At 43.5% G+C, this 144,179-nt stretch overlaps 1 protein-coding gene and 1 non-coding gene across 3 annotated transcripts; both read right to left on the bottom strand.

Annotated features, from left to right (window-relative positions):
* Positions 1–38,896: 38,896 nt before the first annotated feature.
* EVA1A (eva-1 homolog A, regulator of programmed cell death) lies at positions 38,897–143,743 on the bottom strand. 2 transcript variants are annotated; one of them, XM_077175150.1, is made up of 4 exons: positions 143,629–143,743; positions 51,802–51,966; positions 47,887–48,075; positions 38,897–40,629 (listed from the first exon to the last, which is right to left on the bottom strand). In XM_077175150.1, the coding sequence occupies exons 1-4, from the start codon at positions 143,741–143,743 to the stop codon at positions 40,259–40,261; spliced, it is 840 nt and encodes a 279-aa protein (XP_077031265.1). In that variant the 3' UTR covers positions 38,897–40,258. The 2 variants fall into 2 exon arrangements, with proteins under 2 accessions (XP_077031265.1, XP_077031266.1); XM_077175151.1 differs by lacking the exon at positions 143,629–143,743 and adding an exon at positions 55,659–55,759 and having other exon boundaries at positions 38,898–40,629.
* Positions 119,381–119,452, bottom strand: TRNAC-GCA (transfer RNA cysteine (anticodon GCA)). Its single transcript has one exon. It is a non-coding gene; the product is annotated as a tRNA-Cys (tRNA).
* Positions 143,744–144,179: the final 436 nt, after the last annotated feature.

Genomic DNA, 144,179 nt, shown 5'->3' with positions numbered 1-144,179 from the left:
AAGGGCAATTTTCAATTCTTAAAGAAATGATGGTACTTATGACACATGCCAACTGAAAAAGCCAGGTGGGTGGAAATACACACAATTCAATATTAAGTTACCGTAGGGGGTCTTTGAGGACACCCAGCATCATGGAAGGACATGGAAGATACCAGGCAGTGATCAGACCTACAGGAAAGACTTCTCCATCTTTTTTATAGAATTATAGATAGGAATTATAGATAGGACATCCTAGGACATCCTGACTGACAAAATACACATGTTCATGCTGCAGCCTCAGTCTCTGGGCACCTAAATGTCTCAACTCTGCTGACTCCAGCACTGCTAGGATACCTGGAGAGCCTACACACACCCCTATGTCAGTAGCAAAATTCAGACAATAAACTGCAAACTGTTTAAATTTAGTTTAAATTTCAAACTCAATCACATCCCTAAATCATTTCACTTGACATGCCAAGTGCATTTTGAGAAGGTCTGAACATGACTTCTCTAGAGAGAGGTGTTTCTTTGGTAAATTGTTATGGAACTAGTTCAGCTTTGTGCATGTTTCTGGTGGGCCGATATATAGCTTTTCTTTATTTAGCATCACAGTTTTTCTTCCACTTTTAATTGTGCTCCAGATGTTCCTGACAGCTGCTAGAAGACTAGGCCATCTGAGCACTCATCAAGCACACACACAAAAACAGCCAGAGGGGAAAGAGTTCCTGTGCCTGCATGAGGACATGTGCAATATGAGCATCCACGTCTGAGCTAATCATTCCCCTTTCTAGGCCAGCAAAAAACAGTTCATAGAGAGCCCCTGGCAATTAGATCTAGCATTGCAGTTGGTCTTGCTTTGAGCAGAGGGGTGCTCTAAGTGACATCCAGGAATCAGCTCCAGCCTAGTTTTCCTCAGGAAAAAAATTTTCTGGTGTTTTCTCATAAATATGCACTTAATGGCCTGTGAGTCATCTGAGCTGTTTTGGAAATTTAAGTGAGAAGGAAGGAGATTAGAAGTACTTGCTTTTCTCTATTATCTATGAAAGAGGCCTAGAAAATCAGTTCAGATGTAGACATTTAAACTGAAAACATTTAGATTCATTAGATTAGCAGACTCCTACAAGCATTCTTTGGAGAAGTGGGTAGACAGACAGTGTTCTGACTCTCTGAGCTCTGCTTAAAACTCATAAAATCTGAAAGATTCTGCTCTGTTTGCTTCAATAATATTATGTAAGACAAAAACAATAGCTAATTCTTTTTAATGCCATTCTCAGCTATGGTCTAACTTAGAAATATTGAGATTAAAGTCATGGAGAAGCTGAATAAATAGCTCTGCATCTCCTGGCACAGTCTTGCATTTCAACCTATCAAGCCCTATGGCATCAGCTGAGTGTGTAAGGAAGCCCACTGCTGTGAGAGGCAGCTGACATCTGTGCTTCTGAGATAATTAGTGACATTGCCTTAACTGGCCCAGTATGATCACAGACATGCTATTAAGTTCTCATTTTATATATATTTAAAAAAAAAAGAAGGGGGTAAATGCAACCAAAATGCTTACTATGGATGATGTACAGCAAATAACAACTCCTCAGCATGCACAGGTATCACATGGGCAAGTATCAGGGGTCTCCTCTAAAGGTATTGGACAATCAAGTCCCAATGCCCAGCCCCTGGCACTGTTTAATTTAAAACTCCTAATATAGCTGTAAAATACCCCATGTTTTTATGCATGAATCATCACTGCAGCTATAGATGATATCCCTTATTTTTTAGGAAAACAAGTTTGGTGCACACTTTGAGATAAATCTTTCAGTAATTTCAAAGAAACATTTAGATATACAGAGAAAAAGTCAGGGACAGAGAGTATGACTCAGGAAGTACATTTCCCCAGGATCTTCCAAAGAAAAATGTTTCTCTATAAAGTCATAAAATGCATTTTGTGCAAAGAGTATAATTTCTTTGCAGTATCTGTTATTGAAATAGCCTAAAAATTGAGAGGTTTTGGGTATGCATTCTAGCAGTCTTCATGTTTTAACATTCTGTTTCTAATCTAGCTGTCTTAAAAGGTTTAATTGCAAAGGATAGAACTAAATTAAAGATAAACTTTCAAATGTGTTTTAGCTATGTGAAGTAATTAGACTCACTGAAAGCAAATTCCAAAATGGCACAGTGTCTATACTGTTAATTACACTTTGCTCACAAATAAGAGTTTAATTGTCCATATCAAATGGCATTGTCACGTTTAATTATGTAAAATATTGTAAGATGTACAATAGCATCACTAATTCATGATATGAACTGAGCCTTCCTGAATATGAGAAATGCCATCTCTGGACCAACTACAAAACATGCACATCTGCTAAAGCCAGCAATGTCTTTTTGTAGGTGTTCATAATGTTCCTTCTCACTGCAGATCAGAGTATTTGAGCACCTGATGGTCACCTAGAAACAAACAGGGCAACATAATAACTGCACATTTTTTTATAAGAAGATATTAAAAGGAAGGTTAAAATTCAAACAGTTGCAGTGCAAAGAGAGGTATATGCCTATAACCATCTGTGTTCATGATTCTGTAAGAGTCAGGAGCTGATTAGAAGAAAGGGTGAGGTAATTAGGGTTTCTTGAATGATTATGGCTTGCACAGCCTGTGGTTTATGGCTCCACAACCTGGTTCTTCCTATGGCAAAAAAGAAGGGTTCCATGTGTGGATCTGAATGCATGAAATGTAGCACATCCTGGAGAAAAGAGCAGCTCAAAGACTGCTTGGTTCCCCCGTTCAGTGGCAGCTGAATCAAAGCCTCCTGGCACTCTAGGCCAGGGACAGCTGACCACTCTCGGTAGGAGCTTTGAGAGCTCCCTCAGTCCAAGAGCCTTGTGGTTCCCCTGACCTTGTCCTTCTCCTTACCTGGCAGCAGCAGACACACTCAGAGGGTTCCTGTGCCACTGTCCCCCAAAAAATGTCCCAACAGAGAAGTCGGAGGCTGCTGCACAAGGTGCCACATCTGCTGGCTGCTGCCTCTCTGAGCTGTGCTCATGAGCCTCAAGGAGCTCCATGCATTTTTATTTAGAAATCTTTTATAAAAGAGCCTGGGAGCAGAAAGTAGAGCCTGCCAATCATGCCTCATGACCAAATTTTCACTTCTTGTTCTCTCTCTGTGTCTATAAACTTTGTGGTCTTGTCTTCACAGTTTCAAGCAGTAGGAAGTAGGGAGTTCCTGCAGATGTTTTTAGTTAATAGTTGGCTGTTTCAGGCACTTCTAGCTGAAAAAGGAGTTTCTGAACCTGATGGACTTCAGACTGAGGAGATCAGATGTCAGTTATCCTAGCTGAAAACAATAACCAACACAGTTCTTATAAAAAAGCAGGCTCCTTTCTCTATTTCCTCTCTGTCCAAATGGAAAATTAGTCAACTTGTCTACATCCAAAAGTAGAATTTTTACACGGATCTAACTTTTTTACAGGTACCTACATCAAAGAAAGAAGGAGGCCTTTAAAAAGCACTACTTTAATAAATATTACCTGTTTAATATCTTTTACTTCAACATACAAGTGTAAAATGTGTTGCCTTCCATTTTACTGGGAATTTTTTATATCCAAGTTGGCAGTAGAGTCAGTGATTCTATTCCCCTTTCTGTATGTGGATTTTACCAGTTTGTAAATAAATCTCACACATTACTTTTGTTGTCCCCTGTGCCTACTATGTCATTGGGAAGGAAACACCTGGACTTAGAAAAGAATTCAAAGAGAAATCAAGTCTAGTAATGGCAGCAATCATTTTGGGGGGGGAAAGTGTTTGCAGGAGCCCATTGAACATTGAGTGGTGCTGCTGGATTAGGATTCCTGAACAGGCACAGGGATGTAATCTTGAGAGGTTATGGTGACAGCCTGAACACAGTACTGCCAAGAAAAACACATGGACCCCATCAGACACAGATGGGGCCAGTGGTTCTAGAAGGCAAAAGTGACACCCAGCCAACAGCTCTCAGTAAACAGGAAAATTATTTTTGAATCATGAAAAAAGCTTGTTGTTAAAGACTCAGCATTTAATTTTACTATTAACAGTAGCTGCAGGTCTGTTTAGGACTCAAACATGAAGCAGAAACCAAATCCATCTTGTTCCTTACATCACAAAGCCACAGATTGCCAGACCCAGGGCGAATTCAAATACTGAAGGTATTTCCCCTCTTTTTATTTTATATTTCTAAGCATTTATTATTTATTCCTAACAGAGATATTTTTGCACTGTGCAAGGATTGGAACATTAGACCATTGTTACAAAGTTTGGACATGGCCACTGCTTTTGAAAAGTAGGAAGTTAGAAGGATTAGCCATGTGAGTGAAAATCAACAGTCCACACTTAATTTACTAGCTAAAGCTATGGCTGATGAGTATTTGGCTTGGCTTGTTATTTTTACATTTTAAAATCCATAGAATCATGAAAAATGGGATAAAATTGACGCCTGTGTGTTACCTACTTTATATTTGTTCCAGGACAATATCAGCATTACCTGAACTTTTCCACTGGACCTGTTATATTATTACACAGTATAATACAATGACATTTCTGCAATCCATTCATCATAGGCTTGTCTTGCAGGAAGAAGTGCACTTGGAAGGAGTTCCATAATGGTGCTGAACTGCTTTTTAATTGCTTCTTTCAATGCATTTACCTGTAGTCAATTTTCTCCAAGTCATCCTCTCTGGTGAGCCAGCAAATACTTGCATTTTACAGGGAGGGTTTAATGTGATAAAGCTTTGAAAGAGTGCAAGGGGGAATGTGATGATGGCTGGCTGGACCTGGATTCAAGACCAAGGCTAATGTAAAGTAGAAAGGAAGTAGATATTTCCTAACAAAGCTAGGAACAAATCTGCTTAAACATCCTCTGTGGTTACATAGTTGGAATAACAAGATCCTTCCAACTTCCCAGATTTGCTGAGGCTGCCAGCGCTTGCAGTAAGAAGTGGTGAGTGGTCCCAGTCCTGACACCTGCTGTGTTTGATTCTGCTGCTGTTGAATTCAGGAGAGAAGAGTTATTTGCTCTCTCAGGCCCTGTAATACGCACCCAATCTTCATCAAACACTTTTCATCACAATTTCAGTCTCAGAATGAAAACTGCCTTGAAAACCACAGTTATTTTTTTCTCCTGCAAAAGAAAAAAGTTCTTTCCTTCCCTTTTTACTTGGGATTCAAACTCAAAAATTGCTCTAATTTTCATTCCAGGCTACCTAGAAAGGCAAATAAGACTGTTGTTAAAATTTATAACTTAATTGTTAAATGAAAGTGATTTAGAAACCAATCATTTGGGAATAGAAAAAATCCCAGGGTTCCATTCCAAGAACATTGCCAATAATGGTTGGAATTGAGAACATTGGCTTTTTCTGAGTATAAAGTCATTGAATCGACGTTTTCCTATGGAAAGTTTTTATATTGATGAAACTGCAGTTTCTCATTTGAAAAATGCCAGCTCTCATCCTGAGCACATGGAGTGAAGTTTTTTGCAGCATCACGAAATAAAATGATAGATTGGCATCCATCTACTGAGGATGATTTAGAGATAATCCTAAGATCAGCACTAGTTCCAGCATTAAAACTTTTACAACATTCTTCGGCAGCTTGTGCTTTACTGATTCTGTCTCCTCATTTGACACATACATTGCAGTGGGACCAAACCAGCAAAACCCCTCTGTGCAAAGATGTATTTAACACATGTTCCAAAAACTTTTGCCTGCATCAGCAAGACTATGGCGGAAGGAAAGCAAAACAAATGAATGTAGGATTGGAATGAATATATTCATAATTCTCCTGGTGTTGAACATACCATTGATGAGCAGATGCAGAAAAGATCTGACTGCACACATACACCAGAACATTTTATGTCAGCTCAGCAATATTTCTGTGGTGTTCATATCTTCCTCAAGCCTGCACACTTCTGAAGTGATGGATAAGTGGAACCGCAGTTCTGATTGGAATTGCAGCTGCCTGTGCCTTTGCAAACTCCATCCTCGCTTTTCAGGAGGCAGCCAAACGCTCTGGGCTGGTGGAGCAGCAGCTCCAGCGCCGGTGCTGCAGCGCAGGGCCAGCAGCAGAAGAGAGCTCATGCCACCGTGTGGTGATGCAGCCCCAGCACTTCAGTCTGCCTCCACCGCCGGACCGACGGGACAGAGCCAAAATACACGGGGAGGGAGAATCACAGAATCACAGAATAATGAGGTTGGAAGAGACCTCTAAGATCATCGATCCTCCCGGCACTACCAATTTCCCTGCTCTCTCTAATACTTTGAAAGATGTCTGATAGGACAAGGAATAATGGCCTTGAGTTGTGCCAGGGGAGGTTCAGATTGGATACTGGGAAACATTTCTTCACTTTAAAAATGGTAAAGCATCGGAACAGGCTCCTCAGGGAAGTGATGGAGTCTCCATCCCTGGAAGTGTTCAAAAAATGAGTAGATGTGGCACTTCAAGATATGGTTTAGAGGGCACAGGGGTATTTGCTCAAAGGCTGGACTTGATCTTGGAGGACTTTTCCAATCTTTGTGATCCCTTGATTTTTTGTCTGAAGAGTTTTTGTGTGTCTGTGGTATTGTCCATTTGGTCAGAGCTTTTGGAGGTCAGCACCAGCAAAAACACACTGAGGCTAAAATCTGGGGTGCCACCATGAAGCTGTGACTTTCTGTGATGCAGAAGGGACCCCTAGAACTGCTACCACCCTCTCTGAACCTTGCCAGCCTCCTCATCCTCCTGTGATGAGGGTGGTTTCTCCATTCCACTCCTTGGCCAGCAGAAGGGACCAGGTCCCTATTCACAGGCAAGGTCTTTGGCTTTCCCACTGCACCTGCTGGAGCTGGGCTGAAGCACGGAGATGGAACCAGGCAGGAACACAGAGCTCTGCCCTCTGCACCAGCCCTTTGTGGTGTCTCTTGGGCATCACAGGGATGGGGGTTCCAGCTGCACCAACACAGTTCTGCAGAGAAGCTCTGGACAAAGGGAATCTTGCTGGGTTCAGAGGTTCTGTTGCTGTGGATGGGGCTGAAATGTCTTGAGCCTACCCACACCCACCTGCACCCCTCTGATCTGGGCTTCTCCTGGCTAAGTGGGGCCCACACCGGGTCCTTCCCAAAACACCAGAGCAGGGGCACTGCCATGGTATAAGGGCTGCAGACAGAACCCACACAGGGATGCACAGCACCCCACAGCAGCTTTAAGTGCACAGAGCTGTGAGCATGACTGATGTCACAGTGTAGGATAACTCAGTAACAACTGAGTTACCTTGAGATGCACAAGCTCTGAGAAGCAGCCAAGCACAGATGATGTCACCCATTTGTAAACTGGACATAAACACAAGATATCAGCTGATCCTGACAATTTACTGGTTTTCACACCACAGAATTCCCAACACATAATTTTGGCATTTGGCCACAGTTTGATAATAACAGAGCTTCTTAGAAAGGTGAAAATATATTTTGCACCCTGGAGAATGTACAAGGCAGGAAAAGGGCCACAACAGGGTATGGGTGTCACCAAAGGACAGGTGGGAAGGATTGCTGCAGGAAATCACCACCCTTTCAGTAAATTTACTGAAACTTTGGAGGTGAAAGAGCTGGAATAAAACAGAGAGACTGTTCAGACTTTTCAAGAGGCTGGTGCATCTTTAGAGGATGACTTCGATGGATTTTTTTTGCCTGCAACATTTCCATCATCTCCAGACAGATTGTTTCAAATCTAATCCTTGAGCCACTGCATTATTGATTGCAGGCAGCCACCGAGAAAGTAATTGGATCTGTTTTATTCCCCTCACAGTTCCCTCTCCAGCCTCAAAAACCTGCCCTCCCATTTCCCTCCAGCCTACCTCCATGTCCATCTGATCCTTCAGGTAACAGCACTCCTCGCAGAAGATAAAACATCCAGAAGCTCCAGTATTTCTTTCTCCCCTCTAGATGGAGCCGTGGGCTTTCCCCTGGAATAATACAGTTACTTTGCTCTGAGGTCGAGGCTTTGGTGGAGAGGGACTCAGCCAGCTGCAGGTAGATCCCAGTGGCTATTCTTGCAGAGGCTGTGCTGCCTTATGGTCAGAGAAGATGGGGACAGAAAACATTGCTTTTTTATTATTATTAATTAAGTGCAGTCTGGGCTAGCTGAATGTCCTTCTCTGTTAAAAGATCTTTGATCCCTTGCCTCCTTTATTCATTGTATTTTAATTTTTTGCCATACTTTATTGTCCTGAGTGGAGTATAAAACAAACAATACAAGAGCATGAAACTGAGCTTTGATGCACAGGGAGCAGAATTTTTCTGTAGATGTTGTCAGCACTGGCCAAAGATATTTTATAGACAAATGAAGGCAACAGAGGTGGTTCCTCGTGGCCTGAGGAAGGTATCTAAAATAGAACAGTACTGGCACCACCAGCAAAGCTGCATTTCTTTCCAGGTACTAGAAAAGGACCCCCCACTTTAAATACTTCATATGTGAGTTAAGGATTTCATATGTGTGTCTTCCTGATTGACACTTAAAGTTAGGGGAGATGAAAAATATTTGAAGTTTCCAAAGAAACTAAATGGCATCAATTTGCTCTGAGTACCAGGCACAACACAGCCAAGACACAGACAGAAAAGAACAGCATCATTTTGTTGTGGTAAACCTTGAAGGATGTTGTATTACCAGCACATGGGAGTGGCAGATTCTTTGTAGCAATGAAAAGATTAATTCTGAACCAAACTAATCTGGGCCTGGCATGGCTCAGATGAGGCTCAGAGTCCAATTTCAGTGGTTGAGGATTTCTTTGCTGGCCTGAAGGGGAACTCCAGTGAGACTCACAGGCTTCACAGTTGAATCTCCACATTTACCCCTGTGTAGACTTGTCCTGTTTTGACACATTATTACATCCAGAGAGAAAGATGACAGAGAATCAGGTTTGAGGTCTGCAGGTTTTTGGGTCTGGGCATCCCAGTGTGTAGCAAAGAGCATGAAAAATCTGTTCAGAGCTCCCAGGCAGGCCTGTGATGGTGGCTGCAGCAATTCCCACTAAGGGGTGCACTTTGCCACCAGATTTATTCCTCTTTCCTCCTTCCATAGGTGTCATGGGGCAATAAAAATTAAGGTATCTTTCCAAGAAATAATTTGCAAACACAGCATTGCACTGGAAATGTGCAGCTGCAGTTTTAATAGGGAGGCACAGTCTTCCCTAATCTTTCTCTTTTTTTTCCCCTGGGAAATACATAAATTGCTGTTTTCTATGTCAGTCTACAGCGATTTCATCTGCAATTTTTCTCCTTTATTATACGTGTGGGAGTAGGAGGAAATTGCTTGTCACCCAGTGGCGATATGCAGCTTTTATTTACATGGGAGAGCAATAAAATGGATTGTTTCTGAACTGAACATGTCACTGGGCTGGAGTTCAAGGCAAAAGGGCATGTGGGCAACCCTGCCTTCTAAGCCAGAGAGGAGGGACCACTAGGCACCAGTCTGGCCTCCACCTTGGCCAGGTCACTTGCTCACCCACATTTTTACCACATGAAAACAAGGCCCTAACAAGAATTGGTTTGATAGAAGTCTTGTAATATTTAATTAGATCGTCTGGTAAAACTCAAGAGAGTCTGAACGGGAGAGTGGAGGTACCTTCATCTGATGGGCAAGTATTTAAGCAGAGATACCTATCTACAGATGGCTGAAAGAAAGCTGCATGTAGTTGGTTTTAAAACCATGTTGAAAAAGCAATGGCAGCAAGCACAAAAAAGGGCCATTGATTCAAGAACTGAGAAAAACACCTAACAATTAAGAACTTTGACTGGAACTAGAGGTCCCTTCCAAGCCAAACCACTCTGTGACTATGAATATGTATTGTGTAAAATGTTGGAGAGTGAGAGAACCAACATTTTTATGAGAAAACATCAGAAAACACTGACAAGCTTTCCATGCTCTTAAGAAGGTCGTAGTAACAACCAGTTCATGGAAACAAAGCTTAAAGAGCCTGCCCTACTGAATCCAGGCTGGGTTAAGAAAATGAAGTTTCAAAGCAAACAAACAGAAAGCCAGCTCTCCCTCCCTGAGAAATGCATTCTACTGGGGGACACAGTGGGACAAAGAGAAACACAAGTTATCCAGTAACTGTCCTCAGTAGGAGGAGTCAATTCTTAGTTCCATGGAGCTGTGCAAGGGAAGGCTGGTGGAGATCACTAAGGCTGCACCATTGATCACTTCAGTAATCCACTGGAAACTTGGAAAATCAAGTTGAGCCATAGCAAGATGAAAGGATTTTGCTTCCCACTCTGTGACCCAGTAATGAGAGATCAGGGCTGGTTTACTGACAGGAATGTTCAGTGCTGTGATTTTTGAGTGAGACAAGTCTTGCAGGGCCAGTTAAGATCTCTGTCCACAAACTCTGCCCCAGTCATGTACTTAGATCACAACCGCTCAAACAACTCTGTCTTTGGAGACTTCAAAGACCATTTTCACTTCATTCAGCATCTCTTTCTTCCAAGTTAGGTATTTATTTACACAAAAACATCAGAAAGAACAGGATGGGTGGTTTTGTCCATTGTGAAATGAACCCCTCAGTATATAACCATGGGTTAACTTTGCTCTGGTAAATGCCATCCCACTCTCTCTGGCTGAATCCATCGCATGCACTGTGAGGCCAGGCTGGAGCAGGAGCACGCCAGCCCAGCTGCCTGAATAACTGCTTTGCAGACAAAATCACCTTTCCATAAAGTAGACAAGACCTGACGAGTTTGTGTGACTCGGGGCTTGGAAATGTCCAGGTCTGGTCTCATTTTCTTTGTGGATTTCCAGTCCCTAGGATGACTCTAGCTCAGGAGCACTGCTTTGTCCCTCAGAGACATGGCATTAAATATATGTATTCCATGGGTGTCCCCTGCATTCCTCATGGAAGGCATTAAACTCTTTATAGTGGTCACCCTCCCCTCTCCAGCTCACCCACACTCTGTTTGAAAATATGACTTATTGCAGTCAGGCTCCTCATAAGGAGAAAGATGCACCAAGTGTGCCCTGTTACAACCACAGCATTCACAGTTGTCAGTGGCTGTCAGAAGAATACACAGGCGAGCAAAATACCCACCTGAATGCAGCTACTGTATTTTCTGGGGGACTATTTCTTTCTGCAGAACCCATAAAATGTGTGCTGCAGCTGTTGCAGACCTCCTGAGAGGGAATGGCATTCTGGAGTATAACTCCATGCAGCAGCACTGCTGGGAAAGAAAGTTCAAAGGCATCCAGCTCTCTCCAGAGGACACAGCTATGTGACACCCTGCTGGATGGATGACTAGGTACCTGTTTTTTGCACCAAAATATTACAAAGAGCTTGTTCTGCCTCCAGGCAGTAATTTGCTGAAGCACATAAGACACATTTCCCATTGGCAGGATGAAAAGGAAACTTTCACCCCTTCTTTTTTATTTTTTTTTGTAAAACACTACATTATGTCATTTCTGAAAAGAGCTCTATTGTACATGTGGGCCACGGCAAATATTCATGGAAGAGAACTAAAATGACAGCTTCTGGTGCTTATATAAACACACATTAACCCTGCAGGTCCCAGGTTTCAGTTAACTCCAAAGCCTGGCTTGTACCAGATGCCTTGAACTGTAATCCCTAGGTATTGTGCAGCTTTCTTCTTGTGCTTTATTAGCATGAAACTGTTGAAGTGCCTTGTCCATTTTTGTTTGCTTTATAGCAAGTCTGGGAGGTAGAGAAAAAGTCCTGATTTTTCCACTCTCAGACAGATGGTGTGCTGTGCTGGTTTCCCATTTGTATACATTGGTGAATATTTTTAATCTAGATTGAACTTGGAAAGACAGAGCACAAGAAGCAAATTAGATTTTTCCCAGGCTAATTCTTCTCTCATTTCCTCCAATTTTACACCAGTGACATTAACAGGGTTAGCTTTTGATTTACACTGGTACCAGGAGAGAAAAATGGGCTCATGAAGAGCTGGCTTTAATTCAAAGCAGCTGGGCAGAGAAAGGTGGTGTGGGAAAATCCTGTTCTCCAGGAAAATGAGAGCTGACATACCATTTAGCTGTCCCTACAGATACCTGTTTTAATTTGCATTGCTTTAGAGGCATAGCTAGTCATTCTTGTTGGATCTAAACCCCATCATGAATGAGTGGCTTTCTTAAATCAGTAAGTCAGTGGAAAGCCCAAGGCAGGCTAGAAGATGCTCAATCTAACTAGAATTTACTCATTTTTAATCTTACCCACTTCTCAGTGCCAAGCCTGGATCACCAAACAGGGAAAATTGTTTATTATTAAACCATGAACTACAAAAAATAATGCAGCAGGTGAAATTTAATAATTAAAATCATGGATGTTTTTCTCTATGAGTTAAGAAACAGTTTCTCATGTTTTCTGTCACAGCCACAGCCCTCTTAATCTGGTAACTTGCTGAAAATTGCTTTTAGCTCTTAATAAGACCTAGGGGAACAGAGTAATTTGCTCTGTTGAATAACATGTATTAAGTCCAGGGACGCGAATTATTTTGCAATAGAAGCAGTGATTTAGCAGATAAGAGCACAATCAAGTAGGTGTTCAGCTCTGTTTGAATCTGCACATCAGTTTTATATCATCCTCTTTCATGGCCACTTTGGATGCTCAATACCTTCAGCTGTGAAATCACTCATTTAGGTGCCTGCATATGGATCTCAGTGCCTTCCTCTAAGCAATGGATTTTGATATTTTCTAATTTTTTTTGTAATCTCTTGGCATCATTTCCCTGCAGTACTAGTTTCCACACTTTGGATCCCTGGGTGTCCAGGTGGCTTCTGAGGGGTGTTGTCATGATGCACAGCACAGACCAACAGCATTTTATTCCCCCTGGACTAGAGATAATCCATATTTATGCATCTGGGAGCAGGCTTTTCTCTTGAGTGTCAGCTATTCTGCAGGTTGGTCAGAGCCATCTTTTGCACAGGGCATTTCCACGAGCAGCAGAGCAGAGGATTTTCTTTTTGGATATCCCTGCCAGGGAACTGCTGGAGAAGGGTGCAAAGACAGAAACACAGAGGCAGAAAGTGCTGATGTGGCAGGCAGGCAAACACAAAATGGGGAAAAGCTCTTGGGGTTTCCACAGACCCCGGTGGTGCTACCAACAGGGATCACCTGAGGTCAGCAGTGAACAGAACACTGGTTCATGGTCAAAATCATGCTAAGAGACATGCTGCCTCCTGCAGCCAAAAACTTGGACATCTTGGGTAAATTTCCTCTTTTTTCTTTGTTTTTTTGTTTGTTTTTTTGGTTGGTTGTTTTGTTTTGAATAAAGGAGAAATAACACAGTCACTCATGATTAAAGGCTGGTAGAGCTGGAATTGTTCAGCCTGGAGAAAGTCTGGGGACAACTTATAGCAGCTCTCCTGTACCTCGAGGGGATCTAGAAGAAAGGGGTTGACAATTATTACCAGTGTCTATTGTGCTAGGACAGTGGTAATGGTTTTAAACTGAAAGAGGGGCAATTTAGATTAGATATAAGGAAGAAGTACTTTATATTGAGGATGGCAAAACACTGGGCCAGATTGCCCAGAGACATTGTAGAAGTGCCCCCATCCCTGGAAACATTCAAGGCCAGGTTGGATGGGGCTTTCAGCAAGATGATCTATCTGAAGATGTCCCTAGTCATTGCAGGGGGATTGGACTAGGTGTTCTCTAAAGGTCACTTCCAACCCAAACTATTCTATGATTCTTTGACTAGCCTGACATTGCAGACTTGGAGACAGAGATATGGCCCTTTCCTATCAGACCCTAGCTCTGATGGTCAAATGTGGAAATGGATTTCCCAGGTGGTTTCTTTGGCCATGAGCAAGCCGTGTACCATGGGTTCCCTCTTGTGACGGGAATACGCAAGAGGAGCTCCAGCCATGAATGACATTGTTCAAAGGATTCAGTGAATGTGGGCAGGGTCACACAGGACATCCCTTCTCCAGGGCTTGCAGAGTTTACTGATCCTGTTTGGTGCCTGTCACACACTGGCAGAGCCCTTTACAGTCTTTCTTGCCTGGTATGTGCCCCAGGCCCGAAAGAGGCCAGAGGAAGCTGGTCAGAAATGGATGTGCTACATGTGGTATATATCAGCAAATAGGGGGGTTTGAACCCCATTGGAAGCTCTGTGAGTCCTTAATATTGAATTTGCTATGGCAAGAGTGAAGAACAGATGGTTCTAATCATCATGCAGTCTGTCTTCTGCAGCAGACCCTTTAACAGCTCAGGCAGAAACACTGGATCTTTCAGGCACCTGGGGGAATTGTCAGAGCCCAGATCCAGACCTTATCACTCACCCTGCTCACTTCCTATGTGCTGCAGCCCATTAACACCAGGGCTCTCGGGGCTCAGCACATTCAGCTCTGCGGTGGGATGAGCTGCACAGCCAGTTCCACTGCTTCCCCCTCTGCTCTGTCATCTGCTGAACACCTCACCTGAAGGATTATGCAACTCTAAAGCCAAAAATAACTTTTTTCCCCATTCTTTAGGGCTTTATGGTTGGCTGATACAGAGCAAAGCCTGGGAGCAAGGGACAGCGTGCTGATTAAACTGAATTTAGGCAACAATTATTCGTCTCCTGTGCAGAAGAAATGCACAGCAAGACTGTATTTTCTCACCTTTGTTTGGTTTGTGCTCTCATTCCAAGGAGGAGAAAGGATGTATCAATGCCTCAACAGACCTCAGGAAACAATTTGTTTGTTTTTTTTTTTTTAATTTAAATCACAGTTCATACAACCCTGGAGTGAGCAAGCTGCTACCTGAGGGGTCATGGCCTCCATGCAGCTTTGTGGTTTTGGTTGCTTAACAAAATATCTTCTTGCTCCTAAAACATTTGCAAGGGTTCTCAGAGTGAGAATAGGGACTTCTAAAAAGTGGTTGTAAAATGTGAACCTCCAGTTCAACAACACTTGCAGACCTGTCTTAGCAGCTCTCAAGCTCTTAAGGAGGCATTTGTAGCCTCCAAGGAAATCCTTGACTGGTGACATTCAATAGAAGATGTTTGCTCCTTCAGAACTCTACTGAGGTGAAACAGCTGACAAGACAATTTTCTCTAGCAAAAATTTCTTACCATTTCCTCTTTTTTTTTCCCAGTCCCACCTGGGATGAAAATACAATGCTCTAAATTTCATAATGGAATAGAAATTGCCCAAATTGTTTCCCTTTGAACAGCTCTAATCTAATACTCTCTGATACTCTTCACATCAATAACCCACTCATCACTTCCCTGGCAGCCAATCAATGAAAAATGCAGGAAAACAAGGGAAATAGAGCAATGAAAGTAAAACCTTCAAATCATCAAACATACCAGTAATAATTCAAAATAAAGGCAATATTAAAAAAAAAAAAAAAAAAAAAAAAAAGAAGGGGAAAAAACTCCACCAGGATTTCAGGATATTTTTCCAAGCATGACTGTACCATTTCTTAACACTGGTAATACTTTTGATATTTTTGTGAGAATTTAATGGGAAATTGTCTTTCTGAAGAGCATGCATTCACATGGTGTAAAAGACCCTTGCTTGTAATCAATATCCATCTTAAAACTCCTGGCACATTTAGCTTCTTTAAGGGCATCCAAATTCATTGAACAATAGAATATTTCGGGTTGGAAGGGACCTTGAAAGGTCATTTAGCCCTGCAAAGATCAGGGACAAGAGATGTGTCTCTGATAGTACTTTACTGCTGATTTACTGTGAGTTTGCTCCCCTACAGATGTCCTGAAACTCTGAAGCCAAGTCAGAAAGGGACCTTCAAAATAGTGCAATTTTTTGGCATTCCCCAAGCTCCCATATGTGACTCCATGGATGTTAGTTGTCAGTTAAAAACTGTTAGCTGGAAACTGCAGTAACAACCCCAAAATGCAGAATGAAAAAGCCCCCAAGGGTTTTGCACATGACTAAAACAGATGAAGCACAAGAGCCAGGTGGGGGTCAGTCTGCTCTCCCAGGTAACAAGGGACAGGACAACAGGGAATGGCCTCAAGTTGCACCAGGCTTAGATTAGATATTAGGAAAAATTTCTTCACTAAAAGGGTTGACAGGCATTAGAACAGGCTTCCCAGGGAGCAGGCTGAGTCACCATCCCAGAGGTATTTAATAGATGTGGATGAGGCACTGAGAGACGTGGTTTAGTGGTGGACTTGGAAGTGCTGGGTTAATTATTGGACCAGATGACCTTGGAGGCCTTTTTCAGCTTTAATGATTATATGATTCTCTCCTCAAGTATGCCATAAGCTGACTCTGCACAGAACCATGGCTGCTGGAGGAGACTACCCAGAGTTTGAACCCAAATTCCCAGCAGGACCATGACTCACAAAGCCAGGACTAGACTTGTCTAAGTCTGGAGCCTCTGCACCACTCTTAACCTCTCATTCCCAGCTCTGATTCCAGCCTTAGGTCCAAGAATTGCCACCACCCCATTCTTCTCCAAAAAGAGAAGAGCAGCAACAACCACTTCAGGAAACCATGCACTAGCCCAATAACCCAAATGATTCCTCAGCTTGCAGTCAGAATAAAAATCTTGGCCAAAATCCCTTCTTCCTATTCACACAGAGGCCATTTTTAAAGGTCTAAGAAGGTCATGCTACTAGCTGGATGTTGTAGAAACAAAATAAAATAAAATGGGGCACTGAATTGTGTCAGTAATGGAGAATATCCAAATTGCAATGGGCCCAGCTTGCCTCTTGTTTGGGACCACTAAAACCCTTCAGTTTGTTTTCATTCCAAGCACTTGCCCTCGAAGGCAGTGAGAGACCAGCCCTTTCCCAGGGGTTCCACTCATGCCAGAGCCTGGCAGATTCCTCCTCCAGACCATCAGCCCTCCTACGTGATGTCTTGAGAAACATCTGCTGTTCCACAGGACAACTCATGACCCTTCCCACATACTTTTGTGCTCTTTGCTAAAAATACCACCACAGGCCCTTTCAACTCTCGTGCCCTGCAGAGGGAGGAGCCCTGCACAGGCTCCAAAGGATCCAGGCTGCAGCTGAGGCTGCTGGTCAAGCTGAGGTGGCAGCACCGTGTGTGCTTTGATGGCCTGGAGCTCAGGGATGAATGGAGGAGGAAAGCAGTCCTGTCCCTTGGTTCTTCTGCTCTCCTTCCTTTGTTCTCCTGCATTGTTCAATCCACTCCTCCTGGCCCTATTTGTAATCATGGTGCCAAGTCCTGGGACATTTTCTACCTCTGGCATCACATCCCCCTCAAGGAAAACAATTAATACAGAAAGAAAGTATCCCCTGGACTTGAAAACTTGAATAGTCTTATCTGGTTCCTTTTCTGAGCCCAGAGATGAAGTAAAGTGCTATGGGTATAAGATGTTTGGTAAAGTACCAATGCAAGCACCAAGGGCCGTGGATTTACAGTGTTTGGGAGAGCACCTGGGGGTTTCCTTGGTGAGTGCTGGTGTTTGGAGAGCAAATGGTTACAGGAGACTGGACATGGTGCTCACACATGCAAAAATGTGGAAACTCAAAGACAATACATGTAGAAGGTAGATGCTTTTCCATCCCTTGGAGAAGGACAGGCAGCTGAGTTATCCTTATCCCTATCCCAGCTGAGTTAAAGAACAGATCAGCTCCTTACAGGAGCAGAGGGAATTGGGAAAGCTTCCGGGAGAGAAAAGCAATAAAGCTCAGTGCAGCAGGCTGGGCCCGAGGCCTCAGCCAGTGCCTCACAGCTCTGGGTAGGACTCCTCACCATAAAGAGCTCCTAAGCAGAGGTGCTGAGTGATTGCTTTATTGTTCCTTACAAACCTTGCTGTGAAAGCCCTGTAAATATGTTTATGAGCTTGTTGGGGCGGCTCCCCTGCTGCTGGCAGCTCTGTAAATAAACACGTGCGCCTTTGATTCGCGGAAGTTCCTCTGCTGGGCTCCATCGTGGGCCTGGCTCTGCTTCAGCTCACACATGAGGCCCCTCCTGGCCCGGCTCACCAGGAGCACGACATTCCTGCTCTCCAGTGAATCACTGGAAAGATCTGTGCACGTGTTTAGCATTAGACACATCCCCACATGGCAGCCTCACTCGCATCCCCCTCACTCCTCTTCCCCCCAGCAGAGCTCTGTGAGCTTCAGCAGCTCCAAAAGAGCAGCCTGTGGAAAGGCCACCATGCCTGGGGACAGCTTCCAGCCACTGTCCTCCTTTCTGCCACATAGCAAGGGCATTTGGATATGACCCTCTGAGCTTGTGTGGGCAAAGCAAGTTTTGGGGGATGCATGTTGCCTCATCCAAGAGTGATGTTTGCAAGCATGGGGTGCATCTACATTTGAGGGCAGCCTCAAAAAACTCTTTTTTGGCTTCCATCCCACAGTGTGCAGGAGCAACTTGTGCCAAAACCTTGTTGATCAAGGTCAGACAATGAGCCCACCTGAAAAATCTGCCACCCTGGGCTGTTTGCCCTGTCCATCACAGCCAAGCTGCCTCTGTGTCATCACAGCTTGGTGTTCAAAGCAAGCTGAATTTGCTGCTGTTTTACCCTATAAGCCAGGATTTTGTGATGCCAGGAATGTTCAGGCACTGCCAGATGAGTGGCCAAGGTGTCTGTGCAAAGGGGATTCGACACAGAGAGGGGCAAATCACAGAACCATGGAAAGTTTTGGGTTGGAAGGGATCTGAAAAATCACCTTGTTCCAACTCTCTGCCATGGGCAGCTTCCACCAGACCAGGTCACTTCAAGGCCCATCCAACCTGGCCTTGGACAATTCCAGGGATGGGGCAGCCACAGCTCCTCTGGGCAACCTGTGCCAGGGCCTCACCACCCTCACAGGGAAGAAATTTGTTCCTAATATCCAAGGATTCCTCTGCAGCCATCCCATTGCAAGCTGCCCAGCTCTGAGAGAAAGGTTGTCCAAATCTCAACCCAAACCAGAAGACAGATAATTTTCACACAGAGTAAAAGTCAGGTCCCTGCAATTCCAGTGCGTCCATGTGAACACATGATCCCTGCACACTGGACATACCCATGAACTTTAGTGAAACCTCCTCTTTGCCTTCCAGGCATCCTCCTGTCCCTAACCAAAGCAAAACCTGCTCAGGGCTTCTTCAATATCAGTGTGGCACTAAATGTGGACTCCTAATCACAATATTAAAAAACCCCAAAACTTAAGCTGAAGAAAACATCTCAGAAATTCACCAGCAGCAAAGGGAGATTTTATCAGTTTCTTTGCTTCCACCCACTCTCCTATTACGAAGCTAAAATATGGGATTGGTCCAGGAAACAATCTACATCAAAATAAAAGAACCAGGATATTTGCCCATCAATATAAACTGAACAAGAGACACGCCAAACATCACAAAGAATCCCACAAGTAAAGAAACATCTTGTGCACTCTGCAAGCAAAATGCTCCTATTTTGTGTAATGCCTTGCAGCCCAACTGTGATCCAAAATGTTTGAAGCATAACTTAATAAATTGCAGTAGGCATAGAGAGGGCACTAGGGAAATACTTCTTTATTTTGAAGTGAAACAGAACCAGCACTGCAGAACAGCAGCTCCAGAGGACCAAACACTCAATATGAGTTTCTTGCAGGGGGAAAAAAGGACCTGTTTGTAAGCAGGGGCCATGAGATGGCTTAGTGCTACCAGAGGCTGAAGCCAATCTGGGGTGAAAGATTCAGGCTGATCTGCTCCTGCATGTCAGCATGGCCATATCTGAGTGCCATTGGGTCTGTGTACACAGAAATTGGGGCTTAACCAAACAGCAGAGGGTGACCCTGCACTGGGCCCTGGGCCAGGGCTCTGCAGGTTAGCTCAGGTCAGGGCGTATTTCAGCTTGTTGTTTTCCATAACACGCAGGCACTGAACTTCCACACATACCAGTAGCAATCAGGTGCTGGTTTGCCAGCAGGAACGTGGGTCTCTGGTTTGCTGAGTCCTCCCAGTTGTTTGGATCCAATGTACTCATAGAATCCCAGCATGGTTTGTTTTGGAAGATACCAAAGATCATCTAATTCCAACCTCTCAGGTTACTCAGAGCCCCTTCCAACCCAGCCTTGAACATCTCTGGGGCATCCACAACTTGTCTGGGCAACTTATTCCAGTGCCTCACCACCCTCACAGGGAAGAATTTTTTCCTAATATCCAATCTAAACCTGATCTCTGTCAGTTTGAAGCCATTTCCCCTTGTCCTACCACTCCAGGCCCTTGTAAATTGTCTCCTTCTTTCTTGTCAGCTCCCTTCAGGTACTGGAAGGCCACAATTAGGTCACTTGAAGCTTTTTCTTTTCCAGGCTGAACAATCCCATTTCTCTGAGCCTTTCTCAGAGCAGAGGTGTTTCATCCATCCATCTTCCCTCACAGAGCTGTCCTACCTTTGGATTCTCTCCAATAGGTCCATGTCCTTTCTTGTGCTGGGGACCCCAGAGCTGATGCAGCACTGCAGGTGGGGTCCCAGCAGAGCAAAGGGACAGATTTTCCCCCCTCCTCAGCAGCCCACCTGCTTTGGATGCAGACTGGGACACAGCTGGCTGTCACCTTGTGGGTCTCCCTTTCCTTTCTATAGGGTAGGAATAAAAGTCCTGGTTCTCCTGCCTGCCTTGGGTATTTAAGTTGCTGCTGCAGCTGGGTTGAGATTGTCCCCCACTACAGGGTCCTATTAAGTAGCAGGATAAACTGAGAGCCCAGGAGTTGTGACAGACACCCCCACAGCTGCAAGACCCTCCCTTTGCCCAGGCAGGGAAAAAGCTCATAAGGATACCAGTCTGGCATCAGGAGCAGTTGAATCTAATTTGGGCCACATATGCATTGTGAGGATAAGGAAACTGTCTCCAATTATATTCTGAAAAAGAGTCAGAAGGAACCTCTCAACAGATTTCCCTAATTTCTGCCTCTGCAAAAATGTCCATTTTCTTCCTTTCCCCTCCCCCCCTTTGTTTTGGTTTATCTCCATTTTCCATTTGTGGTTTTCAACTAAACTGCAAGCCTAATGAAGCAAGGTGAGTGATGAAGAAGTTTGGTGTTTGATGATTTAGTTTAATGGTTTGACCATGGGGTCTCAGCCAGGTATCTGCAACACAAAAGTTCCCATTAATTCTCAGCTGTCTGTGAGACCTTCCACAGAGGAACAGAGCAGGAGAGAAACTCTCAAGTAGAAGAAAAAGGGGTAATGGGGCATTTCTGAGCTATATCTGCATGGACATCCTGCGGAACCAGCAGGATTTGTCAGTCTAGCAATGTGCAGTGACAATGAACATTTTTCCAAAATAGATGTCCAGAATATCTTTCCTGATATGTTCATTTCTTGCATCTCTGGCTCAGCCTGCCTCCAAACACTCCCATGTTTTGGAGAAACTCACATCCTGCTCTGAACTCTCTGGTGTAGTCCCATCCTTAATTTCAGCTTCCAGTGATCTGGACTATGTGGCTCCAGTGAAAGGGAAATTAAGAGGATTTCCTTCTCCTGGCATGCAGTTGTCGATTGATCCCAGAAACAATTCAGATTTATTGCTCCAACATGATGGCTCATGGGAAAGGAATTGGCTTTCCAGCAGAAAGTCAAAGATGGGAAGAGACAGTAGCCTGAGCAGAGTGACTGATGGCCAGAGACAGAAATACTTTCTTCCCTGCTTTGCAGGTCAATTGCTGCACCTTAGACCTTAAACCAACATATGGTGAGTGACCTTCAGATACTGATCTGGAGCTTCCCTTTTTATCTCCCTTCACTTCTCAAGTTTTCCTCTCTCAATTCTCATCCAAGCCATTGCAAAGATTCATCTTTTCTTTTTTGCCTCCCTTTGCTTTGGCTCAGCCAGAGCCTGAAGACTCAAGACAGGAATCATTCAGTGAAACTCTACACCCTGTGTTATGGAGATAGTCAAGTGGATCCAGTGGCCCCTTCTGGCATGAAAGTCTCTTCAGACTAAATTCATAATAGTAATGCTAATGCTGACATTTTGCAGATGCTTATTTCAGGACATGGAATGTTTGTGATTCTTTTTTTTTTTTTTTTGGTGTCCCAGAATATTTCAGCTCCCAAACCAGCACTGACAACCGTGTTTGTTAATTTATCAGCACTTAATTCAGTTCTAAACAAACTTACAAATTCTTGTCCATTTTATTTTAGTATGTATTATTCATACAGGCTTCAGAAATGGGAGTTTTGGACAAGCCCACTGCATTATTTAGCACATCTGGACGTTTGCTTTTAAATAAATTGTTTACAGCACATTAGGTAGTGAGGAAATGTTTAGTCCTTCTGCCCTAGTCTACAGGATGGGAGTGTCAAAAGAAGGCAGATCAGTACGTCCAACCAATATGAATTTTGCCTCAAAAAACTATAAATCTAATAGCCTCTCCAGCTATGAAAGATATTTGGTCATGATGTTAAGCTTTTGCAAATGATGTCTGTTCCAGAAGATGACCATCCAGAATCAGATCTCAAACAGCCTGGGTTTGAGTGCCAGTTCAGAGATCAACAGGATTATGTGACTTCCAGGGTTTGTCCTGATTGTAAAAAGGAAGCCTGAAGCAAGTTATGTATTCACATTATTCACAACTCCTTTAACTTGGGGTGATTCATCCCCCTTCTGCCAAAAACAACTCCCAAAGATCAGGTGCCAGGCCATCCTCATAACTGAATCCAAAATCAACTCCAAAAAAGAGAGACCATGAAAGGAGAGAGTTAATCCAAACACTGCTTTGTCACTCAATCCAGATGCTTAAAAAAGATTTAACAAGGGGAGAGCTGCCATGTAGCCTGCACATACATGTTAGAGAACAGTTAATGTGCCCTAAAGTTTGATAATCTGAATAAAAGTGGATTTGAGAAATTTATTTGGATTAACATGATCTGCTTTTTGGTGAAAAGATTTGGAATCCTCAACAAGGAGCTTAGCCACGATTAACTCATTTAAACACTTTCACAGCTAAATGTGGTCCCAATGCCCCAAGCAGTTGGAGCTTTACCCTTTGGGGATTAAGCTAAACCTCATCTGGTGGTTCTCCTACCCTTCTCCTCCACATCTGCTTGTTCTGCAGGCTCCTCATAGTATCACCTCTATCCTTGCTTTCATTGTAAGAGGCTGGAAAAACCAAGACATGGGAATTTCTCCCCATTCTTTCCCATCTGGTTGTGGTTTCCTCCTCTCATTGTCTGGAGGCAAAAGAGATGATCTGAGTCCCACTCAATTTGCCAGGTCACTGGAGAATCCCAGCCATGGAGAGTCACCCAAGAGCTGCTGCCTCAGGCTGATGTGCAACCCTTCCAAGGGAACAGGGTCTGGGTCCACCTCTCTCTTTAGAGATTACAGCAATAGGAATTAGTGCTTGAATTATGCCTGAGCATCCAGAGAAGTCCTGCTGCCTTCTCCTCATCTCTGCACCTGTCAGGAACTCGTTCTCTGTCTTAATGGACTACATGAAATGAGGACATGGGCCTCAAAAGTGTCACTCAGCCATCCACACTCCTGGATTACTGGCATCCCCCTGGCACGGGTCAGACCTGGGCCACTCTCAGGGCTCAAGACACAGAACAGGGACCAGTGGGTGATTTGGATGCAGCCATCCTGGACTGAGGATTAGAAGGATTAATACAAACTTAAATGGCACAAATTGGCCTCAGCCAAAAGCAGCTCCTCCCCTATTTTGTTTGCTGCTGTGGGTGGAGCTGCTAAAGGCAACTAAGGATACCAGAGTATGCTTGGGAAGTCCCAGCAGGGAGATTCCCCTCCCTGTCCCGCACCTGAGAGGATCTGCCTGTAAAATTCCTTTTGCTCCATCAGTTGCAGTCCATGTCTGTTGTCCAGGGGTGAGAAGTAAGGCTACTTTCTCACAGGTGCCTCAGGAAAAGTTAACACTGAGAGCTGAGGAGTCCTCCAAAGGTGAAATATTTTCTGCTCATTAGATAAAATGAGCTATGAAATTCCAGTGCCAGAGCTCATCAGAAATAATCAGTTTTTCCCATAACTTTTTTCTTTTTTAATAAAGTACTATGTTTTTTTTTAATCTCCACAGAAATGTTCTAGGGTTTTGTTTTGTCTTGTTTAGTTTCTTTCCCAAGGGAGGGGGAAGATCTGTTTTCAGAACTAAAAGCACCTGGAAATAAAATGCATGATTTATAAAAGACCTTAAAAAATTTATGCTTAGGCTCTTTGCATTTCTTGAGGCTTACTGGTGAGCACTGGCATTTTGTGTCCAGACGCAACCTATTACAAGGCAGATGTCTAACCTTAAACTGCTTCTCAGCAGACATGCAAGCTGTGCTTTCTCATCCAGACAGTTTTGCCTTAATATTTTTTTTTTTTTTTTTTTGCTATACTGGGGTTTTTTTCAGCTTTCATTCGTTGTTTTTAAATATATATAAAAAAAAGAAAATTAAAAAAAAAACCACAACAAACCTTTTTTTAAAGTGAAATCATAAAAGATGAACTAAAACAAAGTGATGAGAAGAAAACATAGCCTGAGCCTCTCCGGCAGGATTAAGCTGCCCTCAGCACTAAATGGCAAAGTCTTGCTCCAAAAGCCCAGGCAATGCAAGATATGGAGAAACTCAAATCTAATTAGAAATGTAGCTTAATTTAGTCAGAATTAATTATGTCACTTATGTAGAAACTCCATGTTGCTACACCAGCCGGGTGATTCAGTGCAACATCTAAAAAGTTTTTCTCTCTTTTATTTGCTAAAATATTAATTCAAATGCAACATTTGCCAAAGCATTGCATTCAGTATTCTCTGGAGTAACACACTACAAAATGTGAGGTAATGGGGGCAAGAGCTGCAGGGAAAAGTAGGTTCCTACCCTGAACATTTAACTCTGCTCATCCTCAGGATGCCTGGGGCTCTCTCTGAACCACCTCCATCCAAAGTTCTCAAGAGGCTCAGGTTTCTCTCACTGACCCTAAGCAAAAGTGCTGAGACATTGTATTGCCCCCTTGGACCAGGAACAAACCAAACATTGAAGCCTCAAGGGCTTGGTGGTGCCCAGAAAAGTTCTCAGAGAATAATTAATCTGTTCTGCCCTGGATACCCACCTCAGGATGAGCTGAATCACCTTTCAGAGGTTCTGTTACACTTGGACAAAATATCTAAAGACCACATAGTGCCTCTTGTTCTCCTAAAATATGCACATGTGACCACCCATGTCCAGTTCATGGTGCAAGATCAGAGGATGCCACGGGACAAGGGCCACAGCAATGAACTTCTCCTGACTCTGAGTCTTTGCAAGATGGTGCCAAGCATCCTATGGCAGCAGACATAAGTCAGACAATGAGACAGCCCTCAGAGTATAAACATATTTTTTGAGCATGGAGTCCTGGAGCAGGTAAGTGATGAGGAGGTGATGCTGAAAATGGATACTTTGTTAGAGACCTAGACACCTACTCAGGGCTGGGGATTCACCTAGGTTTGTTATGTAGGAGCTGGGCATTGCAATGCCTAAAACACATTATGGCTACATCTTCTAGACCTTTCACAAGAGAGGAGTGGTAAAAACAATGAAAAACTTTCCAACACACTGCTACAAGCCAAAGCTCAAACTGACTGAACAGTTACAGACTGAGAGTAACTCTCTGGTAAAGTATTTTTCCTGCACCAGCTCAATTTCAAGGTTATTATTCAGAACACTTCACTTCTTTCAGCCTAAACAAAAGCACTGATCCCTTTAAGTAGTGCCCACAACTTCTTAGTTCTGTTTTTACACTTCTGTCTTTAAAAGACTTTTTTTTCCCTTTTAAAGCTCAAGATGAGCATTATAAATTGCTTCCTACACACAGGGAAATGCCTCTAAGTTGTGTACATGGCTCTGCCTTTGGGAAAGTTGAAAGAGAGAAAACTCAGGAAAACAGCCTATTTAATGATGGCCATGCCATGTTTTTCTGCTTATGATTAACACCAGAGAGCTGACACTGCTTAGCTCAAATCAGCACAGATCTGAGAAGGGTCCAAAGCTTCTTTTTGCTAATTTGTCAGAGTGGATTAATTTTTCAGCAGCCCATTACTTGGATGCACCCTGCCCAGCTTCAGGCTTCGTTATGAGAAGCCAGTGATGCTGAGCTGAGAGCAGTTGTGGGCAGACAGACAGAGCCCAGATGTGGCACAGAGCTGCAGGAACCTTTTGAGGACATCTGGAGATCAGCTTGCTGCTCATGAGTAAGATCCAAAGGATGTATCTCAGACAGAGCTTACTTACTTCCACAACCAAGCAACATTTCCCAAACTAATCAGTGCCAGAATCACAACTGTCGGTTCTTGGAAATTATCTGTCCTTGCCTTGCAGCCTGAAGGGGACACCCAAAAAAATACAGAGCACAAATGTTAATCAAGCACTGGATACCAGCCCTGAAATATTTCACTAAATAAGCTCCTGTTTATCACTGACTCTCACTTAACACCACTATGAACTTGTAATGAGGATCAAGTCCCAGACAACTGAGGAGAAGCTTGGTGAAATTCAAGCTTTTTGTCATTGGGGTAGTGAAGGACAGAGGTATCAAAACAAATGGTTGCAAAGAGCAGGTCTAAGACTTTTTCAGGCAGACACATACTGTCTCACCCCAGGCTCTGAATTAACCATCTCTGTTCCACAGTGCAAAACTGCAGCACAAAAGCATCAAGTTGTTGTCTCTGTGTCACTTTTTATCTGTAGGACAGCATAGAAGAAACAATCTCAATATAGCACAGAGCCCAGATAAAAGGTATGGGAAGATGTGCTTGTCTGTCCAACACTTTTTTTCCCAGCTAGACAAAGGTTGCTGTAGCAGAGACACTGTCCCCCAGTCCATGCACATCCACAGGGAAATGTCCCTGCCTCCTGCCCCACCTGCAAAGCCACAGGTGAGTCTATACATAATTCTGTATATGAGGTAAATGAGAAAACTAGGTCTGATTCAGACATAAAGGTGGGTTCCTTTTCAGCAAAACCAGAACATTGTACTTCTCACTCCTGAGAATTCAGTAATCGCAGTGGAGGTTTTGCTGATTTCATTGATGCATTTATTGACCGCTTTCTCTTGTTCAACCTAAATCAGCATAACTCTACTGAAGCCAGTGCTGAGATGTGGCACTTATGGACATGGTTTAGTGCTAGAATTGACAATGTCAGGCTAATGGCCAGACTTAATGATCTTAGACATCTTTTCCAATATTAATGATCTTATTATTCTCTTGCATCCTGTAACAGATCAGTGTAGAAGCTTCTCTGTAGTTCATTTGCTTTTAATTAATGAATTAATAGCACGGGACCTTCTTAACCTCTTATGTATACATTCACAAAACAGATGAAACATCAATCACTAAAAATAATGTAATGGGGAAAAGCAGCATGAAGTGGAATTCATGTTCCACTTGAAGTGCAATTCATGTTCCTTTGCCATCTGTTCTCCTGATTGTTCTTTATTCAAAAAGAAAGATCTACAGCACACTCATCTGCTTTACCTGAATAAAGAAATGCATAAATCAACACGGATGTTGAGTGGGTTAAGTCAGAAATTCATGAGCAAACGACAATGACAATTGAATGAAAAATAACAAAGGAATAATTGGCAAGACTGCAATATTAAACATGATGGAACAATGGAACAGCTTGCAGAGACCAGCAGTGAAGCCCTGATTTGGATGTACGGTGGGGTTTTTTTCAGTTTGGTTGGGTTTTTTTTTGGTAAATGCAGGAGTACGTTCTCAAATGCTGCAGATTCATGTGGCAAAAAATAGCTCCTTACAAACCTCAGCAGTCTTTGAGAGGAGAGTTGCTTGCTGCTGCCCCAAGGGAAGCTGAGATCCTATTCCACCAGAACTCCCCACCCCAAAGTAACTGCTCCTCTTAAGTTTTGGCGACAAACTCTTAACTTGTTAAATTTTGCAACTTTACAGTGCTGAATACAAAATCCTTAAACACAATCATGCAGAAAGGCAAAAAAAATCTTACTAATTCTTTGAGGTGGACCCCCAAAAAGTAAAATTAAATTGTTATTATTGTGGCTGAATACACCGCCCATTTTCTAGAGGAGTGGCTGATCATCAGGCATCACTCAGTTTTGTGTGTTTCTTTGTACATAGGTGTACATGTGCATGCATTTTAATGTGCTTCCAGTTCTCCAACTGAAGTTTTCCTTTCTATGTGGGATAAGAGTTCTCCCTGCAACAGAAACCAGGAGTGATCTCAAAAATATTTCTAAGTTCTGTGAGTGAAATGTGAGAATGAGCAGTTGTAGCAACAACTGAGTTGTCGCTTCAGACTGCTACAACTTCAATATTAATGAATCACCTCATCTCATCCAAAAAGGAAGAGCAACAGCAAAAGTTGGCTTCTGTCTGGGGTGCTGAGCCTTTCAGTGCATATGCATAAGGCAGAAGGAGTAACTTCTACAGCAGCAATCAAGGTGAGGACTTTAGATATAAAAGACACCAAAAACGTTGCTAATTCTCAGATCTTTCTAACATGAGTCACAAAATAATTTTTGGGTTTCTCTATCACCACTGAAAAATCACAGACACGGTTTTTTCAAGGCATAGTGAGCTGTTGCACCATTCACTGTGACATGTTTATAAAATATCCTTGCCCAATGACTATTCTAAATACACACCACCATTAAGTAGTTTTGCCTCTGCTGCTATGAGGCAGTGAAGGACAATGTGCCCTTTGAAACATAATGAATTCACTGATAGAAGGTCAGCAAGGAAATTATGGCCATGTTATGAATAAAACCAAAGATAAAATACTACACTAGAACCACATGACATGGAATTAAAGTTGAAAGATTAAAAAATTCACCACCAAGGCAATCTTGTATTTAGAAGTTTGCAATTATAAATCACATTGCAAAGGTCCCTCTCTCAGAGGAGATAGTTGGTTTTGAGATAAATGGCTCTAAAGCAATATTCAGAGTCTGCACTGAGCTAATCAGTGCAAGTCACTTCCCTGGACCTTCAGACCATCAATATTTCATACATTCAAAAGAACGTTCTAACAGCTTTTATAACTGTTTTGCCCTAAGTAGTTTTATTTTACACAAGAATGCACTCGTGTTTCTGTTATTTCCATAGGCTCAGCAATAAATTCAGAACTTTGCTTAGAAATCAAAAATATCATTCTTCCACAACATCAATACATTCAGGAAGTATCTCACAATCATCACAAGGAGAATTTGGTTAGAGTCCTCCCGAAATATCTTGAGATTTCTTCAGCTCTGAGCAGTAGACAGTGCTTTTACACCCAAGCATAGTTAGGAAAAACCTCTGCTTGATAAAACATATTAAGGTCATGCTGCCATGACCTAAACAGGACCTGTCTTAAGCCTTATGGTTGCTCCACTCCACAGACTTCAATCTATATGTCTCATTACTCTCTGGTGTTTAGACTTTCCTGTGGCTTGGACATCTAAAGGAGAGTTGAGAAACCAGAGAGATCTGAGTCTGGGCCTTTGTTTCCATCAGTGGACCAGACTAAGAGCAGAGCCACAGCAGCCCAGAGCCACCTTCTCCCAGGCAAGTGCCCCAACTCCTGTGTCATTTCAAATGAGCACAATGACTACACAGCCAACACACTCAGTGCAGCAGATCTCACAGGGCATTTGGATGCAGAGAGTTTCTTCAGTTATTCACAGTTTTGAATCTTTAATATCCAATACTGGCCATTGCGATATACTCAAGAGACATGTAAGCACCTCTGAAGTAAGGCTGAGAATCATAAATAGGAGATTTAAGATGCACTGATCCTTTCCCTACCTACACACTAAAATTGTCTGGTGTTTGTTATCCCCCTGCATGCCTGAATTCCCTTCCTCTGTTCTTTTAATATTTGTCCTGTCTGCTGAACTTGATGGTCAGTGTCTCTGAGTGGTGGCCAGGCACTAGACACAATACCATTTCGTGATGCCATGCCCAAACAAAGCTGCAGAGATGGGGTTTTTCCCTGCTTTTCCTCCCCACCAGCTCTGAAATGGGCAGAAAAAAACACGCTGCTGTCCTTTCAGGCACGTTGGAAATGTTCCATTTGCAGAGCACCCCAACACTCCCATGACCTGCAAAGAGGACGAAGGAGGGATTGCAGCCATGACAGGCTTTGATAGGATGTTGGCACTCAGATCCAGAAAGTGAAGCCTGAGGAAGCAGTATCTGCAAAGAAACAACTCATAACCAGGTTAATGCTCTGGTTCCAGCAGTCATGGAACCAGAGCATGTAACCCTGTTATCATGCTAGCCTTCCTGGGGGACTCAGAGGTGGCTGTCAGCCCTCATCCTGCTTTTGTTTTGAATGCCTGATCCAAACAGCCTGGAGGGCTTTCACAGACCTTGGGGGGGCAGGACAGCTCCTCACTAACAATATTCCTCTGCCACACCATCAGTCTCCATGAGAGAGGTGTGGCTGGAGAGGTTCCATCCCTGAGTGGTGGCAAAGTGCTCCATGCACACCAGCTTCCCCCATCCTGCCAGTCTCTCACAGCCCCAAAACCTGCTTTGGACACAAGTCCTTTTTCCTCTCTGAGCTCAGTGACTGATGGCTACAAACTCCAGCAAGCAGTGATGGACCCTGGTCCCACCAAGGGCCTCCAGTGAGTTGGTTAGCATGGTGCCAGGGAAGTGAACTCAGGATTTCTGCTTCTCAGCTCTTAAATAAAAGGAAAATCTCCTGTGACAACTTTCATAACAAGCCAGTTTCAATTAATTAGGACAGCTACTGCTCAGGGACAGAAGTCTCACCCCATGGGCAGGGCCATCACTTGAAGAGGGTATTGATAGCTCAGGGTATTGATAGCTCAGGGCATTGATAGCTCATGGTATTGATAGCCCTATGCTGTTTCTGGGTTGCTCTATCACCATCGTGTGGGCCAGAGCACACTCTGCACTTAGCCCATGGAAGACACTCAGTGTCACACATTATACATTTAGCAGGAGCTGTCCAGACCATCTAATACCCCTTTCATATCACTTACATCAAGACCTTCTCTGAATTTGTACCTGATCCAGAAGGAAGAATGTAATTCAGAAACCCCCTATGCTAATTAAAAATTTCACATAGAAACCATCACATGTTAATTTCTTCCAATCTCTAATTTTTGCTGCTATTGAAAAAGTCTGGTTTTATGTCCAGCCTGACTTGTAGAAATGTGTTAGAATAGCTTGATATGAATTAGGAATGGCCCAAATCAAAATGGCACATTCTGAAACTATTTACTCCTTCATCCTTTCACTGGAGGAGATCTGTGTGGGTGTATTAGACATAAACACTGACTGCTCTCACTGCTGCTTTTGCTTTTCAATGGCAATTTACAGTAAGGAAGTAAATATAATTAGTTCACATTCAAATGGCATTTTTCCATCCTGGAAAACTGAGCATATTTCATTGCCAGTGTATAAATAAATCTGTGGTAAATCACATCCCACTGGTTGGCCATACAGCTCCACCACACCAAGAAGAAATGAGATTATTCTTTTTGGAAGGTAGAGAGGACTTATTCCTCACCAGAAAATTTTTTATTGCTGAAAGTTATCATCAGTCAGGGGCTGTGTACAAATCACAAGCGGGATGGGACCGCTGAGGAATGCGTCTTGAGCTGTTTTATTTTCCAGCATCAGTCTCATTACTTGGTTATGACAGTGGGAAGATGCCATCAGCCCACATCCCAGGCAGCAGACCAAGAACTTAATGTTACAACTTACTTTCAAAGTTTTTTGACCAATCACACAAAGCAAAAGCATATTGACAGTAGTTCTATCCAACCACTATAAGGACACGTACCTTTGGTTAAAACAATGCTTGCTTATTTCAAATACAAAACCTGCTTGTAAGCCTTAAAACACAATGCACAGAGCTCTATTATTAAGTTTGGACTTCTTAATATCTCACTAGATAAACTTTTCTGCAGCTTAGGGAGTTTTTCTAGACAAGCGTTAATACACAGACCATTCTATTTGTCCTTACTTTTCCACTCCTTACATAATTTTTCTGCTGACCAATCTCATGGCTACTGCTTAGCTCTAATCACAGTTCTGTTGTCTCTGAGGCTTGCCTTTTTGCAGCTCTCCCAAAACCTTTGATTTTAAGGATTCCCACAAAAGTGGCTTATGTTCTGGAAATAAAGCTTTGAGGCTTGAGCTTTCATCCAAAAGGAACAAACAACCTAGTGGAGACTGTGCCATGGCCTATGTCACCAGGCAAAGAAGCCTCCAGAAGGAGGGCTATAGCTGGGAGGGGTTTTGGAATGCCTCGATGTTGGGGAGAGGGACCTGGGAAGCAGAGTGCTTAGATTCAACAAGTTCTCTGCTTTCTCACACCTCTCCTCTCCTCTCCGCACCTCACCTGCAAGCCAGAGTCCATTCCCTGGTGGCCCCCAGCCCTCAGCAAGATCTGGCAGAGGTTCCTCCTCACCAGCCTCATCCCTGCCTGTGCTGCTGCTGTTTGTCCTCCCTGGTGCACAAGGGATCAGCACGTCTGGGGCTGCAGCCCTGACCACAGATCCAGGCACAAGAGCCTGCTGAGATGCTGATTTACTACAGGATGGATCAGGGGAGTATCCACAAGCACTCCAAGATTGTGAGTGGCAGCTTTCAGGGTCTTGTCAGACAGCATTAAACTTTCCTTCCCAGGAAAAGCATCCTCTGGAGCTGCTGTTTGGGGAAATGTATTGTCTTCAAGGCACTATCAGTAGCAATTACTTTTTCTGCTTTTTCAGTCAGTTCTCAGAAGAAAACTTGTCATTGCCAGACCACTTCCAGTTCCAGGAGAAAAATCCTGCATTGGTTTGGATGCAAAGTCACCCGTTCTGACTCACATTGGTTTGCTTGATCCCGCTTGAACTTTTTCTCTTAAATTGTCCTTTTAAAAGATGCTAGGAATGCACAGATACATTACTGGTGCTGTAATCACTTTGGGAGCTTGGACACCCAGGAGAGCTGTGGCCTGAAACAGCAACACACAGAGGTCCAGTTGGGTCTGCTACTTCAGAGCAGCCAGCAACAAAAGAAATTAATACAAAGAACAATTCTGAAAAACCATCAGATGCCTCTGAACTCTGCTGATCATGGGTGGTCTAGAGGCTTCAAAAATGTAGGAGGAAAGAGAACTACTTCTGTCCCTTCTAAACAATCCATTCATTTAAAAAATCCCCTCACACCAGAAATGAGGAGAGGACCATTCCTCATAAAAGGGAATTTCAAAGACTTTTACAAGAAATGGAATGTACAAATTACTGCCTTTTCAAAAGCCAAAGGATGTTTTTCCAGCATGGCACTGCATCCCCATAAAGTGCCTGGGGGAGTTTTGGTTTCACTCATGATACAGAGTAACATCAGACTCCAAACACCACCAGAAAATAAACAAGCCAAATGAATGCTCTGTCAGAAACTGTAAAAAAAGATATTCAGATGTCCCATTTCAGGGCTGTTAAATGCCAATTTCCATCCATCCTTATAGCTCATATTTCTTCATGAAGTCATAATGCAAAGGGAAAGGTGTTTGCATATAGCTCAAAGAAAAAGGAACTTGACTTTTTCCCCCATCTGCTGTCACTCTTTGTCCTCAGAAAGTTTTTGCTTCAGAAACATTAACTTATTATGCAGGAGAAATGACTGAAGGTGCCAAAGGGGCAATGATTGCATTTGGCAAAGGACACAAAGCTTGGCAGAAACAGGTTCCCCCCAAGACTGCATTTCCCCTGTTCAAGCTCAGAGGATTTCCTCTCCTTCTCAGCCACCCAGCTTTGCTCAGAACAATGTCCTTCATTAGAAAAAAATATCCAAATCCAAGTTTTGATTTTTTCCCTTCCACCACCATCCCTCCCCCAGTCCACATGTTTTTCGACAGAAAAGTGGCAGATGAACTATCAAAAGCCAAGCTCCATCCCAGTGCCATAACTCAATGTTTCCTCAGCAGCTGGCAGAAAACAGGTAGCACAGGATCCCAGCCACCTAGGAAAAGTAAAGGATGAAAAATCAGCCACAGGAATGTGGTCTGCCACAAATTACAGCCCTAGCCATAGCTGGGCAATCTAGGGGTGAGATGAGAGAAGGACTCTAAGAGGTTGCTCAGGAAAGGAGTAACATAGGAGGGACTGGGACACGTAAAATTAAAAATACTTCCAAAGAATGGTGGATTGGGCACTAGCACAGTAGCATACCCCTCTCTACTGATCAGAAGTTCCTCTAGTAGTACAGCTGATAATAAAACATCATATACTCGTCAAAGAAATCTCTTTTAAAATGAATGCCTTTAAATCAAAAAGAATAAAAATCCCCACAGGAATACTTTTCCAAGCACTTTATTTAGATTCTATTATTGTAGAATGAAATAAAATAAAATACACTTGCATTGGCTTGGACCTTGGGAGGGATCCTGAGGCTTTAGTTTTACCAATTCATTTCTTCATTAGGGTAGAAGGTGAAAAGACAAAGCAGGTGTAACAAAATATAAAATCAGGTGGTGAATTTCTGGAATTAAAAATGTATCCATATTGGTGAAGGCTCTCAGCCTAGGAGGAGCAGCAGAGGTCACTTGGTCTGTTCAGCCTGGAGAAGAGGAGACTGAGGGGAGACCTCACTGCAGCTACAACTTCCTCAAGAGGGGAAGAGGAGGGGCAGGCACTGATCTCTGCTTTGTGATGACAGTGGCAGGACACAAGGGAATGGCCTGAAGTTTTGGCAGCGGATGTTTAGGGTGGACATTGGGAAAAGGTTTTTCACCCAGAGGGTGGCTGGGGACTGGAACAGGCTCCCCAGGGCAGTGGTCACAGCACCAGCCTGACAGAGCTCAAGTGTTTGGACATCACTCTCAGGCATAGGGTGTGACTTGTGGGTGTCCTGTGCAGAGCCAGGAATGAGGCTTTGATGATCCTTGAGTCCCTTGCAACTCAAGATATTCTATGATTCTATGACTTTGAAATGTTTTCTGGATGATTCTGACAGTCCTGGGTGGTTTGGGAAGCAGCCACATGTTTGCAAGTGCCCATGTGCAGTGTGAAGCCATCACTGACACATACATGTAGGTGGGCAACTTACCACCAGTCTACTCCCACCCCCCAAATTAGTGTCTTCTCTAGCAGACACTTCTCTTAGCACCAAAAAATCAGACTGTCCCTCCTGTTCCTCAGGACCTGCCAAGGAAACCTTGCCATTTTTGGCAGGTTGCAGTAGGAGTGGTGGGTGTCACATTTGCCTGGCCATGCTCATGGTCCTGACCTCAGTGCCCAGTACTGTGTCAACAGCCTTTGGTCATCAAAGAGTGGCCCCTTTCCCCTGGCTCCTGGTGAAGCCTCAGCCCCAGGGAGCCTTGTTTGGGGGTTACAGGTGTGGTAAAACAGCAGCAGGAGTCCCCTGTCCCTCACTCCCAACCATCAAGGGGTCTCATCAGAGGTTCAGTGTGGAGAACATTGGTGCAGCACCTCCCTCCTTCTGGGGACCTTCCTGAGCTCCCCACCAGTGATCAGACAGAGGGAAAAGAGAATCAGTGTTGATATCCATTAAACCTGACTCTGGAGGAGTTCTGTCCATATTTCCAGGAACCTGAACAAGGAATGTATCTCACCCCTCCTCTCAGCAAACGCAGACCTCCCAAGGGAAATCATGGGCCAGTTGCACTTGAGTTTATTTTGAGGACAAAGCCATCCATCCTTCTGGAGAGATACACCTGGGGAACTGGCCGGCTCTCATGATATGAGCAAGTGTGCCCCTAGAGCACCCATGGCACACACCCCTCCAGGCAGCTTCCCTGGTCATGGTTCAGCTCACACCATTCCCAGGGACATCACCCCACTCCCTGGTGACAGGTGACATTACATCACTGTCACTGGAATAGATCCATTCAGTGCCCAGCAACTGAAAACCCCCAAAGCAACTGATTTGCCTAAATATTTGTTTAAATACTACTAAACCACCACATCACTCAGAGTAAGACAGGCCCTTCAGCTCAGGGGTGTAGGAAAGCAAACAATGGTGAGCTGCCCTGTGAGGAACCAAAACCATGTCTGCCTTTTGGATTGGTTTTTTAACTAAGAGTCCTTGAGACAACCACAAAAAATAGAGGAAATTGTGTGAAGGAGCAAGCTGCATCACTTCTAATGAGTGTACAAGCAAAGGCAAGCAACACTGGGAATTATTTTTTTGGGGTATCTAAGGACAGTAGAAATTCAGATCAGATTATTAAAACCTCACTGTGAAAAAACCTCCACAATGATTCTGAGCAGAAGGATTTCTGGGCCAGTCTTAGATGATTAATTGCTTGTGACACCTCCAGAAACTTGAGATGCTCCATGCAATACAAAAGGAAATTCAGATTCCCTGCAGCACCACAGGCATATGCTGTACATCCTGGCAGCACCATGGCTCAGGGAGCTCATTTTATTTGTGTAGCCCCTGGGGTGCTGGGAAGGATGGCAGGCAAGGGGTTAAGTAGTGGCACCGTGGTTTCTGGAGGGGAAAGGCATGCCTCATTAACCAGCTGGAATTCATCGAGGGTATGAACACCAGGGTGGACATGGGAAAGGCAGCAAACACCACATTACTGAGATTTTCAGGGTACATTGAACACAGGTCCTCAAAGGAGGTCAGTGCCCATGGCCGGATGGTGGCAGGAAGGGAAAACGGCCCTGAGAAGTCAGGAGCCATGGGAAGAGAGTGGGACATGAGGGTGGGGGTCTGGCTGGAGCAACCTTCACTCTGCCACCTCTCCATGCACAGCCATGGCTTCTGTAACCATTTGCCCCACCAGACAGGAGGACAATGAACATGCAGTTGAGGCTCTGAAAACCTGATTCATCTCTTCCATGTGTTCCCATCTTCTCCCAGGAGTGCAACCCTCAGATTTCCAGCCCATCATACTCATTAACTAAGGTAACATGGTACAACTGCATGGCTCTGTGGTTACTAATCCAAGTATCCTGCAGCTCCAAAGAGGTGTGAAAGAGTTCAGCACAGGCACTTCACTGCTCAAGGCTCACCTACCCCAAGCCTTGGGTCCAGCAGACAGCATGTGGACAGCAGCTGCAATGCTGCTCCTTTAAATATAATGTCATGTGTTTCCCACTATGATCAAGTCCAGGATTGCTCTGTTATCCCCATTATAAAATTCTACAGTTAAACTGAGGCACAAAAACCAGATCCACATGGAAAATGAATTCAGCACCTCTTTACCCAAAATGTAAATTAGGAATTTCATTCAGAAAAGAGGAAAAATTTATTTCAACTCCTTTATCTGTCCTGGTGAATTTGAAGAGTGTTATTCTGGAAATAATATTTTATTTTAATGTAAAAAATTAATGAAGCATGGAAGGAGGAGAGCAGAGCTATGCATAACCTCCTACAAGAGGGATTCGCAGTAGGCTTGTAGAAAAGCAATTGTTCTCTGTTCCCTGGCTCTATGAGTGATTTAATGTTCACATGGCACATTGAGCACAACAATGAAGGTGGAAACCAAACAAGTCCAAACCTCCGTGTGCTTAAGAAATTCTTTTGCAGGGTAAGAAATACAGATTTGACCCCACCCCCAGTGAATCCAGCTCTTCCATATTCCAGGAGACTGATTTTGCTCCATTGCTGGAGCTAAAGACAAACCATCAAACTCTTTCCCCATGAATTTTGGCTGTTTTGTTCCCCAGACAAACTATTGAGCACTTCTGATACAAACTGAGAAATAGTTACCCAATGACTTAAAGTCTTTTCCATAGCTCCAAGGATTGCAGTTTTTCTTTTTTTTTAGTCAAAGTTTTCTTAGAAGTGCAAGTCCCTGACACAAAATAGGAGCTAGAAAGTACGTGAAGGTATTGCTCATGGAGTGAAGACAGTGAGACTACTTGTATTACATTTTTTTACCTAGGGCAAGGCTATGATGGGTTTGTCTGCTCAACCCTGCTCCTTTTTATTTCAAACTTCATCTGGAAGATTTACAGCAGCACTAGCAATGCTAAGGGAAGACTGTTCATCCATTTGCAACTCAAGTTTGGCTGTGATTTACATTTGAAGCAGATATTTTAATCCCACAGTTGCATATCAGGTATACTTAGATTTACCACAGTTGTTCTTTCCTCTGGTCAAACAAAAAGTCATTTGGGAAAATCATACACATAAATCCATTCATTTATAACATTTTCAAAATCAGTTTTGCGAGCTATGTCCCAGGACAGAGCATTCTAAATCTGAAAACATGCTGTCCTTGAATCACCAGGGTTGAGGGACTGTGTCATTGTAGGGGAAAACACACGGCCAACAGAACTGACCCCTCTGACCTCACCCTGTCTTTGCTCCTCAACACCCTCATCAGAGTGTGTTCAACATTCCAGCTAAAGCACCTGGCTTGGGACCTGCCTCTTGCTTTATTTCTACATATTAGATGCAAAAATCATATTCCATTCCAACACTGAGCCTTTTCATTCAAATCTTCACAAGACCAGACCAAATAATCACTCCACAGGGCTCAAATTGCCTTCCCGGGTGAAGCCTCCTCTGACCAGCCAGCCTGACCTCAGACAGTGCCAGTGCCACCAGCTGCAGGTACTCAGCTTTGCTCTCACCCTGCAAGAGCCACAAGGAGTATTTAGGGTACTCCCAAACACTTTTCCTCATTAAGGGAAAAGCCCCAGTGATCCCAAAGAGTGCCAGGAAGGCCCCAAGTGCCAGGGGTTTGTCCCACCATGCAGCTGTTTGGCACAGCACACCATCCCTCATAACATCCTGTCATCTTGTGGGCAGGTCCACCCATTTCCACCTCTCCTTAAAGCTTGGGAAAAGCTCTGGGTAGTTAGAGCTTTTGATCTTTATTTTCCTTGCAAACCCTTAAGATTCTGGAACTAATATTTCCATGCCTAAATGACAGAGGAGCAGACCCCACAGCCATGCAGGCTACAGCAGAGCCATGCAGATGTGAGAAACACCAAGTTCTTCAGCTGAGGTGATGTGAACTGCTGCTTGGGGAGTGAAGAGGGTGGTGACATCCCATTAAAAACTCCAGGGTATGACTGAAGAAGCACTAAAACATTTAAAACATTGCACCTTTTCTTCCACACTTTTTTTTTCCAGTTCATTTAACATTTGCTTCTGGCCCAGGTATGATGTGAGTGTGGGGACAGAGTCAAAGCATCATGATATCACGTTGAGGTGACCCCTTGAGTAACCAACACATTGCTCAGCTCTCCTGCCCATGTGCACTACACAAGTTGACAGATGGGCTGCAGCTGAAAAAAAGGTGCTGCCAGTTCCCTGCATGCAGAAAACATCAGCCTTGATTGCTCGCAGAGGTGTGCCACTCTTCCAGAGATCTCCCTCAAGCAACAACTATGCCAAAAGTGAGGATGCAAATTCAATTGTATTGAAGGAAACCAGAGTTTATTTAGCATTTATTACCCATTTTGTTGTCAGACATGGCTTCTTCTGTGTTGGTTTTCCTCTGGTAAACACAGAATTTTTTTAAATTTTATTTTTTTAATAAAATATATAAAACATTGTGCATTGCTATCCATAGGAAAACTGTAGTTTAACAACAACAACAACAACAAAAAAGAATAAGGCACATTCCTGTGCAGCATCTTCAAATATATATATATATATATTTAAAACAAAAAGAAAAACTTTTTCAACCTCTTTGAGGTTGTTAACTTCTCACTAGTGACTGACACATCTCTTATATTACCAGAATTTCACTGTTGGAGATGGGTTGGGTTGTGTTTGACAGGGGCCAGCAGGGAGAGCAGACTCAAAAAAATAATAGGATTTTATCCCTGAGGTGTCAGTAAAAAAATTAACTGTTCCCATTGAAAAGGAAGATGAAAAGACAGCCATAAATAACTGAACACACTATGGCAAACATCCAAGCACCGAGATGATTTCACGATGGAAGAATCCCCCTCCCTCCCATCCCCCAGTACTTAACAAGTCCTATTTGCTGTTGGGTTGTAATTAGGTTAATCTCATGGCTTCTGAAGTCACAAGACAATCGGTCAGGATGCACCTCCCCCAAATCATCTTTCCAGAGTTGTCATTTTGTTCACAATTCTCCCGCAGTCCTCGGGAAAGGGAAACCAAAAAACCCTAAATGAAGGCTCCTGGAGAGCCTCCTTGTCCAGCCAAGAAAGGAGCACTCACACCAGGATGTGCCCAATGCCACATCCCACACGGGAGAGCTGCCATTGTCTCCTCCCTGCCTGCTGCTCGGAAATGAAGTTGGCAAGTTGGCACTCACTTCTTTGAAACCAGAAAGTGTCCAGGAAGAGGGGTGATACCAATATGTCAGGGAGAGATCTGGGGAATCATCACGGCTGTCCATCCACGCACTCCAGGTGGCACGCCTGATGGGATAAGGGGAGATGCCTGTGTTGTATTGTCCCCTCCCTCTCCTCCCCGAGGTGTGGGGCAGCCCCGGAGAGCAGGGCAGGAGCACGGAGCCCCCATGGCTCAGTAGTAGCGGTTGAGGCTCCTGGTGCCGGGAATGTCGGGCTGCCCGTTCATCCAGATCTCGCGGATGATGCGCTCCCGCTCCTCCAGCCGCTGCGCCCGCTCCAGCTCCTCCGCCGAGGTGAACACGTTCATGTTCAAAGTCCTCTCGAACCTGCGGTGCCTGCGGGCGGACAGGTCCGACGTGGTGTCCGAGTCGTCGTCACTGTCGCTGCTGTCGCTGTCGCTCTCCCGCTCCCGGGGAGGTTTTTTGGAGGAGGAGCGCTTGCAGTCCGTCCGGCAGGACACCCGGAGCACCAGGGCCAGCAGGGTCAGCACGAGTCCAATGCACACTCCGGACACGAAATACAGCGCAGCCCGCTCGGGGTTTTCTGCAGGGAGAAGGGAAATGATGGAAGAAAAGAACCCTTTAAAGAGCAGAACACACGCGGCCCCTCCGTGCACACACCACAACACTTTCTGGAGGGGCCGAGTTTCCAATGGCTGCTTTTACTTCCATGCCCTCCTCTCTCCTCCCCCCAGGGCAATCAGGAATTTAAACCCTGGATTTGCTGCCAAGGCATTTGCCCACATGGAGAATGTGGGTTTGCTGCAGTTGTGTTTTGAAGTTGTCGGGAAGGGAAGGGAAGGGAAGGGAAGGGAAGGGAAGGGAAGGGAAGGGAAGGGAAGGGAAGGGAAGGGAAGGGAAGGGAAGGGAAGGGAAGGGAAGGGAAGGGAAGGGAAGGGAAGGGAAGGGAAGGGAAGGGAAGGGAAGGGAAGGGAGCAGCCCCCAGAATTAAATCTGATTCCCACGGGGTTGCTGCACAGCCAGCTGCCGGTAAGTGCATCTTACTGTGGCATCCTCTGCCTGCACACCAGGCATAAGGATGATTGCAAAACTTTATGTGCCCTGTGCTATGGCCCAGCTGAAATGGAAGGCTTGGCAGCATGGCAAAAATGCACATTATTTATTCATAGACTTCATTTGCTTATCTAAGGCAAGAGTGCTGGCTCCCTGCCCAGACCACCAAAATATCTACCTGTGCTCCACAGGCAGAACTGGAGTCAGTGCACCAACAGGATGAGTCCTGCACAGCCACATTTCTGAGGTGATATAACGAGACTCCAAAGGATCCACAATGCCTTTCAAACTAGGTCATCTTGTTTATGTACCACCTCCTTAATTTTTTTTTAGCTTTTTTTTTTTTGGTTCATGGGACTACTTAGATGTGTAATTATGATAAATGGTGTTACTGCCATTCCCCTGGGCTGAATCATCCTGGTTTATTGGTGCACTAAATGAGTAAAGGTGAACTGAGCAGAAGTGTCAAGGCCAGCTCTACTCTGCAGTGTCTGCTGAGTGTCTTGAGCTCAAGGATGGAGTCAGTTCCTCAGATGAGTTTTACTCCCTTGAACCCAGAGATAGATCTGTAACAGCTTCTGCCAGCTGAGACCCTGACATTTGACCCAAAAGATCTCTGTAGCTAAAAGGCTTCACTTCTCTGCACTGTGCTTTTAGAAGTGCCCTTTCCAGCCAATCTCCTAAAGCAAAGTTTGTCAAAGGTGAACTGGAAACTATTTGGAGATGTTCAAAACTCAACAGGGAAAGACCCTGCTCTAATTTCAAAGCTGGCTCTAAATTAGAAGTTAGCCATGCTCTGACCAGGGGATTGGACCTGGTGACCTGCAGAGGCCTCTTCCAATCTAAATTATTCTTTGACTACATGGTCAGAGCCCAAACACTGGCTTGTGCTGTTCTAAACCAGCCTGTAGTTCCGGGCCTGTAGGTGCTCATGGAGCAGTTAAAGAGATTAAATGCCTTTGTGCTCTTCACTTCTCTTCCAAATGAATCTCAGAGGTGACTGATGAGCCAAAGTGGAAGAAGATGTCAAGACAGTCTGAAAATTGGCTATTAAATCATTAGACTGATCCAAAGTGGTTGGTGTGGATGATATGGGGAAAAAATCAGGCTGAAGACAGGACAAAGAAAGATAAGGAAAGTGCAGCAGATAAGTAAAAAAAAAAAAAAAAAGAAAAGGGTGGACCAGCCTCCTGCAAACTCAGCTGTAATGCAAAGAACAAGCAGGACACTGAACTGAATGTGCCAGTGGGCCCATGACAGGGGGTTAAAACTGATGGCCTTCAGGTCTTCAGATGGTCTGTAAGGTATCTTCCAGCCAAATATTCTACAAAATGCAGCAGTAGTTGGAAGGTCATGTAAGACCAAAGCCACAGGCTTTAAGCTAAGATATTTTGACAAAAGACAGCAAAATTCCAAAGGTAAAAAAGATACTGGAGCAGGCATGGAGAATGTGCCAATGGCCCTTGCAGCAGCCTGGCTGAGTGGAATCCTGCCTCCATCGGAAGCAATGGCTACTCTGAATGCAAGGGTCAGGACTCAAATTAAAACTGCAGCTTCCTTTGTGCAGTAGGAGGAAAAAGCAAAAGATGCTGCTGTCCATCCAGTCCTATGTAAACAGTAAAGAAAAAAAAAATAAAAACAGGAAAAGCAGAGTCCCTACCTGATAACACTTTTACCTCTATGTGCAATTTAACTGAGGACAGTAATCACCCAGCTCCTCTTGCAGGTAGCCCTAAGAAGGGCTCTGGGACCACCTGGATCATGGGAGTGTGAGCAAATGAGCAGAACTGGGGTGTTAGTCCTGGAAGGCACTGGGTGCAGTCTGCCTTGGCTCTGCCTGGCTGAGAGGATGCCATGAGCACTTCCCTGAGCACCAGTCCTGCACACACATGGGCTTGATTTGGTTGCATTAGTTCCACTGCTCACTCCTTTAGAGCAACTCATAAAAAAAACATAGATTGGAGCCTGAGACACAGACACATGTGGATTCTCTGCCCCCAATTTTGCCCTTGTCTTGCCTTTCCTTTCTCCTCCACACTCCTTTTTTCATGCTACTGTATCCAGTACATGAACAATTTTACCTCCATTGCTCCTTAAGCAACCATTTTTCTTCCCCTGCCTGTGCTCATCCGTTCAGCCCTTCATGCAGTGCAAGAGCTGTAATTGAATTTTTGGGCTCCAGTGGCATTTATGAGCTCCTACAGCTACTCTGTCAACATCTGAGACACTGAGTGGACTTCCTCACAGAGATGTAACCCTGTGTTCAGCTGCAGTCTTGACATTTATCGTACATACAATCCACTTGCACAGCAGCATCTCTTTTTTCTTTTTTTTTTCACAGCAGAAAGAGCAACTTAAGCTAAAAACCACAGGCTCTGCTTTTTCTCACTTAAAGTAGCCAAGTCAGCAATAGCCTAGCTTTGGGGGTTTGATGGCTGATTGGTGATTTTGAGAGCCTAACCCACTACATGTTCTACTTGTAAAGACCAAAACCAGGCACCTTCTTCAGCAAATGGATGCTCAGCAGATTCCAAAAGCTTGAAGGTGGCCCAGATTCATCACATCAACAGGGAAGCTTCTCAAAACACTCATTATACTGGGAAAAAAAGTTCTTTTAATGTGTATTGGCATGAGTATCAGGAGTTAGCACAATTTTGATATGCATTCTTGTGTGCTTATGTGTTTTTACACTCATTAAAACATAGATTTTGACCACTGAAGCTTTTTCTTCCAATGCTGTAGATGACAGCTCCCAGCTTCCAGCAGAACCCAGTTTCTGCCAATCTCTTTGGCTGGGGCTACATTTTTCCTTCCTTGTATTTCTCTCTCTGGAGTGGAAGGATTGATAAAAATGTCGCTGATTTAACCCTAAAATTAGTCCATGCAGACAAAAGATATATGCTCTACATAACCCTCTACACAAAAGCCACTATTTTCTAGGTACTCAAACTGGACAAAAAATTAAAAACACATTTTATTTTATTTTTCCAACCAAACCAGCAGCAATTATGGAGCTTGTTTCCTGAGGTCTAGCAATCTGCTGGGAGCATCAGCCCAGACTGCCATTAATTCCCCAGGAAATGCCCCAGGCCAAGGCTGTTATTGCTATTATAATAAATTGTTTCAATAAATAAAAAACAATCTAGGCATTAACACTGCTGGCTTCCTGTAATGGCTTCATGCATTCTGTGGGGAGGAAAATTTCAGAGGGCCCCCAGTAAAAGGTTCAGCACTAAGCATGGCCAGACAAACAGTAGGAGCAATATCTTCTAGGGAATTTGCAGTCAGCCCCACAGGCTGCTGAAATCCCCTGACAGAACAGAGGAAGCTCTCCAGGAGCCCCTTATTAATAAGGCTCAGGCCAACCAGTCTAAAATTTGGAATGATCTCCCCTGGGCTGTATTTTGGAAGGCCCTTGTTAATAACTTGGCAGCAAAGCTTTGCTTATGAAAGAAGAATAAAACAGGAATTTGTGGAGGTCTCCCTCCAACTGCTTCATCCTAAATGCAGTGTCAAAAATTGGATAAGTCTCCTGTCCAAAAGGAGGCACTGGAAGAGCTCTGATACATTTTGAATGTTTAATATTTATATAATCATGAGGGACATTTCTGGTCTGGATAGTCTGTGACTGCAAGGACAGTTCCAGCTGTCACTGAGACTGGTGAACACTTTCCAAACACTCAGGAACAGGACCACAACAAATTACAGGTCTGAGGTTTGTAGGCAGAGATAGCTTCTAATTAAAAACCTAATTTTATAAAGAAAATCAGCTTTCAAATAAAGAGTGTCTCTGAGTCTTTTGCAAGACTAAGCTCTAAATAATATTTATCTGTTGGATGAGCTACTAATTTCATTCCTCATTGACATTATTCACACTTTCTCCCTGTTTCTGAAGAAATAGGTTCTGGAATCTGTGATGAGACTGACACCTAACTGGCTCTGATACTTAACCATGACAGCTGCAAATCAGGACTCTTTTGCTTCCTGCTGTGATTTTTACTATTCAGCTGTCCATAGGAAAATTCCCAGCTCTTATGTGGGAATATCAGTCCAAAAGATGGTGGAAATGAGCACAGAGGCTTTTGCTAATACTGGCACTTCTCTGTGCACTGCAAGACTCTGCATGTGTGAGTGACTGAGTCTGCACACTCTTCACCTGCAGCTGCCCACCCAAAAACTGCCATTTTGTGCACAAAATTTGAGCACCATTGAGCACAGAAGGGATTCCACTATTTGTGGATGCTCTCCCCAGGCTAAAAAACACCCTGCTGCCAGGACAGAGGAAAGGCAATAGAGAGGATCAACCTTTCAAGCCTGCACTTTACCCATGAAATAGCAAAACCCCACAGCTTCATTTCCCTGCAGTGGACCTGAGAGTACCCACCACCCTCTGCCCAAGAGAAAAAATACTTTTTTATATTTCCCCTGCCTATTTACAATTTTCTTTTGCAAACTCCTATTCTGAGACAGCTCATCAGCACAGGAAAGCCCTGAATGCAGCACTTTCAGTCTGCAGAGAGCACCTGAGGGATGTTGTCAGTGTCATGGAACAGAGCAGCTCTTGCACTGCTGTTTCTCTTTGGCACCAGACTGTGGTCAGGAGCAGTGGGAAGATGTGTGACCCAGAACCAGCCCTCCCTGGCTGCTCAATACCTTGACTTTCCTGAGCCACTATAATGGATCTTCTATGGACATCAGCTGTGGCTTGAGCTGCCTTCAGGGCCCCAAACTCAGGCAGGCACAAAAATAAAAAAAAATTCAACTGCTTTGCTGTTCAAAAAATGCATTATGAAGAGGGATGGCTTAGCAGTGCTCTAGTTTTATGTAAATTATATTTGTGTCCTGTGACACAGTTTGTCTTTGAAGTCATAAGCTGAAACATCTCCATACTCACATATAACAAAATAAATCATGACAAATCCATCATTTCAACTAAAAGCAGAGGCTAAATTGCATGCAGCAGATAAAGATGGTTTAGGACATATGCTGTTTCAATCCACGGGTCAGTCATCAAATATTTTTATAATAAATCACAAACTGGACATATATGTCACTGAGACTGAAACCCATCTAACAGCCATGGTGAGGAACATGGGAACCAGCTGATCCTTAAGGGCTCTTCCAACTAAAACATTCTATGGTTCCATGATACATATTGGAAAACATAAGTCCTGAACTCAGCATGTGAAACCAAAGTCTTGAGATCTGAGTTTACCTATTTGACATCCAGTGGATGTGAACACCACTCAAGGAAACCATGTGAAGACAGGGCAGACAAATCCCAGAGCAACAGGACAGTTAAAGCTGTTTGTGCTGCAGTAAAATCTGGAGGCTCCTGCCAAGGCTGACACCTTGTGACAGGGATGAATCAACACTTTGTGCCCCAAAACCAACATAGAGTCAAAGAGCTCTGCTATGGTCAGTGGAAGCAAAGTCCATGGAGCATTGTCAGCAGCCCTGAATCACAGTTCCAAATATCCTGGACCATTAATCCTACAGCTTTCTCTGCCCATTACTGTTCAGATGGGGAACACAATATTAACAGCATTTTGTTTTATAGTAGGGATGGGAAGGTAGGTATTCTCATGTTAAAACTGGTAGCTGTAGGTAAGGGGGAAGAAGTGGGATAGACAGAAGACTCCTTTAAAGCCTGTTTGTTTAACTTTTCCTTGGAGATACACATGCAAGAAAACAAATCTATGCTACTCAGCTATCTTCTGTGAAGAACTCTACTAATTCCATTTAATCTGCCTGACTCTGAGGGCTGTCATGAAAAAATGCATCCTGATGACAGCACTGGATGTGTAGAAGAGCAGAAATTTTTATAACCTTTCATGGTCCTTTTAGAAGAATCCTTTACTAAATAATATGCAGAAACACTCTCATTAATCTACTCAGTGGTTCCAAAGTGCAAAGCCCAAGTTAGCTGCTTCAAATCCAAATACTTGGATTAGCAGCATGGGGGCATCTCAGCAAGAGCAAGAGCATGGCAGCAAGAATGCACACTGTTTAATGAATTAGCAAGACTGAATGAGCTGGCAGACATGAAAAAGTAGCTCACAAATTCTGGAGTTTTAGTTAATATGGCCTTGAACACTTCCAGGAATGGGGCAGCCACAACCTCTCTGGGCCACCTGTGCCAGTGTCTCACCATCCTCACAGTAAAGAATTTCTTTCTAATATCTAAACCCATTCTCTTTCAGTTTAAAGGCATTCCCCCTGGTTCTGTCACTTTTCATTCACCTTTTAACGTGAATTTTTTTAGAAGACTGCTCCCCCGTTACTTGAAAGATACACGTGGGTGAAAGATAAACTGTGATCCAAGGAAATCTCACTCTAAAGTAGATTTAAATGTACAATTAAGTAGACTCTCAAGTTACTTAATCTTCACACTTCTACTGAAGATAAGCCAAATTCTCTTAAGCAGTGTAAAGATTTGAGTGCTGCTTATTTTCCAAATTACAGGACAACAAACTTGCCTCCCTAATGAGCCAGGCTTTGATCTCCAGGAAAATGAAGCATTAGGAATAATACCACATGTAAGATTACATTGTGTTTAACTGCAGATGAGAGCAGAGCCAGTGGAAAGCAGTGCACAATAAACTCAGTTATACACTGCCTGCTAGAGCTGCCCCGGTCAGGCCTTCCAAGGGAGAATTCGCTGCGAGAAGAATGAAATACACAAACAGTTCAGAGAGGCAGATTTATCCCCGGGTACCTGTGAAAGGAGGGTCTACAAAAAGCTTGCAGGAGCTCAGGGAGGTGTGAGGCACCAGGCAAACAGTACCTGTGATGAAGGCATAAGCTGCCAGGATGTTGCTGAGCAGGGCCATCTCCGTGCCGACGCCCACGGGCTCCATGCTGCTGCTGCTGCTGCTGCTGCTGCTGAGCCCCGGCGGTTCTGTCTCATCCACAGGGAGCAGGAGGGGAGTGTTGTCTACAGGGTAGAAAGTGGCTGACCTCCCCTTCTTCTTCTCTGCTTTGACACAGAAAGGGAATGAGGAATGAGGAATGTAGAACGTGACCCAGCCCGACCTCGCCTTATCCCCAGGTCAGCATCTGTGTTCAGAAATTTGGAGCTGCTCGACAGGGAGCCACCCAAATTTGCCCCTTTTTGGGGGGTAACTAAACCTTCTCAAGCAGCTTCAGCTGAGCACATGCCTCCTCTGCATCCAGGCATCATCATCTCTCCCCCATCTCCTGCTCTTTCATGTCACCGCTTAAACACACCCACCTATGCTACAGCAAATATATAATCAGGTTTCTTTTCTCTTATGTAAATCAAAGGAGCCTTTATCAACAGTGGGTTCAGCTAAGCTTGTAAGGAGGACTGGAAAACACAGGCAGGGCCCACAACCCTTTGCTGGTGTGGTGCTGTAGTGATCCATCCACAGCTGGCAAACAGACGTGCTTTCTCTCCAACCTTGGTGGGGAAGGGCAGACCTGAGTTTATGACTTCCTTCAGAAGCCTGCTCGTATTGTGTTTCACCCAGACACCATTTCCGCTCTGGAGAGGTGAGTGAACATGGGTTAATGACTTGATTTTATTTGTTGAGGACTAGAAATAGTCAGAACTAAGGAGGCAGTTCATTCCAGGAGGCTCAAAGAGACCCTTTCAAACCTTATCAGCTCGCTGTTGAGGGCTCCCCACACCTTGATCTGCAGGCAGACACCCCCACTACTGACAGAAGAGTAATTGTTTTCAACATAGGAAAAAGTCAATGCACAGGATCCAGATCCATCATCCATGTGAGTTTTTAACTGTAGCTATTATAGATTTCCAGGCTCCCTTCTCTGGGTGTCTAGCTCTGGCCAAAAGCAAGCACCACTCTGTAAAATCACAGACTTGCACCTGGCTTCTGCTTATCTGCAGGTATTAAATTCAGGACACTGCCAGCTCCATCTCCAATGATGACACCAGTGCCATGCAGCAAAGGCATTCTGTCAGGAGTGGTGATGTGAGATGGTCTCTGTTCCTTGGCTCCTTGATCCATCTCCTTTCCCTGCAAACCCAGCAGAGCGAGACATCGCCTTCAGCTTCCCGCTGTGGGTGCCAGGAAGCAGCTCAGCCCAAGGAAGCAGTAACAGAAAGTGAGGGGTGTCAAAGAGAACAGGTAATACTGGATGGAGAGGGACTGAGGGCAGGAATGTGTGTGCAGTGATGCCAACTCCTGATCTGCCTGGAGGAGAACCAGCGGGGATGGATGTCCAGGTGTCACTGTGAGGGATCAGCCCCAAGGAATGTGGGCACAGCTGCACCTCTGCCACTGCATAGCTGCATGGCCTTGGGAAAGCCACATGTTCAAGGTTACCACGGTGTTAATGACTGGACTCCAAGCAAAGTGTTTAAACATGAGTTCTTGAGTGTCATATCCCAAAGAGTAAGATATCCCAAGAGCCTCTTGCTTTAGGAGAATAGAGGTTACTGCAGACCCCTTGTGCAAAATGGACACAGAAGGTCGAAGGGCACATTTGGCAGGAAATCAATAGCAACATTTCACAATATTTTTTAGTTCAGAATTTTTTAAAATTCACATTAACATGCCCTCTAATATCTCCCTGTGTGGTAAATCTGCCTGTACAAGTGTTCGAATTTTTCCCTACTGCTGTTCCAAGGAAATCCAGAGATGCATGGTAAATATTTAACTTCCAAAAACTGAACCTAAAACTTGGATATTTCAGAGCATCTCAAGTAGCACCATGGATCTAAACTAAGGCAAGAGAATCCTACTATTACTTGATGGATAGCAGAGAGTCATTCAGCTCTCCCCACAGCAAACACTTGAAGCTCAATGTATTTGCTCATACAAAAACATCTAAGACACCCCAGGGCCAGGAGGACATCCATGCAGAGTTGGCAGGTATGAGAAGGGATGGAAGGGAAATGCCCACCCTTCTAGAAGCCAGGTGAACACCGCAGGTGATCACAAATGACACATTTGTATGGGGGTAACTGAATCCTGCCCGAGATGTCTCTGACTGAGGTCTGGCTCTGAGCTAGTTAATGCAAGATCCCTTCACAATTGAGGAAAATGAAGGGCACCACCAGGAAATAATCTCATCCATATTTCCTATGTCAGAGGGACACCACTCTGTTGGGTGTGGAGCAGCCCTTGTAAACCATGTGCCACAGCAGTGTCTTCAGGAGGCAGAGTAAGGGATAACTCCTCTCGAGATGTGAGGTATAAGAAGAATCCTTTTTTTTTTTTCTCTTCTAACTTGTCAAATGAACAGATGCAATCAAACATGTTTTTAAATTAATAGTGGCCTGCATACCCTAAACTCCAGCAAAGAGCACCACAAAACCACAGAACTGGTTTTATCATTGGCAGGATTGTACAAGCAGAGACACAGAAGGCAGAAAATGACTGGACTTATGCAGGAAGGAAAAAACACACACAATTTCTCAAGGGCCATGTGTTACTACACTATGGGGTTCCCTGATCTGCCATTCCTTTAAGGATCATACTAAAAGATATTCCCTTTCCTCCCTGATGGCTTTGGAGACTTTTCAATGCCTAATCAGCTCACTACTACTGGTTTTCTCCTTACCACCCTTTCTTAGCTGTTGCCAGTTACCTGAATGATTTCTCTGTGAGTTTACACCAAAGCTGAACAAAATTCTTTCAGCCAGCAGTAAATTTGCCCAACACCACAGTATAAGCACAGGAGAGGTTATTCATGATACCAGGCTGACGTTAGCAAATAGTTTTAACAAAAGAAATAAAACAGGAAGGGAGATTACAGAAAATTTCAAGTATTTTGTTATTTTTGAAACATTCTTCTAGGTTTTAATTTCAAAATGACATCTTTGTTTGAAAAGTGGTGTATATTTTGAAAGTGAATGAATAAACTATGTGAAAACTAAACAAAAGGTGTCATTAGTACAAGTTAAAATGTTTAGATGAGTGGAAATGAGTCCAGGATATTTTTCCTTGCTTAAAAGAATCTCCAGGATCACAATATTTATTTGTAGCTAACTTAAAACTCTTTTCCTTGACAGTTTTTCAGTAAGACCTCCAAACTGACAAACCTGTTATTGCCAGTTCTTGTTTATTTTTGAATTGACTATCCAAGCTGTAGATTAACTTTGCCAGAAGTGTAGACAAAGACAAGCTCTGCCCATACCCACCCTCAAGCTGAATCTCTGGGAGCACGGACTGGGATTTTCAGTAGTGTCATAAACCATCTCCTGCATATTGGGAAACAACACAAAACCACAGAGGAATCCAACACGTGCTCACCTGTTCTTTTCCTTTATTCACACACCACCCCTTCCGCCTACTCACCTATCCCTAGAGATGGCTAAGATCTGACTTCATTCATATCTTTTCACTTTGCATTTTATGAAAATAGCATTGTATTTCAAAGCTCAGTTGAAAACTTCTCTGTCCCATGAGGCAGATCTACTGTCTCTTCCCTGTTTTTTTTTTTTTCCTTTGCCACTAGACAGGTCTGGAAAGTATTTCTGTGATGAGTTTGAACAGGCATGGCCATGACTGCTATCCCAAGAAACCCAGTGTTTCTTGAACAGTTCCACTTCAGCCCATTGCTGGTCACACCTTGAAGCTGTCACAACCCTTTCTGACTGTGACATGGATGGGATTTAGGAGCAATACAGAAATCCAGAAAAGAGGAGATGGGAAGAAACAGTTAACACAACACCCTTAGGTTTGGCCAACATGACAATGGTCACAGCTACCTGGGAGAGCTGGCTCTATGTTGGAAGGAGAGACATCCGAAAGGAGCACACCGTCCTCTATAACATTGGGGTCAAACACTCTTGGCTGCAGTGGAAAATGTGGCTTCTGATGCCCTTGTTGATTGGTTGGTCCTGCCTGAGTTTCATGCAGAAGCTTCTTGGGAACTGAAAGAGAGGAGCAAGAAGAGCACAGTTGTTAGAGTGAGTTATTTCAGCTGGTCAGAATAAGAATTGTCACGTCATGCTACAGGCTCAGCTGATAGTTAATTATACCACGTGCAGCCCAAACAGACACTGATTTTCCACTATGATGAATGCTCTCCAAATGCCAGCACAGACATTCAATGAGAGAATGCTGGAAACCATAAAGTGATTAAGATACAGTTTATTTACAATTAAGCCTTGAGACTAGGCTAAGGATCAGATTCAGATGTTCTATTTAGACACTCATCTCAGAAACTGAAACAGAGGTTAGTAAGCCAGGCTTTGGCCTCAGTTCTAGGCTTCAAAGCACTCCAGTTAGAGCTCTCTGCTCCTACCATGACAGCAGGCTGGACAGGATGCCCTATAGCAATGGGAGCTATAGCCATGCCTGAAATCCTGCCTCTCTCAACCATCAAGCTGCTGGCTCAAGACTGAACATCAGAAGTTTTTTTCCACTCCACATTCACAAAACCAAACTCTAGAGGATGCTGTTCATGTAAAATCATAAAGCTTAAACAATCCACCACAAAAATAAGTTCCTGCTGTAAGAAGCCCTCCCCACCCTGTGAGATCCAAAATACACTGTTTCCCATTGAGTTGTAGGCTGTAAGGTGGGAAAGGCCCATTCCCACCATCCCAAGGAACATGAAGACTCAGATAACCCCTACTGCTCTCTGTTTTGTCAGCCACAGCATGAGCAATATGCAGGTGGAATGATGCGTTATTATTTGACAGATTTTTTAGACATCTCTAGTCTCTTCTTTGGACCAAAGCATGCCCTAATAACAGGAGTGTTTTCTCCTCCTTACTGGCCAGTTCTTCAGCTGTATAACCAGGTAAAGAAATCAAAGCTGGTGTAGCTATCTCAGTGTACACCCACTGAAGGTGAATCCACACAGTGAATTCACTAATTTCCCCTGTAGGGACAAAGAATGGAGTCATCTATGAAGCTGAACCAGTTCTCTTCCTCAGCCACAGCCAACACCTCAGGCTATTTCAGAGCAAAGTGCTTCTCCATACAAAGAGAAGAAATATGTATACAGGTCATACTCTTCAGAAAGTAGAGGAATTGAGTGACGAAAGACAAAAATAAATTAAAATTTCCACAGGAGAAAGATTTATTTTTCCTGTCAGTGACTATACATTAATGCCTAGCAGACAACCAAGACTTTAGGGTTCTTAAGACACAGACTGTTGAGCACTAGGCACAAGTTCAGAAGACTCACATGAGCTTCAAGAGAAGATTTCTAGGATGCCCATTTCCCCTTTCTCCAAGTCTAAGGCCACCTTCCTCTCTCATTTCAAGCAGGCTTCCCCCTCTTAGTGCCTCAGTTTCCCGAGGGCTCCACTTGGGATCATGCTATCTCTCATCTCCACCCTCACAGGGGCGTGAAGAAACACAATTAAAAATGCAAAGCACTTTGAGATGTTTGGCAGAAGTTTGAAGGAGAACTTGGAAAGAGGGCAACTCTGGATCAGAAAGGAAATTCCTGCCTGCCCCCTGCAGCTAATCAGCTGCCAGACTGGAACAGGAGATTTAATCGCATCCATTAAATTTGCCTGCATCACCCACCACATTACTGGTGGGTGAAGTGATCCAACCACTTTGTTTACATTATGTTTGACTTACTGTCTTTGCTGAGGCAAAGAAAATTGTAACTAGATTTACAGACTGACCTCCTGTATTAGGCTGCCAGGACATCAGCACTGAAGGTCTTGCATTATTAGAAGAGTCATGCTAGGTCAAGAAACACACAGAAAACCCCTCAGCTTCTGAATATCAAAGAGCTGGCACAGAGGTTTCTAGTGAAACCTGAACTGGCAACAGTTGGAAGGCAGCAAAAAAACACATCCCCTGGTAGGAACCAGACAGGAATGAGGGGGATACCTGTGCCAGGGAAATATCAGAAAGTCTGGAGAGGGGGTGAGTAGAACAGACATTATCCTGCAAACCACAGCCAGGGAGAACTGCAGCTCTGGGTGATGAATTTGAGGCACCCAAAAGGACGCAGAGCACATAGGGCTCAGCACCCTCCAAAAATAAAGTCCTATTGCTGTATCTCAGACTCAGGACCTGATAAGTATTTAAAAGACACAGGACATTTTCCTTTATAAACTTTTCACCCAAACTGCATCCCAATAACCTGTTGATAAGCATCCAGTGAAGAAAATGAAGCAAAAAGCTTTCATGTTTCAGACTTACTCTTCTTCATAAATATCTCTTTTACCTCTCAGCATTCACGACCATCTCCAGGGCATAAGACAGGCTGGATGAACCTGCATCTTTCATAGAAAAAGTGACACTACCCAACACTTAAACATTTGAGTGAAGCAGGGGAAAGAAACACCATCATCTCTGGGTGCTCCTAAGCACGCCCAGAGAACTGAGATATGGCATTTCCATCTTGGCATCTGTGCCACCACCACCTGAATGCTACCTACAGGACTAGGGGAGGAGCCAGGTAAAGCAAACTATTGCTAAATCAGTCAGCAACTGGTCAACAGTATCCCAAGGAAGAGCAAAGATGGAGAAGTATTCAAGGAGAAGCATTGATAGAGAGTATTATTGTCACAGCACCTTATGGAGTAGGGCTGTGCTGTTACCTCTTTGGGGTGGCTGAGGGCATAAGAACACTATCAGGTAGTCATTTGGTGCCTTAAAACAGAGGTGGCTGTGAGATTCCCAAAGGCAGGCACGTGCTTAACACCTGTGACTAGCACACACTTTGGTACTTTGGAAAATTCCAAGAGGTGCTTTTCTTCACATCGGCAAGTAAATACCTTTAAAACTCTGGAAGCAACTTAGAGCAGCACAGGATGTCTACAGCACACAAACTTGGATTTTTCCACTTCAAGGGATCATTTTTCTCCGTGGACTCCATAAACATCTCGAGTACACTTTGCCAGGAAAGGCCCATCTTTGCAATGAGTACACAGAGAGATAGCACGCAGCAATTCTGCTCTTTTTCTAGTTTATATGATGCTCAGCCGATACACAGCTTTCTTTTGATTTAGAAAGACTGTGAAATGGAAAGCATTTCTCAAGTGTAAAATACCTCACAATTTCCAGTTAGCTCCTGTGTGGCAGCCAACTCCACAAGAAAGATTAAACATCTGGTTCCTTTGAAATGCCCTCCTTAAATTCTCCGGAGAAGAGTGCATCTGACACAAAGCATGGCATGAGTTGAAGCAAAGTGTCAAGGAAAGTTATTTATTATTAAAACCATCAGAAAAGAAGTACCAAGGATTTTAGTCTTATCTCAATATTAAGCACAGAAATCCTGGCAGGGAAGGGTTGGCACTTGTCCTGCTCCATGCAATCGAGCAGAGAAGTTAAAGCAACTCAGTCAGCAGAATGAGTGATGGATCAAGAGGGGAAGAAACAGCTTCAATAAAAGTGTTCACACACCTCATAGTCAGGAACCCTGCTCTTAAAAATGCACATGAGAAATGAGCTTGGATCATCTGCAAGACAGGAGATGAGTTGCTCTGGGGACCTCTAAGGACTTTCAGTCTCTCAGGGGGTAGTAGTCAGTGTTGAAATGTGGGTATTTATCCAAATTATAAAACTCTATAGCAACTTGGGCTGTGCATCTGAGAAGCACAGGCAGAGCTGTAACTTTTTAGATGGCAAGTCTTGCTCAGCCACTCACCCTGGGGTTCAACTCAAATATCACCACATGGATTCCATGCCAGCCAGGACTTGATCTGGAGACAAAGTGTCACCATCTCTGTGACACTCCATGAAGGTACCTGCAGAAGTTGGTTCTAGGTTATAAATCTGCAATTCTTTTGGATCAGCAGGTTCATTCCTCTTCCATTACGGGCTTTCAAGTCTTTACATAACCCCTCTGTGTCTGCTTTAAAAGCAATCCCAGCTCCCACTGCTCATCTGTCTGAATCAACATCATGCTAGCAATAATTTATACCAGTTCCCAACCCAAGAGCTGCATTACCCATTTGCAATGAATTAATGGCACCCATCTCACAATAAAACATCTCCTCTGCTGCCTGGCAGCCTCCCCACACTGCAGAAACAGAGGTGAAGGAAAATCAAAGCCAGAGTGTGCTCTCATGGGCAGAGCAGATCCATCAGAGTCGGCAGGAGCAGCCAGCAGGACAGTGTGAAAAGGCACATGCTGGTGCTGCTGACAGTATCCTTATTTGTACTCGGTGGAGACGCCTTCTGCTGGAATTTTCACACAAGCAGTTTCTTGTGTGGCCAGAAAAGCCAGGGCTAATGAAAAGAAAAAGTTACTGTGTCTACAAGCAGCAACATTCTGAATTGCAGTGCTAAGAGATGGAAAAGGCCAGTCAATACCTCTCCACTGTTCATTAAGGGCAGAGAAACTCAGACTGGTTTGGGTTGGGAGGGACCTTAAAGACCATCTTGTTCCAAGTCCCCTCTCCTGGGCAGGGACACCTTCACCAAGCCCAGATTATTCCAAGCCCCATCCAACCTGGCCTTGGACACTTACAGGGATGAGGCAGCCACAGCAACTCTGAGTAACCTGTGCCAGTGCCTCACCACCCTCACAATCAAGAATTTCTTCCTAATACCCAGTCTAAACCTACTCTTTTTCAGTTTAAAGCCATTCCTCCTTGGCCTGTCATTACATGTCCATGTTCCTCCTCAGGTTTCTTGCAGGCCCTCTTCAGGTATGAAAAGACCATAATGAGATAATTTGCTGTGTTTCCTATGTTGATCTCTCTAGTTTTAAACACTCCAGTCCTGGGGGTTCAACCAGTTGCCACAATATATTATTTTCAGAGGAATACTGCTCTTTCTGTGTAATTATTTTCCAGCGTTGCTGAGTGTTTCAATTTAAACACATATATTACTCCCCTAATCCAAACAGTTGATGCTATAGCCCCCATATTTTATGGATGGGGAATTGGCTCAGGGACAAAGTTTTGAAAGTGTTTAAATATCAAAATTATTTGTCCAATCTCACAGAGGGAGTCTGTGCCAAAGAAAGGAAACAAGCTCAGCCTTGCACTGAAACCATTCCCTCTTTTTGCTAATTTGATCATTTGGTGTTTTCTGATGCTTGTTCTGTCCTAAACAGGCTTAAAGACTTCCACTCCCAGGAAGCAATTATCCCCTGACCTCCATCTTCACTGGATATACACATCAGTCAGCTGGAGGGGATCAATGAAAGCTCAGTGTTTAAAACACACAGACAAGGGGCTTGTCATTTTCCAGTCCTCTGCTCTATATTCTCCTGTGCATTTGCTCCCAAAGCTCAGCATGATTAAAGCAAATCTGCAGGACCTTCAGCAAACTCTCCTGAGCATGCTTGAAGCAGAGTGCAGTTTGAACAAAAACATTACTACCTCACCAAGAAAAATTACAACCAAGCCTTTTATCTGGGCACGTTGAGGCCAGGAACTGTTGGTGCTCAACATATTTTTAAAATAATAATAACAAAAAAATACTCCTGTGAGTAAACACCCAATATAAACTTCTGCATGTTTTTAGAGGTAGCACCTCTGAAGTATTCTTTTTTGAGACTTAAGAATTCACAGAATTCAGCCTGAAATAGGATCATTCATGACTCCAAGTTGTTATAAGAAAGCAATTCCTTAGTACACATGTACATGGCTCTGTCAAACTGCAGAACTAACAGTGGGTTTTATGCAGTAAAACCTAAATTCACTAAGCAGTCAGTCAACAATACCTATTAAAATAATGGATTTTGGCTGTGCCAGACCATAAAGTATCACAGAACAGTCAGAGAGCAAGAAGGAAAAATCCCTTACAAGAGAATGCTCTGTGCCTGGTGCCAGTAACACCACTGTGGAGCTGGAAACACGGGGGTGGGAAGATGATAATTTGATTAACAAAAATAAATTGAGGCACAGCCTACCCCCTTGGTTTTATCCCAAGGGCCTCAGACATGGCCAAGGAACAGTTGAAACCTTTTCCAGCTATCCATGCTACATCTAGCTCAGGGCCTCACATGGAAAGAGGTTTTGCCTCTTCTCATGATCACATCTGTTGTGTCAGACATCCAAAGCCTACCTTCAAGTCCTGCCCGCCACCAGACATGCTGGATTTTTGGTCAGATAGGAGTACAGTCACCTGATAGGAGATCATCAGATCCTGCAGCTCTCAAATGTCTCCATGAGCCTTGGAAAAGGCTGAGCACCCTTGACATCCCCTCTGTACCTTGGCTGCAAAGGTATGTCATACCATCCCATATTTTATTTAGAGTGAAGGTACAATACCATTTAAACAGGAAGTGTAAATTGTCCCAGGAGACACCATGAGACATGAAGGGACTTTCTGCAACAGACCATAAGTCTGAAAGTTGGGATTTCATCAACAAACTGCCAAGAAAAGTGTTCACTATCATAAAAAACACCCCAAACACCAGATCAGAGATTTAACAAATGCAAGTGGTCCAAACCTCAGCTTCCATCTCCTTCAGTTATTTTGAAAAAAACGTTTTTTCACTCAGCATGGATATAGGCTGCAATCCTGAAACTGAATGCAAAGCCCAAGAGCAAGAAGGAGTTCCTCAGCCTGCTGCAGCCGTGTTTTCACTCCATGGTGTTCCAAACCACCAATAACAAGGAAGTGACTCATGCCAATTACAGTAAGGCCACTTCCAAGCACCATGCAGAAAGCAAGGAGACTGACTGGGAAACGAGCTCTGTCACAACCAAAGCCACCTACACCTCCCCGAGCCTGCAGCCTGCACCAGGGCCCTCCCCCCAGACTCTGCCCAAAGCAGGAATCTCTCTGTTCTGCTGGTGATTTGGGAGTGGTGGGAAGTGGTACAAGCTGGGATGTCTAACACAACCCATAAAAACTTTCAGATCACTCTGCCAAGACTCCTCTTGAGACAGCCCAGATGCTTTGCCTTTTACTGTATCTCCTAGCAGCAGCCTGCTAGAGAATTGTTGTGCAATAAGAATATAAATATAATACAGACAACCCTTTCTCTTATTTGCCCTCCACAGACAAGGACATGCTTATCCTTTCCTCATGCAGCTGCAATCACAGAAGCAATTTCCAAAGTGGAAGCAATTGCAGTCCAGGAACAAAGCCTGTGGAACACAAATTAACTCAATCTCACCACTGCTCCCAGTGAAATCTCTCACAGGTGAAAGGCTCAGTGATGTCAGAGGCTTTGGGAGATGAAGGAGATTTAGGAAACGCTTAACATCCAGCTGAGACTCCATGGGGAAGAGACAAACAGGAGCACCATCCCTCCCAGGCTCTCCTCCTCCTGCACAGGGCAACAGATCACTTTTCTCTGACTCCTCTGACTTCTGCCTGCCCAGAAATGCAATAACGTTATTAGAAGATCCAATTCACCTAATCTGGGAACTCAACCCATGCCCTGTAGGTACCTAAGGAAGAAGTCCTCCTTAAATAAGCTATGTTCCTAAGCTCCTTGTATCATCAACAGTGAACGGTGGGTGCCTTTGAAAGCCTCCAGGGAAGATTCTGTCTACTTAAATTTAGGAGCCCAATTAGGGATAGTTAATGAATCATAATGTTACCTTTGGATTTATTCTCCTGAGTATATCTGAGTTGAAATCTTACTAACTGCCTCACATCTTTTACTCAGATATTTTTCTGCTATCTTGAACTTTCCAAATCTGAACTTGAAGCTATAAAACACCTTAATTTCTATCCAGTGATGCATGTGCTCGATCTGTCCACAGGCAGTTTTCCTACTGCTTTCACAGCCATGAAAGTCAGTTGCTCTTCTTTCATCATCTGAAATGTAATAACAGAATATGAAGCATCTATTGCCAGCAACTCATAAATCTCCTGCTTGATGTGGCTTTTGGTCTCCAAAGGGCACAGGGGAAAGCATCACATGCGCCAGTCTGCTCCCTACACGTTCTATTTGGAAAGAAAAATGGGTCAAAAGGAAGAAAGCCTTGTAAGAGATACCTGCAGATACAAAGAGTTACTTTCATCTGGTAAATTTCTGCCTGCTCCCAAAGTCAGGAGAGTTCTGCATTTTCACAAGATAACGCATCTTGAGGAGGATGAGACTCAAGCTGATTCTTGTCCAAATTCCAGCATGCTCAGCTACATCCCACCATGGCACCTTGCTGGTAGTACAGCTGCATCTCATCTCCACCAGGCCCAGAACAATCAGACTAACAATGAAGTCAGGCTCATTCTGCCAGTCTATTTCCCCTCTTTGGGCTGCATTTGTTACATACTTTCATTGGTACTTTGCAAACCAGCCCTGGATTTCTTAGGCATTTAGGGAATATTGTTTGTTGGTTTCTTCAGAGAGTCTTATTACAAACTGGAATTTTATGCAATGCTCTGAATATATCCACTCCACTTTGGATCAGAGTTACACCAATTTTTGGACTTGGACACACTTGGACATTTCTTTTCATCATCTTCACTCATTTTAGTCAAACATTTAACATTGCAAGACTTTAGCTGAGTTGGTCAGAGCCTGGTGCTAAAAATGCCAAGGTTGTGCCATTCACTTAAGAGCTGGACTTGGTGATCCTTGTGGGTCCCTTCCAACCCAGAGTACTGGGATTCCTCTTATAATACAGAACTGGTTTGACATTTAGGCTATAGGGTTTGGCAGAAATTCTTTTGTGCTGCTTATCCATTTTTCAGGAAATGTGTGGCACAATATGTGGCTCCCAGGAGAACACTGACAGAGCAGTGAGTATTGTGTGTTCAAGGGTGGCTGATCCAGAGTCAGGGCATTGCTCATGCAAGGAATTGCTCACCAGCAAGGGAGAGTCTCTGTACTCAGGATGCCAGCCCATACCCAAGTGGTTCCAGCCCTGCAAGTTATCAGGAATCAGCTGAGTCACAGCAACCAATTCTGTAAATCCTGGGCCAAAAGACACTCCCTTAAATTTCAGTGAAAGGTGTACACAAATACTGTCAGGGAAAGTGGCCCTTGGAGATCTTCATGACTGTGTACCCAGAAGCAGTGTTTGGGTGAGCATTATGTATCACTGTGAGTCACTTAAATGAGAGCCAGGGCAAGAATATCCAAGATAAAGTCGGGAGAAAGGGATGGAGTAAAGGGCCAGAGGTCCTGAAACCCTCTAGAGCTGATGGGAAGCCATGCCAGCCTCCATCAAGCACAGGAGAGGAGCAGCCAGGAAGCAGAACCCAGGCAGGAAAGGAAGGTACCAGGGAAAATAACATCTACAACTACATTGCACTGCCCAAATATTTTAATAAAGAAGCCTCATGCTTCAGCATTTGAGCCAACAATTAGCCTGGTATGATCCAATCATTATATTCCAAGAATTAGGAATATAATTTGTCCTCCAAGGCTACTGACCAAGATAGATATTTAGGGGATTTTCTGAGCCTGGCTATGTAGCAATGTCACCCACCCTATAGTCCACTGAGCACTGATGACCTCTGAGACACCAGAAGAGCAATCCAGAAAAGAAACTTAGTTCAAAGAGAAACCACAACCAGCACATGTCTGGAAGTTCCCCCATGTTTTGTCTCAGTGTCTGCTGGCAGGCACAGCTTGGAGATTCTTCCATCTGTTCTCCTTGCATAATTAAATTGTTGGTAATTACGGCAGCAAAACTATGCTGTGTACAAAAATATTTTCTTTCTATCTACGTGCTACTAACCCAAAAGTGTGTGCTAGTTCTTTATCAGTTCATCACCTTCTCCTCTCTGCAATCAAACAGCAGAGAACTAGGCAAGGGGCTAGAAGTTTCTCCCAAAAAGAGCAGTGTCTTGATAGCAGGAGATGAGGAATGTCATCAGAAAGCAGCTGGTAACCTCTGCCATTAAAGGCAGTGACTTATTCTGGTCACATGTTTGACTTAGTGTGGCAATTCTCAGGGTCCCATGAAATGCCTAAACTGGAAACCCTGCACAGAGAAAGGTTATCAATTGCATTGGAATAAAGATTAGGAGTGAATAAAACTGTGTAAGGCAGCTACAGGACTAAATGCCCCTCAATTATACACAGATGAATGCAGATCAGTATTTACTGAATGAAAACACAGCTTAGTTTGAGACCCAAAACTCAGTGTGGGGATCACTGGCTCCTCAGTGGTTCAGCACTTGGCTTATAGAAACCAGGCTACACTAACAAACTTGAAATCCAAGGATCTGTGAACAAAGTGGCAAAACTGTTTTCAATATAAATCCTTCCATTCACATGGTTATAACCTGTGAGACATCCCCCTTTGGGGCTGAGATTTCCTGAGCACAGTGGAAAGTTTGAGGAAAAATCCTATAGATGTTTTTTAATTATGAGTATTAAGCCTCCCCTGTTTTTTCAAAGTACATTTACAGGCAGAACCTCTCTGACACACAGCATCAGCTTTAAATAATCTGGCTTGGAGACTGTGAAAAGTTCTTTGCATGGTTTATGTATTTGATTTTATTTATTTTTCTGGTAGAAAAACACGTAGCATGCATCATCTTGCTTCCATGCATAGCCCAAGGGAGCAGTAAGGACTGCAAGCCCAAATCTTACTACAATTGCTACTGTGAGTAACTGCCAGTTTTGTGAAACAGCAAATTACAGTCACTTTCCTGACCCCACATAAAAGCAAATACACACCATGGAAAACAATGCCAGGGTTTTGTTACAGCCCAGTGAGGATGTTCCTGAGCACCTACCCCACGCTCTTATGTAACTTGCCCTGCAGCTACAGTCTGGGAGCACTGGGAAGAAACTGTGGGAATACTCAGTACTGGATTCTTGTGGCAGCTTTCCAGTACTTAATAGTGGGTTGGTTTTTTTTTTTTAAGAGAACACAAGGTTTTTTAAAGCTAAGTGTTTGTTTCTATTAGGCTTCATTAAATGTTCAGCAGGGACATTTCTTGCACACCAGTCTGCTCTTACCCACTCTCCACACATGTTATTAAGATTCATTTATATGAATATCTTAAATGATACCTGGATTCACACCACCTAATTGAAGGTATTTTACTGGGATGGGAGGGGGTTAATTTGTCTCTCCATCAGTTGTTCAGATAGGCTGACTAATCCCTCAGTTTAACCCCTTCTGGTAAATACCTGCATTAGTGCACGTAAAGCTTGGCAAGACTGAGCTGCAAGCTTGCACATTATGTATGGATTTACATTCAGGACATTGCTGGGCAAAAAGCTTCTCTCATTTATTCCAAAGTTAACAGAGGTAAACAATCCTGAATCAAATCCTGCCCATCTATTAGTACAGAAATTATTCCAGGACTGCCTGGGTCTCCCTTGAGACCTCTCCAACAGGCTGACAGGTCTCTGAGGACCCTGGCCACCTGCAATACTTGATTTACCAGGTTGCCACTGCAGCCAAGCCCCACAGATCATTCTGGGAAGGTCAGCAATGCTCCTCTGCTGGTGGCCTTTGCTAAGTACTGCCCAGTTTCTGCCTGTTTGGGTAGCAAGGCCCATCCACTGGCATTGCTCCCCTTTCAAAATTACTAAATTCAATCAGTTAAAACACGTAAATGGAGACACATCTTATCCTGCCATGTGTTTGAAAGTGTTTCTTATCACATATTCCAAAGGAAATGCAGGTTGCTAACTCAGCCAAGGAACTCCATACTGTGGAAATTCTATTTTTAGGCTTCCTTTTTGGGACTCTTAGAAAAAACATGACTTTAACACATACCTTTGCTGCTAGCAACTTGAACCCAGGGCAGAGCCTTTATCTGGCATGCACTCAGTTTAAGGTGCCACTTCTTTCAAGTGGAATATAATGCTCTGTACTGCAGTATTTGTTCCCTCCACTGGATATCTTGAGCCCACCAACCCTGATATCTCATCATCAGATAAAAGGATTAATCCAGCACAAAGAGACTGTGAGCACCTTTTGAACAAGTAAACCTTTAACAAACAAATTTCCTGTATGGGAAGATAGACAGGGATGGTTTATGAGACCCTGTAAACAGCAGAGAAACTCACAAATACAGTCCTTCAAAGCACCTCTGTCCCATGCTGGGATGACCCCACCTCATACCACAGGAGCCACTGCCCATCTCTGTAAAGAGACATGCTGCAGGATTGGCTCAGCTCACAAATTGGAGCTGCCAAAGGAAAATTAATCCCTATCAATGCAACTGCACAGGATAAAATCTACCTCACAACCTGCTTGGGTTACAGTGACAAGATGTTATTAATTGCAATTCCAATAACCATCCACATTACCTAAAATCTGAAGTAATCCACTTTAATTACCTTAACTCTAATAACTGCATGGGATCATAACAGCTAGAGGAGAAGAATAGTTGTTAACTTGTTGACTGCCAGATGCAGACTGCTGATAGGAGATATATCAAATATTATAGTATTAAAACTGACCTCAGCTTGGCAGGAGAAGGCTGTGATTCATGCCCATAACTCCTGGGCACAGGGGGAATACAACAAATAATTGAACGAGGATCAAAGCATTGGCTGTTTCAGTGGAATAAGACAGGAGATTAATCTCATTTACACTCAGGTAAACCTCCTTCCTAACTTTCTCCTAGTTCAGCAAGAACTGCAGCAAGTCCACTCTACAAGTCTGTTATATCACTGCCTTGTTTAGACCTCTGCCATTCCATTAAAATCAATGTTACAGCAGAGGGTGAGAACTGGATCACTATTCTGGCTGGTCTGGGCTTTCCACCTTTGAGTTGATTCAGACTTTTCTCTGTGATAAAATAAAGAACCTATCTTAAAAATCTGTATTTTTAAAAAAAATCTTGCATCAAAGCTATTTTTTTTCACCCTTGAGCAAATAACTCACTTCCAATTACGCTCCAGGTAATGGAAAATCTAAGACAAATAGAGTTGAAAGCGAGGCTCATTGTGAAAGTGGCACACTAATTACAAACACTATATGGAGAAGAAATGGCATCTTTGTGCTTGTACAGCAGCTGGTGAAAGGAACTGCCTGCCCATTTCCCAACAGCAACCCAAACTCTGGAGGCACCCAAGTATCAGTTTGCAGACAAGTTTCACAGAGCTGGAAATCAAAATCCATCTTCAGGCTGGTCTCCCTACAGCAGGATGATAAAATGAGTGAAATGGCTGGGACATTATTCAAACTCAGGCATCTAATGGGACATATGAGCAGTAACTCTGATCTCTCACTTGTTTCCCAGGCTCTTCCAAGGGGAATCATAGCAGTTTGCACTGCAGGGTCTTGCACCAAGCTTCATGCAGCTCATACCACTCTGTAAATCTGCTGTCACAGGACTGAAAGGACACTGATGAGATGAATGGTCAGATGACTCTTCAAATAATCATAAAATGATTTGGCTTGGAGGGGACCTTTAAAGGTCACCTAATGCAAACCCCTGGAATGAGCATGGACATGTACCTGACCTCGAAGACCCAGCCTCCCTGTTTCCCTGCAGGCCAAGCAGGCAGTGAAGTGGTTGGTGCTGCTTGTTATGCATGAAGACAATGTCCACTCTCAGATTTTGTATTTCCCCAGACCATCTTCAGAGGCAGAAAATATTCTGCCTCAGTGGTATCTTGATGTCATCTGAAGATGTGTTTTCTTAGCTTCTCCTGAAAAGTCAGAGACTAAATACCTAATACCTACAATTATCTACAGTTAACACACACCTGGCTGAGGAGGAAGGGGGATGCTGTGATCTGAAAAGGACTCCACACATAGGAGTGATGTCCCTACTCACATCAGCAGACCCTGGCCCTCAAGCAAAGGGTGCCTGAAATCATCCCACAATCACAGAAGCATCAAGATTGGAAAGGGCTTTCAAGATGAATTAGTCCAACCATCAACCCAGCCCCACCATAATCAGCCCTAAAACATATCCACATCCAGACACCTCTTGAACACTTCCAGAGAGTGATTCCACCACCTCCCTGGGCAACTTATTCCAATGCCCAACTGTCTTTCAGTGAATTTATTTTTTTTCTAATATCTAATCCAAACCTCCCCTGGTGCAACTGAAAGTCATTTCTTCTTGTCCTTTCACTTGAGACATGGTAGAAAAGACTGGCGCTCACCTGGCTACAACCTCCTTTCAGGAAGTTGCAGGGAGCACTGAGATCCTCTCTGAGCTTTCACACTAAGCACCCCCAGCTCTCTCAGCCGCTCCTCATAAGAAGTTTTCTAGACCCTTCACCAGCTTGATTGCCATAAACAATGAGGAAACCTGGGAAGGAAAATGTGTGTGGTCCTTCCAGCGTTCTGTTTAGACCTGTGAAGATTTTGTGATAGATAAAATAAGGATCACTTTATCCTTGAAACTGTTTACAATGACACAAAGAGCATTAACTTCCACTCTTATATGTTCTAGAAGAGGTAAACTGTGGTTGCTGTGATGCAAGAAAATTAAACACACCATTCACCTGGTACAGTGTGGCCTTTGTGTCATTAAACTGTCTTCACACTCAAAACAAGGTGACTCCATCCAAAATGCCTGCTGGGAACAGCATGTGGTCCCTGCTGACTTCTAAGCCATGTCCAGACTATGCAACATAAAAGGTCATTTCTGTAACTTAGCAGGAGGTCCAGTGTCATGGATCATAGAATTATGGAATCATAAATGGCTTGGGCTGAAACAAACCCTAAAGACACCTAGTTCCAAGCCCCTGTCATGGCAGGGATGCCACCCATTAGATCAAGTTGCCAGGGCACCACCAGCCTCACCAAGGTGTCAAGAGCTGGGCTTTGGCACAATTTTGTTCATCAGTACAGAAGTGCTCAGTGAAGTCCAGAGGTCAAACACAAAGACTAAGCAGCTGCCCAAGCCTGGGAGGTCACTGCTGTTCCTCAGGGCTCAGAGCATGTGGGGCATCACATCACAGGTCTGTGGCAGCACAACAGACAAAGGACCCAGTGATGACCTGGAGATGTGTCAGGCCAAGCAAAGAGCTGAATTTGCTGCCTGTCCACAGCAAAGAAAGCTGGAAGAGCCCTGTGGGACTGTACCCAGACACAGGGCCGTGACACTTACTCAGCTCAGGGATGTTATCAGCTGTGTGTTATCTGAATGGACAGCCCTTTAGAAACACTGAATGCTGAACTGCTCCACAGGCAAAGAACATGGCTGAAAAAATTTGCCTGGACTCGTCTGAACTGTCCCTGCACATGTTCCAGCCACATCTGTGGCAAAAATACTGATTGTGTACAGAGGTGCCTGCTCCAACAGCCCATCTGTGCTGCACCATCTGCCCTCATGGAGCAGGACACATCCCTTCCACTTGTCAGAGCTCCATGGAGAGCAGCTCTCAGCCTCCTCCAAGGATAAAGGGATTGAACTCAGCCAACCCAAGCTGAACACTCTTATCAAACCAATTTTATCAAACCACTTTGTTAGCACAGCATAGAGCTGCCACTGCCCAGAAACAGGAAGGAAATGCATTACCACATCTTTCCCTAATGTCCTCTTGTCCTGTTAAACACAAGGAACACAAAGGTTGTGTTAGAGAGTTCAGCAGGCTCGTGTGATTGCAAAAGGATTTCATACTGGACATCTCATCCATCAAGGACACCAGCAGGGTTTAAGGGAAAGATGGTGGGATAAAATCGTCTCCTGGGTCAAATTTACCTCATAAATATTGTTCCTTTTCATGCCAAAGGGAAGTCTTTGACTTTTAATCTTTCCATATCTCAGTTAAATGATGCAAATGACAGAGAACTAAAATAAATGATAGATGCACAGCTAAACCTCCCCCATGTTCTTGGGTTCCCAAGATTTCTCTTGTAAATGCCACTACAACCCCTCTGTAAACTACAGCGGAACTTATTCTTAAGCCATGCTTGTATCAATCATTTGATTTAATGAGCAAAGATTGCTTCCCATTAGTGTTTTTTTCTTGTGATAGAGCAAACTGTAGAGATAAAAGATAACTTCCTATTCTCATACTCTCAGCCCACAAACATTTCCATCTAGACAAGGCTTCAGAGCCACACTTGGACAAAACGAACCATGACTGCATTTTTCCAAAAATGTGATGTTATGGTCAGATATTGAAAATCCTCTTCCCCCTCAGTTTGACTGAGTTTAAATAAAAGTCCATTTTCTGATGGAGCTCCCTCAGGCCAACACTTTGAGCTCTTGAAAGAAGAATGCCCTGCCTAAAGAGGGTAGATTTAAATTGGACACTAGGAAGAAATCCTTAACTGCGAGGGTGATGAAGCTCTGGCACAGATTGCCCTGAGAAGTTTTTGATGCCCTGTCCCTGGAAGTGCTCAAGACCAGGCTGGACAGGGTTTGGAGAACCTGGGATAGTGGAAGGTGTCCCTGCCTAGGGCAGGGGGTTGGAATAAGATGATCTTTAAAGTCCCTTCCAATACAAACCACTTTATGATTCTATGATGCAATGATGTTTTGATCTCTTACAGACATGTTTTGCATTTATTTATTTTCTTGTACTTCTATTGTTATTTATCAAGTGTTTTTCAGCACAGAAGACCCTGTTTGTACTCTCAATAAAAAATTTAAAAAAAACAAAAGAGAGAAAACAGTTCCTAGAGAAATAAGTCCCAGTCAGCACTGAGCATGTTGAGCCGACATAGAGCTCTAGCAAGGTGATTACCCACAGACACAACAAACTGCATCCTCCCACTTCCAAAACAGGCAGAGATTACAAGAACTGCAGCTCTCCTGAGACAGAAGCCTTCCACCCAAGCTAAATACAGGTACAGCTTACCATGGCTGTGCTCCCAGGCCTGGCTCCAACTCTTGAGAGCACAAACTCCTCTTTGAATAAATTATTAATGGAAGTCTTGCAAAGACACCTTGACAAAAAGCTCAATAGGATGTCTTATGCTGGCTTCTGCTACTGTTGGCACATGAACACAGATGGACATAAGCCACCATGAAAAATGGACTGTCAGGAGAGGGATTAAAAGCTGGCTGTGGCATTAGTCCTGACCCAGCCTTCTTCTCTGTTCTGTTCTCCAGCATTAGCACTAATGGGAGCAAAGAGCTGTAAAAATACTGCTGATAAATGTGAGCCTTAATCAAACTAAGCACTTTAAATTATTTAATTAGGAATCATTTTATTCTTACAAATATAGGGAAAATTCAAAATAGTTGAGCCCTTCTACATCCATAGGGTAGAAGTGACCACTGTGGCATTTGAACAGAGTTTGCTGAGGTTTCTGATTGCCAGTGATGCCCAGACGATTTTTGCCTTTTCTTTTCTACACCTTTTATATAACTTCTATGTATCCTCAGTATTCTTAGCATGCATACTTGTAGTTCCTTAAGTCTGATAGTCAACTTAGCATAGCCCTAGTATTTGGTGAGGCCAGGAGCCCAAACATCCTAAAGGCCTTGTAGTAGGAGGCCAGAAAACCCTATGCTGCCTTGGGAAACCAAAGTGCTCTCTAGAACATATCCTGTAAACGAGAGATTTGGCTCATCCAGGGGGAATTCCTCAGATGGGGGAATATCACACCATTCCTCCAGGCCTCCCATTGGGGCATCCTTGTTATATATGCTAATTTGCAGGGTCTATAAATTGTATACACAAGCTATTGTGTGTGTGCATTGCAGCACATCTCACCTGGCAAAGTGGTGCACCATAAGGATCCTTGTTAAAACACTGAGGTAAAAACCCCTTATCCTTTACCCCCTTATCCCTTACCTGTGTCTGGCTCTCAATTTTCTAAGACCAGGAAAAGGCATCACCAGGCCAGAGTGAGCCAGGCTGCATCCTGGCCTCTTGGGAGGAATGTTTGGATACAGGAATTGCTCTTTTCCCCAGGACACAACCAGTCAGGCATCAACAGATTGGGATTCAAGCACTACAGAGATGTCAGTCAAAAATATGCCAAAAAGGCAAAAGATTATGTTTGAGTGATGAATTAAGTGAAATGAATGTGCTACCCTTGTTTCAGCAGTCAGCAGGAAAAATCACAATTACCAACAACTCCAAGGGAAGACTTGTTGGCTGTCATGGTTTGAATACCAAACACATAATGAATGTCCCCTCTCCCCTGGGATGGTATGGCTCTCGTAGCCAGACATGGTCCTTCCAAAGCAAGCTTGTGACAGGGAGGTGATGTGTGAAGCTGACATGGCTGAGACTGTGTGATTTCTGCTGACAACCAGTGCATATCCACCCCAGGCTACAGGGCTGTCAGCTCCACAGCCTTCACTAGTCCCCATTTGTAAATCAAATGCTGAATGTTATAAACTGTTAGAGACTGGTCCTGTGTGGCTGCCTGCAACAGACTCAGAGAGTGTAGCAAAGAATACAAGCCAGTGACCCAAAAAAACTCAAGTAAATTTGATTTGCATATTAAATTAGAAGATTCATTCCAGTGCCATAGATGCACTACCACCAAATCTGACTGAATGTATCCTCTGTCAAAAAGAAAACATTTCCTTTTAAAGTCTTCAGACAGCCTTGGACCATAGCTGACAATTACTAACTGTTTCTCCTCAAAAATGAACCCAACCAAAACATCTCCCAAATACATGGTACATTGAATCTACAGGCATGTTCCCCCCAGGCACCAGGTCTTAGAGGTGCACTGGCTCACACCACAAGTGCTGTCAGCTCTCAGAGCGACCACAAAAGATGGGGTTAGAGCTGGTACCCCACCTGTCTGGGTGCTCCCAGCTGAGAGTCTGGATACCTGGCCAAAGCACTTGGAACACAGCACAGAGCCTTGTCATGAGTTTAGAAGAAGGTTTAAACACTGGATTTCTGGTGTGAGTCAATGCTGCATCAGCACAGGCTTCAGCTGAGTGACATGCTGTTCTGCCAGGATGGAACTCCAGCACATCATACAGAGCTCAGCTGCAGGGCCTTCCCAGCACTGAGCTCCCTGGTGTGCTGGCACTGCTGCTGTAGGTCCTCCTTGCAAACTAAGGAGGCCCAGGGCATTGGTCCAAGCACAGCAAATGATCATTTGTACTCTTTAAATGTTCAAACAGTGCTCAACAGCAACTTGGCCCATGCCAGCGAGCACTCTCCCCAGTCACAGCTGGCCATAGACTGGATCATTGCCCTCAGGCAGTTGGGATACGTGTGACTGCCCTGTTTTGAAGGAAAAACATCTGGCTAGATGTAAGTCCTGCTGTGCCACACACCCCTAGGACAAGAGAAGCTTTGCTACATTTTATTTCATAGGACAAGTGCAGTCCCTGTGCTCTGAGCAGTGCCCATCCATCACCATTCATTAACAGCTAACTCCAGGAGTTTTGGTAAGGAGTAAGACCCCCAGCACAGATGCTCATACCTTCCCATTTGCACAAGAGAGAGCACGCCACAGCCTGAGCTGATTTAAATTGTCCTGAGAAATCTGGCAGGGGCTCCAGTGCTGTAGAGTGAAGCCAGCTGGAACATAAGGCTTTCCACTCCACACTTTGCACCCAGCCAAAAATCACATGTGGGTAGCGTCACCGAAAACCAAACACCTTCTCCTGTCCTGCCTCAAGTTCTGTGTGAAAACAAACGTTCGCCTTCACGGCTGGAAAACTCATATTTCAAGGTAGAGTTTTGTGCTTCAGGAAAAAACATCCCAAAGTGAAAGAGCAGCATTAGCTTTGGCACTGCTGAGGAGAAGTCCACGGAGAGTTCGACTGGCAAACAGTCAGAGGAGAGGCAGAGCAAATCCTGGCCCTCTGAACAGCACACCGCGTGGGTTTGGGAAAGTCACTAGTTCAGCCTGAGGCAATTGCAAATTAGAGCTGAGTGTCACAGAGAAGCAGGGCTGGAAATGAGTTTGCTGGGCCATCTAGTCTACCCTTCTAGACCCGTAGCAGGATCCCATCTAGCTCGCTTTTAAATACCCTCAGTGATGTGTAGACCCAGTGACAACCATTCAGACTTTTTCAGAACATCTCTCTTTTCACCTCTATAACCTTTTTTTGAATATAGAGCTTGAATTCCTTTGCTACATTTTATGCTCTTATACGGGGTGCAGAGGTTCAGGGACATCACACCATAACTAATATGATCCAGTGAAGCCAAATTTATTATTCCTAAAAAGACTCTATTTATAATATGTCTCTACTGTCTACACATCTCTAGCTAATGATTGGCTAATCCTAGCTGTTCACACATCTAAATTAGAATGCTGATTGGATCATCCAATTTTTTCGCGTGTCTTGCTGTGATTGTTTGGCCCACCCATGGCTCACTTTCCCAAGCTTGCTGACAAACTTGCTGAGTCCTGATGACTCTTCTTCTAGTATCTTTTTCAAGGATATACCGACCTCATTTCTGAATATGTCCATAATTCATTGTTTGTGAACGTGTGTCCATAATTCTACTGTCCATTATTACAAGCAGGCTGGATTGTGCATCGGCTGAATATGGCTATTGTCTTACAAAAACTCCTCAACCTGCAAAATGCCTTAAACGCCCTTAGCCTCTCGTGCAAGGTGATCAATAGGCCATCTCCACATCTCTGCCACAGCCTTTAATGTGTCTGAAAACTCCTTACCTACTCTCTTCCCAGACTTCTAATTTTAGATTAAATAACTGCAAATTTGGATTCATTTTACAAATGTACCCAAAGGCAAAAACAAGACTGATGTTCTTCCTGGAACCACATAAACACAGTTTAAGGGGTTTTCTCCTCCAAAATGTTTATAATTGACAGAAAATCAAGGGAAGATTAAGGGAAAAAGGTCAAAGAAGTCCATGATTCCTATTTTAAAGGTAGGAGCTTGGTACAGAGAGACACATGTTTAGTCTTTTTGAGAACTCCCATAGCTGCAAAGGAGTTTACAGAGGGCTTAATATCTAACCAAATTATTGCATTTGAAAATGGGGTTATTTCTGCTTCTACTGAGCTGCTAGATAAACTATTTTGAATTACAACTTGAAGATGTGTATGAATGTTCGTGACAGATCTGGGAAACACAAACCAGATCCTCCAAGAGCCCCTCCAAAGCCCTAATCTCAAAACCATTCTTCCTTGTGGGTGAAGCAGAGATGATTAATGGCATTTTTCAAAGCTCTCCAAAGACCATATTTTTTCTACAGGAGCTTGAGACAAAATGATCATTACTTGCCTGACACTTACATGCAAGGCAAACCCTAACAATGAATACAAGTTGAAAAGATTCTGCATATCAGATTTACTGTACATGCAAATTACCTTCAGGTAGAAACATTAATAATTGTCTGAATGGTAAAATTTGGAATTTTCCAAAAAGGCCTTCTGAGTTTGTACATGCATTACTTATTATCCAATTTCTTCACTGAGCAATCACCATTTGAATTTTTATTTTTTTTTTGGACGTTAGCACACACATAAATTCCCTGCTTGTTGTCATTTTATGCTTTAGCAACATTTTACATGCCCTGGACTGCCATGGTTTCAAATTCAAATAACTCACACAGGAGAAGCAAGTATAATTCCAGCATATGCACAGAATACCAGACTGTTTATGCAAATCTGGAGCAATATTAGAATTTATTAGACCCTGAATATATTGTAATAAATATAAAGTTAATTCTAATGAACAGCAACAAAATAGCAAACCAGTAACAAAAACAAAACAAAACAAAAAAACAGGGAACAGAATGCTTCTAAATAAACATAAATACTACATAGTTGATTTTGTGGTGGGGTAGGAAGTTGCATGTGAGGATGGAGTTAGACAAACAACTTGATGAAAAAATCTGGTCCTAAAAGAACCTCAGGGGAAGCAATAAATCTTGAATTGTTCAGATATGAAATATCCAAATAGAAAATCTGTTGCTGGTCATTAGCCACAGGGTGTGCTTGGGTTGATGACCTCAGCCTGCTCGTGCCCACACAACTGTGGCAGCAAACCATCAGGCAGCAGAGCAGGAGGAGAGTCAAATCCTGCCCAAAGGATGGAGTTTTGCCTCACTGAAAGGGTGGTCAGGCACTGGAACAGGCTACCCATGGAGATGTCAAAATCATTCCTGGAAGTGTTAAAAAAGGTGTGCATATGGCACTCAGAGATATGGTTTAGTGGTGAACACACTGGTGCTGGTTTAACAGATCTCAGGGGTCTTTCCCAACTTTAATGATTTTATGATTCTTGCAGTCCTTTTGCTTTAACTTGAAAAAAAGATGAATGAAGACACAGAGATGAGTTTGTTGTGTTGGTGCCTTAAGATTTTAGCCTTTATATTTTTCAAATCCTGTGCTGCAATAGTGCATAACTGTAAACTTAAGTGTTAACTACTGTCTTCCCACTTTGGTCAGACAAAGCAATTCCTCTGGGCCTGGAACCCAAGGACATCCTACAGCCTCAGGCTCCAAAAAACATAAACAAAAGTGAATTGGGAGGAGCAAACTTGGGGAATATGACTTCATAACATGAAGCTGTAATTGGAGAATTAACCCCTGATATGCAAATAGACAAAATTTATATCTATCTGAAAAACTCATGACCATCATCCATATCGGGTGTAGCCCCTCTCAGAGGCGTCTGACTTCCCAAGGTGTATCTATTGAAGGCCTTTAATAAACACACACTTTATTCTCTTAACTTTGTCCAGCCTCTGTTCTAGGCAGCCACTCCAAGGCATCAATGTGATTCAAGACCTGAAAAAATGCTTAATGCTGGAAAATGAAAAGAGAATGCTGTTTACTGTATCAGCATGGAGTCTGTGAAAGATCCCTTGATGTATGAAGAGAAGGAAACTGCCAGCTTCCAGTGAACATATCAGTCATAGCACAGTCCCAAAATTATGGAAACACTGCAGGTCTTAAACAGTCAGGATCACTAATCTTTACTATCACTGCCACAGGTGCCTTGTCCTTCTTATGGATTCTCCAGACAAGGTCTAAACCCCAAGATGGGATGTGTTTATTGTACTGAGATTAGTATAAAGGTACATGGATAAGATGTAATTCGATTTGTATGTATTAGATCATGTTGGATGATCCCACGGTCTCTTCTGGCTTTTAAACTCCACAAATGAGCCCATGACCTTTATAAAGCACTGGATGTACTGGAGAAGATATTTAAATGTATGTGTAATGAGTTTCCCATTATGCTAAAGCATGCATCTTCAACTCTGCTTCTAACATCACTTAACCTCATGTTTTTCCAAACATGAACTATAGTCCTGTACTTTCAGCTTCTGCATTACTATTGCTATTTTTGTGCACACACAGATCGTGTTTCCTGTGATCTCAGCACCATCAGACTACTTTCTTTTCTGCTAGAATTGTCTGGTCCCCTCCCAGCTCTTCCCCTCATTCTCATGTAGCCAACACTCTTTCTTCTCCTGCTCCCCTGAGCTTGTTTCACCCTACTGTCCCTAAAGAATTCCCCAAATTAGACATCACCTCTTAAACTCTCAGTCTTGCTTTGGGCCAGTCCTCCAGGAACCACCTTTCTCCCAGTACACTTAGGGATGACCCCTCCTTAGCTTTTAATCCTCTCTCTTTTCCCACCCAGACCTCCCAGACAGACAATTTAGGGCATTTTGCACCAGTTGTGCTGTATCCATGTCCATGTGTAAAGTGGTAGCTGAATATGACTGTAGGGTAAGAGTTCAAAGCTCTTTAATTGTGGTTCAAACAAAAACATTTAATTTAAAACCAAACTGGGCCAAAGCTAAAGGCTGAGGTTTTCACTATGCAGAGAGAAAGGCTATATAACCATCTCAGCATTTGTCCTGTTTCCCAACATCCTATATGCTGCCTGCTGCAAATCCCTGAGCGACCCAGTCTGCCCTGCAGCTGATCCAGCTTTGAGCAGGAGGTAGGACCAGAGCCCTTCAGGGCTCCCTCCCAACCTGAATTACCATATGGCAAGTGATCCTATGATCCTATTTCATTGCCTGTTTGTGATGGAATTTTGCCTGCAGCCACTTGCAAGAATCAGGGTTTATTTTACCTGGTTTGGCTCTGGGTTTGTTTCTGTTCCAACACTGTGGATCACGTGCTTGGGGAATGAAAAATAAATTAGCAAAAAGGCAGGAAGGTCTACCTGACCAGGTATAGCATTTAAAGTAGGCAATGGACTCTTATGCATAGTTCTTTCTCCAAGATGAGCTAATAAAACCCTCTAACCTAAATAAATGCATTTTGCATGTGTTTATTTCATGTTGATGCTCATTTCTCACATTCCTGACTCCTGAAGGCTACTTAAAACCCTCCTGCACTTTCATCTGCCCCATGGAGACAACGCGTAAGTCAGTGTGTCTCACCCTGCCACCTCTGAAAGCTGTCCTGAGGCCCCTCAGACCCAGAGCCCTGTTTGTTCACTGCCCTGTCGTTTCCCTTCTTGCAGAGTGAATGGTTAATGGCAATCACATGTGAGAGGGGGTGTGTAATCTCCCCCCCAGCTCAGGCCTGCCTGGGATTTATCACCCTCCACTTCCTGGCACTCGAGGCAGCCCAACATCTGGTTGTGACTAGTGCCCCATTTTGGCCTCTTTCCTTTTCTGAGAGCACTGAGAACCAGCAATGAGAGAAGGGGCAAACCACCCCACACTGTGCTGGGGCAGGGTTTGAGTCTTCCCAAAAGCAAGTGGGGAGCAACTTTCAGCAATGTGCAGCTACAAAACACGGTCTGTTTAATTCCTGTTTACAGCTTTATACGCCCAGACTCTGCTCGATGTCCTGCTGACACTCAAGATGTGGTTTGCAAAGCACTCAGGAATGGCTTGTTAAGGAAAACTTATTTTTATCCTCTTCACCTTTAAAAATTTGAGGAGCTTCCCAGCCTGCTTTCACAGCATGCAGATGGCTTGGAAAATAACAACCTACATGGCAGAGGGTTAGATTAGAGTGCCCATTTTCACTGTCCAACTCAGACATCCTAATTATCATGAAATCTAAATTCAAGATGATGATGAGCAATTCAGAGAATTGCCAGAGGCTTAGGGCTTGGCTCATAACATTGTTAACAGCAAAAAATAATCACTGATTCTATGCTGGAAACCTGTAACAAGCAGACCTCATAATTGCCAATCAATCAGAAGTGTGAAAAAATCAACCCTTAATCAACATCATGGAGCTGGTAAATCTTGAGGGTGGGCCAGTTCCTGTTGGAGCTGCTAAGGACATTTCAGAAAGTTTTTTAATTGGCAATGATCAACATGAGGACTTAACAGAGACCTATCTGTGAACTTTCAGAAGTATTATCTGGAAAAAAAACAAATATCCCAATACATTTCCACCCTGCTCCATGATGTAATTACCATGGTAGTTCATATGCCTCATTAAAGGTGCTGGTGTGACAGAGCAGGTGCTGGTTCATAGGCCCATTTCAGGACCATTACTGCACAAAGCCAGAAGAAAAGCAGTTTCATCCCTAGTCTGGAGACCTGAAATGGCCTCTCAAGGCAAGAACTGACAGACAATGCTGACAGCTCCAGTACAAGAAATGACAGCCTGGGAACAGCAGGCCAGTGACTGAGGGTACCTTTAACACACCTGAACTCCAAACAGAAACCACTCTTCTGATGAAATGTTTCCCACTGAGGTATTCTTTGTAGCTCAGGGAGAGTTATTCTCTGTTTCACATTTTGACTTTGAATGCTTCCCCAGACCACCCTCCTGACCTGACAGAAACACTTCAGAACAACAAGCCTGAAATCCAAGCAACAGAACAAGAAGCAATGGGCAGAAACTGATGCCCAGGAAGTTCCACAGGGATATGAAGAATTTCTATCCTGTGCAGTGACCAAGCACTGGAACAGGTTGCTCCTGGCTTACTGGAGATATTAGAGACCCATCAGGACATGATGACCAACCCTCTGAGGTCCCTTCCAACTTGATCCTGTGATTCTATGATATCTACAAAAGAGAGTTGCAAAGAAATCTGGTGTATAAAACAAACTAAAAACCACTCAAGGTATGTTAACAGGAGTCCAAATCATAGAATCATATAATGGTTTGGGTTGGAAGAGACCTTAAAGATCATCTAAATCCAACCCCCCTGACATGGGGGCTGAGGTCAGGTTGCTCAAAGCCCCATCTAACCTTACCTTGAACACTTCCAGTGATGGGGCATCCACATCTTCTCTGGACAACCAGGTCCAGTGTATCATCACCCTCATAAGAGATTTTTTTTTTCTTATACCTAACCCCATCTACCGTCTTTCAGCTTAAAACCATTTTCCCTTGTCCTGTCCATGGACCTTGGAAAAAACTCTTTCTCTGTTTTTAACACTGCAAGTCCACATTGCTGGCTTACATCGAGTTTTCATCCCCACATCTTTCTCCACAGGGCTGCTCTCAATCCCTTCACCCTCTCTCTAGTCATTAATGACACTGGAGATTACGCAGGTGTGGGACCTGGAACTTGGCCTTGCTGAAGTTCATGGAGACTGCCAAGGTCCCTTTGGGTGGCACCCCTTCCCTCAAGCTCATCAGCTGCGTTGCTCATCTTGGTATCATCCACTGGCTGACAAAAACCAGGCACAATATCCAAGATGTCTGGTGTGGGACTGTGTGGTGACCAATAGCTTTTAGCAAGAAGAAATGCTTCTGCTAATCAGTATTTGCATCATTCAAAGTACCAAATGTTAGCTCCACTACAGAATGGATAGAAACCCGGGGTGGGACTAAACATACAGAAATGTCAGGCTTCATCTTTGTCTTGACTTTTTAATGTTAATAATTAATGTGAACTGGTCCAATATCAGGCTTTATCCAATATCAGTCTAAGATTAAAAGATTAGTTTAAACTAGATGATGAAATCCCCTATGTCACTAACAGGTGGAGGCAATTCACCTTCCCTAGGCAATTCAACCCATCCTGCAATAGGTGCTATTGATTCTTGGCCTGACTGATTCTTTGAAGTCACCTACCCTTCTCCATCACCTAGAAAAGTAAGTGTTCACCAAAAGAGTAAAGCCAATTAAGAGTCTATTGTTACCAGAAAGAAGAGGCTTAACTTACCCTCAACTCTGTCCTGCTTTTCACTCCTTCTGATTCCCTCCCTTTGCCTACTTCTAGCTATCCCCACACCCACACTTGACCTCTTCCCCTGCCCAGTCAAAAGCAAGCTGGTTTTACTTGCAAATCCAAGCAGTCACTTTTTTGCCTTTTTAATTTTCTACCATTTCAGTGAATTGAATGAGCCAATTTAGCAAACAGTGTGCAGGAGCAATCAGCCAGGTTTGTCCTGCTTTTGTGCTCAAGAGTTTGTAATTAGCACCAGTCATGGCATGAAGCACATGTGTAAGCATCCTTGTACATTCAGCTGCTCACAGAATAAATTTAATGAGTCAAAAATCCAAACAAAAAACTTGTCTTTCTCTTCCTCCACACCATAAATTAGATATCAATGAAAAAAAAATTATTTTGAAGACAAATCCATGGCTCACAAAGTGCTAAGCCTCAATCACAAAAGAGCTTTTGTCCAAACAAATTCAGCCACATGTGAGTGGTCGTGAAACTCACCTATGTGCAAGTATTAGCATCTGGACTTAGAAACAAACCTGGCAGAAGCACAAGGGGAAGGAAACCCTGCAAATAAATGAAAATGTTATTGAACTATTCTGTACCTTTACGTACAATGCAAGAGTTCTGCAGCCTCTATGTCTCTGCTTATAAATAAGACAGGTCAAGGCTCATTCTCTGACCCCCAGGGCAACAGGCACAGCACAGATTGTGTCCATATGGCTAAACTTTCTCCCTTACACCCTCCCACATGGTATGGCTTCATTCTTACTGCTCACAGGGAAGAGTCATGCTGGCTCCCAAACCACGTGTGGATGAAGGTTATGTCGCAGGGGGCAAAGCCAGGGCAAAGAGCACAGAAACAATTAAACCATTTGGATGATGCTTGAACCCACCCCTTGGACCTGTGCAGTTTGCTGATATGGATGCAGCCAGTGAGAGCAGTCAGAAACACAGGCAAAAAGTTTGTGTCTGTATATTTTTAATGAATAGTTTGATCAGAAGTGAGCTAAAGTCAGAATCTGTGATGCAAACAACGTAGAAAGAAAATTAATTTTTATTCCTCTTCTAGCTAATGCACTTGCACTATAAAAAAATCCTAACAGCAAATTCCTACTGAGCACCTATATTTATATGCAGTATCATAGAACTGCAGAATCATAGAATGGTTTGTGTTGGAAGGGACCTTAAAGATCATCGCATTCCAATCCCCTTTCCATGGGCAGAGATGCCATTCACTAGACCAGGTCACTCAGGGCACCATCAAACCTGGACTTGAACAATTCCAGGGATGTGGCATTCACAACCTCTCTGGGCATCCTGTTACAGTGTCTCACTGTGATATGAGTACAGAAATTCTTCCTGACATCTAATCTAAACCTGCTCTCTTTCAGTTTAAAACCATCATCCCTTGTCCTGTCACTGTCTGCATGTATAAAAAGTCCCTCTTCTCCTTTTCATAACCCCCTTTAGGGCACTGGAAGGATGCAATGAGTTTTCCCCAAAGCTTTTACATCTCCAGGCTGAACAACTCCAGCTCTCTCAGCCTGTCTTTGTAGGGAAGGTGCTGCTCTGATATCTTTGTGTCCCTTCTCTGGACCCACTCCAACAGGTCCACCACTTTCTTGTGCTGAGGACCCCAGACCTGGATGCAGTACTCTAGGGTGGAATTCATAATAAATTCTTCCTGGCTGTTTCTCATTTATTATTGTTGGTAAGTATCTGATTCTTATGTTTTAATCTAGAAAAATGTCTTTGCAAACCAGGACTTGCCAATTCTGCAAGTAAAATCTATTTTCCAGGCAAAGGCTGGCTGCTGACTTCCAACTGTGCAGCTCTTCAGAAAGGTGTGGGAACACCAACACTCATTCTAGACAGTATTTCCCTGTCTTGGGAAAGGTGTTTTGGAGAGGGAAAAATTCATGTGCCTCTAGTAGGAAAGTCAGTGAAATGTTCTGAAAGATGCACTGTCTGCCTTGCAGCATCAAATGCTGTGTGGTCTTGAGAACTGTGCTGCTGCTCAGAAAATGAGGAGGAAAAATGAACAGTAGCCTTCAGAGTGCCCACTGTGTGTTCTAGCATTTCATTTATGGTCTGCCTTCACCAGAGGATTAATTTACTGCTAATCTGAACCTTCCCTATTCAGAGGCTCCACATCAGCAGTGCTCTGGAAAGAACAGTGTCTCTCAGGACCTTCTCATAATCAAACTACAGAAGCACAGTGTATTCTTAAGGCAGGAATCAAACTAGCTGGAAAAGTGTTTATGTAGTTATCAAGGATTCATTTCTCACAGTGAAAGGATACATCAAGCAGGGTTTTGCAGAGGTCAGTCCTAGATCTAGTTCTAATGAAAATATTTTCATTTTTCTGAACACAGAGTACCTGGATGAATACCAGGATGCTGGAATATAGATAATGTTTATTACATTTTCAGATGATACCACACTAGGAAGGACTCCAATAAAATGAGAGGGAGAGGATTCAAACGTGATCTTGAGAGACTGGAGATACAGGCAAGTCCAAGATACCAAAATCAGCCAGGAACATTCCTCAAGGAAGATACAGGATGAGAATCAGCTTTCTGCATAGCTGTCCTGCAGATCAGAATGGTGAACAACAACCAGTGATGTCAAGTGGCTGATGGATCTCAGACCAGAAGATCTAAACCCTTTTCTTTTGCTCAGCAGTAGGAAGATCTCAGCTAGAGTCCTCTGCCTGGTCTGGTGCTCTGGAATGCAATCATGGAGCTCCATGAGAGACTCCAGAGGAAAGAGAAAGAACAATCACAAATTTTAGGCAGCACTGATACTGTCACTATAACAGCAGGAGACTGAGGAGGAACCTGGGAGACATAAAAACAGCCTTCAAAAATACAGAGGTTGCTAGACAGCAAAAAGAAAAAATCTGTTTTCTGTACTCATTTGGACATGTGACAAGTCATGGGCTAAGAAGTTACATCAGGAAAACCTTGATTACTCACTAGGAAAACACTTCTAATGGAAAGGAAAGCAAAGCATGGATGTGCATTGCCAGAAGAGTCTCCCCTGACTGAATGTCTGGCAGGAGTGGTCAGTGTCCACCCTGCTTGGTGACTAATAGGCTTCTAAGAGGAGCTCACAGTGCTCACTGAATGACTCAGGAGTGAGCACTTTCCTCTCCACATGAACCAGAAGATGCTGACAAAGCCCACCTGCATCAGCAGTCTTTAACTGTCTGCTGGTCATAGACACAGTACTATTAAAATCATTATTGGTTTCCCAGTCACTTTCCCCAGATCTCCAGAGCCTTCCAGACTTAATCCAGACTAATTCAGTCAAAGTTGCTTGCTTGAACATCAAATCCCTTTACCTGGATGTGACAACTGAGTTTTGGTCACCTCAGTTTCAGGTGGCAATGCCAAAGTCTGTAATAAGTCACTGGGATGTCATGTTCCCAGCTGACCAGGAGCTCTTCCCAAACCATGATTTGGGAATAGGAGCTTCCACAATGCAGCATTTCTAAAATCATCACCTAAGTGTTGCAGGGAGACAAAGCCTGAAATAACTGAGCATTCAGGGAATGACCAGCAGTGACCTGATTCTGGCAGCCAGTGGTGTTGTTCTAGCAGAGGATGTTGCTTGACACCTAACCCAAATAAATACATCATCCTGGCAAAACAAGCAGAAAAAGAAGAGAGGCAGACAAGGTGGCCTTTTTCTGTAGACACCACAACTGACAGAGGAGAGCTCCAGAGCTGTGACCACTGGCATAAAGGATTTTGTTGGTGTTATATCAGCCCTAGCAAAGACAAAGCCCTAAGGTTGGGCTCTGCCTGCTTTTTCTTTGCCCTCATTTTATTTCCCACCCTGGGAGTACCACTGGAGGTAGGATTCATGACACAGCAAGCAGGCTGTGGATTTCACTTCAGGGAGAAGGAAAGTGCTTAACACTAACAAAATGAGTCACAAAAAAAATACTGATTTCCTTCTCAGGCACCTCACTAAATTCCCTCACACCTAGGCTTACTTTGACATCTAAGGCTGGCATCCTCTGCACATGCCTGGAAATGCCACTGGCTCAGATACTCGCTCCTGAAGGACTCATCTTCTCCAGCAGGATCTTGTCACAGTGACAGCCCCAGCTTCAGAGCAAAGCCCAGCAGTCACAGCCACTCTCCATCAAACAAGTGCACATAAAAGCCACCTTCTGCAACACTGCCAGTGGAGCTCAGGGGACAAGGGCTGCACTTCCAAACCTCACCTCAGCCTCAGGAGGGCTTGATAATTTCCACATCCTGAAGGGAGCAGAGAGCCCTGCTGAAGGAGTTGCCTTCTCCTCCTGGGGAAGCTCAGCTCTGCACAGCCCTGAGCCCCAAAGGCACAGGGCAGAGCCTTGCTGCGAAGGTTCATCACCACATGGCTGGATTTGATTTTGGCAACTCCAGTGAGGATGGGCTGTGTCCCTGACAGCAGCCACAGTGATACACAGTGCTGCTCTTCTCTCAGTAACAAGAGCCTGGCCATCCTGGTCATCCCATCTGAGTAAATATGAGGAACTGTTCCTTGCTTCAGACATCAGCCACACAAGGCACACAACTACTCAGTGCCTCCAGTGGGCCTTGATCAGGGAGGCAGAAAAATTGCTGCCAGCATGGAATTTGGCTCCTGCAGCCTTCAAGATAGGATTGGGAGAATGGGTGTGTGGTCCCAATTGCTGGCTCATGCACACAAGCACCTAAGAGCTCATGTGGGTCAGGATTTACACCTCTCCTGGCCTCAGTCCTGCATTCAGCACCTCTGTGGGGCACTGAGGGCTGACATCAAGATTTTCAGGGACAGTGAGTGGGACCCATACATTGCCCTCACAGACAGGTATAGCCTTTCCCATTGCAATCACCACAAGAGGAAACAAGTTAAACCATGTCCATGTTCTTTCCAACCTCCTTAGTGAAGGTTTCTAGCTGGAGGAGTTCTCATAGCAAGAATCCAAAAGCATCCTGAGGAAAGAGGAACTACAGCTCCTACAGCCCCATCATGCTCTCAGGACTGTATCATGATTTCACTGGCCCCCACTACAGTGTTTTTCTGGTTTTCTTGCTTTCCTTTCTGCTCTTTTTCATGGTCCCCCTGAGTTTCAATCAAAGTTGCATTTCTCTGCTTCTTGCCCCCCCCAGCCCCTTGCATTCCTGGAAGGAAAACAAGGACAGGACGGAGCTGCCTGGCTGTAAAAAGCTGTTCTTACAATGAAAGCAGTGATTTCCAATAAAAGTTGAACAGCCTGGCTGCACTGCCTGTGCTCTGCTTCCCTGCTTTAGGACACATCTGTGAAGATAGAGCAACCTCAGATGGGTGACATAAATAATACAGAATCATTCTTAATAATCAAGCAACATCAGCCTTGCCAAAAAAGTAGCCAATACACCCAATCCAATGACTGCACACTTATAAATATGTTGATCTCCAGAGCCCCCATTCCCCCAGCTTATGACTGAGCCAATCCCAAGCTTGATTTTTCTTTTAGTTGGGTTGTTTATTGCTAAATTCCAAAACAGAACTAAGCAAAACACATACACACAAAAAAGTCACTTTTCAAACATGATTTACGAAGTGTCTCTAAGTAAATGCATGCATCACACATAAGAACACCCAGGGCTGGGGTTCCAGCTGCACGGGAAGAGCAGCAGCAGGAACTCTCACTGCATAATAAACTACCTGAGCAAGCCCTTTGCTTTGCCTGTGAAGGCTTGGGGACAGATCTTCAGGGAGAGGCATAACTGCAGCACTTCATTACCTTCCTTCAAGCTGTGAAATTATGTCTTTTTTGTTTCACTCTGAAAAGCTCCTTTTATACAAGAAAGGCAACTATCAGCCTTCAGTCAGGTCACACTACACCATTCCTGCATGTCCACATAGTTTAACATCCCTAACTTTAAGCCTTTACCAGCATCTCTTCTGTCATAGAAGAGAAAGGCTGCCTAATTTTATTTTAAAGGAGGAAAAGAATATTAATCTTCAGCCCATCTTTGGTTAACAGCAGTGCTGTGTACTCTGTCCCAAAGCACTGTCCAAGATACTCTCACAGCTATTGGCAGAGCAGAGGCTCTTATATCACTCTTGTAAACTCAGTATGTAAGCCACTGAGCTGCAAAACAGGGTTTTCAGCAAGGACAGAGGTCATTTGCTGTAACTTTCATGCTCTGAGTGGCCAAATTGAGCAAAACATTATGAAGCCCGTGACACACCCCGTGGTAGTTCCTGGTCCAACAAAGGTGTTGCAGCAAAGTGTTGGAGACCTGCAGCCCTTGCTCAAGAGGTCTGTGCTCTGTGCTTTACCCTGGCTCCTGCTCTCCTCCCCAGGCCTGTGGAAGTTCAGATATTTTTATCCATTTACCATGAGTGAAGGAATGTCTTTTCCAAAGTTACCTCATTCCTGAGGGCAGCTCTGCCAAGACAAACAGGTCCTAAGTGTGATTGCTCCAACTGCAGCCAGGGGAGAGAGCTCACACCACAGTAATGTGCATGCTCAAGTCCTAAGTACTTGGAATTATTAGTATTTATGGTGCATGAAATTACATTCCTCACTTCCTCACCTGGCCACACAGATAGGAGGGGGAGGCAATTTCAGATCCTTCCTGCCCTTACGTGGCTGAGCACTTCTGAAAGCAAAGGGGCAGCCCTGAGAGCCCCAAGACAGATGAACAGTGGGATTTATCATGGGATGCTCTCTGGACTGGGGCTTTTTCAGGAATACATGCCAAAAGGAAAGCCAGAGGCCAATAGCAACTCAATTTCTCACCTGGGGAACTCTGTTCTACCCCAGGCTTGTTTTGTTAATCACACACTCACCTCCATATGCCTTTACTCTCATCTCCTTACGGCCATCCCAAAAGCACACAGCAATTAACACCCTCCAGAGCAAAGGGACCAAGAAGTCAGTGAAAAACCCCTATGGAAAACTATTGTCCCTCAAACACCAACTAATTAATTCTCAGAAACACCATAAATGTTTTAAAAGCAGCATAGCATTCACCTCTCACAAGTGAGAAAGTGGAACCATGGAACTTAATTGACTTGCCTGTGGCCACCAAGGTAAATCTGTGTCGTGGTAAAAAGCCAGCAAAGTTGCTTCCTCACTCTGCCCACACTGCTGTGTGATCACAGGGCTGAGAACAGGACTGCTCTGCTTCTGAGGGCTTTCAGCAAACCCCTTCAAGATGTTCAGACACAACTTTACCTGCAGATACCACATAATGATGGCAACTACTTGGAATTCTGGGCTTATGCACTCCAGCTGTACCAAGTGGGCAGATTTAGATATTAAAAACTCCAGCTATCTATCACTTTATCTGTTTTTTAAAAAATATCTAGCCCCACCCCTAGAAATATAAGAACAGCTAGCTCAGTGCACAGAGTGATAGCTCTCATGTTATCCACCACTAGCAGGAGATACCTGTTCCATAGGGAATTAGTAAACAGGGTTAATTAGTAAATAGGGTTAAGATGGGGAAAATATTGATATGCAGTCCCTCCCTGCTTTATCCATTTTGGACACTGCCTCAGAATCACCAAGGAGCCTTCAGCCACAGCCTTAGAGCTGCTCTGCACTGCCCAGGTTGTTGCACTGTGAGCATTTGCTGGCTTTTCATTAACAAAAATTGTAATCCAGGTGATGATGGGCAAAGAGACAACAACATCCACCCCCCAGCAGGGACATGAGTTGCTCATGGTGGGTCTCATGCACAGCATTTATCATCCTCTCAGCAATTTCAAACTCAGGAACAACAACAATAACAACAACAGCCAAAAGGCTTAATCCCTTTCCAGGGAGTTCTTGTCTGTAAAATCCTCCTTATGAAAGACAGATGTGAACCTGCCAGTCCAGTCAGATGCAGAAAACCCTGGTAAATGCAGGAATGAACATTCTCACACACAAAATTGGCAAGGAATAATAGGGAGATTCAAACAATGAAAGAAGTAAATCATTTCAATATGACAGGCTGGATTTGAGAACAATTTCAGGGCCGTGGACGTAGAAATCAAAGATCGTCATCTCTGGCAATCCCAAAGGAAAACAATCCTTTCCTTTCCCCAGAAAGTAAAGTTAGAAGTGAAGGTGAAGCAAATTGAGACTAAGGAAGGGAATGATCCCGATCCAGCAAGGCACATTGCAATTATCAAAGCACACACATTATTGATGATATAATTTAAAGCAGAGATCAAATTCTACAAAGCAAGGAAAAGAAAAAAAAATAGTAAAGGAATTCTATGAGCAGTAGGAAACCTCAGCACTGACAGGGCTTTGCTGAGCATTACACAAACCATACAGCACAAACTGCACCTGAGAGGACCTTTCCTATTGCACAAGTGTTCAAACTCCCTGCCAGACTGTGAGTGTGATTTCACTCTGCTTTTCATTAGCCAAGATCAAGATCCAGCATCTAATGAAAACTCTAAGTCTCTCTAACCAGCAGGAATAAGAGAGATGCCAGCTGAATTTCCTGGATTAAGACAAAACAACAGGAAAGCTTGGGAGGTCTGAGTTTTATCTTGGACTCCTGGCAGCAAAGTGGGACAGCACCACATCTGCTTCCTGCATCAAAGATAATGCCCAAGCCCACTTTTAGGGTGATGTGAACAGCACCTTCCCAAACTAAAAAAATCACCATTGCTCAGAAATCCAGAGCACCCAGGTAAAACCAGGGAGGTGACAAGAGGCAGCTCAACCAAGCTCAGCTCATTGCTGGACATCACAATATGGGCACACCAACCCTGTGGATCACTCACTCATGGGGGGAAACTCCCCACTCTCAGAAATGCCTGTTTGGGGGGTGACCTGAAAAGCCTGAAAAATGCACCAGGATGGAGAACTCCAGTCCCAAAGCAATGGTATCTTCTTCCACCAAATGTCCCATTCCTGCTTACCACCACTCCAGAGATAGGAGATACAGGTTGTATTGATTCTCAGCCTCCATGTCTTGCCTTTTTTTTAAACAATTTGAAACCATGTCCCAGTTCTCCCCTCAAACAAATTATTAGTTCAATTATTTTCTTGTTTCTTTCATTCATGTTATAGTGTTCCCAAACTTTCTAACCAAAATAATAGCAATTGATTTAGAAATCTTGATTTGTAAGTGACTAAGGTCCATTTAACCTCTCTGACCTGCAAGCTAACCAGTTTTGACTTCACAATACATGTGGTAAATCTGGAGCAGATTTTAGGGAGGGATATTGTGATTAAGAAAGCAGAAAATATGTATAGCATTGTTTGCTATTCTTCTACCACCTCAAAATCATTTTGGAGTTACGTAGCATTTCTACACTTGTATTCTTTGCATCAATTTTCATGTCTGGGGATGTAACACTTTTTCAGTCTTCCAGTTGATTTTCTCCCCAGAAAGATGACAAACCTTCTTTGCAAGCTGCGGGGATGTCCTCACAAGTTTCTAATCATGAGGGTTTCTGCTGTGGGTCACTGCAAGTGACAATTTGAACTATGCAAGTCCTGTCCCAATACAAGACCAGCTGCTGCTGCTTGGGACATGGCCACTTCTCAGCAGAGCACAAACACCCTGTGCCTTCCTGGGAAAAGCAAGAGGGAAAGTCATTTGTGCAGCATGTGAAACATTAGGTAAAGCTGGGGGATTTACAGGTGAAGAAGAGATGGTGTTTCTAGCACCATCAGCTTGGCCATCAGTGCAGTACTGACTCCTGCAATGACCCCCACAGCTCTTCCTTAATGCTCTCTTCCTTCTTTAACCCCTATGAATTCCCTGGTGAGAAAAAAATCCAGGAATTGGCTTGCTGAAACAATAGAGGCTCTACTGCAAATTGCCTTTTTTCAGGGTTTTTTCTTTGTTTGTTTGCTTGTTTGTTTGTTTTTTTAATAAGGATGGTAAAATATTGGCACAGGTTGCCCAGAAATGTGGTAGATGCCCCATCCCCAGAAACATTCAAAGTCAGGTTGGACAGGACTCTGAGTAACCTGGTCTAGCAGAAGATGTCCCTGCTTATTGCAGACAGCTTGGACATCATGACCTTTAAGTTCCCTTTCAATGCAAACTATCCTTTAATTCTATGACTCTGTTCCAAAAACAATACCTGTTCTCACCCTTCCACCCAGGGGGGTCCCACACACCTGCAGGCTGCCATAGCTAAAAGGAAAGCACAGGTACCTTCACATAATTTCTCTCTTTTCATAGTTCTTGTTCACCTGCTCCCAGTTTCCCATATTTATCACTGTAAAGTCAAGTTGCATATTTGAAAATATATATCAACTGTCTGACATTTAAAAATCTATTTACAGCACTTTTCTTCCCATTACCTTGTTTACTTTACAACTTTGATTTTATTGAAATGCCATTTTGGAATATTGATTTCACTTGAGTTGCAAATAAAAATGGGCTTTCTTGGAGAAAATTAAATATATATTTCATATGCAACAGACAGGAAAATCTCTCTGAGTCACTCTTGCATAGAGAAATAATTGGCCTATTTAAAAGGGTTGTGTAATGTTGTGTAACTCAAGAGACTGAGGGCTAAATGCTGGTGTGCTGGGAAAATTGGGGGTTTAAAACCTGCTTACAGTCCAGCATCATCAGACCCATTTATTCAGTTTGTATTTCCACTTGTTACTGTCCCAACAAGGAAGATCTCTGCAGCAAAACTTGGCATTGGACTCATTCTGTTCTCTACTGCAGCTATCAGCTGCTCTGCAGCTCTCTCTATAAAGCTTTCAGTAAAAGGTGGGTGAGCAGGAATGGGGAAGGTACGTGACATTGGCTCCTTCTGTACATAAACAATTTGCCAGTAACACTTTGTCCATGAGATGTGTGAAAAATGGCACAGCTGACAGGGCTATGCAAACAGAGCAGCTCATGCTGGGGCCAGGTACTCTATTTGCTGCCTAATCTCTCCTTCTAAGCAATAGAGTTAAACAAAAAAAAATTGTCAGAGACTAGCTTTGTCTTTACTGGGAAAATGTATTAATAGAGTTTGGTTGATAGAGTTGTAAATCAAGTTAAGTAAAGCAACCCCTGCAGTTGAGGAGGAAGAAAAAAGTGTCATTACAAAGGATGTGCTCATCGTAGGGCTGTGAACAGCCACGAGAGATGGATCCACCTTTCTACCAGAGGGAACTCCTAAAATCCTCTGTGATGTGGTCCAAGTGCCTTCCCACCCCAAATGGAGGCTTATTAGGAGCTAAACCTTGCATATCAATCCTTGCCCTACCACAGGGGAGAGTGTCCATGCATTCAAAGGACAGACCTTTGCAAGCCCTTCATATATTGAGCATTCCCATGCAGATTTTTGCTTAAGGAAAAAAACAAACATCCATGAGAACTGTTACAGAAAGAATCAGACCTTGGAAACCTAAAGGGAAGAATTTCAGACTCAGGAGAGTCTTCTACATCAAAGAAAATGGGACAATTGGAAATGCAGAAGCAACCCAAACTTGCCACAAAGGGGTCTCTGCAACTTGCTGCAAAGCTGACAGACATCTGCATTCCCTTGTGCTCCTCCTGTGCTTAACAACAAAATAAATCAATAGCTGTAGTTATCTGTGTCCTGAAAGAACAGCCACATCATGTGGCAAGTCCCCCAAGGGGGATGTCAGGACTGAAACTGGGCCCCAGAGAGCCCAAAAGGGCACAACTTCACCCCTCAGGCTGAAGAACCAGCAGTCCCTTTCCATCCCACAAGCAGAGCTCATCCATGGGGTGCCAGGCTGTGGTGACAGAATGGCTTCAGGGGAGCCAACCTGCTCCCAGGCAGCTCAGCAGAGCTCCACTCACAGCTGCAGGGGAGGCTCCCAGGGCTGGGATGGCATGTGCTAGGATAGCATACCCCTGCAGGACCTCATGGATTTACATCTGGCCCCTACAGCAGGTGGGCTGGAGCCTCCAGCCAAATCTCCAGCTCAATGTCTTATTAATGCAAATCCCTACATAACCCTCCTAACTCATTGTGGCAGGTGCCATTTGCTGCTCACAAGAGAGGCAACAGAAGCTTCTGGGTAGGAGGGTCCCCTAGATACAAAACTTGGTGGTAATGAGTGCTGTCTGACTGTTTCAAAAGAATATATATTGCCAATGAGCCAAACACCAAGACAAGAAAAATTCTGAAATTTTTGATGCAGTTATTAATCTTAGAATCATTTATGTTGGAAAAGACCTCTAAGATCATCAAGTCCAACCATTAACCTAGCATAGCTCTGCCCACCATTAAATCAGTCCTGAAGTAACACATCTATACATTTTGAACACTTCCAGGGAGTGATTCCATCACTTCCCTAGGCAATCTGTTCCAATGCCTGACCTCACTTTTTTCCTCATATTCAACCTAAACCTTATCTGATGCAACCTGAGGCCATTTCCTTGTTTCCTGGGAGAAGAGACTGACTCCCACCTGTCTACAGCCTCCTTTCAGGCAGGTAAAGTCACCACTTAACTTACCAACAGCTACCAGAAAGACATGCAGGACAATTTCCCTTTTACAATTCCTATAGTAAACAATGTCCAATAGCCAAAGTTGCCTTTGAAGTGACAGACAGGATGTGCACGTGAATCTCAATGTATACAACAGAAGGATCAGGGAACAGGTAGCCTACACTGCAGATACTTGCTTTGACAATGCTGTCATTGCACTGCTTGCACTGCCTCCTAATCCATCTGCAGGAAACCTTCAAATACAAAAAGTTATTAAATCCAGAAACAATAAATTATCTACAAGGAAAAGGGAGAAGAAGCAGCTCCTTTAATCTCCCAATAAAGAAGCAAAGGAAATTGCATCATCCCCAGATGGGAGAGCAGTGTGGCTGGCCAGGCAGACAGAGGGATCACTGCGTTGGCATCAGTGACACTGCTTGCACAGACACAGACAGACAGACAGCTCTAGAGGAGAGGGCTGAAGGGAAGGCCTAGACCCAGCTCCCTCCTGGCCATCTAAGATTTTTGATACAATCTTTGCATCTGGTTACTCTTTCTCATAAAGAGCACATCAATTCCCCAGCCCTAATGCACGGGGGGAGTGAACTTTGCTGCTCAGACAGATTTCTGATGCAGTTCTCAAACAATGTGGGAAACACAAGTTGTAGTTCTCTTTGAGCAAGTGTAAAATCTACCAACTACAAAGAGAAACCTAGCTGAAAAACTACACTTGTCTTAATTTTCAGAGGAATGTAAAATGAAATGAGAAACAGATTTTGACTGAGGTTTGTTTTTTGTTTTAGCAGAATTTTTTTAGGGGTTTTTTTTCTGATCCATTATCTCATCGGTAGCAACACAGTTTATTTTCTGGCCTCCTTCCACAAGCTCTCTGGGTCAGATAGAGGTATTTGTTTTAAAGTAATAAATATGGTTGTTAACCAAAAAGAGGCAGATGTTTATCCCCAGAATGTTCCCTACACGTTCTCAACCCCCTTTCACTGAGATTATTTCTTGTCTAAATTAAGTGCATTTAAAAACCTGTCTGAAGCAACTACTCCAGAGGCCAAAAATTACTGTTCCTTAGTGGAGAATGATATCTTGTGGACTTCATTCCTTCTGGTCATGCCCCTCACTGTTTACACCTCCCCAGAGGAGAGTAAATGTTGACAAATTAGAGAAGCACCATTTCAGACTTGGTCTCAGAATCACAGAATGAGTTGGGCTGGAAGGGACCACAGTGATTCATCTGGTCCAACTCCCTGCTCAAGCAGGGTCAACCCAGAGCACAGGGCACAGGGTTGTGTCCAGATGGGTCTGGAATACCTCCAGTGAGGGAGACTTCACACCCTCTCTGGACTCTTTCTGTTCCAATGCTTGGTTACTGCACAGAAAAGTTCTTCCTCACATTCAGGTGGAACTTCCTGGGCATCAGCTTCTGCTTCTTGTCCTATTGCTTATCACCACCAAGCAGAGCTTGGCTCCATCCTCTGACACTCTCTCTTCATATACTTATATGCACTTATAAGTCTTTCCTTCTTAGTGCCAGGAAAGAGGTTTTTCTATGGCTCAGCCCCTCTGAAAACTTAATGTATGGAGACCCTTACAGCATTAGCCTTGACCCAGTTGTAGTGACTGTCCAAAAAAACAAAAAAGGAAAAAAAAAAAGTGCAGAAATCTAGAAGTCAGGTTCACAGCTGACTAAGTCAAGGCAGATTAATCTGCCATTGCCTGAGATCTAGTAACAGCCAGTTACTACAGAGCCACTGAAAAGCAGCAACTATTGCTTGTCTGAGCCCTTGAAAGCCCTGATATTCCATCTGCTTATGCTCCATCAGTCATCCAAACTGAGCTTTGTGCTCACTGGGGACCATCCTACAGCTCTGACAGCTGAGCTGTTGCTGCTCACTCATACAAGATCCAGTTTAAGGCAGCAGCTCCTCATCTTGCCTAAACTGGACATTCCCAAGGATCTGATGGAAAGCTGGGTGCAAGATGAAAGCTGAAAGCTGATGATATCTAACCCCAGAGAAGCAGAATAGACATCAAAAGCATTGACAGGGAGCTCCAGATTTCAGCAGACTTCAGCATCTACCTATCAGCCTGAGTGACTCAGCCAGGAAGAAATTGACTCAAAGAACCACAGAAGGGGCAAAAACATTTTAATATAGAGGCAGGCACATTTTTCAGCTAAAAGAAAAACCTCCCCCTCCATTGGGATTTGCCTTGGTAAACCCAACTCAACCAAATCGCCTGGCCAACCCCTCACCCCACATCCAGCCAACACTCAGAGCCAGTCCCCTCTGCTCACTCCTGCAGGACGCTCTGCAGCTCCCCTCCTCTGAAGTTTGCTTACATTACTGCCTCCCTTTGCTGACATTGGCAGCTTTCTCAAGCCTTTGCATAACTATTTTTTCTTGGATGTACTTAATCTATCTTATTTTTATCCCATCTGTGAGAAAGAGCGGCTGCAGCTCAAACCGATCTGCTCTGGCAGCGCCGCCAGCCCTGTAGATCCCATGGCCCCCTCGCCAGGCTGCTGCAATGATTTCTGCTTATCTGGTGCTGCTCTTGGGCACTCACCCATGTCCTGTCCCAAACGCACCAGGAATGTGCAAGTCCTCCTAAAGGCCTCTTTCAAGGTGAATTCACTGAGCCTCATGCATGCAATATTGCTGAGCGTGGACTTTCAGACTTTTCTTTTTCCATATAAAGTTTTAAATGGGTTTAGACTGCAAATTTTCCTGAGGGATCTCATGTGTTCTGTATACACAAGTCCTGCAAATGAAGTTGGATGGACTCCCTGGGAGAATCTACTACAGCTCAGGGGGTTCCCAGCAAGGATACAGGGACTACTAATGTCACATGTGCTGCTTCAGAGGGAAACAGGGCCAAGGGGAGAGACAGTAACAGCTTTACCCAGGTCAGCTGCTGGCAGTGGTGGAAATACCACTGCTAAGGATAGTACCACTTGAAAAGTAGGGGTGGTTGTGGTTGCCATGGGATTTAAGGCAAGGTAAGTCTGTGGCTGCTGCTATCCAGGAAGATGGGCTGAATGGTCTCACTAGTCCTTTTTGACCTTTCACTGAGGTACCTAAACAGCTGGGTTTGCCTGCTTTGTGAGATGGTGTCCAGAAGGACGTGAGATGTACTTTGTGAGATGATGGCCTGTGATGGGTGCTACACCCTGGACCTTGCTGGCTTGCCAAATACTGGAAAATTCTCCAGGGTGCAAGGAATCATACAACCATTTAAGCTGGAAGAGACCCTCAAGATCATCAAGTCCAGCCATTAACCCAGCACTGCCAAGCCCACCACTAAACCATATCCCTCAGAGCCACATCTACATGTCTCTTAAAAATCTCTCCAGGGATGGTCACCCCACCACTGCCCTGGGCAGCCTGATCCAATGATTGACAACTCTCTCTTTGAAGAAATTCTTCCTCATATCAAATCTAAACTGTCCTTTGTGCAACTTGATGTCTTTTCCCCTTGTCATCTCACTTGTTTCCTGGGAGAAGAGATCAACCCCCACATGGCTCCTGTCAGGGAGCTGTAGAAAGCCAAGAAAATGAGGCTGTTTCTCTCCTTCTGCCACCCAAGGTAGCACTGCATTGGTACTAAGCTTATGGTTTGGAATCATGAGCAATATGTCATTGCCACAACGAGATCTGCAAAACCACTTCAAGCAACTGTTTGTAAATCCATTTGGGTTTCTAGGTCCAAACACTTGTAAATCCATTCCCACCAGCTGGGAATACATGGCTTAGTGACTATCTGACAAATCTCCAGTTATACAGGAAGGCATAAAGACACCATCCTTTTTTAAATCAATATTTTTAATCAAAATTTCCTGAAGTAAATGAGCAAAACAAAGATTTTTATAAAAGAACCTACCTAAGTACTTAACTCTCCTTTCCATTGTCCCCACTTCTGAATAAAGGAGCAGGACACAAAATGGTCTTTTTATTAACAAGGACCGACAGGTCAAATTATACTCTTCTATCACTCCACCATCTTATTTTAAAAAATCTATATCCCACCTTGCACAACATTAGAAAATTATTTTTATTTGTACATAATTTGGTAAACTTTGACTATTTACCTCTTTATTTTTGTTTCCCCCCTTTTCTTCACTAGCTCACTGGCCAGCATAGAAATGTACAGGGATGGGTCTTCTTTTTTTGTTTGCAGAATGCCTCAGACTTAGGGATTAATTAATTCAAAAGACCAGAGTACGTGGAGTTCTTGGGGAGAGGGATGTAATTACTGCATTTGAAGTTCTCCAGGAAGAATGTTAAAGTGGCAATTTTTTTGGAGTTAATGTCTTTTCCTGCTGCTCATTCTGGCTGGAGGCATCCTCCTGTCTTTCCTGACTAGGATCCATCCATTCCTTACTGAAACACAGGAGATGCCTCCTGTGAGATTGGGTGGGGAAGAAGCTGTGGCCCACAGGTGAAGGAGGGAAACACAAAAGAACCTGGAATGCTCATTTTCCTAAGGATTTCACTTAATCAAATCATCACCAAACTGCAAGCCATTTCTAACCACTAATTACTCACTGCCTGGAAACTATTTTGAACAAATGTAAATGTACAAAATTTGGTTGATGATAGCCTTGAAATGTAGATCCTGGGAGGCCTGTGAACTTTAACAACTGTGGAGAAACAAAACCAGAGTTTCTTTTCATAACTTTGATCCTGTTCTAGGGGCAATGCACAGGCACACGTAACGGATCTTTCCTTCCTCTCTGTTTTCTTGCCAAGGATGGTCTTTGGAAACAGCACTGGAGCTGCTCCATACCATTTATCCTCCAGAATGTATCAGATGTTTAAATAAATGCATGCTAGAACTTTTCTACAGTGCCTCCTGGTAAACTGCAGCCATGAAGAGCCTACATTCAGACTGAAGGGGCCAAAAAAAGCTGAATTGAAGTCAAACAGAACAATTCCATCTCATCCTACAGCACCAGACTCTGCATGATGATGTAACAGATTAAACACTTAGAAGAACTAATGACGTATCACAGGTGTTACCCCACAAACACTGCAGCCTCCCTTAGCACTGACTCCTTCTCCTTCTCCTTTGAGCCTCACAAGAATGACTTGACACTCACTGGGTATTGCACCACAGCAGTGCCACAGCTGAATCAACGAGCCAGGCATGCACCAAGGGGAAACAACCCCTCAGACACCCTCGAGTAGTCCATGGCCCAGTGGAAAACAAAGGTAGAAGTAATTCCCCTAAAAGCCACGGAGATTTTATTTTAAGTTTTCCCATACTGAGTTTTTAATCTGAATGTCCTTATGGCCCTCTGCAGATTGAAATCATCAGGTTGTTTTCTGTAGACCCAAGTTCAAACCCTTGTGAAGGTTCACATTTTCCATGTAGCCATTTAGTCCCTACAGTCTCCATCACAAAATTTCTGCTCAAAAGCAAGACCCAAAGCTCAGGATTTCAATGAAAGAGAAGATGGAAGCACTGATGCAGCTCCTCAGCTGCCTACCTTGTGACCAGGTCTTGAAATTATAATTGCCCAGAAATAAAGTTTATGCAGATTCAGAAGATAAGCAGGACAAAACCATGACACAGGCAAGCTGCATCCATTTATCAGTAAAGCAAAAACAAATACAGATGAAACCACAGATTTTTCTTCCTGAGCTTCTGTTTGGAATCTGCTTTTTCTTCCAGGGTCAACAAAACCTCCGGTTTCAAACTTTTGCATATATGCTTTAAGAATTAGCATGCTGTGAGGTCTCACTGCAGACAGCACGTGTTTTCTCAAGCAACATATGAAACAAAAAGTCATGGGGGTTTTTTCCACCCTTTCCTCCTTATTAACACTAGCAATCACATAGAGCTTTTCAGTTCTCCATGGTACCACAAGCAAGAAGGAATGAAACCTCTGACAGAAGTCTTTGAGGTAGCACCCCCACTTTGCAATTGGATAAAATGACCTTCCTCACGTCATAGATGTTGGACTGGGGGAGGTCACAGGCTTCCTTGCTCTTCCATCTGCACTTGGGCTCCTCCTCAGGTCCATAGTGGTCCTGTGTGGCAGATTGGGTCCCAAGAAACCACTGAGACAGGGATATAATTTAGGGTGCTTGTGTCAAGCTGTGCTTTTTTGAAATAACTGTAGGCTGTCCAGGAGACATGAAAAGTCAACATAGGAGGTTTCATGTCCGCTTCATGAGCTTGCTTCTCTTTAGTAGGTGGGTTTCCTCATATCTTTGCCTGCATTACTGTATTTCACAAAAAATACCTACCTTCCTCCCTAGGTCAAGTTTTCTGTTGCTGGTTGCTGTAGGCTTTCCCTTCATCTCTGAGCTGATTCACACTATGTGATCTCTGCCATGAGGGGAAAGAATCAAAGGCCAAAAAAGCTCTAGTGGTCTTTATGTAGTAATGAGTTCTGTAGTAATGAACATTTCAGGTTCCAGAACTTTATCATCTATGCTATTAAACACATCTCTCACAAGGTTTGTTCTTGAGTATTAGAACAGGCTGCTGAGGGAATTGGTGGAATTTGCCAGTCCCTGAAGTATCCAAAAAGGGTGTAGATGTGGCACTAAGGGACATGGATAAGTGGTGAACACAGTGGTGTTGGGTTAATGGTTGGACTCAATGAAACTAGAGGTCTTTTCCAGCCCTGTGCTTCCATGATTCTGTGATTTTAGTCCAAGCCACCAGATAAGGCTCAGGAACCTGCATAGGTCAAGTGCATGAACCACTGGGGCCCTCAATGTCTTCAGGCACAGGTTCTTCAACCTTCCTAAAATTTTCCTCCAACATCCATTGTGGCCACCAGGCATCAGCACTTTGTCCTAAGCACCTGTCTCAGAGGGTGAGACAATAATTTAGTTATTCATCTCCCCACAAAAGTTTGCAACACAAACTCACTTCAGAGTTGGGAACCTATTTGTCTGATTCTGGAGTCAATACAATTTACACTTGCTTTAAGGACATTTTATATACTCAGGAGGGGGTGAAAGTAGCTTAATGTACCTGACAATTGGTTCCACAAAATCTCTACCTATCCTGTAACAGCTATTGTCACACAAAACAGAAACAGCAAATGTTTCAGAGAACAAACCATACCAGTTCAGGGCAAATGGGTGCAGAGACTTTATCATTGTTGCAGTGCCAGGAAAATGAACAAATTTGCCCTCTGGGTTGAAGCTAAAGAACAAAATTCTTGAGCCCTGCCTAAAATCACATGGGTCTGTTTGGCTCGTCTGATGTTGTTCCATGGTGATTCACAAGCATTGCTCTGCCTTGCTGTGTGATGCTTGGCAGCCAGCTGCACAGTCAGAGCTGTGCTGAGAGCAAACAAGGGCCCTGGTGCATACTTTTTTTTTTTTTCCTGCAAGAAAGCTCCTGCCTCAGAGACAACTCTAGAAAACTACAGGCAAGGTCTGGACAGAATCAGCAAGTATTTAGTGTTGTTGGAAAATAAAGCCAGATTGCACGGCCTGATAGCCACGTGATCCCCTTCTAACATGCATCATTTCTCTTAGTAACAACAGGCAGTGCCTTACACACTGCTTTGCAAATAATGATTAAGGTCAAGAATACTTCCCCAGATTGTAGCCTGCCCTTTGCACCTGCAAAACCTGAGTTATGGAAAGTTGACTTGAGGCCACATTTAATAAAAGCCTTACCCGCATGTCACAATAGTGAACCTGCAACCATCCCACACAGCAGCATGACCTGGAGCACCTATTTTAAGCATTGAGGCATTCAGCAGAGTCAGAAGGAGTCAGGAGCACTAGATTTCTGAGGAGTGACTCAGAACCTGTACTGTACATGTAGGGTCCAAGGAGACAGGGGGTCTGGGAAGGGCAAATGGGTGTTCCCTTGTGTGCCCAGTGAGGAGCTGCTGAGAGCCAGCCAGCTGGAACACCAGGGATGTATCTGAACAGGCACCTGCCTCCTGGCTTGCTCCTCTCAGAAGTTGGCTGACATGGCACAGAAGCATTTCCTAAATATCAGCTGGAATTTCTCACAAGTGGTGCATGAGATATTCACCACCTGGCCCAGCACCCTTCTGAAGGACAGGTGATGCAGAGCCATGCAGGGAAGCACAGCCTGAGGGTGGAGGTTGACTAAAATATGGCCAAGGTGTACTTCTGTCTCTCTGGGAAGGGTTTGTGCTGCAGTGATGCTGTCCTTCCATGAAACTCGTGTTTTGAAGCAGTTTGTCAGGAGGCATTAGCATGCTTGGCAGGTTTGCCTAGCTTGGGTTTCTTCAAATAAGGAAATGAAGGGAACGAAGGGAATTCCCAATTTTGCATGTTTAAACAGCAAGACTGAAAGCTATTCAGGATCCTGCTGACCGTATCTCAGCTCTTGCAGGCTCAGTGCTGCTCAAGCCTCCTTAGCAGGCTGAAGAGCACCCTTCTGACTTCTGAATTGCAGCAGAGGAAGAAAACACTTACAGAGCTCTCTAAGAAAAAAAGGGAGGCCTTCAAGAAAAAAAAAAGGACTGACCTCTGACAATTGATCACTCTCTGCTTCCACCTCCTTCTTGTGGGACAGAGGTAAGGGATCTTCCCTACACCTTGGGCACATCTTTGCCCCTTCATTCCTGTGCACACCTGGCACCACACACTGCTGTGACATTCATGGCTCCCAGGAGAGCTTTTGGTACTTGCTCTGCCATCCAAATCCACTAAATACGCTTGAATCTAATTGTAACCATTGTATCAAGCAGAGGGAAAGAATTAAGAAACTTCAGCTTACAATGTGCCAACTATTCTAAAAATCAGATCATTGTGGATAATAAACAGTGAGAAACAACAAAACAGGAGTCAGAGGAATTGGAGTCTTTAATGGTCACTGATGTAGTAAATCAGCACTGCAGTTTAACACAGACAAATGTAGTGTAAAGTAATATATCTGAGGGAAAGGACTGGACTTGAAAGCACATATTTAAATGTGACATTCATGCAGTACCCTAGCCAGGAAAATGAGGCTGATTTCATTAAAGAAAAATAAATCTCTGAAAACTATACAGTCCATGGATACATCAATAAAAAAGAAGGGGAAAAAAAAGTAGTCCAAAAAGTAGTCCAAGCATAGTTTAGGCTATGTCAGAGGAGAATCACAGTGACTAGTAAAATAAAAGGAGCACAAGATAGATTTTATTAAGTTGGTGAAAAAAGCCTGGATGGGAAACTCCAAAAGACTGTCTTACAGGTAGTGTGAGAAGTACCAGTGAGGATTATAGGTCAGATTCAGCTGCTGTCTCCATCCTTAGCACTGGGTCTGAAGAAAACTCAAATTTTGTTAGTAAGCTCCCAGGATATATTTAAGATAACACTTGCATATTTAAATTATGGCAACTTCAGATGTTCTCAGCTTGTCACTGCACCAGTCCCTATGGAAACAACCCCAACTTCAAGGACAGGCAAAGAGAAGAGAGCAGAGAATAGTGGTCTTTCTATTGCCAATGGTCAGTGAAGGAGGAGAGCGCTGAATTATTGTGCTCACAGAGGAAATCAGAGGCCAGATCTGTGTTCTTTTCATAACCACAGAACACTTCTGAGAACTCTCCCCGGTGCAGGTACACAGACATATTCACTCCAGTGAAAACCAGCCTCTGCGTGGTGTGGCAGGGGACAGACTGCCCGTGCTCATAAGGTTAAGAGCAAACTAACTCTGGCCAAGGACACTGGAGGGAAACTCCTTGTTTTTAGGAAAGCTGTGGTTCTGCATGGGTGCAAATGGCCTGTGATGCACTCAGAGACCCAGTGAACTTCTGGAAACTTCCTTCAGGAAGATGAGGTCCAAACAGCTTGAGCTGTGATTTCCACCAATGGCTTTGTGGAAATCAGGTATCTCAGAGTGAGCACCACAATGCTGACCTTCCTCAGAAGCAAGATTTATTCTCAGCAGAGAAAGAAAACCTCTCACAGTTGCCAGATTAAGCTGATCAAGAACTAACAAGAACTGGAGGAGCAACAGGAGTGGCCTCCTCCACTCTGCCTCCAGAGAAAAATCTGGCTTTTATTACAAAATTCCAGCCTGGAGCTTCCTCCCACAGGATAGACCAAGGAGGCCCAGACTTGTATGAATTAACCAAAAATAACACTTCCAGGGAGGGAGAGGATGATTGAGGGAATTGCTGATGGGATACAGAGGCCTCTCACCTCCTTCTCACCAGTTCAAGTCCAGAAGTCAGGAGGAAGGAGAAAAAGCCTCTGACTTTGAGAAGTTTGTTGCCTTTAGCTGACTTACTGGGAAGCAAGTGACTGCCACAACCACCATCATGTCAGGTAGCCCCAAGCCAGTGGACAGAAGACCAAAAACTGTCCTTACCATTGCCACAATAATTCATTTTAAAGAGCTGTGTGTTGCATGTGGCAAGGCTCAGATTGACAGTGAGCTCCAGGCTCCACCAGCAAATATGTTTAAAAATAGTCAAAGCAAACAGGATTCTGTTTGGGGAGGGAAGGAGCCAGGCACCTTTTTGGCTGTGTTTGGCCAGCAGCAGGGATATGGTCTGGTTAATCCTGATCATCTCCACTACACATCCTCATTGCTATGGCAATGTCCCATAAACAGAGCAGGGATCAGCAGCTCCCTGGAGCAAGGAGGCAGCACTGTCCTCAGGTAGTGGCACTGCATTAGAAGAAGGAAAACAAGAAATTTGTGCAGGCGAGCTGAAGACTCACTAGAGCGTGTAAATGTTACCTAAATTTGTGCATCAGCATTTAAATACCACGAGAGCTGGAGCTGGAGCTGAGCAAGAGCAAAGCAGATGAACACCGAGTGTCTGATTCAGCGTGGGGAGATGAGGAAGCACAGGGAGCTGGGAAGCACCCACAAACTGGGCCAAGGCGACCCCAAATGCTGCTGCTGTTCCCCAGGAGAAGCTGAGAGAAACTGAAGCAGATGGCAGCCAACATGCTGGTGGGCAGCACAGAATCCTCAGAGCAACCTCAGGCAGGACAGGGAGCACCACACCAAGCTCAAGCACTGAAGCAGGAAAAAGCAGCTCAGAGAAAAGGACCACCAGCACCACAAGAAGCCACCAGTGATGGGAGATCTCTCCTGGGGATCTCAATGGCCATCATGGGTTTGTGGAGCTGCAGAGGGGTCTGGCTCAGGGAGGAGAAGTCACAGAGACCTGATATTAAAAAGCAGGACTCGTTTGCCCTGCCTTTGCGCAAGATGAGAAAGGGGGAAGGGAAGCACATACCCACCCCACCTTCTTGCAGAGTCTTCACACCCTGTGGCCTCTTAGAACTGCAGTGGAGTGGCTGTCGAGAGAGGCTTTACTCACGGTAGTACTTTGGTGAGGTAATCTAAGACAACAGGATTAAACTGAAAGAGACAATTTATGTTGTGCAACAGGAAATATTTCCAGACAGTAAAGTCTGTTGGGCTCCAGAGCACTTTCCCAAGGTAAGCAGCAGAACTGGAATGGCCATCGCCTGGCTCATCTGTCAAGGCTACATGAACACTGTGTGGTGTGGAGAGCACGCTCACATAAGGAGAGAGACAGGGACCCTGGGTTTGCTGCTGTTACAGCATTCTGTGTAAAAATAGGGACCCAGCTTTTGCTCATGCACAGAACAGATTTCTATTGACAAAAGCAAAAGCTGAGATGTAGGGCAAGCAAGAAAGAAAAAAAAAAGTCAGAAAAGTCTTGGTGGTACTTTAGACCCTTCAGTTCCCATCATGATCTCACCCTGAGTGGGTTTCTCTTGTTTTGCTTTCTTCTTTGCAAGTGTCAGAAAAATATTAAGGGACTGATATTAAGGGACTGATTTTTACCTGCCCTCCACTGCTGTAAATCAAGAATAACATCACTGGAATCAGCAGGGTGATCTCAGCTTAAAATGAAGAGGGTTAAGAGGGTTAACATTTAAATCCAAAAAAAATTAAGGATGAAATTATGTTCACCTCCCTGGCACAGAGGTAAAGTTTTGGGACAGTTTAGAAAGGCACTCCCAAAAACTGCACTGGAGACAGAGGTTCATCTCTTAACAGCTGTATATATAGGTGCATTTCCAAAGGCCTGGAGGTCATATCCCCCCTTCAAGCACCCAAAGCAGCCCCTGAAGCTCAGTCAGCCCCCTAGTCACCTTGCACAGGCAATGATTCCATTCACCTCAGAGCTGACTTGCCTGTTGAACCCCTGTGAAAATGCCAGTCTGTCACCCCGTTTCCTTTCACACACAGAATACAGAGCACAGCTCCAGGTAAATGCTGTTTCCTGGGCTCCTAGGAGGTGCTGAGAGCAATTCCTGCTACAGTTTCTCTCCTCCCTCTGTTACATGAGCTCATTACTCAATTTTGGCTATGTGTGTCTCTGCTAGTAAACTAACCCCTGCCAGAGCCCATTCTTCAGCCCTGAAGCCAATTGGCACAGCCTGACGCCTACATAGTATTAAACTCTCTTACACTCTGAAACAAGGTGACTACATCCAAACTGCCTTTGGAGTGTCCTGGCCCTTCCTGAACTCCAGCAACACCCAGAAGTTGTCTCAGATCAAGCCCTGTGTGTAGCACAGGTCCTCAAGACCACCTCACTAGTACATGTATAAGCCTGTTGTGAGAATGCTGAAAGTGAATACTTTTTGTTAAATCCTCCAGTAGCACAACACTCAGAAAGAGTCTGGGAGACTGGAAGACCCAAAAAAGGATTTCCTACTCAACTCAATTAAAAAAAAAAAAAGCCTTTCATGGAAGAGCTATGAAAGAAACTTTGAGCTTTTACCTAGAAACTGGCTCCAGGCAAAGCTGTCAGTAAATGTCTCCTGGGTCCCCTATTGCTTATGGCAGCAAGACAAGGGGTGCCAAGGCTGGACAGGGGGCTTGAACTTTCCCCAGCCATGTGAGGAGATATGCCTTGGCTGGGGGCAGGGGAGAGCGACTGAAGTGCTCAGAGTGAGCCCAAAGCCCCTTTCCTACATACCCATCTTGTACCTTTTTCCACCACTTTCTCATTAGGGAAGGAGGGACAGAGAGAACTCTACTGCCAAACCAGCATAAAATGAGGGAGCTGAGAAAGCAACATGAATCAAGCAGTGACTGGGAGGTAAACACACCGTACACAATGCCTGGGGATCATTTCTCCTGGGGCCAACTCCAAGGCTTTTATTGCCCCACTTACAATTAGCTGGTAAATATTGTACATAAAATTGACCTTTCTAAATGCTGCTGGGTAGCTGGAGGTGTTGGGAGCTGATCCTGCCTGTGAAGACCTGGGGTTGTGCAGCACCGACTCTATCTGCCGGTGTGCAATGCTCTGCAAGCGCTTTTCTCCCTCGCTTAATGACACATTGAGATTTACTGCCCTGTGTCAGTGAGTTCAAGAAAGCCTTTTAACTCTGGAAGCTCCGGGAACCGGCTCCAGCACATGCTTCGGGATTTATCCGTCACTTTGTTATGCCTTATTTGTCCAAGAAACAGTCAAGACTGAACGAGTCAGGAATGACAGAAATAGTACATGAAGTCACAGTTGCTCCACTTTAAAGCACAAGCATTTGTGTCGTTTTCCTACCAAATATACGTGTGTTCAGCGAGCAAATAAGGCAATGGCAGAGGAAAGGCAACACAAGCAGGATTTTACAGGTGCCAGTTGAGTCGTGCCCGCTCCTCCAAGCGAGGGTAACACAGATTTCCACATGTATCAGCTTTTTCTGCTCAGAAAAGCAGTCCCCGGGACTGGACACACTCACAAACCCCGTGAACGCTACCGCAAGCCAGCCCTGGGAAAACCTGTGAGCACTAAACTGAAGCTGAAAGACAAACACGTAAGAGAAAAGGCTGAGCAGCCCCTGCTCTTTGCCTCACCTCCTCTCGCTGCCTGCCCGGCTTCCGAACATCCCCGTGCCGCTCTCCCCCTCTGTTCAACAGCCCTTTTTCCGTCACTCACATCAAGCCACCAGCCCAACAGCACCAATGCCAGCCCTCACAGCTGACCTGTTCTACAGAGTGAGACGCACGGGGCTCCTGTCCCCTCCCCGTCCCCCCGCAGCCCCTCGCCCACCCAAACACCCAGCACCGGCATCCCCGGCCCCTCGCTCCCCATCTCCTACACGGACAGCAGGAGCGGGCGAAGTTTGCGGGAGAAGGATGGGTTTGCTCTCACCGCCTCCGGTTCCCAGCAGCCTGGGACGCACCGCGAGCTGCGTGGAGAGAAGAAAGTTGCTCCAGTGTTCGGCTTCTTGGCGCTCCTGGCAGCGGGCTGGGAGCTGAGCCCGTGGGGACAGCAGGAGCAGGAATGCGGCTTGACAGGCGGGAGCGTGAGGTGTGCCCAGCGCTGTCACATCCTCCCCAAAAGCCGCCGGCGGGGAGGGAGGGAGGGAGGGAGGGCGGACGCCCTGCGCGTCTGCGGGAGGGCTGGAGCGCGGAGCGAGTGTCGGGGAGGGCAGCAACAGGAAATGACACAGAAACTTCACCAGGCTCCAATCCAAACTTGGCCCCTGACATGAAAGAGAGGGGAGGCAACTGGGGGCGACTGGGGGGGAAGAGAAATTTTTCGCCCTCGTTAACCAGCGTAAAAATCTGCTGACTGGGAAAAAAAAATCCCTGTGACAAGTTTTATTAAAGCAAGGAATGAAGGGGGTAGGGGCGGGATTCCCATCAGAGTTTATTTACTTGAGCAGGAGTGGTGCGATGATGTTAGACACTAAGAGCAAAATGCCATTTTCAGCAGTTTCCTGGCTTTTCCAAGCTCTCGGATGCTCCGGCGTGTGCCTGAGGGCAGCAGGCAGGAGCGAGGTCCCCCCCGCATCCTGAGCGGCAGCTGCTGCCCCAGGAGCCGCTCTGCGGCACTGCCCGCAGCTCCCAGGGCAGGGGGGCGGGCCGGGCTCCTGGGGCTGTGCCCAGCCCGGACAGGAGCACACGGCCCGGGACAGGACAAGGGACAGCCCAGGCACCCGCGAGATGCGCCAGTGGCACGACTCACAGAGGCAGAAAATCACAGTGTGCGGTCAAACCTTTGCTTGGATAGATGCAAGAAACTGCCTTTACTGAACAAAGCTGGATGGATACCTCAGAATCATATAAAGTCATTAGGATTTTATGTCCCATGAGCATATACCTCAAGGTATTTCATACCTTGGTCTTTGAATTCTGAAGTCAGAAGGCTGAAAAAAAGAGTATTAGTAGGAAAAAAAATCACAGAATAATCACTCCAATGTAGTGATTACTAATCAAGATACAGTAAAACTTTGTAATGGAAGGATGTCGCCATGGAATGGAATGTTGTAATGGAGATGTTGCCAAGTCCAAGTAACAACATGCTCACCACTAAACCATATCCCCAACTGTCACACCTACACATTTTGGGAACACTTCTGAAGATGGTGACTCCACCATGTCCCTGACCAACCTGTTCCAGTGCTTGACCAGCCTTCCAGTGAAGAAATTTTTCCTGATATCCAAGCCAATGGATTTTCCAATAGCATCATTCCTAATCTATTTGGATTATTTTCCTAATATCCACTCTAATCTTCCAGCAAGGGAAACCCTCTGAACACCTCTCTACATGGTGGGTGCAAGGGCACAGCAGCTATTGAACTTGGTTGCAGTTTTAAAGTATCCTTTAAACTTAAAATGTGCCCTTCTCAGTCAGCCCAGACCTAGCCTGACTCTGGGCTCTCTGCAAATCCCACCTGCCCTTGCAGTAGGCAGTGCCATAAACTCTTTGACAGGAGCCCATGGGACTTTCTAAGGGGTCCTCATCTTCCTGATTTGGTTCCCACACCACTGCTGAAAGGTGGATGAGATGCCCACACAACCAGGTCACTGTAGATTGAACAGAAGGTCAAATGTTGTTTGGAAGAAGTTGTATGACTCCTCATCCTACTGAAAGATGTCCTACCAGATATAGTAAGCCACAGGGACAGTTGAAACCCAGGTCTAAGCTCAGATTTAACTCTTTCCTGGAAAGCAAATATAAACATAGCCATTCTACCTACAAATATGAAAGTGGTGAGAGTTTTTTTTCCTAAAAATTGACCTTCCTCAGGCTAAGGATGGCCTCACTGAGACATCTCCATTTACCAATCAGTTTTATAAGAATATAATAGTCCCACTAAAACAAGAATATTTAAATATTCCTATTTAATAGGAATATTTCAAGGCCAGGTGAGATCATTCATTTGATCATTTCCATCACCTGGTCTGATCACCTGCATAGCTGAGGCCACAGAATGGTGTCCCAAAGCAACACCTGAATCATTACAAATTATGGCACATCATGCAAGGACACATCCACCCCAAATCAGAGGCTTTCAGGGAAGGACAATCCACCCCAGATAAGTTATTTCAGTGGCTATCACCCTGTCAAGAAGAAGGGCTGCCTTTCTGATTTGCATTTGTCTGGCCTCACTCTCCACCCTCAACCCTGGCCATCACTCACCAGTCTCTCCAGGAAGCTGCAGATCAGGCATGGACAGAGAAGGCTGAGCCCACCAAGGTACAGCCCATCCTCAGTTTACCCCCAGAACAGCAGGAATATTTCAAGCCTAGGTATAGCTGGGGACCCTCCAATATTTTGGTTGAAAGCAGCCAAGCCATGCAGCTCTGAGTGGAAACTGGAGCCTGCTGCTCCCTCTCCATGCAAGCTCAGCTTTACAAAACCACAGACAAGTCATCTCATAACCTTGTCCTGAATAAATAAAAATAGCTGAGCTTTTTTAGTCTCTCACAGTAAGGCAGATTTATGGACAAACCACAAACTGTGCCTGTCACTCTTTCAAGATCCATTTCCATTGCATTAAAGTTCTTTTTCAAATGTGCCTACCAGACCTGGATGTGGTATTACCTCACCTATACTGTAAATTTTTAACAGACTTGGACTCCTATCCAGTTGCTCCATCAGATGCATCCCTCTCTTTGCTGTGCCTTTGTGAATGCAGTAGCGACCTAACAAGCTGAATTAGGGATTTATTGTTATAGTATCATTTTACTCCAAACTTCAACCTTAAACACAAAACACTTTCAGATTTGGCATTTATACAGTGTTCAACATGTGCTTTGATCCAAACAAGGGCTTTGACCTGCCTAACCCTTGGTGTATTTCTTTCGCTCCTGTGAATGACTTGAGCACAATCGTACGGTATCGGTTGTCACTTCCCTAATGAGAGGTTATTTTCAATTAATCAAAGAAATATAAACAGAGTCTTGTATCAAGTTTAAATAAGCTCAGAATAGTTCTGCCCTTAAAACAGATGTCTAAAGCTGTGTTTCCTTTCAGATCAGAGCTAGTGCACTGTCAAGAAGAGATCTTGCAGATCTGTTTGCTCAACCAGCTCAAAAAACCAAGTATGAGCTCAAAATCCTGACACAGTCCAGTGTGGCCCATTGAATTCAGTGAATTGGGCAGCCCATGATGCAGATTAGGGTAACCAGGCCAAAATCAGATTTGTGAGGTCTTTACAGATTAGAGAGAGCAGCAGAAGGGAATTAGATAGCACCACATTATTTCAAAGTAAGGCTAGCCCTGCATCAAGCCCAGCACACCATAGCTGCTTCCCCATGGTTCTGATCATGAAGAGGTCAAATAACAAAATGAGAAGAGGAAGAGATTAACTAAACAGGGTCAGGGCTGGTCTTTGGTCCCAGGGCCAGCAGGCACAGCCTCATGTACAGGGGGGCTAAATGCCCTTAACCTCCAAAAAAGAATGGCCCCATGCAGACTTCTTGTTGGGAACAATCTCTGGGTCATGCTACTGGTCAAGCTACGCCAGAGACTTGGCAACCCACCCTGGAATAAACAGGGACCATGATAATATTTAACACCATAAAAGTTTCCCAGTAGCAGGGCCCCAGTGCTGTTTAATTAACTTAACAAGTAAACTAAATATAGCTAATTTCAGAATGACGACTTTTTCTTCATCCTGAAGCCTTGGGTAAATACAGCCTTGCCCTGTGAGTCTCAGACCTTTCCACACAGATTTAACATCCTTATTTCTTGTATTTAAGACACTGATTTTTGTCTGTAAGTTCTCCAAGGTAAGGAGTACATCTATTCCTAAAGCTTGGTCCTTGCTTGTCATTCAAAAAACCAGTGTTTTAATCCATGGGGTGGGATATATATGTGCTTAGATCTACCCTGTGCTTAGCCAGCTCAAGGGTAGATCTAAGCTAAATATCTGTACTGACCCTCTCTAATTAATAGAGACTGGTCCTTGTGGAAGATAATTTGTTTATCCAAACACAGTTTAACACAGGTGAGATGAATCCCCTCTGGAGCTGACCCTCCTGCACCAGGGATTATTGGCCTAGCTAATTATTGTAATCTCTGAACCTAATTTTCTGTGTCTACCAAGGGGGTAAAAAATAAAATATGTGTTTACCTGTCGGAGCAAAACTTGGATTATTTCATATCTATAAAATAACTATTATAGTAGTGTTGTCATGAATTTTGATGGCAGAAACAAGTCATCTTCTGTAGCCTCTAAATGAGGTAAACTCTGATTAGGCCATTAAGTTTTCATGCAGTTACCTCTGGAGCCCAAGGTGCTGTGTGGCACTAAAGTACATCTTCTCAGTAGAGATCCACTGTGGATTACAGGGTGTCAAGGGCGGGGGAAAGCCATCATGTATTTTATTAACTGACTGTCCTGAGAATAATAAATTACTTTTCAAAAGGAATTCATCTGAGAGAGCTTCCTGTGCTTGTTTTTGTTGTACATATACATATATATCATTAAATATCTCTGCACTAGGTGCCATTTTCTCTTGCTAAAAATACTCGCTATAATCAGTCAGCTTTTCTGAAAGTGTGTTCTGATAATCTGAGCTCATTCACAAATAGCACCTGCAGCAACACCCAGTTGAGGTTGGGGAACACATTTGAGAGTATTCACTCAGCAACTTGTTTCCTTGAAAATGAACATCACATTTCCATTCTACCAAGGAATAAGAGCAGAGAAGGGAAATAGCTTGTTGCAAATGGATAGGTTTTGCCTGTTTATTTGTGAGGGCGTGCAGCATGCAACTACTGAGATTCTAGCGTGGAACTTATGCATTTGGCTGCTATATAGAGGGAATTTATAAGGGTTTTCTTTTACTAGTTTGTCTTTGTTTTTCTTGCTTTTATTTCTTTTTTATTTTTTCAGTCCAAATGGCATCATGGTCTCTGGTGGAAACCAGTGGGACCTGTGGCTGAAGGACCTGCACAACCCTGGATAAGGATAAAGGAGGAGAACCAATCATTTTTTATCCTTTTGGCAGATCTATAACTAAAACCACAACATGAACCATGTGCCAAAATACTGGGTTTATTAACTATACTCTCACCTGGGGAAACTATTTCTGTTTGAAAGAGTACTTTAAACTGCTTACAGCAGCAGGATTAAGGTGTGGTGAATTCAAACAGAAGGAATAGTCTTATATAACTGTTTTTTTCCTTCAGTACCTTTAATTTCATTCTAGATTGTCTGAATCTCACAAGAAAAAATATAATGCATCAGAGATGTATTCTGGCTTTTGCAGTTTTCATATGTTAACATTAGATTATCTGCCATTTTATATAAAAAAAAAGAATAATTTCCATACATATCTGCTCCTTCCCATGCTATTTTTGGCATTTATGAAGCCATCTACATAAACTTCAGGGGCAAATGACCTTTAAAAACGAATGAAGATCTGTAACATTTATGTAACATAACATCCTATGTATTTTACAAAAAGAGAAAAGCTGGTTTCTTCTTCTCCCCTCTCCCTGTTCCCCCTACCCTCAAACAGATAGGAATTGTTCCTCTCAAGTCTGTCTCTCTCCAGAAAAATCTGACCTACAAATGGCTTTCTCATAACTCAGCAGACTAGTTTAGTCCTCATATGGATTTATCATTAACCACATAAGCACATGTTGTCCATTTTGCCCAACCTAATGAATGTGCTATAAATAAAACTCTAAAAGCAGGTTTCACCATTCTTATCCAAGCTGTTGCTGCAACTCCTTGTAACTCCCAAACCCACTTACATTAGAAACATTAATCACATTATTATAATTCAAAGCATCAGCTCTCTACAGCTGAAACTCCCTAGCACTTGACTTTGGCTAGACCTCTAACCTCAACTTATCACTTTCAGGCGTACTCCACATTTTCTGCTCCAATCTGTCACTGATGTAGGAAAGACGTGGGAAGTTGCTTTCAGAAGGTATTTTTAACCTAGGAGTGTCTCATTAAAAAGAGAGCTTAGTATAGAAACTCTGAAACAAAACCTTTCCCACTTCACTAAGCACAGCAACCTGAAAGTACCAGAGGGGTATTTCACCACAACTCATGTCATTTTAAAAACCAAAGCAACATAAAGAAAAAGGAAGTTCTCGTGGAAAAGACACTGTTGAGTGTAATTCTTATCTACCCCACAAATATTTTATATGATCATAGGATTATCTGTAGAGCTTTGTATTTTCCATCTAGAATGAAGGAGGCTGAATCAAACCATCCATTATTCTGACTTGTCTGCTCATTCATTAGGAGTGTATTTGTACAGTTTGTGTTGTTTCTACTTATTTCAGCTGACAGCATGGAGATCATATTCCATCTTGACCAAAGGTTTTAAAAGGCAAGAGAAACAAAAGATTAATCTTAGGATATTATTTTTAAGCCTCATGTGCTTTAGTCTGGAAATAGAAAGACAAAGATAAAACTCCCAGAAGGACAGCCACAGCTAATGAGAGCCTGAGAGGAAATGATCACAGATTCTTAGTTCTTCTGATGGATGTCCTTCTAGCCTTATTAATCAGAACTTCATGATGCCGATAAATCACCAAAGTACGATAACAGATGAAGGTGAGTTTGGATGTAAAATGATCCATGGTGAAGGATTATAATAAAGGAGGAAAAGGAGGGGGAGCACAATACAGTTTTATAAACTGCATCCTCAGCTTGTAAGGACTTGTAGATAATAAATATCATTCCTTTTCCACATTATCTAGGAGATTAAGAATGTTTCTTGATGTATAACTGCTGGGAAGCCTCTGTAGCACCTTCTCCAGTTACCAGGAGGTTTATATTACATCAATTGCTTTAATTTTCCATCAATTATGATTTCATTTACAAAGAGGAACTTTAAAGTACCTTTCTTCCTTTAACCTCTTTTTGAGGAAGTAGGCTCCAGAGGCTGGAAAGGAGAATGCATGCAGAACATTGAGGGTTTTGATCTTGCAAGATTTGTCAGATCCTGCTTTGAGATTCCTGCAAGTTTTCTGGTATGACCTTATCCTGCTTGAATGATCCTATGTCACAGAGGTGTCAGCAAGGTCTCCACACCTCCAATCACTCTAGATACAGAGTTGTTGGTTTCTATATTCAGTAAAACCCACAAAAATCAATCCACATGTGTCACAGTTTGTGGTTTTCAAGGAAAGCATTTCCCAGAGCACTTGAGAAATAAATAAATGCATTGGAGATGCTATTTCTGATGAATCAGTTCCACTCCCTGCTTTCTACCAGTGTTTTTTATGCTGTAGAATACAGCCCTGGCCATCTGAAGCAAACCAAAGCGATGCTTATGTCCTGCAAATTCAAAATAAAAGGTTATTAAAATGAGGTAGCTTGCCAATTAAGGCAAAATTTGCCTTAAGCCATGAGAGCCAGAGGTATAACAGACACCTAAGAAAGAGAAGACAGAAGTGCACTGAATGCCTTTGAGGATGCTCCCAAATGAAACACAAATTTGGATGCTGCCCTGTAGCTTTTATCTGGTTTGTGTCACAACACGAAGAGATCTCCAAGCTGATGCCCTACCAAGCTTTGCTAAGCCATGCTGCAGGACAGCACTTGGTAGGGAGATGAACCAGCTTGGTCCAGATGCAGTGAAATTATGGCAGGGACATCATCTGCTGAACTGCTGGACCCCATCCAGAGGCACATCACCTTGGAGGTTCCATGGGTGTCAGTCCTACCCTGTGTGGAGCCAGCCCAAACATGTCCATACCATACTGTATTCTGTATTCTCTAGGAATATAAACAGGGATGTAGGGAATTTAAACAGGGATACGATCGAGTTTCATGGCACTTCTCAGAGCTTCCCTGGCTGGGATGACAGCTGAGGTGTCTCTGACACCATCTGCCCAAAACTCCCAATTCCAGGTTGCAGCAGCTCACAGAGAGATGGAAAAACTGGGCAGTCAGAGGGAGAGCTTTTGAAGTGATTAGATGTCCCTGAAGAAAATAAGGCGATTTTGTCCCTGTAATGCCTGCTTTTTACCCGCTGGAATAGTGAGGACAGCATTTCTGTTATCTCTCTTTTGCCAACATTTCTGCATGCTGCTGGTTAATGGGAAGTACTGAAAACACACATGAATGGACACTGAATTACAGAATATCACTTCAGGCTTTCTAAGCCATCACGAGCATGAACAGGAGACAAGTACATGTGAATATAAATTCTAAGCTGAGATGTGTCATTTTACCCATATAGAAAGTGGAGAAGAGAGAAAATTAAGAACAAAAGACAATGAGGAAAGAAAAGAGAGGGGGGGAAAGCCCTATATATAGGCTTTAGCATCTGAGAAAAACCAAGCAGAATATCTGGTGCCCAGTGCTGCAGTCTGAGGTCTGCTGTGTATGGATGCATAAGTCTGTGGCATGGAAATGAGTCAGAATTTCTGTCCCAGGGAACACACTCCACTGGTACAGTCTAAACTCCTCTCAGGGGGTTATGTTGGACTTACAGATTTGATTCTTGCCACATGATTCTTGCCAGATGTCTGGTCATAGACAATTGATCACCAGCAAATTATTTTAAAATAGACTTCAACTGAGACACATCACTTCCACCTCGAGAGCACTTAATTCTTAAAATTCAAATAATTGACTGCTTGAAATCAGCAAAAGGCTATCCTTAAATTACAGTTTCATGCTGCAAAGCCTCTGTTCTTGAAATATGAAGGCAGCTCAAAGAAATCAAGGGGTATCCAGGCCCTCTTTCCACTGCTCTTGAATGAAGTATGGTATGGATTTCTAGACCTGGATTTAGGCCTGGAAGGACATCTGGAGGGTATCTATTCCCTGGATATGTTAGATTTGTGCTACATTAAAGAAATCATGGCTTCCACAAACATAAATGATGAAGAAAATTCCTGGCCTGAAACTAAATATTGTTGTATATTATGTCACATTGAAACTGACTCCTGCAAAGATGATGACACCACAGCCATGAAACGTCAGCTGCAGAGCCTTGGACTGCTATAGCAATGCTCCTGTGAAGGCAACTGATTGAAACTCCACCATCCTGAGCTAAGGCATCAACTCTTCCCAACCCACACAGTGACACCTATCAAACAGGAGTCACCTCACTGCAATATTCACCTTATCTGCTGGAGAGGAGGAACTGAGCACAAGAAAATGAGGAATCTTTGGCCACAGAGAACAAGACAAAGAACAAACACAGCCCTTCTCAGCAATCTCACCTAACTGGAGTTGGAGATAAAACACTGCTGGAAAAAACCTTCTTCTTCCTGGCATCGCATTTGTTAAGTTGAATGGCTAAAAACCCTTTAAAATTGGATGTGGAGCTACCTCTGGCCACAGGAACAGCCCTGTCTCCAGCAGCAGCACTGCTGCTAGGGAGCATTACATAAACCAGTTCATGTCAGGTCACAAGCAGAAGACAGGCAGAGGCAGAAACACTCCAGCAGGCATTATTTTTCCACAGCACAGCCAAAAGCAGGCAAATATTTAAGAACAGTAAAATGCCACTGTGTTTGCAGACACCATTTATTAATAACAGGATGGATTTTCAGTCAGTTTGTACCACAGATACCAACATCATCTTTGCTGCACTAAGTTGATGAAAGTGACATAAATTTTCAATGAACAATTATTTAAATCAAGGTGCAAAACTGACTGGGCAACCTGCAAAATTCTCCATGCTCTTGATTCCAAAGATCTGTTCCCAAATCCAAATCCATCCAGTAAATACTTAGCCATGAGTGTGTCCCATGTGCTATAGAAGAAAACAGGAGATCAAGGATCCTGTTCTTGAAAATTGAAAAGGTAGGGACAGACAGAGGAGTGATTAAATCCTTCCTTCTCTTGCATTGCATTGCTGATGCTTTCTCATTTTTAATAGAGGTTATAGAAAGTGCAGATTGTGACCCAAGGGGCTCAGCAAGGAAAATGTTTACTCCCTACAGGACAAGAACAGGGGTTCCTAAACCAGGATGGATCCTGAGTCCCAAACTGAAAATGATCATAGACCTGGATGTGCAAAGGGAAACTGTACTGTGGTCGCAAAAAGGGTTTCAAAAATAGGAACCTTTGGGAATTGCTGATCTTAAGGGGTTTAGTTAGATGCCTATAGATGCCTATAATCATGTCATGTTAAGTTTTAATTGTTTTCAATATCTCAGAGTTGCATTTCTACCCTCAGGAAGGTGACGAATTTGAGCAAGGGGCTTACCATGTAAGCAAGCTGACAGAAATGGGGAAAAAAAAAAGAAAAAAAAACCCACCTGGACAAATAAAATAAAACACATCTAACCACCCTGAAGCCTATAAATTTTGCCCCAATTTGTTATCAGTGTGTATCAAAACTGGCCATTGCAAAGAAGCACAGTCATATTCTGTGAGAAATAACACAAATCTCTCCATTTACAATGCAGCTCTTCTTGGGTTTTAGCCATTAATATTGGCGCATCTGCATATCCAGAACTCAGCTTTGCCAACATGTTCCACACTCTGAGCTAAGATTCCTGAATCAAATATTCCCCCTTCCTAATTTATGCTATAGTAACACTTCAACCTGAAATCCCCAGTGCCTCAGAGAAGGAAGGTTTCTTTCCAACAGGCAGTAGTTGAGCTGACAGGGAATGCTGATGGTAAGCTCCCATCTCCTACTATTTTTGAGTAATGTCTGTCATGTTAGGCTAGAGACATGGATATATCCATGGGACAGGTATGGGCACAGAGATATTTGATACAAGAAACTCATCTGGCTGAGAGCATCATGGCACAGCAAATCCCTCCTCCACTGTCTATTCCAGCTTCCTGAAGAACTCTGGAATTCTGTGCCTGTATCTTTGTGGTCTGCACTTAGGACATCTCCAAGACTTAGTCAAGGACCAGAAGAAGACAATGGTTAGCAACTATGATCTTCTGGATCAATGGAAAAGAAAAAAGGGTCTTATCAAAATGGTGGAATGAATTCCTGTAGGAACTGCAGACTACTTCAAATCCCATTCCCTTTCACTAAAGATACATGGTTCAATTCTTTTGCATCTGTTATGTGAAATAAAAGTGCAGCTACTGCTCTTAAAAAAACAATAAAAAATGTTTCTATAAATATATTACCAACCCAAGAAGAGTCAAGAATCTCCATCCTTTACTGGAAGCAGAGGAGAACATAATGACAAAGAATGAGGAAAAGGCAGAGGTATTTGCAAGGAGGTTATAGCAAGCTGGGATGAGTCTCTTCTCCCAGGTAACAAGTGATAGGACAGGAGAAAATGGCTTCAAGTTGCACCAGTGGAGGTTTAGATTGAACATTAGGAAAATTGTCTTCACTGAAAGGGTTGTCAAGCACGGGAAGAGGCTGCCCAGGGCAGCGGTGGAGTCTCCATCCCTGGAGATATTTGCGAGATGTGATGTGGCTTTGAGGGACATGGTTTAGTGGTGGGCTTGGCGGTGCTGGGTTAATGGCTGGACTTAATGACCTGAAAGGTCTTTTCCAACATTAATGTTGCTGTGATTCTAAAAGATGTAAGAGGATACACATTTCATAAAAGTCAAACTGCCTTAAAATCCTAAGAAAATAATATGCTGCACTTCAAACACTCTTCCCCAGAGGAGAGGTTATAAAAACAATAGTTGAAAGATGTATGATCATTTTGACTAATGCACTACCAGAAGATGTTCCCATGCTCATCTGGTGGGTGCAGGAAAAGAATGGAAAATAACATAGTTGGGTTCAGACCAGGTCAGGTGATCTTCCCAAAGATTGCTCCTGTCTCTTTTCTCAAGAAGCACATACCCAAGAGATTCTGTATGCAAACAGCTACTCAGAAGGGAGCATGATACAATAATAAAAACCAACAGACACATTTAGAATAGTATTAAAAATTAAAATCCCTTAGTGAAATCCAGTAGCTGCTTGCTATGTATGTGTCCAACTCACTTCAACACAATGCTTCCCTGAAACTTGAGGAATATTTTAGGAGATAAATAAGTGGATGCTCTCCATACACCATACACATTAAAAAGGGATAATTAGGCCTGTCATCCTGGGCTTGTCTGCAGCACATCAATCACAGGCAAAATCCCAGAACATCCTGACAGGGCTCAACAAATAAATAATTAATATACATTAACAACGTGTAATGGAAAAGGAGTCTTATTAATTAATCCAGTCTCATGTTCTGATCAGGCTACAAATGAGCTTGATAAAAGTAATAGCATTGAGGCAATGGGCTTTTGAAGAGCACCAAATTTGAATTCTTGAGTAATATACTTTGCTGGTTTAAAATAAACATAGTACAGTGTAGATTAATTTGAGACCAGCTGATAGCTTTCCAAATTAAATAATAAATGGCAAATGTTCACTCAGCAAGTGAACTTTCAGGCCCCTATAGATGTTATCTTACCAGTTGCTATTTAGTGTTTTTATTGCTGACACAGAAGAAAAGGTTAGATTATTATTTAGTAAGTTTGTGGAATACAGAGGACAATAAAGCAAAACAATCCAGAGAGGAATTCAGTAAACTGAACACAAGCCAACAGTATGAATTTCAGTAAAGTCCTGAATGTAAGATTAACCAGTGGAGAACTTGCTTCTCAGGCATGAGAAAGGAGGCCAGAAGCAAACTGGAAAAAGCCTAGAAAGTGATATAGAATCTAAGTGGTGTAACATAGACATCTTCAGCAGCATAATGCATGCACTAGAGATGTAATACCAAGTAGAAGAAGCAAAGAAATGCGATAACAACCCAAGCTGGCATTGGTGCAACTGCTGCTGCTATTCAGAGCCTATTCTAAAGGCTGCAGGTACTGAGGAACAAAAAATAATTGAGGGAAAAGACACAAGAATGAATAAAGAAATGGGAAATCTCATTATGGAGAAAGACATGAGAAGATTTTTAAGATATTTTAATTTTACAAAGAAAAGGCTGAGAGGTTTCTTAATCACAGACTATAAGTATTCAAAGAGAGAACTGGAATTAGCTAACAAAGTTCCTTCAACCTTAAAAGATCTCATAGTGGCCAGCAGGTAGAAGTTAAATCTAGACATTCAGAACAGATATAAATCTGGTATCTTTGACAATTTTGTGGGATACTTACAGTCACTGGGAATCTCCAAACCAACTTCTTTTAATTTTCACTCCAGTTCAAACAGCAATTAATTTAGGGAGGTCTTATGCCCTCTTGGCCTCAGTAATTTATCAGTTAAGTGACAGGGCTTCAAATGCTTCTGTGGGAGGTTATTTTACAACATAATAAATGTCATCTTTGGGAAAAGTTTCATGGGATTCTGCATTTGTCTTTAATACACTACTAATGGAGTAACTGATTCCCTTGTTTTCTCTTCTCATCAAAGCACAATTAAAATAATGATCTTTCAGCAGATAATAACACCTTTTCTAATACTTGTAAAGAATAATCAGAGAATGAATCAAGCAATTAATTCTTAGTCCTTAGTCATACCTCCCACTCAAGACCCAAACCAATGTTCACTTAAGCACAGGAATATGTGAGGAATGTTTCCTTCAGCCAAGCACTAGAGAAAAAGAAGGAAATTTGGCATTTTTGACCCTAAGATTGCAGTATCTGTACCCAAACCAGAAGACTATGCAGAGAAAATGGAGATTCTTGCAGGGGTAGAAATAAATGTGCTCCTGTGGTTAACACTCACTCCTTCTCTCCATCTTTACTTGCTTTTTGGCTGTGGCTTGTCCCTTTGGTTGCTCATGCTTTAACTTCCTTCATAATCTCGCTCCTGCTACTCAGTGTCTAAACACCATGTCTATTTCCTTAAAACCACAAAAAATCATAAAATCATAAGAATTGCTTGGGTTGGAAGAGACTCTAAAGATCCTCTCATTCCAATCCCCTGCCATGAACAGGGACATCTTTCACTAGGCAAGGTTGCTCCAAGCCCTATCCAGCCTGGCCTTGAACATTTCCAGAGACGGGGCATCCACAGCTTCTCTGGAGAACCTGTTCCAGTTCCTCACCACACACACAATAAAGAGTTGTTTTTCTAATATCTGCTCAAAAAGAAGCACCTAAGGGGGCACCTGGAGTTGAACCAGGGACCTCTTGATCTGCAGTCAAATGCTCTACCACTGAGCTATACCCCCTTCCTGGAAAACACTGCTCTGTAAATGAAACCCATTAGGACATACTCTGCCCCAGGGACTTCATAATATGAATATGAGCCAGACTTGCAGAACTGGTCCAGCACAGACAACCTCACTGCATTTCTTCCTGAGCCTTGTACAAGACACACACAGGGGTGTAGGACTTCTGGGGTAGCTCAGCAATGTCTTATGAACAAATAAAAACTGAAGCTTACAGCTTGTGCTGGACAGTACCAGGCAATGAATTGCAAAATTATGGGAAAATTGCTCTGCGTTCCCTTTAACTCCTTCCCTGCACTTCTTTCCAGATATGCAACAGGCTTACCTGTCCAGCTCCTTTGCCCAGATGTGCACAGCAAGGCCAGCTGCATTGCCCATCCCTTTTCTCAGCCAGCACCATGCCCTTGTCCCCTCAGCAGGGTAGCTGAACACCCACAATCAGAAGTAACAGTGGCCTGATGACTCCAGGGACTGAATCCCCATCTCAAAGCAATGGTGATAATTCCCAAAGGACAGTCCTGAAGTTCAGCTTTCACTGAGTAATTCCCAGGCCTCTGGAAACAGGCTGGAGAACAGTAAATTTAGTAAGGAAACAGAGATCCTATAGGTCCCTATTGCATCACCAGCCCTCTGTCTGAAATATTTATTAGTATCAAGATTCTTGCTGGAATCACAATATGTGTTCAAACACCAGGGCAGTGAAACAGCATGTCCATGGGGTCAGCCAGGAGGCTCTGGTTTGGAGAATCCAATGCAAGAAAAGTCAGACAAACACTAAATAAATAAATGGAAGAGGCTGAAGCCTAATAGAAACTAAGAGAATTTGTTTGCTCTAAATGGTGGACCACATGGACTGAGATTTCTGTAGAAAACACCTACAGACAGGTACATTCACTGGGACTTTGGGTAAGGTCGCCAGACTGAACTTTTTGGCACCATTTGCTGTGATTTTGATTCATCCAACCAAAGTCTGCCACATCAAAAATTATTAGTATGAGGGCTTTGGAAAGGATGATGTCTCCCAAGATGAGCACCATCCCACAATGAGCTACCATAGCCAACCCTCCTTCCAAACCATAAATAGGGATCTTAAACAAAAGCAGTCTAACATTGTTCCCTTCTGTTCCCCTGAGGTATCTTCCACCAAGTCTTGGCATTTATTCATTGCTATGTGTTTCTGGTGCCTCCAGCCTGTTTTCAGTCTGCTTTATAATCCTCATCTCCAGTCAATTTAAATTAAATTTTCAGCTCAGTCTTCATGAAACAATACATTAATTGCCTCAGTACATGAATAGACATCTTATTTACACAGATTAAATGACCATATTTTTTTCATCTACTTGGCCTGCAGTTGGATCTTGGCCTAAGTGATTAAATTTTGTCTGGATTTCCTTCCTACAAATCAATGTGTGTGTCATCCATGTTCCTTTTCAATGGTGAAGTCATGTGTAGAGGGGCAGCATACTTCCTACATGCTACTAAAGGAATCAAACTAATAACTAAGTGTGCTCTGAGTCACACAGAAAATTCAATAAACTCTTCTTCACCAGGGATGAGGTTTGCTTTAACTGCTTACAGATTTACTTTGTTTAGTCTTTTCTCCAGTATTCTATGACAACAAAATTCACCCCTTCTTTTTTCCATCATTTACATTCCATTTTGGCAACTCTCTTGAGGGTTCACTAATATACATATGGCTCCATATGAATGCATGGCACAGCAAATTCTTCTTCCTTCCTTATTTAGACTCCTTCACTAGACATGGAAGCCAAATGTATTGGATAGTTACTAACTCTTTTAATGACTGCTGCTCATTTGTAAAGATCAATACAACATATTTTCCTCTTTCCTCTGGTTCTCATTTGATTCTTCTGGTTTTCAGAGACAACTTTGTGAGCCAGCTCCTTGACTAATTGCATGACAAACACAGCAGACAGATTTGGTTTCTGAAGTTTCATTTCTAAGATTTTCCTGTTTCCCATATCCCTAAAAATTTGCCCCTTTCCTGATGTATTCAGTTAATGTTAGTGTCAGGAGAGAGCACAGAGATTCAGTAAATCCAGCACTACTGACTTCAAGTTCTTATTCTGTGGGGCCTCCTAATGCTGTTAGACAGTTTGAGGTCTAAAATGGGATGAAAGGAGACAAGGCGAGGTAAATATGTCACTTCCACTCATGGCACTCTATGGATGTTCCCCAACTTGGTGAAAGCCAGCTAACCCACTAGAAGTGCAGTAAGGTATATTGGCATGTGAAAAAGTTTCTGTCTGTAGTGCCTACAGACACCCTTTGCACAGATCAGAACTCCTTTTCCACCATGGCCTTGGGTCACCCCAGTACAAGAACAAGATTCTGTATCAGCTTCATGTCTAAACTCTTTATTTCTTTGTGTCATTCCACTAAACATAAATACAAATTCCATCACCAGTCATGAAATAGCTGTTTCAACAGAGTTCTGGAAGTTTGAAGACATACACACCCCAAAAAACAACCAAACATCTGAGCAGCAAAACTGTGTAAATTGGACAAAATGAAGAGTCCTCTACGTGGGCCCTGCCCTTTCAAAGCACAAACATTTCCAAAAACTAATGCAGAAAGAAGCTTGTTCCAGCTGCTGTGTGACTCAGACTGGCATAAGGAACTGGCCAGGACAGTTCTGGGACAGCAAAGTGGGGAGAACATAAAGGCCAAGTACTGCCTTGGTTCAGAAGATGTGAAACTTTCAAGTAACTGAACATCAGACTATTGAACATCCCTGGCTCCCACCAGTTCCAACATTCTGCTGCACACACAGGCCAGTGAAGCACAAGCAGTGGCCTATCAAAGTCAGGACTGTGTCTATAATGCTTCCATCTGAAGTGTCTAATACTTCCACCTCATCACTTGCACAGGTTCTGAAAAGAGATGTGAACAAAGCAGAAGACGCAGTGAAGATCTCCAAAATGGCCAGTTCTTTAGGAGCTTCAGGCCTGGGCTGTGGGTTGTAAGGAAGGATCTCTGGGAGACACAGTTGTAGAGTACAGCAATGATTGTTTGATGAGATCAGAAAAGCAAGGCAAAAAAGATCAAAATGGACTAAATAAGTCTCTTGGTATCAGCATCTGTGACTCGCTTGCTATCAGCATTGTGACATTGCATTACTTTCTCCTGTTGTCTTGCCTAAGACTTATTGAAATGAGAGCAGCACATCTCAGACAATTTGTTGAAATCACTTCAAGTCTCTGAGTGATGTTAATGATTAGTGACCAAGGGTAGAGTGCAGTGAGGTGAATGGCAGATGAATGGCATATAACAGCATCCACCTTCATGGAGAACTTTTATCTGAGCACTTCCTCTGATTCTGAATATATCTCATCACGTCCTTCTCTTTATCTTACTTACCTTCATCACTCTTCTGCAAAGTATCCTCATATTTTATTTTTTAAATGCAGAGATGAACAAATGAGGGAGTAATTGACCTGTCTAAGGTCACCCAGGCCTGTCCAGGCTTCCCAGACTGGTTCAGACAGAGACCTCACTCGCACTTTTGGAACTGCAGACAAATCTTATGGGTGCTTGGTCCTTAAGGATGTGCTCGGAGCTCTGTTGCTCCCTCCCCTCACGACACCAGCACTGCAAAATCTGTCATGAGCTGGCAGAACAGTTAAGGGTATAAGTACCAGTGTCAGACCTTGGGAAGGTTCTTCAGGTTTGGTGCATGTGCTCTAGGAGCTGCCAAATTTAGAGAGACTCAAGAAGATTTTTGCAGAAGTATTCACAGAGACAGCCTGTCTCCACATGTCTATCAATAATGCTCAAGTGTCAACACTTCCAGGCTTGGATCTGAAGATGCCCTCACCTGCTATAGGTTTGCTAATGGCCATTATCTGGTTCATAAATGGGGAAATTCAGGCACAAAACAATAAAACAATTCTTCTGCAGTAACTCAGATCAGAGATGGAATATTTAAAAAAAAAAAAAAGAAAAAAGAAAAAAGAAAAATTGAAATCCTGGCTCAAGTATCCTGTATTATCTACAGAGTGATTGAACTGCTCCTCTCAGAGTTTTCTCTTTCATTCCTTTTCCATCACTCCCACTTCTCTCCCATTGCCAACCATGTCTCTCATTGCTAGTTTCCTTCCTGGAGTCTTTTCCAACATTCTTACCCCAGTAATGATCCCTTCCTCCCAGTTCTGCTTCTTTGCTGCAGGTCTTTCCAAACACCATTTCATCAGGCCTGCTCCCTGGGACCAGAGTCACCTCTCTGGAGGGGAATGTGCAGCTGTTGGTGGCTGGAAAGCAGCCATAGGGCCCCCACTCCCCCCCAGCTATGCTGCAGGAGGATGCTGAGTGATGGCATCAGCAAAGAGCAGTAAGAGGCCTTGGCTGCCTGTTCAATACCTGAAAGCAGCCCCTACTCACTGGAAAATGGATCTGAAGGGGGAAGGTTTCTTCCCCTGGCCTCAACCAAAGGATATTTCATCCAGCGTGAAGGAGATGTTGACAGAAGGGTCTGTGTCATCACAGATGAGGTATTTTGGCTGGTAGAGATGTGCCTCCACCAGTCATCTCCACTCCAGCAAGAGGCAGGACACTATCAGAAGCTCCTGCTTGCCCACAGCCAGAGGTGAATGCACAGTGTTCCAGTCTGCTGTCAGGGAGGGCAGAGGGAGGGCACAAGCAGGACAGCCAGCTCCTCTGGAGCTGTTATGTGTAAGGAGTCAGGGTTAGACATGGCTTTAATTAGGGCATTGCTGCTTTGCTTTGAGAACACGGGGTTTTGAAAGCATACAGGTTTCATGTTAAATTCTTTTTGAACTCAGGAGAAAGGGTTGGACTTGCTATTTGTGAGCATCTCACTGATCTACTCCTTGGGTCTATCAATCCATGGTGTCTTCCTCCAGTGCATGTCTCCCAGGATATACTTCATCAGTTCAACCCAACTACACACAATTTGCTCTCAGAACACACAATGGCCAAATAAAGGGACTAGTATGGCATGCAGCCACAACAAGGGGTTTGAGCAGAGCACAGGTACTCTCCAGGCCTGCCTTCCCAAGCAATGTGTCTCCAAGTGATGAAATGCAATGCTATCAAATATCATGACAGAAAGCGCAAATATATAAAACATGAGGGTGCCTCTTAAAAATAAATGTTGCTCCATGATCTTTTTCCCAGGAGAAGGAAGTTTCGAGAGTGCTGGCTCTCTGCGTGTGGTATCACATATTGCATGGCCTGTTCCCTATAAGCTCTCAACATATGCTACGAATCTGCCTCTGCACTACAAGTATTCTAAATCAGATGCTTATGCCTTCTTCTGATCTTTTGCAGTCACACGTACATACACTGGATTTTGCCACAGGCTATCCATCATTCCTCCCTTCCCAGCATCTGAAATGCATGACTCGCAATTTGGTTTTATGTGTGTTTTACTGTAGTTTCCATATAATCACACAGGAAACTTTAATTCTCACCTTATGAGCCCAAGTCTGCAGTTCTAATCCTTGTCTCTCACAAGTGTCATGACTGAATGTCTGATTTCCAACAGTCTGTATTTCCCACAAATGAAGGAAAAATCAAATTCAATTGCAATCAGAGCCTTGCTTCTCACAATCAGTTGATTACCCACATCATTTTTCACCTTCTATCCCAAAGTAACATCTAAAGCCCTTGGGCATTGCCACCTTCTGCCTCTGAGTTCTCTCATTTCAGTTGTGGGCTAAGCACAGTGGTGCTGCATGAGGTGGACATTTCCATCACCACAGGACAGACAGCTCTGCTAAGGCATCCATCACCCTCTAATGACCCAGATTTCCTGCAGGCATCAAGGGGAAGCTGCCTCATCCACTGCAGACCTGTCATGTCTCAAGACTGTGACTTGCCCACCCCTCATTCCTCCCTCTCCTTCCTTTCTACTCATTCATCAGGAATTCACCATGCCCATCCCAGACGGGAAGTGGCAGGCACAGCTGGTTGGCATCATCCACCTTTCAGCTGCCTCTTTTAAAGGTCATAAAAAGGAAAAGGGGCTGTAGGTCACCCCAGCCCCCAGCTTACCCCAACCCCTTACCAGCTGTACAAACCCTCCTGCCTCAAGGGCTGACATAATTTGGCACAGCACTCACCAGAGCAGTGCTGTCTGTACAAATGCATGTCCAATACCTCACCAAGGAATCCTGATCCCAGAAGGGCTCACCCACCACCCTCTGACATCATGCTGTATGTGTCTCATCCCCTGCAATGACACACTTCTGTTTATGGTCAGGGAATGTCACTCTTCCAGGAGGGCATACCCCAGGCAGAGGGAGATTTCTAGCGCAAATTTGTTCTTGTTGGTTGGGTGAAAGAAGATGGAGGACTTTTTAGCTCTCTGGAAAGGAGCTAAGTGAGAAGGGTTGACAGAGAAGTGGTCTGGTAAGATGCCTGCCCTGTGCATGAAGCAGATGGCACAGACACATCAGAGAAGCCCTATAAACAACCAGTTAAGCTTCAGTCACAAGCCCTTTCATCTGCTTCAAATATAGGCTCTACCACCTTCCAGCTGGGGCTGGAAAACATCAGGTCTGCTCTGCCTGCAGGGCTTTGTGAGTTTGTATGTTCTGAACTCCTGCCAGGAGTAACTTTGGTGCTGGAGGGATCAATGTTGGGCCCTGTGCAATGCATCCATAATGCAGTGACTTATGCATGGAGGAGGGAAGCTGGGGAAATTCTCTCCCACTATAAACTATTTCTTGGCTCTTTGCATTAGTTGTCAGCCCTTGGGAGTATATTTTCCTCTGTTCCCATTTTTCTGTGGTCTGCATTATCATTTGCTAAATATTAGCGTGTGCTATTTATCATGAGGTCCACAACCCCTGTCCACTCCAGGGAGTTTGCAACTAAGTCACAGCAATAAATTTTCTGATATTCTATGGGCTTTACAGTGCTAAGAGGCACACAGCTGAAATCATTATCTCAGAGCCTTCATCCTCTAATCTTCCAGTGAAACACTCATCACCAAAGGCAGGGAGGATGCACACGAACACAGGTTGTTTATACTCACAGCAGATTCAGACTCAGGCTCCACGTCCGGTTACTAATAATGATGATTACTGCAGCTCCTCTGGTTTTATGACGTGTTTGAAAGGCTCAGGGAAACCACATTATCTGGAACTCTCTTTCAACAGTATGTTAGGTTCACAGGATCTGCTGGGCTAGCAAAGGAAAGGGTGTGTTTGTGGACTGGGAATCTGTTATAATAATATCATGGTAACCAAAATGAGCACCATGGTCTACAAGTCTACAATTACTGCTATGTTTATTGCAGAACAGAGTCACCCGAGACCTGACTCAAAACCTGTTGACTCCACTGGAAGTACTTTGCAGCAGGTCCTAGGAGCCACTTGGACAAGACATCATCTCTTACTGACTTTTTCTGCCCACTGTGTTTAGGGAGTTTGAACTTTCTCCCTGCAAGAGCTGTTATCTAAGAAGGGATTCAAACTTTGACTAGAAAGGTTACTTCAATATCTCCATATTTCTGATCCCAAAGCCCCTTTCAGAGTCATTTTTGGTTAATGACTAGAAATGTTCCAGCTTCTCTTGGCAATAGGATCTGATCCTAAGAACCTTCAAAGAAAACCAGAGTTCAGACTGAACTGGTAATATTCAATAAAGATTTGGAGGGGTAATTAAAGAAATAAATTAAATGCTACTAGAAGGTACATGTCCAAAAGAAACACTGGTCTGAGAAGTCTGTATTTTTCAAAGTTATCAAATTAGCCCAGTTTAGTTTCCACTGCCTGTCTAAATAATGATGGATGTTGTCTAATCTCTCTTCCTTCCAACAAGGCTGAGAAATCATGGACAAGGTCATTAGTGTGAGAGAAGAGGCATTCTCTGTCTCTGAATGTCCCAAACATGGTGCATGGAACAGCTGCTCCTTTCTCAGAGAGGGAGAACAGCAAAAGGAGAAGAGGAAACTTGAGCAGCCAAGTGGCCGTGTCCTGTGGACAGAAGGAACAACTAGCATTAGCTGGTTTTGCTTTGCCAACCTTATGGCAACAAAAATGAGAGAAAGAACTGGACAAAAATATTTGATAACAGCCTAAGAACAAAAAATGGGGCAGCATCCCCTGCAGAGGCAGGGCACAGCCCTCACCTCTGCTCCTCTCTTGCTCTCTAACTATGATGGGAGCCAAGTTCAGGGTTCACTGGCCATTCCTTGGCCAATGCCAGACTCACTCTCCAGCTCACAGGGTAGTCTCAATATTTCCCCCATATTTTTTGCAGCCCCATAGCCTTTTCTGACAGTAAAGCTGTGTTGATCTGTAGCAGGGATGTTTTTTAGCATGCCAGGATAATGAATGTCATAACCTGTTATCCCAGAAAGACTGAAGAATAAACAAAGAGGGACAGGAAGAATAAAGATGAATAAAACTCCTTGATCTGAACTTTAAATCCAGGAGATATATAGATATATATATATATATATATATATATGCACTGGCTTGGAATTGTACACATATTGTAACTCATAAAATTTCCAGAGGAATTTTGGTCTGTTCTCTGCCATGGAATGGTGCAGGGGACAGCACAGCTTTTCACTGCAGCTAGTTTGCGTATAGAGATTTCCTCTGTTCAGACATGAGCTATGCCTTGCCACTTGCCCTTAGGGCCAGGGAACATTTTAATTGTACAATTGTAGCCCATGGGGATTCTCTCCAAAACACAGTTAAATCTCCAATCTGGCTGCCCAGTATCAGGGATGCCTGGCAGGTGATAGCTGCCTCCTTGATGTATTCAGACTCATTTCCTGCCCCCTCTGTTGCTTGGGAGACACCAAGTGCACAGGAGATGCTGGGAGCTGCAAGTTGGGGAACTCACCCTGGCACAGGGAATTCCCACCAGTAGGCACCAAACCAACGCCAGTAACTCCCAGGACACCTCCATGGGGCAGGGACAGTGGAGTGGCCAAGCTGCAAGACTGGCTGATGGTGCTGATGGCTTTGGAGCCAGCTGGAGAAGGCCCTAATCAGGCTGTGTTGGCTTTTGCCAAGATTAGGACTGGGTAGTTCCTGGTATAGCCTCACAAACCACTGGACCTAGTTGGAAGCTGCGTGCACCAAATGCTCTGCTTAGAATGGAGAGTTTCCCTGTGTTTCTGGAGGTGTTCACCTCACTGCAGGGGCCTGGTCCCTTCTCCAGGTGACACAGGTTGTCCAAGCAAGCAGTTCCTTGCAGGCTTGGCTGCAGCATATCCTTGAGCCAGGCAGAACCTCCCCTGCAGAGCTGGGCACACAGGATGGCTGGACAGCCAGGAAGCAGGAGGGTTTGGAAGTGGTGTCAGCCCAGCTGCTTCCATGAGGACAAACACCACACAGAGCTAGTGAAACTGGATCTGCAGGAGCATTCTGCCTGATACAGCGCATAAACACACTGGGAGCTTTGACTGTGGGATAAACTGCTATTCTTGTGCTGGTTCAAGGCATTTCTGGTTGAGAATTCTCATGTTTTCAATGTTACAAACTCTAGCCCTAACAGCAAACTCCTGCTTCTGAGTTGGGTGAGCTTCCACTGAAACAAAAGACTGGGAAAGGTTTTCTTTTTTCATGAACTGGGAAAAGGAAATGCATTTCAGAAGGACATGGATTCCTTTGATGTCCCAAAACAGAAAAGAGATCTTTGCTTTTCTGTGCTGTAAGAAGGACATCATTGCCATGTCCATTTTTGGGATTCACTGTTTTCAAAGATGGGTAAAAACAAGAAATAAATAGCAACATGCCTCTCTCCTGCATTCTTGTGTCCTTCACAGGAACAGCTGCCAGAGCAAGGAAACTATATTAAGACCACTGCATCCTTCAAAGATAAACTCTTCCCAAGGTTTCATCTTTGCACAGTGACAAGAAGCTGGGAAGTGAAAATTTAACTGTCCACATGGGCATTCCGTGTGTGAGAACCCATTATTGTCAGCACTGATCCAAGAATAATCCAGCTGGTCCAATACCCATGATCCAGTTAAATATGACTGTTGAGTGCTTTTGAACAGCCTTAGGCTGAAGCATCAAAGACAGATTGTGCAAATATTAGGCAGGATCTATAAATAAACCAAATTGTCTAAAATATCACTTTATGAGTATATATGGGCTACTGAGCTCTATGTATCTAGTCAGTACAAAAACAAATTTCCTTGGCTACAGCAAGAGCTGCAAAACCTCTAGACAGTTACATTCAGAATCATAATGAAAACCTGAATCCCATCCTGCAAAATATGGTTCAAACCCACTGAAGACTAAGAACTCTTCAGAAGAGATGTTATTTACACAAAGCAGATATTATTTAACTATGCACTAATTTTCTACTTGTCTGGTAATAAGATGTGAAACTGTCAAAGACTAATATGTTTAAAAAAGAAAGATTATTTGAAGCAATTTAGTAAAATTGTAATTAACAATGTGCTTGAAGATAATTTAGACATCATGAGGTTTGAAGACAGGAAAGTAATGAGAAATAATTATTGAAAATAGACAATTTTCTAGAAAACATATTCAAGATAAGAACTATCTGGCATAACTTCAGATGTCAACAATGCAGATATTCACATCTGGTCCAGTCACCATGGGTTCCTCTAAAAACGAGAGAGAAACAAGCACTTGTAAGGGGTACCTGAGATATCTACTTGAAAATGAGATGAGCTGCAACCTAGAAATGCCTTTTTCTTTTCATATACTGACTACAAAGGGAGGCCAAGGTATCTAGTCCATATGTAGCTGATTATACCATAGACAGCTACATCTGGTCAGCATTAGAGCGTGTTTAATAACACACCTATTTGCAAATGCATTCCTATTCAGATCAATATGTCTGTGCACTCAGTACTCCAGCCTTCTACTTAGACTCCAGGTTGCTAGTCCAAACCTTAGTCTTGAACTTCAAAGTGGGTTGGACCCAGCTACACTGAGAACTACAACTTGCTAAGTAAGGTCCCTCAGGAAAACCCAATTCTCCAAGCCAGGATGAGACCCCTGAGACACAGAGACACAGAAATCCCTTCAGGAAGCCTGCAGAAGAGCATTTACAGAGAAACAGGGATCATTAAAAGTCCCTCTACACAGGAAAATATTCTTGCCATAACCAAAATGTCAATGCTAATGGTTAAATATATTTTCTTGAATAAAATCTGCCCAAGACTTCAGGAAAAACATGTATGAAGAGCAGTCAGAAAGTAAAGCAGTTTGTATGATCCTGGGTTCAACAGCCCCACACATGTAAAGAGCTGGTGAACCTTTGCACAGCCTGGGACAGGTAAATAATTTTTTGCACCAGTCTGGCTTGAGAGTCCAAAAGCCCGGCTCAGCCGTGAGTGTGTCGGCATCCCGGGTGTGGGGTGCAGTTTCTTGGCCAGCTGCAAAAAGAAGGTAACTCAGTCAGCCAGCCAGATCCATAAAGCAGCAGCTCACACTGTTATTAGAGGCCTGCCTCCCCATCTGGAAATTAAATGCAAACATATGCATAGGCCTAAGTGTTGCTTAAGAGAAAATCACTACCCTGACAATGCTGAACAGGACAGGGAGAAAAGAAAAACAGAAAGTACAAACCAGTATCTATGCCTTCTCCATTTAATTTTCTGTACTGTCAGAGGAACCCTCATATCTAATTCAGCACAACTTAAAGGACAAAGAAGTATGAGGTGAGGAAGGAAAGTAAATCCATTTGTTTGTTAGTACTGTAACAAGCTAAGAAATATCGGACAGAAAATTTACTTTACATGTGCTCCAACTCCAATTTTCTGGGTGGTTCAATCCTCCCAAAAGATGGCCACAGCATTGCACCAACATCCTATACTTCATTCTTCATTGATACTCAAAGCATCTGCAGAAGGTTTTGATCATCTCTAATAGCACAGAGGAGAAAATTTGCCTTTCCTCCTTATGGGAATCAGATACAGCTTTCACACAGCAGAAGTCAGACCCTTTGATCACTATGTAGCATGTTAAAAAACGTGTGTTAGTATGTAATCCTGAGTTATATCCCTAGTGATTTTTTTCACTGGGGAAAACGTAAAGAGGAAGAGAATTTATTGGTTCTTTTTCATAGTAATAAAAATAACAATTATAAACAATAACAAAAAAAGAAACAATAACAAAAGAAACAATAACAATAAGAAACAATAATAAAAAAGTGAGATAAATGTGAGACTGTCATTGAATTCATGACTGAGTGAATGATCGTGACAGCAATGGACACGTGAGGCAGGAGCTTAACACCCAATCATTCTGAAGCTTCATGTCAATAAAGTTCACCAGCAACTGTAGGCACTGAAAGCCGAGACTCCTCACATCTGTGTGATCATGTCTGCACTCGATGCATAAACCAAAACACCAGGGAGGTGGGGAGGCTGCAGCTCTCTCTGCCAGATGCTGAGCAAACAGCCCCAGGGTGTAACCACACCAGGCAGGAGGAAGCACAGTGACTGCCCAAGGAGCTGATGATTGATCAGGGTTAAGCAGAAAACCTCTTGCCCTTAGGCCAGCACCCCTCCACTGGGCCATGCTGGCTACCATGCCTGGGGAAGAGATGTAGTAGAGGGTTGCCCTTTTGTAAGCTGTTATTTTCTTTCTAATTTTTCATGGACCCTGTTAAAAAAGGCATTTCTTGTCCATTCCAAGAAGTGGTTGGTTTTTTTTTTTCTTCTAAAGAAAATACTTTGAGAATTCCATCAAAGTTTGAAGCAAATACATATGATCCGGGACTAAATAGTGCAATCCTCATTTACAGGTTGGTCCTTGGTACACACTCCCTGGGTCCCTGCAAGCTATGAGCTTATCCAGGCTGGGGCAACTTTTGACCCAAAGCAGGTTTGTTGGACTCCAAATGAAGCTGCATACCAGTTTTCTGCCTCTCCCTGAGGCTTTGGCTTGAACCAAAATGGAGTGACACCCATTAACAAAGAGACCTCCAAGACTCTGCCCTCCCACCCTTGCTCCTTCCCCTCCAGGCATAGACGCCAAGGTCCATCTGCTGGGATTAACCAGCTTCAGAGTCTTTGCAGGCAGCTGTGAGATGGCTTTCAAAGATAAGAGATGGCCCAGGGTGGGCTCAAGGGTAAGGAATTTAGTAAAATATCTGTGGAAGGGATCTAGTAGGATTTGCTTCCTTGTTTATATTATGCAGTATCAGTCATCCTTAAGACCCCAGGCCTGTGTGTCAGTAAAGCTGGAAACACAACCAGCCAGCAAAGGATCCTGATACTGCTCCTCAGGATCCTGTCCTCCCCATGCAGAAATGCTTCCCTCCTCTGACATTCAGAAACTCCTGCATTTTTTGGCTCATTTCACCTAAACAAGAAATAATAAGTGAAATACTGAGCAGCAGGACACTTGGGACTGAAACTGCAGAGAGTCAGCTTTTCTTCCTGGGTGCTGCTGCTGCCCAATGCTGAAACAACAGTCATGGCTAATATATGGCAAAGAGATTGTAAGTCTCTGCTGGCCCCCAGGGAGAAAATTATCATAAGCCTGCTCAGTGTTTGTTAAAAGATACAGGTAATTGTGGAAAAAAACAACAAAAAGACAATTGAGTGGCTGGGCAGGTTGATTTATGAGAGAAGATTAAAGGAGCTGAACATGAATGGCTTAGCTAAACAGTGACTAAAACAGGACATGAAAAGTAGCCCCTGTCAACAGTATTTGAAGTGTCTCTCTGAAGGGGCATTAACTGTTTGGGTGTGGATATTTTGAATAAATGGAGGTCTTGAAAAGGAGGTCGGAAATGCAAGTGCCAGATGAATGTTAAGGAAAGTTTCCCGAAGAACAAAATTTCCATGGCAATCTCCTCCCCATTCTAAGGTGGGATGCCCCCCAAAAAGTCATCTGTGCTGAGCAGACATGACCTAAGGAAATTCTGGGAGGTGTCTACTTTAAATGCCTCACTGGCATCCCCATCTCTAAGCACTAGGGCAGAGACAACCAGACAGCATGACAATAAAAGCCAATTCCAAAACTTCCCTACAAACAGAAGATAAAATACCCATACCTTGGGCTTCAGAGATCAAGCAGAAAAGGAAGAAAATGTCCAAAGTGAGGAGAAGGAGTGATTCTCTGGAGTTCTCTTATAGTACTGAAGGATGATGTAGGGCTGGGTTTTAACACAGGTAGTGAGAAGACTCATAAATGTCAGTCTCTACACTCTGCCATTATTTAGCCTCTCCCAAACAAGAACCTGAACTAGAATAAGGGAAATTATTTTTAGTAACACTAAAGAGACCCAGGTTGGTCATCATTCAGCTGTTATAAATCACATAGTTCACACAAGGCACAGCAGCCTCCTCTCTGCCTAGTCCACACAGGACTAGTGGTTTGACCATGGAGAGCCACACCTCAGGTTCAAAACAGCAGTGAATTAGAAATTAACTTGCCATATCCTACTGCTTTCTTTTCTTTCATGTAATCAAAGACTGGGCAACAAACACTGCATGGTGAGAATTCCACCTGGAGAACAAAGCATGTATCTACTCATCTAACAATGAATATACTTTGAATATATATATTGCACAGAATATACATTGGTAAGAGAGTTGACAATTCTTTGGTTCATCTGCCATGACACAACCCCTGTGTAAATGTTCTCCACACCCAAAATGAGACAACCACTTTCTCCCAAAGTTTGGCTGGCCCTGCCTGTGTAACATCACCCACAGCAGGAAATGCTTCTTAGGGACTGAGTACATTGCACAACAATCCTTGCTGATTCTTGTAGCTGTGGTAACATTCATTAGTGAACTTCCCAGCAATTAAATTACATATTTGATCATAGAATCATTTAGCTTGGAAAAGGCTGTAAGATTGACTTCAACCATTAACCCAGACAAGTTCACCAGTAAACCACATCCCTCAAATGTACCCATGCCCATGTAGCTCTCATCAATGGGCTATAGACACCCCTGAGTGCCTATTATATTGATTTTCTATTACAGCAACAGCTCACAAACCTCCATTGTACCAAGACACCACTACAGAGGTCACATATATTTGCATCTTTGGTAACTTTCAAAAAACTGCTATTTTTTATTCTTCTCGCTGTCCTGGTCTTCTAATTCTCTTTTCATGGTCAGGAACAAATTTTCCAAATTTTCATTTTCCAAATCCCAGAAGATTTCCTATTTGTTTCACATTAAAGTGGAGAGAGGGCAGTAGAAACCAGCAGGGCAGTGGTAGGTGCACAGCAGACAAATGTGCATGTGCTGGCAGTAGGGCACCGGCCATGAATCCTTCTATAAAGGGTGGAAGGAAATGTCATTGTCTTGATACATTTTAAAAAAGAGAAGGCAAATATACATAAATGCAAATATATCTTACTTGGTCATGGTGTCAAATGCTCCCTTTACATTTAATCTAATGTGTGTTTCACTGAGCTGTCAGCAATCTCCACTAGCCTCCAGGCACTAATGAGTGAGCATCAAGGTGTCAGTGCTTCTGGCATTAACCTCAATTAGGAGGAGTTAGGGTGATCACTGAATCAAGGGTCAGCCATTCATTGCTGACACATTCCTCTGGCTGCAGCTTGCAGTCTCCTGCTTGAAAAGGGCTGGCAGACTGGCTGCCAAACTCCTCACCAGTAAAAAAGTCTCATACCTGCCAACATTACAGTTAATTACTATATTTGAAATCTGCACAGGTCTTAGCAGTCATGGAGACACAAGAGTAACCCTATTTATGAGGCTATTCAATGTGTTCCCAGGTAAAAAAAAATAACCTGTGGTATTAAAATTATAAATATCTACCACTTACTCATGGTCAGAATTTTAAAGCATCATTAAAGGCATCGATATGACAAAGAATAGAAAGTCTCTACAGCAGGGTTAAGCTTACAGGGAAAAAAAAAATCACCACAGAAACAATATAACTTTAATTCTGCTCCACTTCTCTCTCTCCAGAGTTTCTGAGAGATTTCCTTTAGACATATGACATTCAGATGTCATCTTGCACAATCATTCTCAGGTAGAACTGCTTTTCTGGGGTGAAATCATGGGTGGATCATGAGTCATTTTGAGACTGCACCCCTCCTATTCAAGCATGGAGATCTCAAGACAGCCAGGCAGAACCCTCCAGATCCACCCCAGGCCTGAAATCTACTCTCTAGATGGCAGATTGCTGTTCAGCCTCAAGGACTCGGGCATATTTATGCCAGAGGAAATCATTCCATGAGAAAATCTATTTAGTAACCTCAAAGTTGTGTCAGCCACCATAAAACCTTGGTTACATTACAGTTTAGCATTACAGTTATTACAGTGGAAACTACAGGTCCATTATAAAACATTTCTCAAATTTCTAAATTTATAAAATATATGAAAAATACCAGAATGAAAAACTAAAGTCCCACCTGCCTCTTTCTTATCACCACTTCACTACAATAGACTGACCCTTCTTCCCTTCTGTCTTCCCCTGTGACTTTTAGGCCACAGGCCTTACCAAATGAAACAAAACAAATTAAAACATATGAAACACAGAGATAAAAGGATTAAAGGTCTCAGGTGCACACACCTCATGAACAATGGAGCTCAGGGGTTGCAGAGTAATTTAGCTAACTCTTTATGGGACTCTTTCCATAGCAGAAGCTCTCCCAGAGTTGATGGACCACAGCAGGCTTGAAAACCTTCCCTAATTGTAAGGTAGCACTTGTTTTACAGCTCATTCTGCTTAAGATCATCATAAAAAGTGTCCTTTGAAGTCCCTCTCTGCTTCCTCCAGACCCATCTTCTTTCCTCCCCATTCCCAAGGCAATGATCTTTATCTCCAAGCCTCCATTTCTTCTCTGCAGGAATCAAAGGGGTTTCAAGCCTTTCCCTTGAGGTGACAGCATTACCTGTTCCTCCTCCACCTGAGATGCAGAGCTCTGCTTCCTCAGAATATTCATTTACCTTAATCTGCATCAGACACAGGCTCATTCTGCCCTGGTAATGAAGAGTTGCTGTGTCTGGGCCAGCCAGGCCAGGCGTGTTCGGACTCTCCTGGGTTGATTCATATCAAGCTACAGTGAGCTGTGCAGCAAGAAAAGACAAACAGGAGCAGCACAATGACAGTTTTCAATTACCTGATTTACCAACCTACATCTTAAAACTAATGAGGCTATTTGTGTCAAGTTTGACATCCCAGTGCAATCACTACTGTTAACCATAAACAGCTCTTTGTCCCTTTAGCATGTTCCTCCTTGGTGCAGGATGGCAGAGCTGCTGTGGCCCGTTATGAGCAGGTACCTCCAAGCCCATTAGTAAAAGATGTGCCCCACTCACTTCAGCACTGGCAAGCAAAAGAGATGGCATCTTGCCTTTACCCTCAGGTAATCCATGAACTCCAACAGATCCATGCCATGAATCCAGATTATGAGTCTTGCTGACTGAGGGGTTTTCTCTTTGCTTTTCACTGAGATGCAGGAAACTGCATCCACAAAAATTGTTAAGTCATCACCAAAGGTGATAAAATCACAGCCTCAGAAGTCAGAAAACATCAGCCTTGAGCTATCTGGTCACCTATCATGGTGCAGTTTTTAGTTACACCACAGCTTTTTTAACAGGGTCTGTTGAAGTATGAGTAATTCTGAATGTGAGGTCTAAGTTTCTGAAAAGAAAACAAGTTCTTTGCTTTTTCTTCACCTGGATGGAACATGCAGAAGGAGGAGGGTCAACAAATCCATTTGTTCGCAGAACCTGGTAACAAATGTTACATCCCCAGGGAACATCTACTCTGCCCCCTCTGTCATACCACCAGATGCACTCTTTGACAGTTTAGAACAAATCTGACCTCGAGAACAAAAGTCCAAAAGAACAATCAGCCAGTCAAAGAAGTCAGCAAATATATTGATCCCATCCTAACTCCTGGAAACATTTAGGGAATTAAAAAAGATAAAATGCAGAAAATTGACCTCAGTCCCATTCAAAACCAGTTAATAGGAAAACCCCTCTCCAAACCTACGTGTAGAGATTGATATAACCATGAGCTGAGGTGCGAGAGACCAAGCTGCTGTTTGAGAACTTTTTCAGCATTAACACTCATGGCTAGAGGTAATTTCTCAAGAACTTAAATAAACATTATGTTCCTCTCTTACCTGGATGAATCTTTAAGAGGTGGAGATCTGTCAAAGAGTGGAAATCAATAAATAAGGACAAAAGAGTGGTATTATTATTACGTAGAAATGATAATTTTGACCAAAAAAACATTTGCATAAGAACACGGTGGCTGAAAGTATCTAACCAGGTCGTGAATCCATGGAATCACTGAATGGTTTGGGTAGGAAAGGATCTCAAAGTTCATCCAGTTCCAACCCCACCTCCCCGCCATGGGTAGGGACATCTTCTACCAGAGCAGGCTGCTCAAAGCCCTATCCAGCTTGGCTTTGAACACTTCCAGGGGTGAGTGGATGTAGATGTAGACATCTGCATTGTAGAGGTTCTACATGTAGATAACTATACTCCAGCTAAGCACCAGGAACCCCATTTACAGTCAGTACAGGAGAACTGTCACTTCAAATATGCAGTTCATCTCTTTCAGGCACTTACTTTAGGATGAGATGATTTGTGCCTCAAAAGCAGCTGCTTCTCCACATTATCTGTAAAAGGAGTTTTTCTCAGAAGGTGATGTACACACTATAAATCTCTATGGTTTATATGTCTACACTTGGTCAAATGAATCCCACCTCATGAATATTTCAATATTTGTAGTCATTACATGAAGATTGGATAGCTTTTTTAAAAATACTCTATAGCTTGAAGAGAAGCATAGGCTTGATACAAAAATTGCTTGACAAACCTCTATTAACTTAGGAAAATATGACAAAGGATTTGAATAGATGTCCTAAACTATATCTGAACTCAGTGTCTTGACAATGAAAGTAGCCACATGGAATTATATCATATCATTATTCTGTTCTTTGTTTATTTGGTAGGTCAAACCTATGTGGCCATGCATTTCAAATCCACATGTTTGTGAGTTCTGTTTCATAGCATTATACAAGAAACCCAGTTAAACAAACATTATCAGACATTATACATTCAGTGGAACATCCCTAGAGGTAGATTGCCTAAAATGTTTATTTGTTTGTAAACAGAAATTTTATTTCAACTTTGGAAGAAAGAAAGTCTGCACTACACATTCTGTGTGTCTTTCCCTAGCAAGACCTTGCCTGCATTGCCCTGTTTCAAAGGGGTGTAAAAGGCTTTTGTTTTTTTCCTTGGAAGTCTGGAATTGCTCCTTTTCTATTTTATGTAGGTCTTGGAATTGAGTTTTATAGCAACAGAAAGCGCTTTTTGCAGTGATAAAAATACATTTTCTATATTCATTAATTCATAAATTTTAAGAGGAAAAGGAACCATTACATTCATCCAGCCTGAGGCATTGATAGATTTACTGCACAGGAGCTAATGGACCAGAGCACAGTCCCTTTGAGATGACAGGAGAGAATTTGTGCAGCTTTTTTCCTTTCCTCCTCATCATCATCATGAGGGCAACCACCTCAGAGCTGCCTTGTTCAACAAAGACCCTGCCTCTAGTCCAGCTTGAAAGAACATTTCTCTAAACACATTTTAGAGAAAGCCAGGCTGCTTTCCCAAGCACTCAGAGAAAGCAAAGGTCAGCACCCCCCCCATTGCCCCAGAGCACCTCAGCCACCTCTCCTTGACCCCATCTGGTCTCCCAGCAGCACCAGACACCCCAAAGCAACAGTAGCTGCTGCTCCTGTGCTCAGGCTTTGTTCTTTACCTGCACAATTCTCTCGTTGGGATGTGCAGCACTTGGCCCCTGGGACTCAGCTTATTGCCTCATAAAGCAGGATGGCAGGATTATTAATGTGGCAGAACTGCAGGGTTTTCCAAGCAATTTATGAGTTACCATGGCAGTTCATTAGCTCTCAGCCCAATGACCCCTTCCTGGCAAGCATGAATCAAGCAGGAGGCACGTACACATCTAAATGTAAGACAGATATTCACATCAAAAACACATCCAAGGCCATATATCCTCCATTTTGTTCAGCACATGTCCAACTGCAGCACTAAAAAGTCACCAGTTATAAGGACTGATAACCAACCCACTGAAGCATATCTAGACACAAAGAAATTCACAATCCCCTTTCTTTTATTTTCTTTTATTCTCATCAAACCGTTTCTGATGGATGCCTGCATTTAAAGAACAGCAGGTCCTTAGCAGAGGGTTTATATTTGCAGCCTGCATGGAATGCACAGGGAGGCAGGTCTGGCAGTGGGGACAGTGGGCTCTCTGAATGGCTCCCTTGACTTTCAGAATAAGGTTTCACTTTACACACAGACAGGTCCCTCATCCCCACTCAAGGAAGAATTTGAGAAAATATTTAACTTTCATGGTAATTATCCGTAGGTCCTAAAATAAAGCACACACTTCAAGGCTTCCTTGAGTCCAAGTGGCACTGTGTGTGTGAAAAAATTCCACAGGTTTTAATGCAGTGCTCAGTTAGGACTTCAGCACAGGCAAAAAAAACTAATCTAGCAAAGTAGAGAGGAAAGAGATATAGAGAATTAAAGAGTGACTTTGAAGTTAATAACTGGACAATTAAGAAAATGAAAAGATTGTGAGCACAGTAAGTTTTATCAGTAAGTACAAAACCACTTCCAAGCTACTCACAGTTATTACAAAAAATTACAATGTTTTATGCAGAGACAAAGGAAGAAGTTTGGGGGAAGAGGAAACAAGGAGAGAAAGACTTCTAGTAAGTCTTTATTGTATTATTTTTCTCACTTGCATAATTGCTTTTTTATTTTCTTTTCCACTCTAAGGGTATTTTAAAGAAAAGGCAGAACTAAAATTTTTACATTTGCCTCTATTACAGCTGCCACACTCAGAGCTCAACCTCACCAGGCCTTATGTGCTTCCCAGAATGAACTTGTCTTTTTCTTTTGAAAAAGTAATTAATGTATTTATTAGTGCAGTAATGGGACCCACATACTGGAAAATCCCACCTTCCATACCATTTCATTAGCTAAATGTGGCTTTGGGCCAAATATTTGTATTTCAGCTCCTGCCAAGGTTCAGGTTCGGAATGTTTTTATGTTGGAGGTTTTTTCATCTGTTTCCTTGGCTGGGCTAATGGGACCCTAATGCACATGAGAGATCTCTATCTCACCATGCTGCTGGGTGCTTGTTTGCTTCAATCATCTCATACATACACACAAACTGGTGGCATTTCCCTCTCAGCTAGGTGATGCCAACAGACCTTGAGCCCACAGTGCAAAGGGATATAATTTGATATGGAGAACTGCTGACTTGAGCCATTCCCACTGGCTGGAGTAATTACAACCAATATTTTTAAAATATACAGCTGGGCAAGAAGTTAGATGGCACCTTTATTTAAGAACAGATTCATCTGGCAAAATTGTGTGTGTCTGGCAGGGATTTTCATGTCCAATAAAACATGGAAGCTGGAGGAATGAACCTTCAAGAAATATGGATATGGCTTAAAGAAAGCAAAGTTCCTGCCTCATCCATTTACCTCTTGGAGATCTGGAATAGGGCCCAGGTCCTTCTGTCAGGCTAGAGAAGAACAGTGGACACGATGACCCGAGAGACCCTACAGATGTTCTCCTGCCAGGACTGGGAGATAAGACACCTCACCAGCTCTTCACTAGGCCTTGGTCTACATAAACACTACCAATCTCTCACAGGGTCCATCTCAGCTGTGATTTCTGCTAACAGCTCATGAGCTTTTCATTAATATTACCTTTTGTCACCTCATAAATTACTCAGCAGACTTTTTTTCATTAGTTGCTATCAGAAGAAGAAATATTGGTCTCCTTCCAGTCCTTCCCATGCTTTAGCACCAGAAGCCAAGTTCAGCTGCTCTGTCCCTATAGATACTGAAGTTCCTCACAAAGGAAATGTCTGCATAAAGATTCTCCCACCCACAGCCACCTCCATCACAGTTCTTGCTTTCACCAACTCTTCTGAAGCAGCGCAGCAGGTCAGCAGCACTGGCCAAGGACACAGGGCAGTTTTTCTCACAGGTAAGACCAGTGACACATGGCAGGACATCTCTACCCCAGTTGGGCAGGCAGGGAGTGACAGAGAGGAGCAGACTGACTGCACTGCCTGACCTCAGAGAGTAATGGGGTCACTTACTTGAAGCAGCAGCAAAAAGCATTGAAGTGATGCTTGGAGAAACCCATTTGTACACCCATCACATTTCCCAAGTATGCCAGGGTCACTGCATCTTTCACAGATCTCCAGACAACAACAGCAAAAGACAACATGTTTCCAAGTGCAAGAGGTGGGAAACAGGGATATGTATTGAGATACAGGCAACAGGGAAGTGCAGTCATGCCCATTTATCCCAGCCTGTCCCCTTTCACTCCCACAGTTTTGGTGAAAGTAGGAGAGCACTATGCCAGGAGCCATAATGTGTACAGCTTTAAGGAAACCTGAAACAAAGACAGCCAGCAGGAGGTTTTCTACACTGATATCATTCTCTAGGTCATGAGAATACCAAAATGTTTGGTTTTATCATTTCTTCTAAAAGAATTCCAGGACTTAGTTCTGTCTGGCACAAGCACATGAAACTGGAATTTGATTTCTTGTTTATTTCATTTTCACATGTTGAAGGACTTTGCTATTTGAGGCGAGAAATATGTGTCTGTTGATCACAAAATCCAGTTCAGAGACATGTCTGAGATCATGGTTTTGAAAAGGAGCCATGGCCACCTTCAAAGGATGAGGCAGATTTTACTCACAGAAAAGCAAAACATGCCATTTTGTGCTCTCAAGTGTGACTCATTTCCTGATGCAGTTAGGCTTGGACTAGAGAGTTAAGGTCAGATTAAGAGATCATTAGTACTTTTTATAGTGGACTTTGAGACCAGGACCACAATTCTAGAATAAGGCCCTGCAGGCCTTTGAAGGAGAAATCCTCTTGGAAATACATCATGGGGCTCTGTTTGTTTTCCCTGGATTTTTGAGGGATGGAGCTCCTGTTTTGACTTCTACATTGCCTTTGTTTCTGTCAAATCCCCATGAGGATAAGCTTCTCCCCAGCCTTTTTATGAGAAAAGTGATATTAAAACATCACCTTCCTGACTAGAAATCTCATAGGGCTTTGCAAGGATAGCTTTGCTACTTCTTGCTGCATCACTTCAAGCAAAACCCAAACTTCCTGCCAAATGAAACAACAGCCAGACAAGCTGAGAGCCTGATGCTCCTGCATCAATGTCTCTGCTCCTCAGGGTGCTGCACAGCCACCATGCTGTAGCCACTACACAAAATGTTACAGTGACTGCATCTCAAATGCTTTCTGTCACACTCAGCATGCTGCAGTTACACACAGAGTGACCCACAGACCCTTTGCTGTCTTAGGGCACAGACAGCTTCTCTTTCACTACATGAGCCACTGTCTGCTCAGCACATTCAGTACAGCACCAAAATTTGCACTTCCAGATGGATGCAGAAAGGAACACTGAGAGAGAGAGAGACTGAGCTGATCCTAGTGACAACTATATAAGCAAAACCCTGAAGGAAATATTTTAAAATATGTCAGCTACAAATGACCAAAATGTCATCACAGTATGAAGACAGATGTTGTTTTTTATACTACAGAGCTCAGACAGGAACAATTTTTCCTCTGTTGCAAAATAAGATGACTAGTCAGGTAACAGCAGAGTGTCTGCTCAATGTAATGACCTAAGCTCCCAACTGAGAGCAAACTGTTTATTTTTTGTTTAATAATAGTATTTTGTTAAAAAAATTGTTGCAATGTTTACCTGAGGATTTTGGGAGTGATTTTCTACTAACACAGTGAATGAGTATGGTTTGGTAATCACCTGATTCTATGGTACAAAATGAAATAAATACAGAATAAAGTAATAAGGATCCTACTGATAACCACAGCTTTGCTGCAGGATGCCAACATTCAGTGTGTAAACGTCCACTGAGCAGATTGACTTCACTGCCAGATTTTCCTGCCTTGAAGAAGCAGATGAATGGGTTAATAATTTCCACATTTTTTGCTTTTTCTATAGAGCAAATGAGTACAAAAAGCCAGTGAGAATTAAACTACTCTGGTGATCCAAAGCTTTTCCAAAGCTTGTCACCCAAATATGAGTCACCATGAGCCAACTGGAAGTTCAACAACTTTTTGCATCTCTTATTCTCCACACACCACTGCTCAACAAACATAGAGCCCAGTGAGAGTTAGAGAATTTTGTAACTTACCACAGGTGTAGATGACATTAAGATGCTTTTGGATGCCTGGGTAACAAGGATCTCCAAATTCATAGGTGCTGGCATATATGCTGCAGCTTCTTTTCCCATGACAGCGCTTGATCATGAGCTGCAGAGCAGTAGCTGACTGACACTCTAAAAGGGAAAAACAATATCTATCGTGAATATTTGTCCATTCACAACAGAAATCACCTAAAAATAATTTACCAGTTGCAGACTGTGACAGTACATACAAGATTTCCATGTTTAAAAGTCTTTATGTTTACATGAGAAAGTGCATCTGACTCTAACACACCTCTAATAAATTGAAAGAACATTGAAGAATCACACATCCATACAAAGAAAGAGAATAAAAGATGTTTCAACTTTGTAACAACCACCACAGGTGTCTCAAATTCCCCTCTCTGACCCCTGTTGAATACAAAGGTGATCAGTGTCTCTGCTCTTTGAAGTTACATTTCTAAATCTAATGAAAATTAGTATGAGGTGTAATAATTATAATATTATCATCTACCATGTAAGCAGAAATATTGTTTTAATCA

The sequence above is a fragment of the Agelaius phoeniceus genome, chromosome 3 (assembly GCF_051311805.1).
Source record: "Agelaius phoeniceus isolate bAgePho1 chromosome 3, bAgePho1.hap1, whole genome shotgun sequence".
In the NCBI taxonomy this organism is placed as follows: domain Eukaryota; kingdom Metazoa; phylum Chordata; class Aves; order Passeriformes; family Icteridae; genus Agelaius; species Agelaius phoeniceus.
The sequence above is the reverse complement of the archived record's forward strand: the minus strand, read 5'-3'. Positions and strand labels throughout refer to the sequence as shown.

Bases quoted from the DNA above. Each gene is read 5' to 3' on its own strand.
- EVA1A (XM_077175150.1), bottom strand. From the start codon at position 143,743: ATGATCAAGCGCTGTCATGGGAAAAGAAGCTGCAGCATATATGCCAGC. The intron at 51,967-143,628 runs GTAAGTTACAAA...CCTCTCTTTCAG, and splicing joins TAATGTCATCTACACCTGTG to TTCCCAAGAAGCTTCTGCAT. The intron at 40,630-47,886 runs GTACTGTTTGCC...TTCTCCCTGCAG, and splicing joins AGCTTATGCCTTCATCACAG to AAAACCCCGAGCGGGCTGCG.